The 142,892-nt window shown below is 46.7% G+C and overlaps 5 protein-coding genes, 1 non-coding gene and 1 pseudogene across 18 annotated transcripts in view; 3 read left to right on the top strand and 4 right to left on the bottom strand.

Moving 5' to 3' along the window:
- Window positions 1–8,365, bottom strand: part of Usp18 (ubiquitin specific peptidase 18) — a 14,850-nt gene extending 6,485 nt beyond the window's left edge. Inside the window, exons 1-5 of the mRNA XM_052721020.1 lie at window positions 8,112–8,365; window positions 7,385–7,481; window positions 6,037–6,182; window positions 432–511; window positions 32–178 (exon numbers count right to left, since the gene is read on the bottom strand). Of these exons, the coding sequence (XP_052576980.1) occupies window positions 32–178; window positions 432–511; window positions 6,037–6,182; window positions 7,385–7,481; window positions 8,112–8,259 (618 nt within the window). The 5' untranslated portion in view covers window positions 8,260–8,365. The remainder of the gene's footprint in view (window positions 1–31; window positions 179–431; window positions 512–6,036; window positions 6,183–7,384; window positions 7,482–8,111) is intronic.
- Window positions 8,366–22,377: 14,012 nt separating this feature from the next.
- On the top strand, window positions 22,378–25,712 carry LOC128099737 (myosin light chain kinase, smooth muscle-like). Its single transcript, XM_052721558.1, is given in 2 exon segments — window positions 22,378–24,703; window positions 24,705–25,712. Coding segments are annotated over 2 exon segments (1,224 nt in total). The 5' UTR covers window positions 22,378–24,487.
- A 10,936-nt stretch (window positions 25,713–36,648) lies between these two features.
- On the bottom strand, window positions 36,649–53,336 carry Tuba8 (tubulin alpha 8). Of its 2 annotated transcripts, none has more exons than XM_052721019.1 (5): window positions 53,131–53,336; window positions 42,444–42,666; window positions 41,420–41,568; window positions 39,053–39,733; window positions 36,649–36,961 (listed from the first exon to the last, which is right to left on the bottom strand). In XM_052721019.1, the coding sequence occupies exons 2-5, from the start codon at window positions 42,469–42,471 to the stop codon at window positions 36,668–36,670; spliced, it is 1,152 nt and encodes a 383-aa protein (XP_052576979.1). In that variant the 5' UTR covers window positions 42,472–42,666; window positions 53,131–53,336; the 3' UTR covers window positions 36,649–36,667. The 2 variants fall into 2 exon arrangements, with proteins under 2 accessions (XP_052576979.1, XP_052576978.1); XM_052721018.1 differs by lacking the exon at window positions 53,131–53,336 and adding an exon at window positions 52,808–53,033.
- Window positions 53,337–55,985: 2,649 nt separating this feature from the next.
- LOC128099736 (putative uncharacterized protein ZNRD1-AS1) lies at window positions 55,986–59,188 on the bottom strand (annotated as a pseudogene).
- Window positions 59,189–64,949: 5,761 nt separating this feature from the next.
- Pex26 (peroxisomal biogenesis factor 26) lies at window positions 64,950–78,497 on the bottom strand. 2 transcript variants are annotated; one of them, XM_052720667.1, is made up of 5 exons: window positions 77,372–78,421; window positions 76,152–76,292; window positions 74,220–74,530; window positions 70,994–71,140; window positions 64,950–67,719 (listed from the first exon to the last, which is right to left on the bottom strand). In XM_052720667.1, exons 1-5 carry the CDS (start codon window positions 77,587–77,589, stop codon window positions 67,616–67,618), a joined length of 921 nt encoding a protein of 306 aa, XP_052576627.1. In that variant the 5' UTR covers window positions 77,590–78,421; the 3' UTR covers window positions 64,950–67,615. The 2 variants fall into 2 exon arrangements, with proteins under 2 accessions (XP_052576627.1, XP_052576628.1); XM_052720668.1 differs by lacking the exon at window positions 74,220–74,530 and having other exon boundaries at window positions 67,608–67,719; window positions 77,372–78,497.
- Window positions 78,498–112,350: 33,853 nt separating this feature from the next.
- LOC128100178 (U6 spliceosomal RNA) lies at window positions 112,351–112,453 on the top strand. The gene has a single exon (XR_008214697.1). It is a non-coding gene; the product is annotated as a U6 spliceosomal RNA (small nuclear RNA).
- Window positions 112,454–142,347: 29,894 nt separating this feature from the next.
- Mical3 (microtubule associated monooxygenase, calponin and LIM domain containing 3) overlaps window positions 142,348–142,892 on the top strand; it is a 211,163-nt gene continuing 210,618 nt past the window's right edge. For 3 of the 11 annotated variants that reach the window (XM_052721457.1, XM_052721456.1, XM_052721454.1), the window contains exon 1: window positions 142,352–142,871. The gene's annotated coding sequence lies outside the window, so the exon portion shown is untranslated. Of the gene's footprint in view, window positions 142,872–142,892 lie in introns of all 11 variants that reach the window. The other 8 variants (XM_052721450.1, XM_052721448.1, XM_052721446.1 and 5 more) reach the window with 5 other exon arrangements.

Below are 142,892 nucleotides of genomic sequence, written 5' to 3'. Positions count from 1 at the left end.
TACACAAAGTCACCCACAAGAAGTCTCTCACCAGTGTTTTCAGGGGCTTCGAGTCCATATCAAAAAGAGGAAGAGAGAGGGTGAGCAGCCTGCTGCTTCTGCTGCTCTCCGAGGCACAGCCCAAGCAAATCAGGGACTCCTTCGTCCAGATTGTGAACAGAGCCTGGAGCCGCTCTGCCTGCAAGGAGAGACAGCAAAGGAGGAGAGATGGCCTAGAAGTCACGTTAGGTTGAGACAAGGATTTTTTTTTTTTCAGACAGAAGCTCTAGAAATGGCTGACACAAAATTTTGCTTCCCTGCACATAAAGGTAACCACACCAGAGATCTACACCAAGCAGGGACTCATTCCTAGCTAAGAGTGCACACAACAGTGAAGCAGATCCCACAAGCCACATCTCAGATCTCTGCCTTCTCCAGATCCCAGCTCTCACCAAGTCCACGTCAGTGATCTGATCCTTAGTCAGGTTCCAGATTGTCAGGTAGAGATAAGCAGCGTCATGCTGGACAAACACTGGGCAGAGAGAAGCACAATTAGTCAGGAGACATCTATGTCCTTGTTGAGCCACGGAGACCCCAGCCACGTGAACACTCAACTCCTTTATCCTTTCCTAGCCTGCTATCACTTTTGAAAAGACTAAATGAAAAGCAAGCTTTGTGTTGGTTTTTTTTTTTAAGAGTTTCTCTTAAAAGTCATAGTCCCATCACTTTCTCTCACTATCCACCTCTACAGGCCGCTATCAGCTGACTGGCAGATTCCCAACTATTTGCTCCGGTTTTGTTTTTCTTTTCTTTTTTTTCTTTCTGCTAAGCGGTTACTATGACTCCGCCCCCTGGTGGTCATTTTTATTCACTTCCCTAAAAGCAGAGCCCAATCCCACAGAGTTTCTCCAAAGGTGCCAGAATAAAAGAGGAAAGAGAAAAGACCAACTCCATGTTAGATGATCCTGGCCAAGATGAGCAGGAACCTTGCAGGGAACTGTCTCCCTGTTATAAAAGTAGGTCTGAAATCGTGAACAGATATAACTGACTTTAGGGGTGTTGGTCCAAAGAAATGGGAAGTCAGAAAAGGCGAGAAACACGCTGCAGACTATTTCACAAAAAAGGGCAGATCTGCGCCAAAATGCAAAGACATTTCAGGCCACAGCACTTTCTGTGAACATGCTGTGTCTTCCACCACGGCATCATTGTCCTTCCCTAATATTACATATCACAACACAGACTTGACATTCTATATTTTGTCTTCTTTGATTTTTGGCCTGTCCTGCTTCTAAACGGTGAGTTTCCTGGAGGCAAAATCACTGTCATTCCTGTTGCCTTGTGCACAACAAATCTACAATGATGAATGTGAACACTATATGTTAATTGACTATATTAATTAATCCATATGATGAGCCCTGACGCAAAAATAATCTACCAGATGGGTAAAATTGATTTACCCAGGGAACTGAGTGCAGAAGGTGTCTGTCACAGAGCTACCACAGATGTAAACATTGGATTAAGGTGTTGTGATGGTCAGTTTTGTTTTGTTTAGATCTGTTTATTTGATTTTATCTGTATAGATGTTTTGCCCGCATGTATGTATGTGTACTATGTGTATGCCTAGTGCCCTTGAAGGTCAGAAGAGGGTGTCTGATCCCCTGGAACTGGAGTTAAAAACAGTTGTGAACCACAACATGGGTGCTGGGAACTGAACCCAGGTCCTCCACAAGAGCAACACGTGCTCTTAACTGCTGAGCCGTCTCTCCAGCTGCCGTGATGGTCAGTTTTAACTGTCAACTTGACACAATCAAAAAACACTTGGGAAGAGAGTCTCGATCAGGGAGTCCTTAGGTTAAACTGGCCTGTGGACATATCTGCAGGGGTTCTCCTGGCTGTATTAATTGATATGGGGAGACACAGCTCACGGTGGGCTGCACTGTTCCCTGGGCTGGGCTCTGGACCATATATGAGGAGAGAGGGTAAGTTAAGTATTAAAAGCGTGTGTGCACTCATTCTCTCTGAGCATGACTGTGGGTGTCATATGCCCAACTGCTCTGAGTTTCTGCCTGCCATTCCGACTTCCCTGCTATGACAGACTGTACCCTGGATATGTGAGCTAAAATCGAGACTCCCCTAAGGTGCTTTTCTTCGCGGTATTTTCTCACAGCAGCGGAAATGAAAGTAGGCCAGTTGCCATCCGTAGTCACTGTTTTAAACCCCCTCTGGCCAAGAGCCAAGAGTCCCTTCCAGTCATCGACAAAATGCAAGGGTATTTGTCTGTCCCACTGTCTACGTCACACTTGGGATGCAGTGCACACACCAGAGAGAATACATGTCCTGAGAAACCATATCCTAATGGAGGGCAGGTTCCAACTGTTCATAATTCAAACAGGAATAAAAGGTCCCTCCGGGTACACAAAGCACTATGGAAAGCTGAAGAAAGGTGAGAATATAAATGAGATGGGGGGGAAAGAGAGCTGCTAGGATCTATTCATTCATAAGAGCAATTAAAGGGCTGGAGAGATGGCTCAGAGGTCAAGTGCATTGACTGCTTTTCCAGAGGTCCTGAGTTCAATTCCCAGCAACCACATGGTGGCTCACAACTGTCTATAATGAGATCTGGTGCCCTCTTCTGGCATGTAGGCATACATACAGACAAAATATTACACACATAATAAATAAATATTATTTTAAAGAGCAATTAAAATGCTCACAAAATAAAAATAGAGAGCTGGCGAGATGTCTCAGAGAGAAGCACTTTCTGAGCAAGCTTGAGAACCTGAGTTTGACCACTGGAGCCTGTCTGTGTAAGGAGAGCATTTCCAAAAGCCGTCCTCTGCCCTCCATGCATGTACCATGTCAAACACACTATGACACTCGTGTGCCTACACTTGTATATGTAAAATGATAAACAGATAAATAAATAATTCTTAAAATAAAAATAAAGATCATGTATGTCAAACACATTTAATATCATACTGTGTGAAGGAAATCAGAGGGTTTTTTTTCCCCTAAGATTTGAAACAAATTAAGAATGCCCTTTTTTTAAGGTAGAGACAAGTGACCCATCAGACACTCAAATACCAACAGAGACATTGGCTGCTCTTCCAAAGGTCCTGGGTTCAATTCCCAGCACCCACATGGCATATAACATAAGTCTGTAACTCTAGTCCTAGGGGATCCAACAAACTCTTCTGGCTCCTAGGGTATCAGACCCATGAAGAATACATAGACATACATGCAGGCAAAATACCCATAATCATAAAAAATCTTTTTAGTAAGTCAAAATCTGGATTTTTTTAAGAATTATGCAAAACTACACACCCCAGTGTCTCCATAGGAACACAATAATAATAACTTTCTAGCAACGGACCCCAAAGGACAGAAAACTAATCAATTGTGTGACAAAGAATTTAGACAAATGATTACAAGGAAATTTAATGAGATACAAGAGAATAAAAACAACAATTAAGTTAAAACAGGAAAATCATTATATGAGTGAGAAATTCAGCATACATAGAGATAATAAAGAGAAATCAAGGCACTAATGAATTCAATTAAGTTTAAAAAAAATAGAGAGCCTCAACAGTGTTGATCAGGCAGAAGAAAATTTCTAAGCATGAAGATGGGTCTTTTGAAATAACCAAATCAGAAAAAAATGAAAAATAAAGAAATTAAGAAAAACTAGAAACAAAGACTATGGAACATATAGCATACAATTAAGCAAGGAAACATTCACAATGCAAATATTCACAGTGTAGGTGCTGTAAGAGGTGATGGGAAAGGAGAGGTATAGAAAACCTACTGAATTAATATGAACAAATATAGACAACCAAGTCCAGGAAGATTAAAAGTCTGCTAATGATTTAGCTAGAAAAGACCCTCCTTAAGGCAAGATGAGATACATAAAGTCCTGAAGCAACAACAACAAAAAGCACCAACCAAGTCTATTATACCCAGCAAAGCTATCCTTCAGGAATGAAGAAAAAGAAAGGTTTTCCAACAAAAACAAAAACCTGAGGAATTCTGCACCAGGTTGGCCCCATGAGAATCTATATAGTACAAGAGAAAGGTGATGATTACCATCACAAAAAGTACATGATGAGCAAGACAGTGTGCCTTCTGTACAGAGAAGAAAAATTCCTATTCACAAGGATGAACAAGAAACAAGGAAAAACACTAAGTGTGATGGCACATGCTTATAAGTCTAGCAAGCAGGAAGCTGGAGGACCAGGAGTTCAAGGTCAACTTAGCTACATAGTGAGTTTGAAGTGAACTAAAAAAAAAAGAGGAGGAGGAAGAGGAGGGGACAAGGACTAGGATGAGGAAGAGGAGAGGGAAGAAAGGAGGGAGGAAAGGGGGGAAAAAGAATAAGAATTGTCCAAAACAAACACAGAAATATTACATCATTACAAGAGCATGCCTCGTTTATCAGTGGTAATATTTCATGTAAACCGGCTAAATTCCCCCAAATCTAACAAACAAAACTCAACAATGCGATGCCAGTAAAGACACACAGAATGAAAGTGAAAGGCTGAAGAGGATATAACAAGAAAAGAGAAACCAAAGGCAGCCAGCAGCAGCTGTACAGCAAAGCAGACTAAAATTCAAACACTGCAAAAGGAGACAGAGATGGTCAGTAAGTAAGGAGAACGCAAGGGACTCAACAAAAAGATGGAACAACAATAAGCATATACACTCCCCAAACTGAAGCACCCAATCTCATAAGGCAAACCTTCTCAGGTCTAAACACAGAGATCGATTCCGAAACTACTTGGGTGCTTGACCACTCCCACTTTCAACAATAGACAAATCATCTGGACCAAAATAAAAAATAAAAATAAACACCACCACCACAGTGCTGGTGAGACAGATGGTTCATCACCAAAAGGCGCTGGACGTTCAGACCTGGCAACCCGAGTGTGACACCTAGAACCCACCGTGGAAGGGAGGAATCAAGTCCCAGAAGTTCTCCTCTGACCTCCATACACATCCTGTGGTATGAAGGCACCCTCACTCATACACACACAGCTTATATAAACATAATAACAACAAACAGAATCGTAAATCTTTTTAAAACCGGCAGACAATGTGTTAAATAATATTATACACCAAATGGATTCAACAGACATTTACAGAACATTCCAAACGAAAACTGAGGAATAAGCTCTGGCATTCAATTGTTCGTAGTTTGGTAAATTTATTATATATTTTATAAAGGATTAGAAGAGAGGAATCCAAAGTCAAACCTACTGAGTTAAGACCTCAGAAGAAAAGACAATGTAGCATCGTCTGTGGCTGTGATGAAACGTGGAGGAAAGGCTTTCTCTGGCTTACACTTCCAGGTCACAGTCCATCACTGGAGCTGAGGCAGGAACTCAGGCAAGAACTTGAAAGAGAAGCCCCGGAGGACTGCTGCTTGCTGGCTTGCTCTCTGGCTCACGCTCAACTGACTTTCTTATACAGCCTGGGACCACCAGCCCAGTGAATGGTGTGGGCCGCAGTGAGCTGAGCCCTCCTACATCCATTACCAATCAAGACAACCACCCACAGACACACCTACACACCAGTCTAACCTGGGTAATCCCTCAACTGAGACTCCTTGGTCATGTGACTGTGCTGACAGTTCAAAGCTAACCAGGACAAAGGGCAACAGGAAGGGTGACAGGGTGTTTTGGCAAAGGTACACTTGGCTATAGGCAACACAAAGAAAGGAGTGTTGAAAGAGAAAGATATGCTAATTACCCTGATACAATTATTACAATTGCATAAATGTATCAAATCAACACACTACACCCTGAAAACAGGCAGATGTCATGCTAGCTTATTTTAAAGCCACTTCAGAGCAGTACGCTGGTAATAGTCACAAAAAATTCATACACGACACTTTTTCTTTCAAAGTAAAGAGATGTGTATTTCAGATCAACACCCACACCTCTAATAAAAGAGGTCTGGAGTCTGTTCTTTCACTGCCCATCAGCTCTCCCCCTCGCTCTTTCCCGCAGGCCCTTCCCCACCCGACACTGTATCAGGGGGCAGGAGCTGAGAGGCTCTTACACGGCACATTGTACTTCTGAAGGCAGTAAGCCAGCTCCATGGGCAGCACTGCTTTCTGTCGGCTGGCCTGCATCTTCTCCAGCAGCAGAAGCAGCTGGAAGGGGACACTTCTCTTCTGCTCTTCTGGCTCCCGGGGCACTGTTATCCTGTCAAGAACAGCCAGTAAGCTCATACCCACCGTTCTCCAGGCCAGGAGCACACTGAAATCACTTCAAGAACTGCAAAGACTCTCCATGTCCATGCCATTCTCTGGATTAAGTTAGAATTATGGGAATGGGTAGACTTAGGCATGTACTCCAGTGATTGAGGGACTAGAATGTACAGAATACTTTATTAAGAGAGAGATTAACACAATCCCACCCCAACCATACTCAACCATCACATTAAAAAAGGCCAGCTGTGCTGGGTGATGGTGGCGCACGCCTTTAATCCCAGCACTTGGGAGGCAGAGGCAGGTGGATCTCTGTGAGTTCCAGGAAAGGCGCAAAGCTACACAGAGAAACCCTGTCTCGCAAAACAAAAACAAAAACAAACAAACAAAAAAAGGACAGCTGCATCTCATTCTGGGCCCACACTAGAGTGAGCAGGTAAATATCCAGCCCGAGATCCTTCATACTGCAAAGGCAAATACTGAGTTAGGTCCTGGGAAGAAAGGGCAATATGACAGATGACAGTGTTTTGCCAATGGTTCATTTAGCTATAGGCAGTTTTCACTGGCTTTGTGGATGAGCAAAAGGAAAAAGCACGGGGCCAAAGAGAATCACTGATAAACTGTCCGCATCTGTTCACTGACTTCCTCTGATGTTGTCTGGTCCCAACTCCAGACCAGTGACTGTCACCCTTGGTTGTCCTTCAAAAGTATCTGAGGAGTCTTTTTAAAAAGCACTCATGCGGGCTGGAGAGATGGCACAGAGGTTAAGAGCACTGGCTGCTCTTCCACAGGACCTGGGTTCAATTCCCAGCATCTACATGGTGGCTCGCAACTATCTGTAACTCCAGTTCCATGGGATCCAACTCTTCCTTTGGGCTCCATGGAGATGCATATGGTGCACAGAGATACATGAAGGCAAAATACCCACATACACCGAACCATAAAATAATAATAATAATAAATTTCTTTAAAAAGCATTAATGACCCACACCACCTGAAACCAAACGGAGGTGGGGAGAAGCACGTGTGTATTTTTAAACTTTGTAAATGATGGTAACGTGCAGTAGAAAATATGCAAGAAATGGTCTTTTCTCGGGCATCTCTGGAAAGACTTATAAGAGTCAAAGTCACTGTGAATAAAGGAGTAGTCTAAAACATTCATGACATGCCCACGCTCAGCCAGAACCACAGTTGTACCTCTTCAGTATCTTTCTGAAGTCCACATTCATCATGAACACCTGAAGCAAGGAGTTAAGGCAACACGACTGTCCGATGTTGTGTAAACCAACCAGGCCTAGAAGACGAAGAGAAGAAAAAGAACCCTGAAGGCAAGATAGAACACTGAACAAAACTCTAACGTTTTTCCTGGGTCGACTAAGGACACTACTACCAACCCTGAGAAACACTCTCACGGGCACAGAGAAGTCACCAGGGAGCCTGCGAACAGTCTGAGAAGAAGCTATCTAGCATGAGGCTTTGAAAATTAAATGACAGAACAAGCCTTAAGAAGAGCGACATCACACAGTGACAATGAGAAGCACAGTATTGGTTAAAAAAAAAAAAAAGCACCCACCAGCCCTAAGCTTACCTCAAGAGAGGGAAAGCCGGACAACGTTCGAGAATGAGGAAAACCAAAAATAATATTTCTAGACACACCAGCAATCAACCTCCCTTCCTTCCCACCCTAACCACAGGCTCAGCTGACCCCAGAAGGTGAGAGGCTGAAGAACAAGAGAGTATCCCAAATCTCAGAGTCCTGGACAAAGAGCTTCTGCGACAGACCAAGGCAAATGAAAACTCCAGGGCCACAGGTTTCCCCTGACAAATCAGCGGGGCACCTTCTTAACTAACGCGGGGTGTGCCACTTCCAAACCAGAGTGTGAACTTCTCCGCAGTGCTAAGAAGGAGTGGAGGCTCTACTGACCATGAGGGCGGTCCCAGGTGCTGCAGTGTTCTCTAGACAGCTCTCTCTTCCTCTTCATGCTCTTCTCTTCCTCCAGTTCTGAGGAGCACTGAGGATTAGCCACAACTGCCTGGCAGCTTTTTGTCAGGAACCCGAACCCCCGGCCCATTAGTGATGACGCCCAAACCCCCAGGTTGGGACTGCCCGAATGAGGCTCAGGATTCCACGACTTCACTTCCAGGAAGAGTCCCCACACACAAGCCAGGCACAAAGGATCCTCTGTGGGGACACAAAGCAACAGGAAACAGTGATGGGGGACGTGTCCATGCCATCAGCTCTGACTGCTAGAGGAAGACCAGCTTAGCTCTAAAACAGGAATTAACGACAAGCTGGATACCCCCAACCCTTCTCCCACCTTTCCATTCGTCCTTCCTCAGCATGGACTGTCCTAACGCTGGCCTCTTCTTCCTCCTGGGTTCTCTGTCTTAGTAAATGGTCTGGACCAAAAACCGAGGGTCTCCTTGCCCCCAACTCTCAATCCTTAACAGTTGAAAAAGGTGTCGATTCCCCTGGCTAGAGACTGCTCACAAGCAAACCCCTTGCTCTCCACATCCTTGACCCAATGCCGGGGACATGCCTGCAGACAGCTGAGCTCCTTCCTCTGGGAAGCTTGTCCTAGGTCCTCAGGAAGGCTTTGTGGCCGCCTACGCCTACGCTTTAAGCATTTTGTGCATGAAGCTATTCAAATTCTGATGTGAGGACTGCATGAGGGATTGATGGCTCACAGCTCAGGCTCCCCTGTCAGCAGACAACCTTCCCAGACCCAGAGGACAACTGAGCCTCGTTCACCCAAACCAAAGATTCCTAAGCACAAGACCATAGTATAGATGAGGAAACGTGCCACGATGACCCACCAACCCTTGTTCTTCCTTCCTCCTGACAGCACAGACCTCAGCCACCTGTAAACCCTCCCCGAAAATTCCTTGAGATCCCCAGAGGTCTCGAGTGTGTTTCAGAATAAAGGTCACAACGGCTGTGCCAGGCCTCATCTGCCTCTCTCCAGGGTGCTCGGGCAGCTGCAAGGCACAGCCAGATGCAGCAGCCAGCTGGAAAGAGCATGCTGGCATCTTCGACGAGGGAGGGACGATGTGAAAGTGGAAAACACCCAGCTCTCCTCCAGGGCCATGTGCCCTTTCATTCCCCCAGCTTCTTCTGAAAGGGCTTCAACTTCTGCCTGCAGCTTCCCTCCACTCCTCAGCCTATCCAGAAACCTAAGCTGAAGCACTGTGTTCTCTGTGTCTCCTTCTCTCTAGCCAGAGCGTGCACACAACACAGGAGTTCCTCTGGGTTTCTCTGTCCCCACGGGATTTCAGGGAGACCACCATGCCCACCTGGCATCTGCCCAGGAGCGTGGATCCCAACTCCTGTCCTCACACTCGCAAGCCAGAATTTTACCTAATGAGTTATTTTCTTTAATTAAGTGTCTATGTTCCTCTCTCTGTATGGATTTGTGCTCATGCGTGTGGTTGCCCTGGGACACCAGAAGATGGTGTCGGATCCCCTAGAGCTCAAGTTATAGGCCGTTGTGAGCTGCCCAAACAATTTTGTTAGCAACAAAACTCCAGTTCTCTGCAAGAGCAGTGTGCACTCTTAAACCCTGAGGCATCTCTCCAGCACCAAAAGGTAACATTTTTAATACATGTAGCTACATGTCTTGTACCGGTTTATACTCTGGCCAGTGGAGAGAGCCGGTCAGAACTCAGCGGCTAAATGCGTAGCCTAAGTCTGGTTAAGTGTATAAGGGTGTATTTCATGGAACAAGTCGGCCTGTAACTGAGTTTACGAAAGACAAGAGGACAGAAGGGTGTGGGTGCCAAGGCTGTTTAGCCAGGCATGTTGCTAAACACCAGGAATTCCAGCACTTGTGAGGCTGAGGAAAGGGAATAACAGTAAGTTTGGGACCAGCCTGGGCCACAGAATGAGACCCTGTTGAGAGCACATGAATCTGAAGCTTTTTTTTTTTTTTTCTTGTTTTTCCACACAGGGTTTCTCTGTGTAGTTTTGGTGACTGTCCTGGATCTCGCTCTGTAGACCAGGTTGGCCTCAAACTCACAGAGATCCACCTGGCTCTGCCTCCCTAGTGCTGGGATTAAAGGCGTGCGCCACCATGGCCCAGCATGAATCTGAATCTTGATGCAAGAAAGCTAATACTGGTGGTGTGCAAAAGTTTGGTGTCTGGGGGCTGGAGACATGGTTCAGCAGCTAAGAGCACTGGCTGCTCTTCCAGAGGTCCTGAGTTCAATTCCCAGCAACCACATGGTGGCTCACAACCATCTGTAATGAGACCTGGTTCCTTCTTCTGGCCTGCAGGCAGAACACTGTATACATAATAAATAAATTAAAAAAAAAAGTTTGGTGTCTGGAGAAACTGGGTGAGGATAAGTTTGTGCAGATTAAGAAGATTTGCATAAAGAAATTTGCATAAGGAAATCCAAACTCAAAATGGAAGGAAATACAGTCTAGAAATAGACTAACTGGTAAGCTAACAGTCATATTGGAAGGCCAAATCGAGACCATAAGAAGACATCCTTTACACTTTCCACTGGGGAACAGTCAGCAATTCTGACAGAATCTGATCATCGCACACTGAAGTGAAATGCCATTCATTATGCCACTATTATATATAATATATTATATATGTATATATACATATATGTGCATATATGCATATATACGTATATATGTATATATACAGTTGGTATTATATATACAGTTGAGGGGAGGGATGTTTAGTTTTCAGTTTTGTTTTGTTTAAGATTTATTTATTTATTTACTTACTTACTTATTTACTTATTTAATGTATGAGTGCTCTGTCTGCATGTACTGCACACCAGAAGAGGGCATCAGATCCCACTATAGATGGCTATGAGCCACCATGTGGTTGCTGGGAATTGAACTCGGGTCCTCTGGAAGAGCAGCCAGTGCTCTTAACTGCTGAGCCATCATTCCAGTTCCGATTTGGTTGTTTTTTTGAGACAAGATGTACTTGCAGCCAAGACTGGCCACAAACTCAGTCCCCTTGCCTCAGCCTCCTGAGTTGCAGAGTGACAGGTAGCAATGCCACCACCCAACAGGAATTTGTATAATTCCCATGTGTCAATTCAAAATAAAATAAACATTTAAATTTTTATTGAGCCAAGCATTAGAGGAGATATGCAGAAATAGGATTTTATTTTTAACTTGGAGACAGGGTTTTTCTGTGCAGTCTTGGCTGCCCTGGAACTCTCTCTGTAGACCAGTCTAGCCTCAAACTCAGAGATCCACCTGCCTCTGCCTCCCAAGTGCTGGGATTAAAGGTGTGCGCCACCACTGCCCAGCTGGGTTTTTTTCTTTTCAAATATTAGTAATGTGTATGTGAGAGCTCGTACACATGGGTACATGCCAGGGCACACATGCAGAATCAGAAGACAACGCAGCTGAGTCAGTTCTGTCTGGGGATTGAACCCAGGCCCCCAGGCTCGTGCAGCAAACACCTTTACCTGCTGAGTCATCCTGCAGGACCTACGCAAGATTTTTTAAGATGAAAAGTTTCTGATTGTATTATTTATCTTACGTATGTATGTATGTATGTGGACATGGACACAATGGCACATAAGGGGAGTCAGGGCACAACCTGTAAGAGTCAGTCTTCTCCCAAATAGGTCCTAGGCTCACATCAGGCCACCAGCCCTTGGCTGCAAGGCCCCCCCCCCCCAGCCATCTCACTGCCAGCCCCCACACAGGATTTCTAAATGCTACTATAAGAGGGTGTAAAATGGCCAATCACCTGGGGAAGTAACTGGGTATCATCATCTAAACTCAAATTCAACACCAAAATTTCAAGGGAAATTCTTTTTTATTTTTTCCCTTTCCTTTATTGTTTCTTTGTTTGGGTTTGTTTTGTTTTGTTGGTGATTCTTCCTTCCTTCCTTCCTTCCTTCCTTCCTTCCTTTCTTTCTTGGCTAGCTGGTTTGTTTGCATTGCTGGAGATGAATCCAGGCCCTCTCAACATGCTAGGCAAATGGTCTACACTGAACTGCATCTCAACCCCCTGAAGAAATTCTCAAATGCGTCCTTGGAGACATGTGTGCCGAGATCATAGCAGTACTGTTCCTATTGTGCAAACCACAGACATTGCTCATTCATCAATGGTCATGAATAGACTATAGCACATGTTACAACAGGCTGAACTGAGAAACAAAATATGTACTCAAGGGAGCTAGAGAGAAGACTTAGCCTTAAGAGCACTTGCTGCTCTTGTGGGAACCAGGGTTTGGTTCCCAACCCCCACATGGCAGCTCAGAACTCCAGTTTCAGGAGATCTGATGTCCTGATCTGGCCTTTGTGTGTGCTGCATGCATGTGGGGCAAATCCTTGTACACATTTTTTAAAGTAAATATATCTTTTAAGAAGAAAATATCTACTCAAAACAGCAAATCTCGGGACTGTGGAGATGGCTCAGTCTCTAAAGTGCTTGCTTAAAAAGTGTGAGGACCTGAGTTTGACCCCCCAGAATTCACATAATGAAGCCAGACGTGCACATCTGTAGTCTCCAGAATAAGAGACCCTGTCTCAAAAGACAACGTAGATGACTCTGAGGAAGTACACTGAGAGTGACCTCTGGCCTTCATGCACACATCCATACAGACAGACAGACACACACACACACACACACACACACACACACACACACACACACACACACAAACACCCCACCTAGAAAATTTCAGAACACATTATAAAATTTCTTACTATAGATTCAAAGTTGATGTCAATGGAAAATTGTATTATGTCTATGCATCAATACATGCATGTGACAAAAATTTCTAAACAGAAAATGCAAACCAAGTTTAGGCCATTGTTCTGAGGGTGTAAAGGGAGGCAAGGGTGTAAAGCTTGAGAAGGGTCAACTGTTGCTTGGTTCAGTCAACTTTGGTAGCAGAACCAAGGCGTGAGGTCTGCTTTACTATTAGTCAGTTCATGAACTGTAACCGGGAGGAGTTAAGGCTAATGGACTGACAGAAGCAGACACCTTTACCTGCTGAGCCATCCTGCGGGACCTACGCATGATTTTTTAAGATGAAAAGTTTCTTATTGTATTATTTATTTATCTTACGTATGTAGGTATGTATGTGGACATGGACACAGTGGCACATAAGGGGAGTCAGGGGACAACCTGTAAGAGTCAGTCTTCTCCTCCCAAATAGGAAGCAGCCCTCTCACCGCGCAAGGCACACATATAGCTCAGCTTGGGAGGCAGCTCCAGCACATGGGGGGTGAGCCACAAAGCTTTGCGTGACTGATATGGGGAGTCTTTAAAAGTTCAGACTGATGCACACCTTTAACTCTAGCACTCAGGAGGCCAGAGGTAGGTGGGTCTCTGTGAGTTTGAGGCCAGCCTGGTCTAGAGTGAGTTCCGGGACAGCCAGGGCTACACAGAGAAACCCTGTCTCAAAAAAACAAAAAGACAAAGAAAGTTCAGGCTGGAACCGAGACAGGCTGGCAGCAGAGCATCACGGGAGGGAAATGGAAGTGAAGGGAACCGAGGAAGGTGGTAAGTGGGCAGAGAGGATGCAGCTGAAGCAGGAGCGGCATGCATCTGCCAGAGCGGCATGCATCTGCCAGAGCGGCATGCATCTGCCAGAGCAGCATGCATCTGCCAGAGCAGCATGCATCTGCCAGAGCGGCATGCATCTGCCAGAGCGGAGGAAGCTGCATTCCCAGGTGCATCATACACTGCCTCCAAAGCAGAAACCTAGCTCCACCCTTCCTGAAGCTTATATCCTTCAACGAGGGGAAAGATGGAAATAACCACTATGGGCACCCCACTGATGTGGTCACAGAATCAAAGGGAGTCTTGAGAGAAAGAGCTAGAGAGCCATTGCATGATGTGGAGAATTCTGGGTGGTGAGTCCCACCCTGGCTGTTCACTCACGTCGGGGGTGGGGTGGGGTGGGGAACAGCTATAAATACCCTGAAAGGAACAAAATTAGTATTATAAGCAATATTAAAGCAGCCCCATCTTCGAAACTTTTGAGACAAGGTCTAGTAACATAGTCCAAATGACCTCAAACTTTTCTGCATACATACATGTGTGTGTGTGTGTGTGTGTGTGTGTGTGTGTGTGTGTGTGTGTGTGTGTGGAGAGAGAGGGGGGAGGGAGAGGGAGTCTACAAAGCTTTGCTTGACTGATATGGAGATAGATAGATAGATAGATAGATAGATAGATAGATAGACAGACAGATAGATAGATAGAGTCTCACTATATAGCCTAGGTAGACTCTAATTCTCAACAAAATCCTGCCTCAGCCTCTCCAATGCCGTGCTTAGGTGTGAGCTGAGCCACCACATCCAAACTCTTGGTCCTCTCACCTCGCTCAGCCTGCCCAAGGCTAAAATCCCGGGGGATTACTAAGGGCCCAAACCGTTGCTCTGGGCTTTGACCTCATTCATGATGATCTGCTCACATTTTATGAACAATGGGAATAAGACTGGCCAAGATGAGATCTCTCCAGAGGAAACCCAAACTAACAGAGCATCTCGGGGCTCCTTTGGCCCGCGTGGGATGATAAGAATCGATGCTCTCCTTAGCATACCCTGAGACATAGCCTCAGCCCGGAAATGTTGAAGCCCTTTTCCAGTGCCCACTGGTGCTCTGGCCACAGCCCAATCACATGATACACTCCACTGTAGGACAACGCAATTCTCTCCCTTGTAAAACTAACATTGCCTAAAAGTGCCAAGACCACAAAGCACGGTTTTCCAGAGTGAAAAAAGGAAAACAAACAAGGAAAAAGCCCCCCTTTTTAAAAAGTCCTCTGCCAGTGTATGGTGAGTCGGGGATGGGGGGCAGTACACCCCACCCCTGTGCCGCCTTCTGCTCAGCTTGTCCTGAACACAGGAGGTAACGAATATCAAAGCACACAAAAGATACTTCGCAGGAAATGTTCTGCAATATTTACCTCACTTTCTGAACAGATGGCAAAGTATAAACTACCTCAATGTTAAGTATGAAATTAAGTCGTAATTTTGAAACACCATGAACTCGGACCTCCAGGGGTCTTTTCTGTTTAAAGGTATATATTTAGCTTTCCGCATAGAAGATGAAAAGCAGGCTGGGGAACAGGTCTAGAACACTGATTTACGAGATTTCACAAAAATTTTTCCAGTTTCTCAGTCCACTGATTCCACTCTTAGGAGATTTTCACAAGTGTGTTTGTGTATTTGCACGAGGGTATACAAAAGTGATATTTGTTGATGAATCACTTATGCCAGTAAAAATAAGACATAACCTGAATGACCATGAGCTATTTAAATAAATACGAACATCAGTTAAAACACTAGCACGGAAAAGTGAAGAACAAGAAGTTACAGAACTATGTTAAAGATACGCATAGAAATTTTTCTGATAAAGTGTACGTAAAAATGATACTGAGTTGAAAATTAAGAGAAACACCTCTACACATCTGTCTGCGCTGTTTGGATTTTTAACAAGCCACTTTTGTAATTTCTTTTTCAAAATAAAGATAAATCATGGCTAAAGTCCAAATAAATATATCTGCTTGGGAAGCAAACCAATTGCCCCAGTAGATGCATGCTAAAAATGCAGACTGCCACTATTGGCAGAGCCCAAGTAAATTCTTAATCATCTGGAGATACATGAGCAAAGTTCTGATGGATGAAGGAAACTTCCAAAGTTAGCCACGAACTTGCCTCAAGCACCTCGCGTCAAGCCTCCAACACGAAGATCGAGGGGGATCCGCGACGAGCTCCGGAGGAGGACGCGGCACAGCTGAGCGAAGCAGCCACGAAGCCGCCTGGTAGAATCGCAGCTCAGGATCGTCTGCGGTCCCCGAAGCACAGCTGCCCTCGGGCCCCGCCCTGGCCCTCCCGGCCCCGCCCTCTGCACGCCCGGCCACGCCCCCTCGCCGCCCAGCTTTCGGTTTCCCCTAGATCCAAAGGAAAGCGAAACTCAGGCAGCCGGAGGGCGGGCGCGTGGGGCGCTTGTGCGCGCGCCCAGAAAACCCGCGGTTGCTCGGCATCCCAGCATCCTCGTCGGACCCGGTAACTCCCGGATACTCGGTCTTTTTTATGTGCACTCTTAAGATTGGAAATGCGCACAGTTGCTGTGACGTCTGCTCTGGGAGCTGGTAGCAGAGGACTGACTTGCAGAGGCTAGCCCCGAAGGGTAAAGAGCCAGTTAGGGCTAACATTTACTGCGTCTCTGTGATTTGCCAGCCTCACCGTTAAACTTTGAAATAATTTTATCTACACAATGGTCTTTAATGCCTCTACTTTTAATCCCAATTTTATAGGACAAAATGTTAAATTTCAACTAACAGGGCCTCTGACCAGTCCCACCCCTTTGTGGAAAATAACAGACCATTGTAATTAGCACATCAGATGACCATGAAGGTGCAGACACAGACTAAATGGGGCCTGCTTTGAAGTATCCGGGATGCACACACATGAAATGCTTACTAAGTCTTTAGAGATGAACCTCATGTATGCAGGCTGTGGGAGTGGAGGCAGAGGGTGATCTGCTAGCTGCTGGGTTGGGTGAGATGGGCACGAGATCAGAATGAGGTTTCCACATGTGCTTGTTCTGATAGTGGGTCCTCCCTCCCCGCCCCCCCTCACCCCACCCCTACCCCCCACCCCCACACAGGACAAAGGTGGCAGAGAGATACCCCTAACCCAAAGCTAACAGGATTTTATGAGTTCTGGTAGAGTCTGTCTATAGTGTGTGTGTGTGTGTGTGTGTGTGCCAGAAGTATGAGCTGTACACACATGTTGAAAATAAACCAGGTTTTCCATGTTTGGAACTAGAAAGCAGTATGGTTCCCCAGGGCAGCACGCTGTTTCTTGATCCGTGGTTGAGGTAATCATGAAGCGTTTGCACACATCTCGGACAAATAAATGAAGTTCCCAGTACGTTTGCTAACCAATCAGTTTTGTGACTAGCTTCTATTATCTGTTCAATTGTGTCCAAAAAACAGGAACATCAAAAGCTGGAGGGGAATGAAAAGAGGATGTGGCAAAATGTGATAGTTTGATAAATATGTAATACCCGAAGAGTTCTAGGGAACAAATTGTATTTGTCCGCAGTGGTGATTAGCAAACAGCTCCTTATAGCCAAGTGATTTTTTTTTTTTAAATCCTGCTTGTTCAATGAAGCAAGTGATTGGCATCTGCTGCAGTACGGAATAGACTGGGGTCAGCCGTGGACAGGAGACATGGATGATACGAGAACTCACTATGATTCCTATTGGGGCTCTTTCCTCTCCTATCCCTGTTCTCTCCTTACCTTCCAGCACAGTTCAGGGCTAGAACAAGGAGGTAGACTGAGCAAGGAAGGCATCCCCACAGTGGAACTCCCCGGGGGCCCAGGGCAGGGTGTGGGAGAGTGTCACCATAGGAGGGCTGCTTACCGCAGGTGTCAGAAACTGCTCTAGTTGAGGAATGCACCCATACACAGAACAGGTCCAGCTTGCCTGGGCCTCGGAGCCTGGAGGACTGGAGTGGGGTTCTGTGTGGTGAGAAGGCACAGGCAGGGTGGGGAATGTGTCCATGTAAGAAGATGCTGGTTGAGGTAAAGCACCAGTTAGACCCAGAAGCAGCATTCAGTGAGCAAATCCACAACAGTTTAGAACTGGCAACAAGTTTGAAAATGCCCGGGAGCAGAGTGGAAGAATGGAAACCAAGCCCGGCAGCTGAGTCTGCATGGATCCATGGTTTTTGATGAGCAGTTAGAGAGGTGTGCGTGGATGTGTGTGCGTACACTCCCTAGCTCAGCCCACTGTGGGGACGTGGATTGGAGACACTCCAGAGGAATAGCTAGCACACAGTTGTTCTTGAAACAAAAGAAACCAGAGCTGCTTAGAAAAATGGTGCTTCCAGAATTGGGGCAAAGAAAAGCACGGAGGAACCTAAGCAGGGCCCTTTTCTGCCTCAAAATAATGCTCAAGGAATGGGAGGGAATGTGTCTAATGGACACAGGTCCTCCCACTGGCCAAGTCTGGGGCAAACTAAACTTTGGAAAAATAGATACGGTAATAACATTGTAATCACTAAAATTAACGGAAAACTGTCGTCTGCACCAATACAAGCGAACAGCTGAGTAAGCCTCAAGGGAGAGGTGGCTTTGATAGTTACACAACTATTGCTGGTAATATTCTACATGTAATGTTACATGGTAGCTGCAAATAATCTAATTAATGTAAACACTAACAAAGTGGTCAGAAAGAAATGTCCTTCCAGCAGCAAGGGACATCACTGGTGTCTGCACAGTAGCCGTCACACCAAGTAACAGACTGTAACAGGATGTAATGAACGAAAGGCACACAGCTCCCTTCTCTTGTCACAGACCTGTGGCCTGACTGCTTCCAAAGAAACATCTGGGTCATCCCGAGTGACAGATGTTTTGCAAATCAGCTAACTGTCCTCATTAAAGACATGGCCTTCATCAAGGTCTTTCTTGAAAATCAAAGACGTGAAGAACAGTCCCAGACTGGCAGGGACCACAGCAGTAAAGATCAGCAACAGGCCCTAAACTAGGTCTTTCTGCTGTGAAGGACGTTATTGAGACAACTGGTAAAATCTGAGTGGTAATATTTCATACTAAAGCATTAAGGGGGAAGAAACATCATGTGGGAAGCATGCTCTTGCTGGGTGTGGTGGCACACATCTGTAATCCCAACACCTGGGAAGCAGAGGTAGGAGGATTGCTTCAAGTTAAATAAAGGCCAGTCTGGTCTACAGAGTTAGACTGTGCCTCAAAAAAAAGAAAGGAAAGGAAAAATAAGAAAGGAAAGGGAGAGAGATAATTTACCTTTATGTGGCACAAAAAAAATGTAAGTTCTTTGTACTACAGCTTCCCGTAGGCTTTATATTGTTTCAAATTTTTAAATATAAAATAAAATTATGGGGTAGCATTTCTTTTCCTGAAGACTGATAATAAAATTATACTTTTTAGATGCTTTTTTAATGCCAAACAGGAAAGAATTTAAGTTCAAGCCACATAATACTTGTTCCAAAAGTGAGTTTGGGACCCCAGGAGCTTTTCCCGTGGCTTATCCATTTCTGCCTACTTGGGGTAATTTCAGTGTTGCCAGAATTCTCATTGGCAGGATATCTTACTTTTTGCCCTTTTATAAATTTGAGTTATGAAACAAGAGGCCATGCCTAACCACCTCACTCAAAAACTTGGTCACAGAAGAAATTGTTGACTGACTTGGTGGGATGAAGCAGTCCCCTCCCTGACGGGGGAAGGTTACCTACTTCAGAGACAAGTCATGTCAGAGGCCAGGACAGCAATGCTCATAGAAGGGTAGACCGTGCAGCAAGGAGTAAGAAAGTCCGTTGTTTTCAAGAAAGCAATGGCCAATGAAGTTTTAGTAATCCCTTACCACGCTCATTTCTAAGCCAATGTATGTTGTCTCGTGTGACTACGTCTCCACAGCTCTTCCCTAGTTTCCTCTCTGCATTTTGATGGTCTTGTACTCTAGATTTCTCTGTAGTCTGCATATAGTCAAGAATAAATAATAAGCTTTTTTAAGGCTGTAAACATTCCCCCTGAGAAGGGGAGTGGTGCTGGCTTGAAGCAGACACACACAACCATAAGTTTCATTTTCCCAGCTGAAGGCTCAGAAGACAGAATAACAAACTGAGAGGAAAGGAAAGTGTCTGTTACCTGCCCAGTCATTATCTGCCCTCTGCCGATGGATTGCCTCACTGGAGGGCCCTTCAAACTTATTACTAAATGTCTTATTTTGGAAAGTGGATTTTACACACAAAGGAAGACAGAAGTATTTCAATGACCCCCACATGACGTTCACTCATTATTAGCACTATTTTGGGTACAACTGTCTAATTTGTCTAATTGTTTATCAGCCTTGAACATACACATACAAACACACCACACACAAATCTATATATTGTTTTTTTCCTTTTTCGTGGACTATTTAGTAGTGAATTACAGAGTCAAGATTCTTCAGTTTTGAATAATTCGCTGTGTATCTCCTAGACCCAAATAAAATGTTTTACATAACCCTGGTAAAATTATCATCAAATTTGGAAACTTTCTAAAAATCTAGTCAATATTTAGATTTAGGTAAAATGAATAATCTCATTCATTTAGGTTTTTCATCATCCTTTAGAGGCCTTTATAGACTCATGTGTTCATTTATAAGAAAAATAAAGATGCCAGAAACATCTTATGTTCCCAGTACAACGTTTGGCAAAACTATAGTACAAATTTCAGAGCATTTCCTCCACAGAAGAATGCCTCGTTTGTCCTTGCTCCTCCACCTCCCCTCCTTCCCTAATTCTTGACATCCACCCATCTGATTTCCATATCTATAATTTTGTCACTTCAAAAGTGTCTGTGAACGAGATTTCCTAGAAAGATGTTGCAGAGACTGATTAACTGATTGGAACCATAGTGATATGGAGAGCCTGAAATATTGCAGATCCAGAGCTGAATTATACCTTATTTGGGCTAGCTTTAGCCCTGTAAATAATCATTTCCTTGCCCACTCCTATGTAGGACTTTAAGTCCTGTGGTTAACAGATAAAACGTTTGGAACTTATACGTAAGAGACCACCACTAGCTTCCACTTCCCCGAAAGCTGGGCTTGTCATCAGACAGCGTCTGAGACCTATGGGAAAGACCCCCATCTTGCTTTAGCCAACTCTCTAATGCACCCACCACTGTATTTTAAAACTGCCTTGATTTATGACTTTGTTTTGGTTCTGCTACTATGAAACTGCTTTCGTGTGGGAACATGGGAACTGGGGTAACCTAGCTCTGTGTTTTCCATGTCATGGTCACTCAAATTTGGCTCCAGAATAAACTTTTATTCCCTTTGAGGCTAGATCTGCGTTTTTGTATCAACATGTTATATAAATGGATATTAGTTCCACCACACACACTAGTATAAATGTTTGGAGGTGTTTTATGATTGTTGAGTAATATCAATAGTTTATTCCTTTTTATTGTTGAGTAGTATTCCATAGGATGAATGTATTTGTTTAGCCATCTCTTGAGTTATTATCCATTTTTTATTGATTACAAATAAAACTACTACTTAAAATTATGTGATTTTTCTGCATGGATTTTTTTTTCTGGGATAGATGCCTAGAGTAAAATTGCTAGGTGATATATAGCTACATGCTTAATTTTTTTTAAGAAGTGTCAAATTCTTTTCCACACTTGACAACACTGTTTTACATTCCCAGTAGCCATGGATATGCCATTTGGTCACCAGCATCCTTCCAGCATTTGTTGATGTCACTGTTTTTTAGTTTAACCATTCTGATAGCGTCCACAGTAGTTGGCAGATGAAGCCCAGCACTACGGCCAGTAGCCTGAGGAGTTAGGGACCTTAGGGACCTCCATTCAGATAAAGCCACATCCTTGACTACTTTCAGGACAAGACAAAGTGACACAAGTCAGCTAGCTTGTTAAGAACTTGATGGGGGCCTGGAGAGGTGGCTCAGCCGTTACGAGCACTGGCTGCTCTTCTAGAGGACCCGGGTTCAATTCCCAGCACCCACATGACAGTTCACAATTGTATGTAACTCCAGTTCCAGGAGATCCAACACCCTTACACATTCAGGTAAATCAATGCACATAAAATAAAAATAAAGCATTTAAAAAAAGTTAATAGGGGACAGTGAACATGGAGGGATTTATTTAATCTGGAGGACAGATTTAAACATGGAGGGAAGCAGGGAGGGAGGAAAGGGGAGAGAGAGACAGAGGGAAAGGGAGATAGAGAGAAAATACACATATAAGACATGATGAATACAAGCTTCTCAAGAGAGGCATCCCTCCCAGTTGTCTCTGCAATTGCTGATGCATGATTACAGAATCATACAATCTTTTTCAGATTGCTCTGCTCAAAGGAGGTAACTCACAAGACGTAAAGACTAAGCAAGGTGAAAATCAAGTTTACCCATTAGCTGTTTCACTTTTCTTGAAGAATTTCCTTTATAAATGAGATGTTTTAAAGTGGTTCTACAAGGGAAACATTGTTAGAGATAAGAAAGGCTTGGTGAAGCCAGGCGGTGGTGGCGCACGCCTTTAATCCCAGCACTGGGGAGGCAGAGGCAGGTGGATCTCTGTGAGTTCGAGGCCAGCCTGGTCTACAGAGCAAGCTCCAAAGCTACACAGAAAAGGAAGGAAGGAAGGAAGGGAGGGAGGGAGGGAGGGAGGGAGGGAGGGAGGGAGGGAGAAAGGAAGGAAGAAAGGAAGGCTTGGTGATGCAGCCATAGCTAAGGCTCTGAGGAAGCGCAGTTCCTTTACTGTGGTGAACAGCCATGTTTGAGAGTTCTTGCAGAAACCATGCATCATCTCCGCGCCCAGTCTCAGTTGTACGGGTTGCACTTCTGACTCAGCCAGAGAAAAGCGCAAACTGGACCCCAGGATGCAGCTGCTCTGCCCTGCCCCCTTGATGTTTCCTCTGAAGCTTTTTGCTGTTGCCATGGCTGTCTCGTTCTGTGGCTGAGGTTGCTGCTGCTTGACAGGCGGGTACATGCAGCCCAGGGTGGCCTCAAAGTCACTGGGCAACCGAGGATGGCCTTTGCCTTCTGATGCTCCTGCTTCTGCCTCCTAAGTCCTTAGTTCCAAGCCAGTTTGATAAATAATCCTTGTATGTCTGGATTTAGCTAGGACTGGATCAACTTTGAATAGCCAGTTTTCTTTCTTTCTTTCTTTTCTTTCTTTCTTTCTTTCTTTCTTTCTTTCTTTCTTTCTTTCTTTCTTTCCTTTCCTTTCCTTTCCTTTCCTTTCTTTCTTTCTTTTCTTCTTCCTCCCCCTCCTCTTCTTCTTCTTCCATAAATTTTTGGCACGGGGTTTCTCTGGCTGTGTAGCCCTATGGCTGTCCTAGAACTCACTCTGTAGACTAGGCTGGCCTCTGACTCCCAGATCTCCTTGCCAGTGCTGGGATTAAAGACATAAACCACCACACCCAGCGAACAGCCAGTTTTCTTAAAAGAAGCATAGAAGGGCAGGCCGGGAACCAAGTAGTTAGGCTGAAAGGAAAGAAGAAAGAAAGAAAAAAGAACCAGCCTTCATCTTACAGTCTCACACACAAAACAAGAATGCCAACTCACAGGTACAGGTTAACAGCTAAACCAACAGACAAAATGGCACAGAAACAACCGTGAGAAACCAATACTTGCTATGAGCACAGACTAACAGGGAACTGAGAGAACATAATCATATTAACTCAGGGTGTTTGGGACAACTTGGCTATTTTTATTGCTTTGCTTTGTTTCTTTAAGTTTTATATTGAGGCTCCTGTGTTCAGTTGTGTGTCTAAAAGGAAAAAGGAAAAGAACAACTAGGAAAAACCTTGGACACCAGTTTCCTGAGAGTACCTCCTTAGAAATTTGAGGAAGCTGCAAGCCCATTGTCTTACGACCGCTCGCAGAGGGTGGCCATCCACATTCCTTGTGTATGCAACTGCCACCTTTACCAAGGCACTCAGTTGGAGACGGGGTGAGGAAGCAACTGGAAAGTCTCGGTTTCCATAGAGAGAAAATAAGGGCCTTATCAAGCAAAGAACTGGCCTGCTAAATGTGTTTTGGAACCCAATGTGCTAATTAAAGATATCATCTCCCTGGGTGCCATCCTAGGGCTAATTCATCTCAGCAGCATCTGAAGCGGTTCTGAGGCATGGAGTGGCTTAGGATTGGCTGGAAGATGGTGTCTTCCCAGACAAGCCATGTACTCTTTCATCTGGCCCAGGACCAGGGTATGTATAAGAAAGTAATGTTAGAATCGAGGCTGCTGCTCAGGCCACCATACCTGAAGCAGCCCTTCCCACTCACGGACAGGACGGGCTCCATGCTGAGACATCGGCGACTCTCTAGCTAACAGACTTCCAAGTGCTAGGACTTCTCACATGGAACAGTGGGGATTGGTGGGGACACATCCTGCTCCTTACCCCCCCCTCCCTGCCTCCTGCCTGAGAATCAGAGAGCCTGGCTTATTACTCTGAAACTGCCCTCATCCTCAGAAAAGTGTAAGAAGATGCAAGAAGTAAATTACAAGGGTCCATTTTCAGCGTGAGGTGAGCTTAAAGTCCCTCAGAGTTACAGCTCAGCAAGATGTACCAAGTGCCCTCCCTCAGAGTAGCCTGAGGTGTCCCCCACTTAGGGACTTCTGTCAGGTAAAGCCAGGCACTTCTGTGCCACAGAAAAGAGTTCCAGGACGAGTCACACGACTGGGATCTGGAAAGTTTGGACAAGTCTTCCGACTAGAAAAGAAAACTAGAAAAATCTGGGCAGGGAAGTTTTTCAAGGCCTATTCTGCCAAGGAGAAAGAGAACATCCGCCAGGAAATCAGCATCATGAACTGCCTCCACCACCCCAAGCTGGTCCAGTGTGTGGATGCCTTCGAAGAAAAGGCCAACATCATCATGGTCCTGGAGATCGTATCCGGGGGTGAGCTGTTTGAGCGCATCATCGACGAGGACTTCGAGCTGACGGAGCGTGAGTGCATCAAGTACATGAGGCAGATTTCGGAAGAGGTGGAGTACATCCACAAGCAGGGCGTTGTGCATCTATCTGGACCTCAAGCCCGAGAACATCATGTGTGTCAACAAGACAGGCACCAGGATCAAGCTCATTGACTTCAGGCTGGCAGGAAGACTAGAGAATGCTGGGTCTCTGAAGGTCCTCTTTGGGACCCCAGAGTTTGTGGCTCCTGAAGTGATCAACTATGAGCCCATCGGCTATGCCACAGACATGTGGGACATCGGGGTCATCTGCTACATTCTGGTCAGCGGACTGTCCCCCTTCATGGGCGACAATGACAATGAGACCTTAGCCAACGTGACTTCGGCCACCTGGGACTTTGATGATGAGGCGTTCGATGAGATCTCTGATGATGCCAAGGATTTCATCAGTAACTTGCTGAAGAAAGATATGAAAAACCATCTGGACTGCACCCAATGCCTTCAGCACCCATGGCTGATGAAGGACACCAAGAACATGGAGGCCAAGAAGCTGTCCAAGGACCGGATGAAGAAGTACATGGCAAGAAGGAAGTGGCAGAAAACGGGCAATGCTGTGAGAGCCATCGGAAGACTGTCCTCTATGGCAATGGTATCAGGGCTCAGTGGCAGGAAATCCTCGACAGGGTCACCGACCAGCCCAATCAATGCAGAGAAACTAGAGTCCAAAGAAGATGTCTCCCAGGCTTTCCTCGAGGCTGTTGCTGAGGAAAAGCCCCATGTAAAGCCCTATTTCTCTAAGACCATTCGTGATCTGGAAGTTGTGGCGGGAAGTGCAGCTAGATTTGACTGCAGGACTGAAGGTCACCCAGACCCCGAGGTCGTCTGGTTCAAGGACGACCAGTCCATCAGGGAGTCCCGCCACTTCCAGATAGACTATGACTAAGAGGGGAACTGTTCTCTGGTCATCAGCGATGTTTGCGGGGATGATGACGCCAAGTACACCTGCAAGGCTGTCAACAGCCTGGGAGAAGCCACCTGCACTGCCGAGCTCATCGTGGAAACCATGGAGGAGGGGGAGGGGGTGGGGGAGGGGGGAGAGGAAGAGGAGGAAGAGTGATTGACGTACAGCCAAACAGAAGCAGTTCCTATCACGTCATTTTAAAAGGACTGGTTCATTAAAGCTCAAAAACTCGAGATAGAAAAAGCACCTAGTGTGGTAGATTATCTAGTTAGGTCATTGGGAGGTCGATTCATCAGCAACAGCAGTTGATACCCAGCAGCGTTGTTGATGGGCATTAATTTGAATTAGATAGCACCTTAAGACACTAGTGCAGCTAGATTCTGTGTGTGTGTGTTGGGGGGGGGGGGGGGCGGGGGGGATCACCAGCAACTTGTCTAACCAATTTGATTTTAGAGAGAGAATCACTGAAAGCAATATTTACCTGGGAAAAGTCATACATTTCCCAACTGAATACACTCCTGAAAAGTAATGATACCACCAGGGCCCTGAGCCTCCTGCTGCAGCTCAGCCCAGATTCCCTGGAGGTAGAATGCCTCTCTACCACGCCCTCCCCTACAACCCGATCTAGAGAACCAGCCTTGTCCCATCCTGAAGTGTCTCATTCTGAAAGCAGCTGAGCCATTCTGATCAGGAGGCACACTGCCTTGCAGCTCTCCACTTTCAAAGCTCCCATTTCTCTCCCCGTTCCACCTGCCAGTTTTCCTGGCTCCAAACCCGGCCTACGTTGCCGCAATGAGGACGTTAATTATGTTTCTTACATCCTGAAAACGGGGCCCCTGCTCATGGATGACTCTGGCTTCTTTGGAAAAATAAAATCTCCTTTCCTCTAAAAATCCGTAGGAAACTAAACTCTGTGGTGAGCGAGGTGAGTGGTGTTTTGGATTCAAGGTTTTTTTGAGGTGGGAGAGGTGTTTGTTTATTTGGTTTGGTTTCTTTCTTTCTTTCTTTTTTTTAATGTATTTTTTCTGGAGCTGAGGACCGAACCCAGGGCCTTGCACTTACTAGGCAAGCGCTCTACCACTGAGCTAAATCGGTTTTCTTTCTTGAGACAGGGTTTCTCTGTGTAACCCTGGCTGTCCTAGAACTCCCTCTGTAGACCAGGTTGACTTCCAACTCAGAGATCCGCCTGCCTCTGCCTGGAAAGTTATGAATTAAAGGCGTGCGCCACCACCACCCAGCTGTCTGCTTTTTTTTTTCTCTGCCCCCTTCCCACCCAACTTCTCCCCACTATTCCATGAGTGAGTTTATTAAGCAGAATTAAGAGATAGCACATGATCCAAGTAAGCATGAGTATTTAGAAAGATTAAGAAAGGAGCAGTACAGTGAAGAACCACCCTGCCTCCATCTTAGGCCTAAAGGCCATCTTATAGTAAAGATAAACTAGGCTCATTCTTGTTAATGATTAAATCTGTTTCTCAAGGATTGGGTTATGTCCCACCTGTGACCTTAACTACAAATGGTTCTGTACTGCCGGTTCCAGGAAAAGGCAACCGTGTCTTTGTTTAAAAAAGTTAAAACCATCCTGTACCCTATCTTTGTTTCAAAAGGTTATATGACTGCCTAGGACTACCGTGTTATGACTACCTGTTGTTACGCCCACCTGACGACCATGTCTCTGTTTCAGGAGGTCATTAGGCCTCACTTGTTATGCTTTTCTTCTGCTCCTGTAACCCCGCCTACTTTTCCCATTAAATCCCCCTTTTGGAAACCCCCTACCCCTGAGCTTTATAAAAACCTTGTCTTCCTGTAGTGGGTAGCCGTTCCAGCTTTGATCTGGAAGTACCACCCCCATTGAGGCTTTGGTAACTGTCACGCCTACAAGGCGGGGGCCGAGAGAGGACCCCTAAAGACCCGAGATCCAGATGCGCAGCTCTCTTGGTTCCTGGACCCTGGACGCTGGAGGTAGACCGAGCAGAGTTCTCCAGAGAACACCGCTGGACTGCGTTACGCCTTTCCCAGACCCTGTAACCTATCCCTTCACTTGTAAGTTACCCCACAAAATAAACCTCCCTTTTAACTACGTGGAGTGGCCTTAATATTTTAACCAATATCTTCCGCACATCCAATGCTGACCTCTAGAATCCCGCCTTAGCAGGAGGCAGCCTGTGTACACGAATAAAAAAGCTTGCTTTAATAATTAATTTGGCCATGATGATTTAGGTTGCTTATTTTTCTCCTCCCATCTTTGAAATTAACATACAGCTAGGCATGGTTGTGCTTCTCTTAATTAGGCAAGAAGGCATTAGAAGGTCAGGAGTTTAAGATCAGCCTCAGCTGCAGAGCAAGTCCAAGGCCAGCCTGAGCTACATGAGCCCCTGTCTCAAAACTGAAAGGAAAAGTGTCGGCTAAGGACCTCTATGACCAAGTTCTCAGACCAAGTCAAAAGAGACTTATTTGCCCCAGAGGGACAGTGGGCAGGAATAAGGGACAAAGACAGGACAGAGGAAGAGGGAGGGGGGAAGGGAACAAGAGAGAGGGGAAAAGGTATGTGTCCAGAGGACAAAGGACTGCCTCTGGATAGAGAGGAGACAGACGTGGCCCATAGGAAAATGGCAGTTTATAAAGGCAAAGGGGAAACCCGGTGTTAGAATGGGGTGTTTAATTTTAACTGGGCATGTTAATTAGGTGAGCCAAAGGGCAATTTTTATTGCTGGACTTCAATACTTTGATAGCTGGACCTTGGTCGTCGGCCTCAGGAGGAGGAAGGGACCAAATGAGGGACTAGACCTTGGCGGCTAGCTTTAGGAATGCACTCTATCAGTTTAGCAAAACAGAGGGAACTGGGGAGAAGGGCAAGGCCTGCCAGAGCCATGCCCACCACACTTGAGCTGGCCAGAGTCCCTTCAAAAACCAAAGCAAGTTCAAGGCCAGCCTGGGCTATATGAGATCCTGTCTCAAAACATATGAGAAAGACGAAGGAAGGAAAGGTAGGAAGGGGGAGAGGGAGGAAAGGAGGGAGGGAGGGGGGGGAAGAAGAGATAGAAGGGATGGAGGAAAGAGAACACACATACCCAAGACAAGGGTACAGGATCCCCAAATGCACACATGTACCCCTGCATACACATGAGCATACACATACACACATATTTATTTACAGTTAGGGCAAAGTGGTGGAAGCAATCTCCTTTCCTACCCTCCTTACCTATGATCTTCCTTCAGTTTACAGAAAACCATGTGACAATGGCTACAGTGGATGAACATTCAACTGTCACATAGGCCAACTGCTCCTTGCTTCTGAGGAACGGGACCTTAGGTCCCAGATTGTCTTTAAGACAGCTTTTTATATAAGTCCAGGAAGAAGAAAATGGAGCCTTTAAAGTCCACCATTTTGAAACCGAACATAATTGAGTTTTTGAGACAGATAATTCCCATCCATTCCAAGCTTGGCAGAGTTCATTGTCCATGGGTCCATTCCTCTAATGGATGGGGAATAGAAGCCTTCTGTATCTTTCCTCTGGGGGTCAGCTTCGAGCACCAGACTTCTGCATTCCTATTAAACACTGAAACTGGCATGCCTGAAGGAATGAGGAGATGTCCTTTGGAGCCTTTCTGGCTGGCTGACATCTTAAAACAAAGGACCCTAGTGAACTAGAATTTCCCCACCCCAGGACTCCCACACTAGAGAAGGAAAAGGCTGGAGCCTGGTGCCAGCCAGAGAAGAGGAGAGGGCTTCACACAGCCCAACAACATGCCCGGTCACCTACAGGAGAGAATGGAACTGAGACGCAGGGCAGCGATGGAACCACGCTTGACCCGCACTACGGAAGTATGTGGTTCTCTTGCCTTCTATTTAAGCTCTCTCCCCCATGTTAAGACCTAAAAGATGGACTTGGGGTCCTTGGGGAAGCTCTGAATCTCTGTGTCCCTCTTCTCAATGTGCTCACCTTGAATAAATCTTTTTCTGATTTTCACTATTAATTTGGCTCCATTTTTGTTTGTTGTTTGTTTTGTGTTGTTGAGACAGGTTTTCTCTGTGTCGCTCTGGCTGTCCTGGAACTCACTCTGTAGCCCAGGCTGGCCTCGAACTCACAGAGATCCGCCTGCCTCTGCCTCCCAAGTGCTGGGATCAAAGGCGTGCGCCACCACTACCAGAAGATAAGACCCATTGCACAAAACATCTCCTTTCATTGCATAGAGAAAGCAGGCAGAACCGTTGTGGAAGAAGCCACCCGCCCTCTGATTGGATCCGAGTTGTGCTCCATGAGCAGGCGCCAATGTCTGGTACTGTAAACCTGGTTAACAACCCTCACCTGGGAGGTCATAGGTCAAATGGGGCACTTGCTACTGTTGTTTAACTAAGGTGGCGTAGCAGCAACTGCCTTCTAAATCTGTTTATACCTCAGACAAAAGCAACTCTCAGACTTAACCAGAGAAGCCTCTCTGCAGCGAACGTCAGTGCATTCAGAGAATCCTGGCTGCCCAGGACACTGAGAACAGGTGGAAATTGAGGGCTCGGCCCTAAACAAGACATTTACAACCCCACTGAGGCCCGAGAAACGTTGCAGAAGAGAAATCAGGAACAGGAAGCATATAAGAGAGCGTAAGGTGAAGGGCTGTGAAATGCGCTCCTCTCGCCTAGGCGCACCACTTACACACTTGAACTCAGGCGACCACAGCTCTCTGCGCTGTCTGGCGGGATGGACCTGTCAACAGTCAATCGTGGAATGATGGGCAGGCTCAGCTGGCCCACCTCTTACAGCTAAACTGTTAGCTACTAACAGATTCGGGGAGGGGGAGGAGTCACTACTGTAGTTGTCTTCCCACTGTTGAGCTCCAATGGATAGCTCCAAACCCATGGTCACACAGACAATGTGGCTAAAATCAGTGGGTCACAAAAAAACGTGACGGTGAGAGAAAGTTTTGTAGGGAAGGGGACCACAGACACAGGGCGTAGGAAGCAGGGAGAGGGTTGGGGGTGAGAGCATCATGCCTGCATGTATGAAATTGTCGAAGAACAAGTTTAATAAACAAAATAAGTAATAATGAAATAGACCTTAGAGAGCCCTCCATACCCATGTTTATTTCAGCATTATTCACAACAGCCAAGAATATGGAACAAGCCTAGGTGTCCATCAACATATGAATGAATAAAAATAATGTGATGCGTATACACAGTAGTGTATTAGGCATAATGAAGAATGAATTTATCATTTACAGGAAAATGGATGGAACTGGAAATCATTGTGGTAAGCAAAATAAGACATCCTCACAAAGATAAAAATCACATGGATTCTCTCCTATGTGCAATCTAGAGAAAATAAATTAATAAAGATGACACAAAAGTCTACTGGGGGTGGAAAGAAAACTGGGAGAAATAAGGGCAATAATTAAAGTTTCCTAGCCTGTCTAATGTCACAATGAAACCTAGTATTTTTATAATTAATATACACCACTGTTTTTAAGAGTTAAAAACAATACATACCCATATATGATACAGGTTTTGTTATGGTTTGACTCTGAAATAGCTTCTACACGCTCATATTCTGGGTGCTGTGGAACCTTTAGGAAGAGGGGCCTAGCCAGTAGAAGTAACTCAGAAGCAGTGGGCATCTAAAGCTTGACCTCTGCTGCAGATTTGTTCTGTTTCCTGGTCCGCTGTGATGTGAAGCGCCTCCATCACACTCTGCCGAGAGCTGAAATCTTCTGGAACCAGGCACCAAAGCAGATCTTTCCTCCTTTAAATTGTTTCTGCCAGGTATTTTGGTCACAGGAACGTGACAGTAATTTAGGTGGGTGCCAAGACCTGCACAGTTTTGGACTTGACCGAATTGAAGTAACAGGAATGAAGAAATAACAGACACTCATACAGAAAAGCTGGGATCCAGTGGGCGGGGCGCTGCAATGGAGATGCAGCAGCCAGGAGACTCAGACGATGTTCTCTACAGCAGGAAGGAGGGAGCAGGTTAGCTAATCTTGGTAGAGGGTCTCTGTAGGGGAGCAGTCCTGGGTTGCAGGCATTCCCAACCTGGGAGAGGAAGCCGTGGTCTGTACAGGAAGCTGTGGTCCATACTCTGCACACACTGTCGACATCTGTACTCAAACCTGGGGAAGGCCTCACCGTTCCCATGCGTCTGACACTTTGGCATCCTTGACATGGCCATGCTCATGTCAACCGCACACATTCACTAAGGACTTCATCTCTCCCCACAAGTGCGGGAAATGATTTACCACGCAAACATCAAACACAAATGAGGATCAGTGGCTACATTAATATCATAAAGAATAGGTTTCAGAGCAGTGGAAATAGCAAAGAAAAGAAAAGAACATTATTTAGTGACAAAATGGTCAGCCCACCAAGAAGACTTAGAAACCCTCAACAACAGGACGGACATGTGTGTACGTGTGTGTGTGTGTGTGTGTGTGTGTGTGTGTGTGTGTGTGCACGCGCTCGTGTGCGTGCACACGTGCACACGCGTGAGCGAAGACTACATTTATATCTGTGAGAGGGTTTCAGATCCCCTGAAACTAGAGTTACAGACAGTTGTGAGCTGCCATGTGGTGCTGGGAATTGAACCTGGGTCCTCTGGAAAAACAGCCAGTGCTCTTAAACCACTGAGCCCATCTCTCCAGCCCCCTTCTAACATTTCTTAAGTTGCAATTCTTAAGTGCTTAACATTTTTTTTATTATTGGCAGATCTTTCCTCTTCCACTGTTCTGATTACTGTCTTGACAAATTAAAAGCCGTATTTCATTTTATTTAATCTTATCATTGATTACATAGTGTCTTCCAGATGTTCCATTATATCACCTATAGAGATTATTCTCTAGTTTTTCCTATCCAATTTCTCTAGCCAACACTTTCAGCATGAGCCAAATTGCTGGAATAGAAATTCAAGGTGCCCACCATCCTGGGCTTATGCTACTGTGGTGGGGCAGTTTGTTTTATGTTATTTCTTAGTGTGGAGAGTTAGGTCCACACTAAGGGGGAAGGAGGGAGAGACAGGGAGGGGAGGGGAGAGGAGGGGATGGGAGGGGAGGGAAGAGGAGAGGAGGGGAGGGGAGGGAAGAGGAGAGGAGAGGAGAGGAGAGGGGACAGAGGAGAGATTTCAATCCTGTTAGTTTGCATGAGAGGCCATGCCCCCTACCACTGGAGTCCAGTCAGACTATGAGGACCATGATGGCCTTTCTTGGTTGTCAACTTGACTAGATCAGTAAATAACTAAAACCCACATGGCTGGGTACAGTTGTGAGGGATATTTTTTTCATAATTAAATCATTTGAAGTGGGAAGACCCACTTTTAATCCAGATCTTTTGAGGTGGGAAGATCCACCTTTAATCTGGGCCACACCTTCTGCTGGCCGCCTATGGAAAGGACATGGAGGAAGGAAGCTCGCTCTCTCTCTGCTTGCTCTCGCTCTCCCTGGAAGCCCATTCCTCCACTGGCATCAGAGCCTGCTTCTTCACAGTTCTGGCACATACTGAAGACCTGCTGAGACATCCAGCCTTGTGGACTAAGCAGCTACTGGGTTCTCAGACCTCCCATTGGTAGACAGCCATTGTTGGACTAGCTGGACCGCAGCCTGTAAGCCATTCTAATAAATCCCATGTATATACGTTCTATAACTTCCTGTTCCTCTAGGGAACCCTGGCCAATACAGGGACTCATCAAACTGCTGACAGAATCAGCAAGTTCAGAGAAATGAACCTGCCACCTTCCTCCTCATAGATCACTGTATTTGGTGAGAATTCAAGACATCACTGCAAATGTGGGAAAAACAGGGAAAGCATGCATAGCTGCATTTTCACCCAGAGGAACCTGGAAATGCATTTGATAAATTAGGGAAGAAAACAATGTTAGCCACAGCTTCTTCTAAGTCCTGGTATAAAATACAACAAAATGAAAGTATTTTTTTCTTCAGTAATGAATTTTCTTAAGACATCTCGAGTGGAGCTGACAAGAGCCAGTGAGCTAAACAAGGAACCTCCCGGAAGGCCGCTACATGACTGCCCTTCTAATGCAGGGCCTAGCCGGTGTTTGCAGAACTTGCTTTGCCCTCTCCTCCCCTTACTGTGTGTGTGGTGTGTGTGTGGTGTATGTGTGGTGTGTGGATGTGTGGACGTGTGTGTGTGTGTGTGTGTGTGTGTGTGTGTGTGTGCAGTGTGTATGTATGCTGTGGGGGATGGGGTGTGGTGTGTATGTATGAGTGTGTGGTGGGGGGTATGAGGTGTGTGGTGTGTGTGTGTATGTGTGGGGGTATGAGGTGTGTGGTGTGTGTGTATGTGTGGGGGTATGGGGTGTGGTATGTGTGTGGTGTGTGTATATGCGGTGGGAGGTATGGGGTGTATGGTATGTATGTGTGGTGTGGGGTGTGTATGTGGTATGTATGTGTGTATGATGTGGTGTGTGTGGTGTGGAGAGATATGGGGTATGTGGTGTGTGTTTGTGAATGTGTGTGTATGATTGGAGGGTGTATGTGAGTGTGTGGTGTGTGTGTGTGTGTGTGTGTGTGTGTGTGTGTGTGTGGTATGGTGTGTGTGGTGTGGAGAGGTATGGGGTATGTGTTGTGTGTGTGTGTGGATGCGTGTGTATGATACAGAGGGTGTATGTGTATGTGAGTGTGTGTATGTGTGTGGTGTGTGTGTATGATACAGAGGGTGTATGTGTATGTGAGTGTGTGTATGTGTGTGTGTGTGTGTGCATACCATGTGTATAGGTGCTAAAAGAGCATGTCAGACCCTCTGGAGCTGGAGTTACAGGCTGTGAGCTGTCAAATGTGGGTGCTGGGAACCAAACTCAGGTCCTCGAAGAGCAGGAAGTATTCCTAACCACTGAGCTATCTCTCCAGCCCCTACTTCACCTTCCTAAGAAGCGTCAAACTGATCTGTGATAGGCTAAGTCACACGGTACCTGCCCTGGGAAATGGCAGGTACCTGTTTCCCTATCCACCTTCTCATGGGGACACTAGTTTCCGGTTCTGAAACAACACTCCTTCCACCTCCTGAACTAGGCCATGAAAGTGGAGCTGGCCTGGAGGTACCCACGCTCATGGCAGGACAAGGGCCAACAAATGAGGGAAGACAGAAGGGGAGAAAGAGCTTCATTCAAAGCCCCTTAAGGGTGTTTCCCGACTTCCCAGAACCTCCCTCCCCTGGCACACACCTCTGGGGCATCATCATCGTTGTGACTGCCACTTAATGTTTATTTTAATCCTGTTTGCCTCGGGTTGGCATGAATCTGTCAGCGAATCTGTCTCTCACTTCTGTGAAAATGCCCCTTCCTGACAGTGACTGACAGCTCCCTACCACAGACAGCTGTGGAAACCGGAAAGCCCATCTCCCTGCAGGGCAAGCTCTGTGCTGCTCTTCTTGCCAGACGCCTCCACAGACAACAGAGCGGGACCTGCTCTCTTGGCACATAGAAGGGCAGGAGGCCAGGCACTCTGAAGACAGTTGGCATCACTTCTTGCCTAAACCTTCTTTTGCTACTTCTCTCAAAGCTTCCAAGGAATAGACTAGAAACCTTCTGGGAACATAACTTGAAGAGCTATGCATTCGACGCACAAGGAAAGGAGAGACAAGCAGTGGAGAGGGGCCTGGTTGGGACCTGGCTGAACTCCATCTTGCTGTCTCTAGCTGTTGACTCTCCATACCTCAATGTCCTCTGCAGAATGACCCGAAACCCCATTTTGAGATTGAGAGCACTGGAGAAGGTGTATATAAAAGATAAGATACAGTGGAAACCTCCTTCAAGCCTTCAAGTGCTTACGTTTCACTTAGGAGACATCTAAGCATCCATGATGCTCGCTGAGGATGGACAAAGTCTGGCACCTGCCCGAATTCCCACCATCCTGGCAAACTCCTCTGCTGCTGTCAGACCCACACCTGCTCCCTTCTCTTTTCATGTTGCTGTCCCCTGTGCCCAGCATCCCTGGACTCATGCCACCTGAGCTCCACTGGTCCACAATGACACTCCAGATACTGTCATTGCTGTTTGAAACCTCTAAACACGATCTAAAGTGACCTCATTTTTTTATGTATTTAGGAAGGCAGGAAACAGTCGTTTTTCTAACTCTCTGGCTCTTGGGATGGTGCCTAGGTCAGAGCAGACACAACAGAAGGCAGGACTACTTTCAGTTTCTTTTCCTGTGGTTTCCTTTTCCAGCAGAAGAGTGATCACGGCATCCTCTGATGAGAATACGGGAGCAAGGGGCACATCTGCTGCCTGTGTCTGTCTGGGTACAGTGGCAGAAAACGAACCCAGGGTTTCACACAGCTAAGCACCTGCTCACCGTGGAACTGCACCCCAAGTCCTTGCATAAGTTTTATTACCGTGTTTTGTTGTAGTTGTTGTATTTCGTTGATGGTGACCGTTAACCTCTCACTGTGCTGATATGTAAATTGTATTTCATAATGTAAATATGGGGAAACACACCACACACAAACAAACAAACATACATACATACATACAAACATACATACAGGGTCAGGACTCTTGATGGTTGTCAATACCTAATGAGGGTCTTAGGATACTCCCCTGAGGGGAAAAGGGATGAAGCTACTCAAACATTTGATGAATGGAACGTGATCGATCCAGATGAGGTCACGGCTGTGCTACAGATCCATTTTCATGAGCTTCTGTTTGCTCTCTCCACGGCATCTTCCGAGACTGGGATTTTCCTGATGTTTCCCCATTCCTCCACCAGCAGCCCCTGTCTTGGGGTGACCAGCCTAAGCCAGGATGTGACGTGTTCACCTTCACTTTCGTTCTTTAGGAATCAAGCTATTCTCATTCCAGGGAAGGTTCCCTGTGTGCTCAGTACCCATGTGGCTGGTCACATCGCTAGAGTGCTGGAGTCAGGAGCCCCCCTCCTATGTGGGACAGGAACCCGCTGGGGCTGAGAGGCCAGCCTGTCACTTTCTCTTTTCTGTGGTTTCCTTTTCCCACAGAGCAGTGAGCACAGAATACTAAGAGGAGAAAAGGGGAGTGAGCAGGCACAACTGCTGCTCTGTTGTCTGTCTGTCTGTCTAAGTACAGTGCTAGGAGATGAACCCAAATGCTCAGCAGAGCAACACAAACAGAGAGAGACACAGTCATGGGGCAGGTGTATATTTAAAATTCCTCCCCCTCATTTTCTTCTTCAAATGAATCAGTCCCCACTTCTTCATAATCCTTCTCCAGGGCAGCCAGGTCCTCCCTGGCCTCGGAAAATTCTCCTTCCTCCATTCCCTCTCCAACATACCAATGTACAAAGGCCCGCTTGGCGTACATGAGGTCAAACTTGTGGTCCAGGCGGGCCCAGGCCTCTGCAATTGCTGTGGTGTTGCTCAGCATGCACACGGCTCGCTGGACTTTAACCAAGTCCCCTCCTGGCACAACGGTGGGTGGCTGGTAGTTGATGCCCACCTGGTGAACAGAGAAGAAGACAGGCAGCAGGATGACGTGCAAGTTGGCCAAAGATAAAATCGGGCAATCTGTTGGGAATAAGCTATGTTGTCGAGACCCAGGCATAGGTGTGGGGTGGAAGGGCATGATGGAGCAGGAGATCGGGAAGCTGGGAACATGGCCGATGAAAAGGGTGTACGCTGGGGATAAAATAAAAGCAAAAGGGAGGGGCATGTTGGTGCATGCCTGTAATTTCATTACCATGGAGTCTGAGGCAGGAGGATCACAGGGGCTTAGGAACTACAGGCTGAAGGAGAAACAGAGGACAGGCTGATAAAGAGGAAATATCAAGTTGATGGATGTAGTAAATGAAATTGAAACCGAGACACCTCAAATGTTTATCTCGGGAGCAAGGGGCAGGAAATGCCTCCCTGGTCAGAGGCAGATCAACTGCTAGAACTGACATTATGATCGTAAAGCTTATTATTTTCTAGATGTTTATCTGATGCTTGTCTTAGTTTTTTTGCAATAAATTTTGGGAAGTTTCTCTGTGAGGGGTGAAAAGCTGTTTAAGAGGTCACAGGGAGACTCCAGAGCAATAAATTAAAGAGGTCCTTGGGGACTGTGTTACTACTCACAAGGCTGGGTCTCTGGTAAACAGGGTTCATAGAAGAAAAGCAGAAACAGCAACCACAGAAGTCAAAGGTCACACACAAGCAAGCCAAGCCAACCTCCCTAAGATCTGCTAGCACATTGGGAGGGGGTAGCTTCCCACTGGGGCTTCTACCCTAGAAATCTCCCCACAGAGAGAGGACCCAAACCCAAGGAGACCAAGGGAAACTTACAGGAAACTGGAAGGCTTCAAGATGACCAACTGTGGTGTCATAGGTAGGACACAGAGAACCATGGTATTGCCCCAAACTAACATACATCACCGGGCCATCATGCTTAAGTCGCCAACGTCTTGGATTCATTGCTTTCAAGCCTTCAGACAGTGCTAGCCGCTAAGGCACACAGCCACTAAACAAGCAGCGGGCCACCGATGTGAAAGAGATACACATTTTGCACTTCATGTATCTTGCTGGTGTAGCTCTGACTAGCATAGGCCTCTCTTCCCCTTCCACCAGTGACATTGCAGACCCTAATCAAAGTGGGGACAAATACCCCTGGGGAGAATAGCGAGCAGTGAGGCCTGGCAATATGCATGCGCTTTTCTGAAAAGCCACTAGCAATGCTGACACCACCTTACTCATCTTTCTATATAGAACCTCAGAGCAAGCTTAAAATAAAGGAGGGGACATCCTCTCTGTGTTCATCACCCCACTATCCCCACATTTCTTTCCTTTCTCCTCCTTTGCCATTAACTCCCTTTATTAGCTTATGTCGTTATTTCAATTAAAAAAGAGAGCGCTCCGGTTTTTGGATGACCTTGGCTGCTTTGGCCAGAATGACCAAACTAACACATGAAAATAGGTGGTGTCTCGGAAGGAAAGATGATGTGTGCCACAAGGAGTGGAGCAGTGAGCAGGAGGACCGTGTGCCCCTGCCCTGCAGGAACAGCACAGCCAACAGGAGGGGAGAAAGTGAGAGTTCATGACAAACAGGATTCAGTCACACCAAGACTCCCTTGATGTCACTCCAAGCTGAATAAGGCTTACAGGGTAAACAATTAACTTTTAATATATATTGGGAAAACACCTCTTCTGTTAGAAGGCAGAATTATGCCTTTCCAGCAATTTGAATCATTTAGTTATCTCTAAAATTAATACCTAGAAGGGTAAACTATCCATTGAACTTTCTTTTAAACAAATTGAGATGAATTGTAAGTCCTCAAGGCATTGTGGTTCAGGTCCCTCAGTTTAAAAAAAAAAAAGCCAAAGATGGTTAACTAATCTTAAATAACAGCAAACTCAGATACTTTCTAAAGTGGCTTAAGCAGACCAGCCTTCAGCAGCTGAATGTCTCAGTCAAAGCTGAATGAAGTTAATGTTGCATTGGTTTAAGTCATCTCCTGGCATCATCATAAAGACCAGAATCCCCCAAGATTCATTCTCTCCAAGTAACCCCCTCTGCACCCTCAGTACTTCTCCACCCCAAGTCATCAGTCCTCACCTTGAAGCCTGTGGGGCACCAGTCAACGAACTGGATGGTTCGCTTGGTCTTGATGGCAGCGATGGCGACATTCACGTCCTTGGGTACCACATCACCGCGATAGAGCATGCAGCAGGCCATGTATTTGCCATGACGTGGGTCACACTTCACCATCTGGCTGTTGGGCTCAAAGCAAGAGCTGGTTATCTCTGCCACAGACAGCTGCTCATGGTAGGCTTTCTCAGCAGAAATGATGGGTGCGTAAGTGACGAGTGGGAAGTGGATTCGGGGATAGGGTACCAAGTTGGTTTGGAACTCCGTGAGGTCCACATTGAGGGCTCCATCAAAGCGGAGAGAGGCAGTGATTGAGGATACAATCTGGCTGATGAGGCGGTTGAGGTTGGTATAGGTGGGGCGCTCAATGTCCAGGTTCCTGCGGCAGATGTCATAGATGGCTTCGTTATCCACCATGAAAGCACAGTCTGAGTGTTCCAGGGTGGTGTGGGTCGTCAGGATGGAGTTGTAGGGTTCCACCACTGCTGTGGAGACCTGTGGTGCCGGGTAGATGGCAAATTCTAACTTGGACTTCTTGCCATAGTCAAGGGAAAGGCGTTCCATCAGCAGAGAAGTGAAGCCAGACCCTGTGCCCCCTCCAAAGCTGTGGAAGATGAGGAATCCTTGCAAGCCAGAACAGGCATCTGTCTGGGGAGAGCCAGAAACAAGCAGAAATCAGAAGAGTGCTGAGACTCCACATGGAGACAAATCCAGACAAACTCCCACTATCTGCCATACCCCATGCTCAACATTTTTATGTCAGTAAAATCTGAATAGCCTATAAGGAATAAGACACAAAAGAGGTTGTTTTGAGCTGGGCGGCGGTGGCGCACACTTTTAATCCCAGCACCCGGGAGGCAGAGCCAGGCGGATCTCTGTGATTTCGAGGCCAGCCTGGTCTACAGAGTGAGATCCAGAACAGGCACCAAAACTACACAGAGAAACCCTGTCTCGAAAAACCAAAAAAAAAAGAAAGAAAGAAAGAAAGAAAGAAAGAAAGAAAGAAAGAAAGAAAGAAAGAAAGAGAAAAAGAAAAGAAGTTGTTTTGATCTCGGGAGGAGTGGCTAGTGTCTAGACTGGCAAACTACACATGTATACATAAGGCTCTGACTCAGAGCTGGCCAAAGCAGGAGCTGGAAGTCTCAGAGTTGCCACAGTGGTCGGCCTTGCCTTCTGAGAGCTCAAACCTTGCCTGCTACCCCTGTCCTTGACATGTGATTTATGGGCATGGCTGACCTGCACGTCTCAAATTTGGGAAGGACTCAAGGTACCGGTCGAAGATATATAAAAGGAGCTATAGGGTTTTTTTTTTTCTTTTAAGATTTTGAAATTTGAGATTTAAAAAAAAAATGTTTATAGGCTGACAAATCACAGCTGTGTATATTTATGGGGCACAGTGTGGCTTCTGTGTGCATTGTGGAGTGACCACACCAAGACAAGCAACATGTCCATGAATTCCCAATTTGTAAACACTTCAGCCAGTCATTAACCTTTCCAAAGGCCTCCTCCCCCTTGGCTACATCCTCATCTTGGAAGGTTCTGTGATGGTTAGTGAGATGGCATCATGCTCTCAGCAAGCACCTGTCGTGTAGTAAGCACTCCATGTTGACTCCTGCAGGGCAGAACTATGAGAATTCATAGACTCACAGAATTTTCCCAGAGGATGTGAGCTATGATCATTCAATCCAGTGGTTCTGAGCTTTTGGGCATCACAAGTCTGTCAATTTTTTTTCCATCACATGGAAATGAAAGCTTAAAAAGACAAAGTGATATAACCCACAATGCACCTTTGTAGTCAAGCCAGCCTGATTCAAATCCTAACTCTGCACTCTCTAACACACTTAACTAATGTGACCCAAGTTAAGACACCAACCGCCCCAGTCCAAAACTCCTGTATCTGTCTATTACAAAGGAAATACCTCCCTTGTTTGTTTATTAGAGAACAAGTGAAGGTGTGTAATTAGAACTTGCAATGTGCACATGAGTACTCAAATCTCTTCCTCAATTCTTCCAAACCAATGCTTTACTAACCTATGTTTCTAACTTTAACCTCAGTTTATAGGGTAGGCCAGAATACCCAGGCAGAGGGAGGTATACTATCCCTGTGAATGTTCCTTCTGAAACATGAGCAGAGGCCTAGGGGCACAGCCAGTAAAACAACACATACACCTGACACGAGAAGGCCCTGGATTTGATCCTCAGCACCAACAAATAAATAAACAAAAATCCCCCAAGAACTCTAGGAGCTATACCTCCAGCCAGCTGACACATGCCTCTATCCCACCCGAGTCCACACATGACCAGGCATGCTCTGCCCTGCCCCGGTGCGCTTACCAGCTTACGGATGCGGTCCAGCACCAGGTCGATACTCTCCTTGCCCACTGTATAGTGCCCGCGGGCGTAATTGTTAGCGGCATCCTCCTTCCCCGTGATCAGCTGCTCAGGATGGAAGAGATGGCGGTAGGTTCCTGCCCGCACCTCATCTGTCAAGAGACAGGACCTTCAGATCCCGGTTTCCAGGAGAGACGCCCTATCTCGCTCATCTGAGTATGAGACGTCACTGGAGTGAAGCCAGTCTACCCTAGAACAAGTCTGTAAATGACTGAGAGACCCTGCGTGACAAGGGCACTAAGCCTGGGCCCGAGCCAAGCTAGAGTGCAGGAGGAGATTTGGAAGAGCAGACCCCACTCATCAAACCCCAAAGCCGTCTCCTCTCCTTCTCTCCGCCTGGATCTGGATCCTCCAAGGCACACAAGGAACCGCGTCCGGAGAAAGCCAGAATCCACTGTGTGCTTCTAAATCAGAAGTAGTGCTCCGCAAATGCAACACCTCTGCTTGTGAGTGTGGCTGCTCTCACACCACCTTGACTGTGAAGTGTGGCCAGGTTAGACCCTACCTGGGGCACAACTACAGCTATAGTCAGAATCCTACGCTTTAGGAAATGGACTGTTGGAGAGGTTTTTAGAGACAGGGTTACTTTGTGTGGCCCTGGCTGCCCTGGAACTCACTCTGTAGACCAGGCTGGCCTCAAACTCAGCAGAGATCCGCCTGCCTCTGCCTCCCAAGTGCTGGGATTAAAGGCATGCACCACCACGTAGCTGAGAGGTGTCTAATAGTTTCTAAAGCTAACAATCTCGGCCATACCTGCCTGTCTCAGCAGGTTAAAGAAGTATTATGTTCTGCACAGAGTAGCAGAGATCCTTTTGACCGCTATTACAAAAGCCCCAGGGGGCTGAGGGAAGTCACGTGGAGGATGAGTTCTAACTGGCTCACTCACACTGTTCCACTCATTTCACTCTCCTAAGCCGAAGGCCCTGTACTTTGCTGTTGCAGTAGAGAGCTCTTGGCCAGTACTCACCTACTACAGTAGGTTCCAGGTCGACCATGACAGCCCGGGGCACATGCTTCCCATTGCCAGTCTCACTGAAAAAGGTGGTGAAGGAGTCGTCATCGTTGACCTTGCTGGCCTGAGTGCCAAAGGTTCCATCTGCCTGGATGCCATGTTCTAAGCAGAAGAGTTCCCAGCAGGCGTTGCCAATCTGAACTCCAGCTTGACCCACGTGGACTGATATGCATTCGCGCTGTGGAAACAGGGCACATCAACGTCAGAGAACCCAAGTCCCCGGCCATGGGCTGAGGCCCCACATCTAAAGACTATCTCTTCCCTACATTCAACGAGCAGCCACACCACCCCATGACCGGATGTGTCTGGGGTTCCAGATGCCTGGCACCACTGCATCTGCCACAAGACACAAAGAAGTCAAAGGCAGCAGCAGACTAACCTTAACCTTACAACACATGGTGCCGGCATTCACATTAATTCCTGAACACTGACTGGCCTTCTGAAACATCACACACACACACGGGTGTGCATACAGACCCAGGACTATCACAGGGCAGCCACCATAGATACAGTCAGTGTTACGGCTATAAATGTAGAAATAATAAACGATTATACACCATCAAGGCCAAGTTAGGCTCTTCTTGGATGCTGAGAAATTGGAAACATTTTCGGAGCCACCATTAACTACCTCGTTGCTCAGGTCAGGCCAAGTATTAAGTAAAAGTCACCTCTGAGTGTCCCTCTATTTTAACTGCTCCTATTTAAAGCCTCGGTTGTCTAATCGATCCTAGTATATTATCACCTGAGGATAAGGTACGTGTGTGCGTGCCCACGTGCATGCGTGTGTGTGTGTGTGTGTGTGTGAGTGTGTGTGTGTGTGTGTGTGTCTGTGTGTGTGTGTGTGTCTGTATGTGTCTCTGTGTGTGTGTGTCTGTGTGTGTGTCTGTGTGTGTGTGTGTGTGTGTGTCTGTGTGTGTGTATGTCTGTATGTGTCTCTGTGTATGTGTGTGTCTGTGTGTCTGTGTGTGTGTGTCTCTGTGTATGTGTGTGTGTGTGTTTATGTCTGTGTGTGTCTCTGTGTATGTGTGTGTCTGTATGTGTCTGCGTGTCTGTGTGTGTGTGTGTGTGTGTGTGTGTGTGTGTGTGTGTGTGTGTTGATATCCCTTCCAAGCAGATTTCCAGGGAAAATGGACTCATCCTTCACCCCTTCCCAGCCTGTGGAGAAGCAGTGGCCCACACAGGGTGACTCTGTTCTGTGATGCCTGCCAGAGCCCAGCAGGGAAGCATGTGCCTGATCTGTAGGTTTCTATTCTTACCCATGACCTGATGTGGCACTTTCCAGCTCTGGGTGACCAAGCCAGGAGCAGAGCCTCCCGAGAGCATGGCTGATCAAGGAAACAAGCAGGGTCCGAATCGAAGTTCAGACTCCTCGGAACGCAGAAGCCCCTCCAGGCAGAGGAATGGGGCGGTCGCCCTGACGTCTCCAAGGGCCAGAGAGTTCAGACCGGTTGCTCACTGGTTTGGTTTTGCAGCTGAATCCCTCCCCTCCCCATCACTCTGCTAGCCCCTGCCACTAGAAGGAAAGCCACCAATGTGGTGCACAGACTGCGGACTGCAGCCCGGCAGTACTTCCCAATGCCCAGCGAAAGGCTTCGCTCATGGCTTGCCCACACTCCGGAGTTCACAGCTAGCCATCTCCATTCATTTGCTGTGCTGTGACACCTTGGCTGAGTCACTTAACCTCTCCTCATCTGAAAACAAGCATTCAGCCATGACTGCCATTGGCTTTACCGTTGTCATCATGATCTAGCTCCTCCCCCACCTGCTGGCAGAGCAGGTGGAGAGTCAGAGCCCGCAGGCTCCCCTTCTTACTCCCTTTGTTGTGGGGCTCTTTTCTACTTCCATCTTAGGACTGAGGAAAGCACACCCTATGCCGAGCGACGGTCCCACACTAAGCATGTTACTAATGACACAAGACTACAGCACACATTCAGCAAGAAGCCATGGCTTCTCAGGAAGGCACCTGACACTGTGCGAACACCGGGCAGGCCCACATGGAACCTGATTCTCATCATCTCCTCCAAACTACAGTCTCATCTGTGGCCCCAAACTTCAGCTTTCTGACCTTTGCCCCTTCTTATCACCAGCCAGCTACCCCCAGCTTATTGAGGATGCTGTGTGGTTTCCAGTCTGCTGACTCCCCTCTGGAACACTCTAGGCCTTTCCAGGGAAGATCAGGATTACTGCAGGAAGGGAAAAAATCACGGGAAGACAAGCAGAGTGACCCGTAGCCACCAACACGGGATCCAATGTTTTTGGGTCTCTTTGATGCCCTCCTCGATCTTATATGAATGAATAAATATCTTTACAGAGAGCCACCCTCTCAGTCCCTTCCCTCCTCTCTCCCTTCTCGAGTGAAAACCAAAAGAGAAAAGAAAAGAAAACATCCTGAGAAAAACGCATGTGTCCCGACTCAAGCTGGTCCTTTTCACTCTACCCCTGAGCTACATTCCCAGAGAGTTCTTTCGCTTAACAGTATCATGGCCACTAACACCTATGAGCTGGACGATGGAGTAATAGTGCCTGCTGTACTTCCTCCTTACGTATTCTCTCTCTCCTCATTCTCCTCCTCTTCCTTCCATATTCTCTCTCTCCTCCTCCTCCTCCTCCTCCTCCTTCCATACTCTTTCTCTCTCCTCCTCCTCCTCCTCCTCCTCCTTACATACTCTCCCCCCTCTACCCCAACAAACCAGGCAGGCAACCCACCACTGAGCCACACTCTCTCTCAATTCATGAGAACCAAGAGTGGGGACAGGCACTGTGCCATACCAAAGCTGTGTCAGAAGCAGAACAGCTACATGGACCATGCAGACTCTGAATTATAACTTGAACAAACCAAAATAGAAAAGCTCATTAACTTTAATTATTGATTAATTCATTTAATTTAATTATTCATTAATGATAAAAATGAGGTTAAGTATGAAAATGCTTTTAGTGTCTAGAATTACATCTGAAGAACCTAGCAATAAACTATCATATCTGTACTTAAAGTACTATTTTTTTAATTTTAAACAGTATTGGAGATCAAACCCAGGGCCTTCAAATGTTAAGCAAGTGATCTACACTCCCAGCTTTTAAAACTCATTAATAAACACAGGAGATAAGTAGATATGGCCTTAAATGATAATTATTACACCTAAGCAATAAACATATGGGTGGCATTATACTCATCTACTTTTCTGGAGGTTTAAATTTTTTGTACTAAAAATCATGACATTAATAGCAATGTAAAACAAATAAATGAAAAGTAGGAGTCAGAATAGAGACTGCATCCACGTTGGCCTGGTTTTTCTCATTTCACACAGCCAGTTACTCAACTGATACTTCCTAAGGGCCCATCCTGAGAGAACAAGGAAAAATTTCAAAGTTACGTGGAGAGCTTGCCTAGCACAGGCGAGGCCCTGGGCTTGGTCTCTGTTTCCTGTTGGGAATTTTGCATGGCTACCTTGATATTGATGTCCACTACCAGCCTTGCACTGAGGTAGATGCAGCCACCATCTACCCAAGGCACCGGAAGTTCAGACTAAGAGGGAGGCAGGAGGTTTGGGGTACAAAGAGTAGAGTTCAGATGCAGCAAAATTATTAGTTTCTGGGAACCCTGTGGTCTATGAACATGCTCAGAATTCCACGGGACGCTTTGCTCATGGTAGGGTACTAATTTGCATCCGGAATGTCCTTGCAAAGTTGCACGTGTTAAAGGCCTGACCCACAGCCTCTGGCACTGTCAGGCAGTAGAGGTGGAGCCCAGCAGTACGTGTTTCGGGTCTCAGGGGCACACCCTCGTGGGACTGTGGAACCCCGGGCTCTCCCTCTTTTTCTCTTTTGCTCCTTAGCCATCAAGCACGTGACTTGTCACTTGCTTCTACCATGTGCCTCTTTACCTCAGACCCAGAACCGACAGGGACAACCCAGCACACGCTGAAATCTCCAAAACCGAGCCAATAAGTAGATAACCTCAGGGTCTGTTACCCTGGCAGAAGCTGGCACGAGGGGTGGGGTGGGGGACTTCTCTACACTGTCTGCTCAGCCACCCCTCTTTCTGCCTGAAGTTCCACACAGAGGAAGAACGGGAGACCAGCGTGACACCCCTGGGAAGCGAATCCTCACAGCCACGAAAGGTCATCCATGTGCCATGCTGAGGATGAGATGTAAGCTCTGAACACTCAGCACATGGGTGGGCTGGCCCCAGACATCACTCAGTGATTCCTTCTCCATCGCTGGTAGGTAAAACTGAGGCACAGAAAGGAAAAGGTTAGACTGAAGATTCACAGCAGTGAAAAGCCTGGCCTAGAACCCAGGGCTGACGAGTCCACCCTGAGCTCTGCTTTTGCACCCTACCGCCTCCTGACTCACCCTTACTCTGAATTTCCAGCGCCTTGGGGTGTGGTCCCCCAAGTCTACCTCAGTGCAAGCCTGGTAGTGGACATCAATACCAACCTAGCCATGCAAAATTTCCAACAGGAAATGCTCTCTGCACAGAAATGCTGTGAGAGTAACAGGAATCATCTCTTTTTAAAATGAGTCATCTTCCTCTGCCGCTACCCGGAGGCTGTTCCTCGGGATAAGCTGTGCAGCCAAGCCTGGAGGTCAAGGTAAGCTGAGTTAGCAAGGATATTTCAGTCATATGTTGTTGCTCCAAACTCATATCTCAGGTTCCCCTTGGTAGCCAAAGTTCCTGTCCCCTCCCCCTCGATTCTATTTTGAATCTGGGCCTGTGGAGCTCTGTTCTGCTGGGACCCTATAAGGGAAGGCTCTGTATGCTTCCAGAGCCGGTGAACTCAACAATCCAGGGGGCATGGGGAGATAGATGGATACATCCCTCTTGAGAAAAGTGACATCCCTCAACAGACCTGATACGTCCAACACCACCTATAAAAGTTCATCCTAACATGATGAGCACTGTCATATGCAAGAAGGTTCTAAACAGCAGTGTGCTGATGCCATTTTTGAGGACTTCAGTTAAATGTCACTCTCTACCGGCAGGAAGTAAGGATAACCACAGCCCATCCTAGGGTCTCTGCTGGGCTTGCTCATGATTCGCTTTCTGTTTATCACACAAGGCTCAGCTGTGATGGCTGCTTCTTCAAGTGTCTGCCTTTTCCTGATACAGAAACTAAACTCTATGGGCAAGCAACTGAATCTCCAGCACCAAGCACAGAGCTTGGACATAGCAGAGATGAGCAGAACAAGAGCCCCCCGTAGCTTTACAGACCATTTAACGTGAAGAGCGAGCGGAGTCTAAGAACACAGACGCAGCTCAGACCCACAACTGACTTGGTCTGCTGAAGAAGGAAAGCAGACAGGCCCCTGATGCATTTAGACAGGGCTAGGGGCATGTTTAGGTGCGCTTAGGAATAGTGAACAAGAGACAGGAGAATTCAGGACATGTCCCACAACTGCCAGTTTATATGGAGCGTGAACTCGTGAAGGGCAGAGCGGGTGGGACAGCTGTGTCCCCTCTGCCCATCCTCCATGGACCGCAAATGTCACAGAAAATAATATTCTAGAACGCTGCAGCCTTTCAGAGCCTACTGCAAGAAACCCTTCCTTGCGTGGATCCTATTTAATATATTTCCTCTATGTTAGTATTGTCCGTCCCTTTTGCTTTGTTCTCAGAAACAAAAGCTACGTACTCTCCTCAGTGGAAGAATGCTTTGAATCTTTCAACATTATTTTGAGGCCAGTGGTGACACAGCTCAGTATGGAAGAGCAATTTCAAGCATGTTTAAGACCCTGGACTTAAAAAAAAAAAAGTCAGTTCAAGCTTTCACAAAACAACATTAACAGTGGAGTATTTCTCTAGGAAAGTTAGTGACTCAGACCAGCATCAGGAACCGTGTGAAGGACTAAGACAGGTCCATTGTCCCCTGGCCACCTGTGTGCTCAGTTGCCATGCCATTGCTCTCAGGAAGCCTATTATCACAGGATTATTTCTAGTTGTTGGGCTAGAATAAAAAAAATTACATATATTTTAGGACCTAGGTCACAACGCTGGCAAGCGAAAAGTAGATCCACAGTGTTCCAAGGGGATAATTAAAGCAAGAACAAAGGTGACTCATCAAAGATTGAGTTATCTCTGCTCAGACCCTTCAATTAGGGTGCATTTGGGATCACTGGCAAGAGACAAAAGACAGCAAATGAGCAAGAGCCGGAAGAGCTGACCTAAATGAGCATCGGAGAGAGGAGACAGCTCAGATGATGTAGGCAGCCATGGTGCTGACGAGAGACAAGGGGTGGGGGTGCTTGGTAAGTAGATTCTGGCTCAAGAGACCCTCTGATGGCAAAGGTCCCTGGGCTCTAGTTGGCATTGAGATAGGACAGGCTAGAGCTCAGGTTTCAATGTAGTGCACACTGCACTTTTCCTCGATCTTCCGGCAGACAGGAAACGCCCACCACAAAGGCCACAGCATTGTCAGCTCCCCAGTAGTCCAGGAAAAAGTGAACAGTTGGTCCACTTCCTTCCTCAAACAATACCACATTCCCCCCTTCCGCCCAGTCACTGACCTGGTCACAGCCAGTTCCTCCTCAAAGTTAGCTTTTCCTCCTAGGAGTCATCAAGGTCACCTAGGAGCCCCTCAGCAAGGACACCCCGCAAACACTTGGCAACAGCATCAATGTCCCCCCCACTCCTCCCTCAGCTGAGCACTAACTTGAACTGAGCCTAAAAGATGTCTACCAAAACTCACTCAACAGCTTCTCCCCATGCACGAGTCAGGAGCAGGTACCCAAGCAGCTAGGAGGGAAAACCTACCCTTGGTGACGGGAAGGGAGAAATGGCTATAACCCCCACAGTGCTTGGGTCACAATGCTAGTCTACTTTGCACAGCACAGCCATGTGGTACAACTGAGTGATGGCAGAGGAGACCAGACATGGCAGTGACTCCACCCTCACCCCCAGACACACTGCTCTCCCCTCTAACTACCAGTTTTTGCAAGTGTATATGGGATGTCTGTCACCATTTGATGTCAATTTCCATCTAATACAGCCAGTGTTCCTCAAAGCTAAAGGAACAGCATGAAGGGATTTCAAAGGTCACATAGGTGTCCCCATCTCCCTGTGACCTTTATAAAAACTCTCTCTGGTTTCCTGCTACCATTGACATGGGTCCAGCTTAAAGTACCTGCTGGGAATCACTATACTAACTTTCTAAAAATAAGTGTCATCGTCACATTCCCAGGGGCTGCTTGCTGGAAGAACACTGACAGCAGATGGGATGCTGGGCTATGGGATTGACCCACTGAGCCGATGGTTAAGAAGGAAGGCTTTAGAGAGTGGGTTTAAGCTCAAATCTTCTTATCAGCTGTGTGACTTGAATATCTGGTGTGGAACCACTAAAGGACATTGGTGGATGGAATGCTATGCACCTGGGAAGCAAGCCAGCAAGTCATAAGAAAAATGCCCGCCTGCCCAGTAACTGAAGACACCACACTGAAAAGATGTGGGGGACCAGTTACACATTTCTTACCCAACAAAAATGGGAATGGCAAAGCTAATTCTGCTTACCTCCCAAGAAGACCTCCATGACCCGTATAGGAAGAGAGGACAGACATGGAGGCTGGCTGCCTGAATCCTGACCCACTGGAGGAAGTGAAGACATTCTTCAAAGGGTGGGCTTCTTGAGATCAAAGTTTACAAATTGATCATTCTAGTCTTTCCGGAATGAGTCAGGGTCTGGGGACATGGCTCAAAGGCAGCACAGTTGCCAAGCATACAATAAGGCTTGGCCTCAGGATTCCATCTCCCCCCCACACACCCAATGTAAAAAGAAAGGAAAAGAAAAGGATAGAGTCTCCAGCTGCTCAGGAGGCTGAAGAAAAAGAAACAATACAAGCTTAAGGGATGCCTGGACAATGTGATGAGACCCATCTCTAAATGAAAAACAGGGAGGGAGGAGATAAGAAGAAAAAAGTTCACTAAGAGGTTCTGTGAATGGGAAATTGTTGCCCATCAAGACAGTGCTGGGCATATAAGGAATGTTCTCATTACACGAAGTTCAGGGCTTCACAATAAAACGATGGGCTCTTTTCAAGACATTTGACCATCAAGGTTTTCAAAGCCTCTAAACTTTACTCTGTTTTTTGTTGTTGTTGCTGCTGTTGTTTTGTTTTTGTTTGTTTATTTCCCAGGTCTCTCAGAACACATTGGCATTTGTCCAAGTGTTGGTTGACTGTCTTTGCCCCCTTCTCCAAACATCTTTTAGGCTCTACTCACGAGTCTGTAGACATTCAAATCAAAATGAAAATATAGAGGTGAAAGCACTTTGAAAATTTTAAAGCAACAGCTATGCACTGGGAACTGTAGATATTAAATATCAGTTCTACAGTATGTGGCCAAATAAATAAAGCAAGTCTGAGAACTGAGGCCACAGAGACGGCTCAGCAAGTAAAAGCACTTGCTAAACAAGCCTGATGACTTGATTTGGACCTCCAGGTTCCATGTGAAAGGAGAACACTGATACACAGACACATGTGTGTATGAAAACACACTAATAAATAAATATTTTGATCTTTTTTTCTGGGTGTGATAGTGCATGCTTTTAATCCCAGCACTCAGGAGGCACAGGCAAATGGGTCTCTGAATTTGAGGCCAGCCTGGTCTACAAGAGTTCCAGGACAGACAGGGCTACACAGAGAAACCCTGTCTTGAAAAAAAAAAAAAAAAAAAAAAAAAAACTAGTGACTGATCATAGCAAATATGCAGTTAGATGATGCATAGAATAAGCCTTTACTCTCCATATATGTAACATATACATATATATATGTAACATATACATATATATATATATCATTTCTTTAACAAAAAAACTGAAAAATAATAAAATGTATGTAGAGCCTTGGAAATTTGAACTAAGCCCTCTTCACTTTGTAGATGAGAAAAAAACAGTCCAGAGACGTTTAATGACCTTCCTGAAGTCACACAGCTAGCTATGTAGTCAAGCGCCAAAATCTGAACTTTGGCTCTGCACTCCTCATTTCCCACACCAGGGACCGGAGTAGAAGTGGTTTCCTCTGGCCACTCCAGTGTTCTCAAATTCTTCAACCTCCCAGGTGTGTCTGGGAGCATGCTGGGGAGTGAGGAGTGACGGACAGACAGGCTTAGAGGTAGGACTACAGGAGGGCCAGCCCCAGAAAGTCTTGGGCACTCTCCCAAAGGAACAGCCATAGAGGAGGAGGGGTGGAACAGGAGAAGGGGGAAAGGAGGGTGGGGAGGGGAGGGGGGAGGAGAGAAGGGAGGTTCTGGCGCCGCTGCCCTGTCACTGACACCCGAGCAAGTGCGCTCGGAGAACCTGACCTTGGTCTGAGAGATACTCGTATTCTGCCCTCCACCCCCGCCACCCTAACCTTTCTGTCCCACTTCACTGCAGAAACACTAGAGCCTCCAGGCGTCGGGGGAAGGTGATTGAGGCCAACACTAGGCCGGGCAGCTGGGCGTCCCTGGCGCTTTTGGCGCAGCTGACGCGGCGCTCCGGAGGGGGTCTCTCTACCTATAAAGGTAGCAGCCGCTAGTGGAGACAGCCATCCGTGAGGAGTCGCTGCCTCGAATCCAGGAAAGGAAATAAAATTAAACTGCTGAAGTCCCCAGGTCTCTAGGGAGGGAAACTTCCGAGTCCCAAAGTCTTTCTGACTTTGACCGCTGGGAAAGGTGAGGAGCCTGCACCAGCGCCCGGCGCCTGCCGCCTGCGAAGCTAATTGGGTCCAGAGGACCCAGCTCGAATCGAGGGTGCCCCAAACCCAAGACGATGTCCGGAGAGCCAGCACCGGCGGCAGGCTCCTGCCAAGCTGGCTGGGTCCAGGAGGTCCCAGCTCAAATTTAAGTTGTCCCAAACACAAGCCGATGGCCAGATTATAAGAGTGGAGAATGACCCCAGCCTGGAACCTGTCACTTTTGGAGACTTGACTCTATCTACTCCCCCAGCCAGCCACACAGGTCCAGACCACCTGTCCAGAATCCCTCAGCATCCCATTTCTTCTCACTCTGGTCCACGAGTGGTGGTCCCCCGAATTCTCACTCGCCTCTCCACCCGGCTCTCCCGGTCCGCCCTCCTCTCATCAGCAAGCGCAAATCATCTACCTTAGGTCCCTTTAAGAGGAGAGGGGCTCCTGCTGTCTACTTTCTCTACAAAATAAAAGGTACCTGACAACTAGATGTTTCCCACCCCTGGGTTTATGACCCTTGATCCTGAACGGACCCACACCCCCTCCAAGAGACTTGGAGCCCAGTGGCTCCAAAGCCATCCCGCAGCTACTCCGTGGTCCCCCAGCCCTCTACCCGGGCACTTGCACGCGTCCCTGGCCAGCCTGGGGCCGGAAAGTCTCACCATCGTGGCCGCTCTCCTCGCCTGCTCGCCTCCCAGCTGGGCCTGCCCACCCCAACTGCTCCAGATACGGCCGCCTCCGCGGTTGTGACATACTGCGAGGGAGGGGGCCTGAGACAGACATGCTGGGCCAGCAGTTGTCCTGCAGCATCACAGTGCCCGCGGAGGGGAGGGACCTGGGTAGGTCACAATGGCACTTCCCCTCCTGCCCGCGGCTCCCTGATCCAGCCCCGCTGCTTCCCACGCCAGGAGCGGCAGCCGAGCTCCCTTGCCTAGCTGAGTCGGGAAAGCAGTCCTGTGACCGTGACACACGTATGCACACATACCCCGCATCCACTCCGAGATCAGCACCGGAAAGCAGTGGAAAAATACTTCAAAACAAAATGCTCATTGCTCCCCAAATGTTCGTCTTCCGGCTGCCAGCACTGGCTGGTGTGCTGTGGGAAGGCAGCTAACTAGTCTGTCAGAGTCACCTCAGCTCAGGAGAGCCTGCAGGATCTGACCAGCCCCTGGTCAGGGCCCAAGCTTCTGCTTCTGCCACCGCCTGCCTGGTCACTGGAGAATTCAATAAGATGGCTTACACAGGGCTCCTGATCTACAGCAAGCCCTCCATAATGGGATTCAGGAATTCAGTGCTGTACTAAGTTCTGTCAGAGTAGCTCCCGCTCCATCATTCTCAAATCTCTCCTCCTGACCCACTCCTACAGGATCCCTTCCCACTTAATCCCCAAATGTGCAGATATCACCTCCTGTACTCCAGAATATTAGGGTTCTCACTGCCTCTGCCCTGTACTAGGACCTCCTCTTTGTGGCCACAGATGACATTGAAGAGCAAGGGATTTCCTCACTCTCCATCTAGTGGGGTCATGGGGGTACCTAGCCTTGTTAAGAGCCACTACTCTTTAGTGGGTCTCCGGTGTCCCTCTGTCTCCAAGCCGATGGGGGCTGGATGGTTCCTATGCCTTGACCTCAACACAGACTTCCCTACCAAGGGCCACTTCATACTTAAAGATGCAACCATACTTTCTTCTCTCCCTCTTTTCTCTGGCAACTGCCCACCACACAAGTCACTGAGGGAAATCAAGAGTTCTTCAAGATGTATTTGGAGCTGCTGTGGCCAGATGATGTGCCTCGGAGGAAGACACACCTTCCCACTTGCTCTGAGGAACCAGCAGGGTAAAGCCTACCTAGTGGTTTATTCTGTCGGTCCACCATTCATGGATTTGCCTATTTATGAGTTTCTTGAGGATAGGATACATACTTTAATCATCTTGGCATGTGAGAAAGCATTGAACACACACTTCCCACTGATACCCAGCCTCCAAGCTGGGACTGCCCACTCCAACTGCTCCAGAGAAGTTGCCTCCATGGTTGTCACACACTATGGAGAGTGCTGGGGACAGACATGCTGGGCCAGCAGCTTCGCTGCGGCATCACAGTGCCCACAGAGAGGAGGGGCCCAGGCAGGCCACAGTCTTATAATGCAATAGCTTAAAAATGGAAACTCAGCAAGGGGATGGTAGCACGTGCCTTTAATTCCAGTACCCTGGAAGCAGAGGCAGGCCAGATCTCGGTAAGTTCAAGGCCAGCCTGGTCTACAAAGCAAGGACCAGGACAGCCAGGGCTATTACACAGAGAAGGGGCTATTACACAGAGAAACCCTGTCTCAAAAAACCAAAAAATAAATAAGCAAAAATGGAGACTCATAATTAAATTGTGTCAAACTCAATAAAGAGTAGTTATTATTAATTCCATAATTTATTTCTCTTCCAAACTCCTATGACGTATTCTATTACTTCTTCCATTTACTTATTACTTAATATTTTACATGCTTTGGATTACAGGGTGTGAGTATGTGTTTCAACACTCCTATAAAATTGCAACACCTGTGTTATGTTGTTCAGCTTAGTGCCTGCCCCACCAGGGCTCAGAGAAAGCACCTAAATAAGCTAATTTTTCAAGTCTTTTTCATAAGCCATTAAGTATATTATGAGCACGCTCTTAATATCAACAGTGATAGCATTCAAATGCACTCTATAATGGTGATACCCTTGAACATCTCATCTCTATGGGATTTGAGAGAGCCATGACTATACTACAAATGCTAAATCTTTTGATTGCAGAGAAATAAAAAGAATGTTAACCGTCATTTATGGAATTGTTGGCATCTGCCCCCCAGTTTCTAAAGCCTTAGTCCCCAGGGGGGTGTATTTGGAGATAGGTCCTTTAGATTAAAGAGAAGACCCTGGGGCTGAAGAGATGGCTCCGCTTTCAAGATCACTTGTTGCTCCTGCAGAGGACCAGGGTTCAATTCCTAACACCCACATGGCAGCTCACAACTGTCTTTAACTCCAATTCCAGAGGTTCTGATGCCCTCTCCTGGCCTGCTCAGGCACCACATGCATGTGCTGTACATACACACATGCAGGCAAGGCATCCACACACATAAAGATTTCTTTAAAAGGATAAGGTCCTAATCCAACAGGACGGGTGTCCTTGTAAGTGGAGAGAGACTCTAGGAATGCACTCCCATAGGCCATGTGAGGATCCAGCAAGGAGACCATGTACACACCAAGGAGATGGGCCTCAGGAGAATCACACCCTACCCATACTTGACCTTGGACCTTCAGCCCAAGAAAGTACATTTCTGCCCAGTCTGTGGTGTCTTGTTTTGGCAGCCTGAGCAGACTGGCGGTGGCTTTAGAGTAAGAAATGTATACTGGGGGCTGGAGAGATGGCTCAGCAGTTAGGAGCACTGGCTGCTCTCCCAGAGGACCCAGGTTCGATTCCCATCACCCACATGGCAGCTCACAACTATTTGTAACTCCAGTCCAAGAGGATTCAATGCTCTCTTGGGGCGCTTCATGCACGTGGTACCCAGACACATGCAGGCAAACATCCCCACACAAATGTAAACGCATACACACACATCACATCACATAGGACCTCATAAATATGAAAATTTAAAAAAAGTGTGTGCTTCTTTTTTAAGTCCACATTCTTAAAATTATTTAATCTGAGCAATCCCAAAATACTTACTGATATTCCTCCATCCCACCCTTACCCCATGTGTCCCTTCCTGAATAGAAGTTTTGAAAGACAAAAGGACATGTTTTTCCCATCCCTATAAGTGTGTGTGTGTGTGTGTGTGTGTGTGTGTGTGTGTGTGGTGTTGCTTTAACTGGGCCAAAGGGTGTCAAACATGTGGGTGTATGCATGAGAGCATTTCTAAATGAAATTAACATCAAATTAATCAGAAGCCTTCCTACACGTGGATGGGCTCACCCAAAAGAACAGAACAGAGTACAAGGCTAAGTTCCAAAGGACCTTCTGTGCTTTCTTACAGTTGGATTAGAACAGACACCATTGGCTCTCCTAGGTCTGCAGCCTACAGCCTGAAGCCTGCACATCTTAACACTTCTTAGCTGCCATAACAGCATGAACCAATCCTTATGACCAATCTCCTTAGAGCTGGGTATGTGGCTCAATGGTAGAGCATCACCCTAGCAGGTGCAAGGTTCTGGGTTTGATTCCCAGCACTGCACATGTAAATGAAATAAGTCTCTTTCATCTATATCTAGGTAGGTAAGTGAATAAGAAGACATTTCCATTCCTTGGAGGAACCTAATACAAATCCCCTTTCTGCAAGTAGAGAAGCGATGTCAAATCCAGGTTTACTTTGAGAAAGCAACCACCCACACTGCATTTGAAAAGCCTTCTGAAGGAATGACCTCTACCTCCTCCACATGCTGCTTAGGAGGTGTGAGTCTACTTCTTCCGGGATGCATTTCTGTGCAGTGAGTTCATGTTACTGGCATAATTATGATGACCTCAAAGTTGAGCCATACCCATTTGAATAGAGATAATGTCTACAGATTATACAGGAAAAGTTGGTCTTCATAGGAATGAATATGTATATGTATATTTGTGTTTGCGGTAGTGAGGCTTGAACCTAGAGCTTTGTATGTGCTAGACAAGTGCTCTGTGACTGATATATCCTCAAGTTTTTGTTTGGTTGGTTTTGGCCTTTTGTTTTTCCAGACAGGTCTCTGTGTAACTCTGTCTGTCTGTCCTGGAATTAACACACTCTGGAGAGCAGGCTGGCCTCCAACTCAGAGATCCACCTGCCTCTACCTCCCTGGAATTAAAAGCATGGACCACCACCTAGGATGAAAGGCATGGGCCACCACCACCCAGCTTCTTCACCTTTTATTCGTTTTTTTTCTGAAACTTTACTGATCCTTTATTTTTCCTATTTGAGTTCTCAAAAAGGGTGGCACAGCCAAGAATCTCTTTCCACAAGGTTTTATAATTGTGCTCACTTTCTCTTTGTCTGGAGATTTTTCCCTAAGAAGATCCACTTTAATCCGACTTGTACTGGATGGCTGGAAAAGAGGGTATGCAACAACCTTTTCAAACTGTTTGGTCTCCTTCTTCACTCGACCAGGCCTCTCAGGTGGTGGAATCTGGCTCTGGCTTTTTCTCAAGACTCTTCCTTTGAGTCTTTGCTCTGGAAGTTCCCTCCCTCGAATCACGCGTTCCTGACGGCCTTTGATTGGAGCAGTTCTCTCTCTTTCGCCTGCCTTCTCTCTGCTTTCGGGATGATATGCTTTTCTGGCACCATTTTGGGTAGTGTTATTTCACTGAGGAGTCGTGCCTGTCTCCAGGTTTTAATCTTAACTCCTCTGGCCTGGCCTGGCCTGTTGTAAGGATGTGCCTTTCCATTTGCTTCTTCTCCCTCTCGGGCACCCAATACCGCAGCTTCTGTCCCTCTGTGCTTGGCGGTGGTTCCTCTTCCACTGCCACCTTCGTTTCTCCGCCGGTGTCCTCTCTTTTCATCATCTCCACTGTTTTCTTGTTCTCTTACTGTAATAAGACTCTGCTGTCGCAAGCCAGCAGTCAAGAGAGTGCGCTTGCTGCCTGCAGTTCTCTGCTCTCCCCTCCGCATTTCTGAGTTACCAAGTGTCTTGCTGCTGTTGTCCTATGCACACCACCAGGACTCAGGAGCCTTTTCTCCAGTGGAGACTGTTGACCTTCTGCAATCCTAGGGTCTCTGGATGCTTTTGCCCAAGCCAATCTTTGCTTAATCGTCGTCACAGTAGTAGTGGGGCCTCCAATTCCCTTTAGTTAGAAGTTCGGCTCCCTCTCTAAAGCTCACGCGACTAAGTGCCTACCTTTTGTTCTTGAGACAGTCTCACTATGTCACCTGGGCTACCCTTAAACTTACTGCGTAGAATATTGATCCGTCAGTCTCAGCCTCTGAGGAGCGGGGATCCAGGCCTACTGGTGATATTCATATTTATTTGTGTGGTATTTCCAGATATTGAGTAAACACTGTGCTAAGGGCTTTCTGTGCATTATTTCATTTACTGCTCACAAGAGACTACAGAAAATAAAATTTTATCACTTTCATTGTACAGATGAAGAATTTGAGACCTACAGAAGTTGATTCTTAGTCCACATTAAACAACTGGTAAAAATGCAGAGCTCGACTTCATGTCCAGGAGTCTGATGCCAGAGGCCTGAGCCCCAGCATGATCGTTGGCTGTGAACCCGAACTGGGAGGCCAAATGTTACATGGAGAGGCTTGTCCATGTGCCATTGGCTTAGACCTTGACCGTCCAGATATCTAGGATGATGCTACCAGGTAAGGAATGGCAAAGATGGAGTTTACCCTGTGGAAAGAACTAGGAAGAAGTGTCCATGTCCAGGTGTCCACAGCCTGTAACAGACAGCAAGCAATAGCTTATCATGAGACAACCTGGAGTCAAGTACTTGACATTGATAAGTAGTGTTGTGTATCCCCTACCACCGTAAGTACACTCATATTTAATGTTAATATTCCAATATTATTATCTCAGAGTCTGAAGGGCATTTGGAAAAAGGAAGGTGAACATTTTGGCCATAGTGTCACAGACACAGTGGCCCCTTTTCAAGTCTCCATGGTTACAGCTGCTGTAATCAGGCTACCACCAGGGAAAAAGCAAATCTCAGGACAACTGTAAGACCACCCAGTCCCACCAGCCCTTCTTCTGGGTAATTCTTCCAAAGTCAACATTAGGGTGGCTGGGTTACTTTTGTCTTAAGTTGGAGAAGACATCATCTTCACACTGGCCCTGATTCTTCTACACGCCCACTCAAGCTAACTGGCTGATGTCACAAATGGTCTCAGAGTATTGTCTCTTTAGCTTCGACTCCTGTCCAGCTCACCTGCCTGGGGGTGGGAAGGACTTTTTAATGATACTAGTTAACCACACAGGCCACACACGTGGAACCCAGCCGAAGGGAACAAGAGGTAGTGAGTGCTTGGAGCTGAAAGTCAAGGACAGCAAACAAAATGCAGAAGCCATTAAGGTCAAGGGACCAAGAAAAACTTACCTCCATCAACTGCTTCAGGCACCCTAGAGGCCAGCATCTAAAGCTTAGATCCCTCAAGACGTCTAAAGTAATGTCAACTCAGATAACCACCTGCATATTTTAAAGAAACTGAGGCATCGGAAAAGATGATTTGTCAAAGAAAGGGGAGCCAAGATATCAATCACAAATTACAGTCTCGGGAACCACACTCCTAAATACCATCCTACAGTGCCCACTCACTTATATAGCAAAGGTACTCCGTTGAGTGTATAGAAAAAGAAAAAAAAAGAAAAAGAAAAAAACAAAGAGGCCATGAAGGTATTACTTATCCTTGTAGCTTGGCAGCAGTTTGTGCTTAGCATGCTCAAGACTCTGAGTTCCAGCACACACACACACACACACACACACACACACACACACACACACACACACACACACAGGCATGTCTTTTGGCCGTTGTCTTCAGCATCTATGAAAACAAGTCATCGTTGTTCATCTAGGAGACCATCAAACCCATGAATGGAACAGAACACTACTACTGAGAGGAGAGGGGCTAAGCTCCTCAGAATTCTCTCGAGGTGTGAGTGTGTGCTGGAAGGTGGCTGCCATCCCCTGCCAAAGAGAGACTAGGAATGGATATGAAGGCATCTCTCGTAGGATCACTGGCCATTTCGCCAGCTCCCAGCTTTGTACTAGACGAGGAAGAGGAAGCAGGATCTCAGACAACCGCTTGGACAGGCTCCTTTCAGAAGAGGCAGTTGATCTGCCAGAATCCAGCTGAGACCAGTGGTAACCAGGAGTGGGGCTCGTCCACCTGAGTCATCTTGGTAGAGTCACCAAACCCTCTGTCATTGTCAATATAGTGCTTGTGAGTTGAGCAAGGACACTACTGAAACAGGTACCCAAACTGGTCCTTCCTCCTTCCCGCCCTCACCTCTTAGTCTTAATCTTGTCCTTTCTGGCTCCCCAACTTCTGCTGCTTCTATTCTCTCTTTCCTCTGACTCTCAAGACCAGAATCCAACTCCATTCAACTCATCTTTATTACATGGCCTCTTACGAATAGAGAGAGCTTCATTCTAAGTGCAACAGTGGAAGGTAAGAATTTGACCTCTGGCGCCAGTCTGCCTAGGTTCGAATCCCAGCACCACTAAACAGCCAAGCAAAGCAAGTTTCTGAGCTCTGCTCTGTCTACTTTGTCATCTCGATCCCTGCCTCACCGGTGTGTTGCAAGATACAATTGGTTAATATACGGAAAGTGCTTCGATACATCTCAGCAGTATGAGGCAGGACAGACACTCTATTAGCCCCCTCAAAATGTGCCTCTTGACTGAATGAAATGAACGGTTTATTATTAGGTGCAAGAACATGCCTGAAAAGAGAAACATACTTCGGGAGTGGCAACAGCATTGACCTCACAGAAAAAGGAACATGGCTGAAGAGTGAGTTGCTATCAGGTTAGATACACTATGGAAACATGAAGAACAGACAACGTTAGACATGAGTATGTTTGGGACTGAGCCAGTGAGTAACAAGAGCAAAGGCTGACGGTTGGGAATGGGAACATGGCGGGCTCTGCATGGGTCCGAGTTCTCTCTGTAGCTGGGAATGGGGACAAGCAAACCCTGAGAGGTCAGAAACAGAGCTGGGAAATTTCCAAGTGAAGGTAGTGGTAGTTGAATTCACAGAGATAAAACTAGTTTCCAAGAGAGAGCAAAAGATGAGAAAAACAATCTCCATCACACCCTGGAGCACTCACCCCACCTCCCTATACATAAGCAACACTCCACAGCACACAGAGGAGGTGAAGGCATGCATCTGAGCAAGGGATGGTGTACTGCCACTCTGGGGAAAAAGGCATTTATACAAAGGTAGAGGGCTGACGGAGAGGCTCAGGGATAGAGCACAGCCTAGCATGCTTCAGATCCTGGATTCTATCCCCAGTACAGGGTGGGGGAGGGAGGGGGGTATGAAATCTTTATTCCAGAACATCTCTGAGGGTGAGAACTGTTGGTTACAATTTAGCCATACAAATTGGTTTTCTGCCCAAGAAACATCTCCATATAAATAACAGGATATTATTCTTAAAGTGTTTTGTTTTGTTTCAAACTGAAAAATGTCTACAAAAATTGTTTGGGTTTTTTGCTGGGTGGTGGTGGCGCACGCCTTTAATCTCAGCGCTTGGGAGGCAGAGCTAGGCAGATCTCTGTGAGTTCGAGGCCAGCCTGGTCTACAGAGCGAGATCCAGGACAGACACCAAAACTACACAAAGAAACCCTGTCTCAAAAAAAAAAAAAAAATTGCTTGGATTTTCAACCAAGTCTTCAAACATCATCTTATGCTTGTCAATCTCCATCTACTCCAACACTCCCACCTCAGGCAGGAGGAGAGGGGCAAGGGGTGCTAAACAGTTTCAAGAGGCTACTGGAAAGTAGGAGAAAGACATGAGCTTGGGTCAGAAGCATTCAAACTAGAAGTGGGCCACACAATCTCCAGCTTGTGTTCAGATCTGGCCCTGGTAGCCAGGCCACCATGCTATAGCCCTATCCCAAGTTCATTTCCCTTGGAACAGAGAATGCCTAACTACCCCTCAGTTTCTCTCAAGAGCAAACTATTTCCTCCACAGGTTCTCAAGCTGCCAAGGTTAGGCATTTACATTAAAAACAAAACAAAACTTGACAAAGCTAACACAGTCATGGTAACACAGGCCTAAACCCAGCAGCGTGGGGAGCTCAAGGCCATCCTCTGCTACATAGTGAGTTCAGCTTGAGGCGAGCTTGGTTAGGTGGATCATCATGCTGCACACACACAAACACACACACACAGTACCCCTGCCTTACTTAAGAAGTGGAGAGACTCCCCCTAGTGGATGCCCTGAGACTAAGGATAATGGCAAATCCTAATATAGATAACATATGTATATCATACACATCTGAATTGGAGTATACATGATAAAGATAATAAATTGGGGGCTGTGCTGAGTGGCGGTGGTGCAGGCCTTTAATCCCAACACTTGGGAAGCAGAGGCAGGTGGGTCTCTGTGAGTTTGAGGCCAGCCTGGTCTACAAAGTGAGTCCCAGGACAGCCAGGGCTGAACCACAGAAAAACCCTGTCTCTAATTAATTATCAATTAATTAATTAATTAATTATTAATTAATTAATAAGTCGGGAGCTAGCAAGGTGGCTCAGGAGATAAGGTATTTGCAGCCAAGCCTGAAGACTAAGGTTGATCCCTGGGACCCACATGGTGAAGGGAAAGAACCAATTCCCACAGGTGTCCTCTGACATCCACACAGGTGCTGTGACATGAATATACACACACACAACAATTAAATAAAATTTTAAGTTTATAAATTGGATGCAGTATATAACTAATCACATACTTGACAGTCATTAGAATGATCACAGTAACACTGTAATAAATGATAGGCATGTTCTCGCTCTCTTTCTCAGAATCTTACTGTATTGCACACATTCAGTTTGGGACCCTCCGAGGTTAACCAGTAGCAACTGAAATTGTGAACATTGTGACCTCAGATAAGTGGACAGGTTGAAGCAATGCTTTTAAGTCAGGGAACACAGGGCTGGGGTCCAGCTGAGTGGTCTCGGTTACGTCTAGCATGTGTGAGACCCCGAATTACATCCATTCCCAGCACCAGAAAAGAGGGGAGCATGTGAGTCATCAAAAGGCCTAGAGGCTAACTAACACCGTCTGGATTGACTTAATCCAGAGTAGGGCCTACGAAACGGCTCAAGGCACCGTGCCCACTGCATTTAACTTCTAGTCAACACACTAAAGGAGGAAATAAACAGAGGGAGAGCATAGAGCAGAGTGAGGTCAGCCAGGGCCAGGCCGTAGCAGCTTGCCGAACTAAGGTAGACGGTAAACTCACCACACCCCAAAGGGGGGGCAGAGGTCCGAGTTCACTATTCCTGCAGCTTTTCCGTACAAAGAGAGGAAAGTCAGGCCATCCCTCACAGTTCCCTGTAGGCTGTTGACACCAGACCTTTCTCTTTCAGTCATGTCTTCTTCCAGCAGCGGCAGGAGCAGACTACAGGCTTAGGGAAAACCGGAAGTCCAGACAGAGTATACACAGGCCTGCCCTCCAGCCAGACACCCAGACTGCGGCTGGGGCAGTGACCATGGGGGCTACTCCGGCAGCCGCTCTGTGTGAAGTGATAGTGAAGAGTTCTGACCATCTCCTGTGGATCTTAAACCTGGGAGAGGGAGACAGATTCCAGCAATGTGATAGGAAAATGAGGCCAGGGTGCCGGCACTCAGGAGGCTGAAGCAGGAGTTCAAGGCCAGTCCTGGCAATACGGCCAGATACCATCTTGAAAGTTGTTTTTGTTTTTTGTTTGTTTGGTTTTTGTTTTGGTTTTTCGAGACAGGGTTCCTTTGTGTAGCTTTGGAGCCTGTCCTGGAACTCGCTCTGTAGACCAGGCTGGCCTCAAACTCACAGAGATCCGCCTGCCTCTGCCTCCCGAGTGCTGGGATTAAAGGCGTGCACTACCACCGCCCGGCTGGGTTTTTGTTTTTAACTCTTAGATTTATTTACGGGTGCGAGTATTTTGCCTGCATGTATGTGTGTATACAACTTATGTGCTTGGTACCTGAGGAGGTCAGAGGAGGGTGTCAGATCCCCGGGAACTGGAGTTGTTGATAGCTGAGCCACCATGTGGGTGCTGGGAAGCATGCCAGGGGCCTCTGCAACAATGATGAGTGATCTTAGCCACTAAGCCATCTCCCCGGCCCCTGGTTTTGTTTTTAAATGAAAAAGTGATCTTGTTAGACAGCTATGAAAAATGAGGCAGATCCACCTGTGCTCACTGGGGGCAAAGTCCCCTTGATTAATGAAGTGGTTGGGGATTTTTTTTCTTTTTAAGTGTGGCAAGGGTGTGTAAGAGCAGTAATACACTATTATTGTGTAAGAGAAAGGAAAACTTGAAGGGTAGGTGAACAGCAGTTGCCCTGGGGCAGAAAATGAGGCATAGGAATGAATGTGTGGAAGGGACAGATTTTCTTTCCCAAAATAACCCTTTTGTAACTTATGTATAGCTTTGTATGTGTAAACCTCTAATATATTTATGTCTTCGTATACACATGTGCATATTACATGCAAATGTATGCATATGTACATATACGTGCAAAGAGCAGGGGACATTACATGCCTCTCATCTTCTTAGAACTTCATGTCCTCCTTTAAGGGCCAGCTCTCCTGCTGCTCTACTGCTGCCTGCCCACCTCCACCTGATCCCACCCACCCACCCACGCCAGCCCAGCCTCCTGTCTAAGCACGGGACTCCTGCTCCGGCTATCCCAAGCACCCCTTAAGTCAGAACACCTGTTCTATGTCACACACTGCAGACACCTGGAAACTGATCGATTCTATCTAGTTTTCCCTCTCTGAGACATCTCCCTCTTAACCATGAACTCCAGCCAGAGAGCGGCAGAGAAGACTGGGGCGGGAGGGGCCGGGTAAGAACACTAGGAGGGTCAGGAGGCCTGGGTCTTATTCAGGCTGTGACTTAGGACAAATGGTTTCACCTTTCTGAGTCTCGGTTTCGTTAACTGAAAAAGAAGGTGGCTGCAAGATACCATCTGCAACTGAGCCGGCTCTAGACCCAGCATCTCCCAATCCCAGCATGCACTGCTCTTCTCGGACATCAATCCCCCTCTGAAACAGGCCAGTATGTGTGGTGTCTTGAATGGCACTATTCAAATGCATGCAGCATAAGACATTTTAAACACTCCAAAAGCCACACTACAAAAAGTAGAAACGGCTGAAATTAGTTTCAGTAGATTTTATTTAACCCAATATATTCAAAATATTATCATTTCAACATTCAATCAATATAAAAATCTTTGTATTTCCATTCTTTTATTTTAGTTTTTATTTTTATGTTTTAGTACTTGGTCTTTGACATCTAGTGTGTACGTTTTACAATCACAGAATATGTCTACATAGATGAGCCACATTTCATGCTCAAAAGCCACCTTTGGCTGATGGCTACCGTACTGGTCTACCAAGAAGGCCCTCCCTTCACTCTGACCTTGTTAAGCCCAGAGCTGAGGACCAGCCTACATCCTTGGAAAGGCCAAAGTAACAGCAGCAGTTTGGGTTACAAGTTCCTCACCTAACTGGCAGGTGGTTAGGGCTGGGTACAGACAGCCCTGCAGCATTCAGGGCGATAACCAGAGCCCCACGGAGAGGATCAGGAGAGAGCGGAAAGACAAACTGGGCACAACCAAGCCTATACAGTCCGGGTTTCATAGCATGGGACCGCACACGTTGCCAAAAGCACACGCCCTCTCCAGTCACCCACTTGTTCACCCCTCTGAGCACTTACGCATGCTCAGCTAGGCCTCGGCTCAGCAACCACTCACAAGAACTCTTCCTCAGGGCAGGAGAACATGCCAACAGCTTCCTAAGTGCCCATTTACGCATGTGCGAGTCCCTGGGAGATAAGGGCTGACTTACAGATGAGAAGGCTGAACTCTGCCCAACAGTCACCCACACAGCAGAGCAGGGATGTGAGCCTTGCTCTGCAGCTTCAAAGAGCTCCAGCACTGGAGGAGGCAAACAATCCCACTACCATCAAGTCACCACTGCAGGAGGGGCTTGAGATGGAGGCTGGGAAAGAGAAAGAGCTACAGAAGGATGTTAGGTACCCCTTGAGCAAGTCTGAAAAGCCAAGGGTCTCCTGGGTCAGAGCTGCTACAAGACCCTCCAGCAGTAACAGCTAAGCCACAGCAGAGGCCTGAGCAGGGCCTGGCAGCTAGAATATAGCGTGCCCAGGGAACAGGGCAGCACAGCAAAGGAGCTATCAGCCAAACCTGCAAACACTGGGCCTAAGTTTCCTTTCAGAAGAATCTGCATTTGTATCCTGTGGCCATGGAAGCCATTAAGGAGCTTTTTCTAGGGCAGTGAATGTCCAAATTCTCATTTCAAAATCATTCTCATAAAGTGCATGAGTCACAAATATTCAAGAAGCTGGTAGGTGGAGTTCATCGCTCGAGCCCTGGAGTTCTGGGCCAAGTTGGGTAACAATAGTGAAACTCCCATCTCAAAAGCAAGCAAGAAAGGAATCCTTGTCAAGGGATTTCAACCCTTCCTGAGTCCTTTTCTTTCCCAGTGAGCTGGGGTCTATTTAAAAGCCATACACAAACTGACAGGGAAAGGCTATCATGGCTCCCAAGTCCTCAGGATTCAGATGGAATTCTAAGTGTCTGTCAAGTTTCCTCTTCTAAGGAGAAACTGTTGACTCACAGTTCCTAAAAATCAACGAGCAAAAAGCTAGCAAACCCTCTCTGCATTCCCATCATCCACTCTGACAGAGATCCGGCGTGGGTGGCCGGCTGAGGGCCGCCATACTGGTGGGACCAGAATGCTCTGCATTTATTTAGACAGAAACATTCGAGACCTTTGTGGTCATCAAAAGAAAAGCTGAAGCAAGCCCAGCGCCTCGTCCCTGGGGTTTGTCCCTTCGGCCCCCCATCAGCCCCCTCGGCCCAGCCCCCACAGCTCTTCCAGATCACCTGATTACCCAGTTCCATTTTCAGCTCTCAGAGCTCCGAGACTGGCCTACTTCCCATGCCACACGGGCATTATACAAACCACAGAGAGCAACTAGGACATCAGGGCACAGAGAGGGACCTGCCACAGTGTGTACCAGAGCTAGCCGGACAGGCCAAAGGGTAGTGGGGTACAGTGGGTCCACGAGAGCTGTGCTTGGCCCCTGGCATCCTGGAAAACTGAGCTAAGACTAAGAGGCACCAAGGAAGATCACATTCCCCAGAGATAAGGTCAGGCAGGCTCACTTTGCTCCCAGCAGTCACCTGGGTGGGCCAGAAGCCACATTCTGCCTGAATAGCAAAACGCCTCAGGCAGAAGCCTCCTGCCCGACTGGAGGACCAGTGGGAGGGGATGGTCGACTGTGGGAGAGCATGGAGAAGAGGCAGCTCTAGTTTCACTCGAATTCAAATACTGCGCTGTGGAGTAATTCTCAGAGGTAAGTTTCTCAGAAGCGGAAGGCTAAAGGCCACTCCACCAGATGTTTGTGAACCCCCAGCTCCCTTAGCACCCAGCCTGGAAAGCACCCTCTGCCTTTGTCAAGAAAACAGTGTTTCGAGACACATTCCCTGCTCTGGAACCCCTCCTTTTTGAGGAGCTGTTGCAGTAAGAGGTAAGAGAACTGTTCTGGGCAGCCAGACCTCTGTTCTGGGCGGCTGGGCCTTGGGCACCGCTATTTCCACACTCCCTTTGAGGCCCCCTCACAGTGGGATGCCAAAGGGAGGGTCCAAGGCAGCAAGCCAGCTCACCTGCCTTTGTCACTCTCTCTGGAACGACGTGGGCCCACCCCCAAAGTGCCAGCTGGAGCTCAGCCACCGGACACAACGTTTCTGCTTCTGTAGATGTGACTGCAAGAGGCCACGGCAGCCGAGGTAGGACCACTCAGTCACGGAGGGCAAGTGGGTAGAGCCGAGAGAGTGTGGCCTTCTGGATCCGGCGAAAGAGCTGGACCAGCTGGTAGAGGAGGGGCAGCGAAGAAGGAGTTGCTGTGGGGAAGGAAAACCTACCATGAGTGCTTTTCCCTCAGCCCCTCCATGGTGGCTAGAAAACACATCTGGGCCTCCTGCTGTTCGAAGCCTCCTCAATAACAAGGAATTTCTCTTTCTCTGAGATATGTTTTCTCCACTAGAATTACAATAACCTTAAATAATCTAGAAAGGGAATCCAGACCTATTACATCTGAATCTTTCTGATATATACACAGACGCTGGTGACTCTCAGAAGCCCACACCTGCGCTTCCAGGTGCGTCCCGCTTCCTTCTGAGGGCCTCTCTTTCTTCAGTCCCATGCTTCGGCCTATATTAAAATATTTTTATTGGGGCTGGAGAGATGCTCAGTGGTTAAGAGCACTCGCCGCTCTTGCAAAGGCCTGGGTTCAGTTCCCAGCATCCACATGGAGACTCACGACCATCTGTAATACCAGTTCCAGGGGATCCAACACTTCTGGCCTCCAAAAGCACCAGGCATGGCATGTGGTGCAGCACACACACATGCAGACTCATACACACTTTTTTAAAGTCTAAAAACAATGCTTATTAAGCCCCAATTCTACTTCATGAGAAAAAGAAATACACTGGTAGCAATGGCTGCCCATGAGGAGAGTCATTCTGGGAGATTTTCACTACCTTCTGTACCTTTCTATTTCTTTTTCAGTTTGGAGCCTTACGACAATATTACCTATTTTACCAGAGATTAACTACATTAAAAATGAAAATCTACCCTTTGTTTATTCTCCTTGTTTGGATTACAGATTTAAAAAAGCAAACAAGAAATATATATTTCCATCTTTGTTTTGGTTTGATCTGGGTAGGTTGTTTTGTTTTGTTTGAGACAGGGTCTTATGTAGCCCAGGCTGGCCTGGGACTTCTACAGACAAGGATGACTGGCCCTCTGACCTTTCTGCCTTCATTCCCTAAATTCTGGGAGCACAGGGATGTGCCACACCAGGTCACATGGGAACCCAGGCCCCAGTACATACCAGGCAAGCATGGTATCTCAGCTCCTCCCTGGCCTCCAAATAAGAAATACATATTTCTTTCTTAAACAATAAAAGTATCCCAGGTCCTTAGAAGGCTGAGGCTGGAGCTTCAGCTGGGACTAGAGGTTGAGGCGAGGCTGAGCAACACACAGACCTGCCCTTCAAAATGGGGAGGAGCAGTGTTCAGGGCTGAGGAAAGGGCTTGGTGGGTAAAGTGCTGCGGAACAAGTGTGAAGACGTTGGTTTGAATCCTGAACACCCATGTGAAAGCCAGGCACACACAAGCCAGGCATGGTGGGAACACACACAAGCCAGGCATGGTGGGAACACACACACAACACACACAAGCCAGGCATGGTGGGAACACACACACACACACACACACAAACCAGGCATGGTGGGAACACACACACACACACAAACCAGGCATGGTGGGAACACAAGCCAGGCACAGTGGGAACACACACACACACACACACACACACATACACACACACACACACAAGCCAGGCACAGTGGGAACACACACAAGCCTGCGATCCCACAGCAAGCTCCAGGTTCACTGAAGAGACTCAAAGACTAAGGTGGAAGGCCTGGGCTGGAGCTCAGGACACTTGCCCCACAAGTGTGTGGCCCTAGATCTAATCCCCAGTCTTGACGATGATGACGATGACGATGACGACGATGTGGAGAGTAAGAAAGCACCCAGCATCAACCTCGAATCTATGCTTGTGCACATATGCACGCAAACACACACACACACACACACACACACACACACACACACACACACAATGCAGAGGGGGTGGAGAGAGAAAGGGATTTATTTATTCCTCTAAGGCTGGGGAGGGAACCCCGTGCTTCACACACGCTACATATGCCATCTACCACCAAACACTACCCCGACCCTCCATACATGTTTTTTTTCTTTACATCAACTGACCTTCTTCTTCCAAGTTCTATTTGCAGTCCACCCCCAGGTCCTCCTCTCCTGAGGAAGCTCTGAGCGGCCCAGTGCACAGCCAAGTTCAAACGGCTTTCTGCGTCACCGTTTAGATCAGCATTAATGACACAAAAGTGTTTAGGGGAAGTCATAAGGAATTTCTAAATTCTTATCACGCCTACAAAGCAGACAGTCGGGGACAGACAAAAATCACACAAACTACACTTCCCTTTCTTAAATCTGTTCTTCCAGTCCCGAGACTGTGTGTGGCCCACGTCGGGTATGGCTGCTCACCCATCTTTTTCATAGTGTTTCTGGAAGCTGCCCGTGACTTTTCTGTACAACCAACAGAGCTGTCCAGAGGGGACATTCCCGCTCCGAGTCCAGCAAAGGGTTAAACCAACTCTGACCACAGAAAAGGGGAGTGAGGAAAGCCGGGACCTGAAGTCAAAAGGTGGCAGCTTTGAAAGCAGGCAAACTGTGGACTCTGGTCTAGTCACTTGACCTCTCTGGTTATTGGATTCTCAACCAAAAATGAAAGAAAAGGCATGGACTAAACTTAAGGTTTTTCATTTCCCCTTGGTTTTGGAAAGTTGCATAATTCTATCCTAAGTCTAAATTCTTGCGAAAAGCAGAGACTGACAACTCAGAGAAAGTAAGGCAGAAAACCTGGCCTGGTGATGCGCACCTACATTCCCAGCATTTGGGAGGCTGAAACAAAACCGTTTGAGGACATTCTGTACTACACAGCAAGACCTTGCCTTTTTTTTTTTAAGGGTCGGGGTATGTTTCTCAAATAGTGGTCCCCTAACGGTGGCCCAGTGTCTGCACATCTGGGTGATCACAAAATCAGGTGCCTTCCCAAGTCTCACCCGGAAAGCTCATCTCTCTCTCAAGTGAAGCAGAAGAGACTAGGCACCCTGAGGCCCAGCACACAGCAGCAGGGAAGGTTCTGTAACCAGAAGATCAATTCCAGTTATTTTCCCACACCTTCTAAAGTGCACCAGATTTCATTTACAACTTCAAGGTCACACTAGCCAGGAGACACTTGGATCAACAGACTATTTCAGGTGTTATGATGAGGAAGGCTTCCTTATCTTGCATTCTGTCTAGAGATCGTCTCTGGGTGGAGCAGAGGCCTAGGTGACTCCATCAGCAGGGTGGTGAATGTTCTCCAACTGCTCTCCTAGGTTCTAGGCCTGGTCTCTCCTTCCAGGTGAGGCTGACACGTATTCTTTATGGAAGAGGCTCAGAGAACAATGTCACAGTGTCACAGGGGGTGGCTCCCGCCCAGCAGCACCTGCTCCCACAGGCCCTGCCGTAGGTGCCATTCACTCACCTGGGTCAAACCGCAGAACCAACAGACAGAGGATCAAGGCGGCCAGGAGGCTCTTTTTGAAGGGCTGAGAGAGGAGGTGGCTTGTCACAGAGCCCCAAAGCTGGCGAAGCAACCTCAGCAGTGACATCAACTTCCAGGAGAATGAACCTGACCAGGGGACAGAGCATTGCAGGGTGAGTCGGGCAAATCAGCTTCCCGGGCTCTGAGCCTTGAGCTAGAGCTGAAGAGTCAATCAAAACAGAACGAGAATGGTTTCCTTGTACAGCTCATGAGATAGTTCCAAAGAAAACTCGAAAGCTCTAAAAACGGCATTGTTTGTTTGGGGGTTTGTTTGGCTCTCGCAATGCTGGGGATGGATCCATGACCTTGCAGATGCTTGGCAATTATTCTACCATTGAGCTACACCCTCAGCCGACCAAAGACGTTTTAAGGACAGGCTCTATGAAGACACAGTCAGCGCACACAAGACCCACTCAGCTATGTAAGCGTGTCTGAAAACAGCCCCCTTATTTTACAACATTCTTCATGTTACAAACTGACATGTGAAACAACTCAGAGCCTTACTAGTGACCATTACCACAGAGAAATAAAGGGTTTTAATATATGCAGTAGAGAATCAAGACTGGGATTGTGAATAAAATCATGACTACTAGTAGCCCAAAGACAAGTGGTGCCAGTCCTGACAGAAGCCCCTGGACCTGCCACAGAGATTACGGCTGTGCTGTTAATTTTCATGTCACCTTGGCACAGACTAGAATGGGAAGAGAGAACCTCTACTGAGACAATGTCCCCACCAGACCTGCAAGCCTGTGGAGAATTTTCTTCATTAATTATCGATGTGGGTGAGCCTATCCCACAGGGGGCGGGACCATCCCTGGGTGATGGTCCTGGGTTCTATAAGTAAAGCAGGCTGAACAAACCATGAGGAGCAAACCAGTAAGCAGCACTCCTCCATGGCTTCTGAGTCGGTTCCTGCCTCCAGGTTCCTGTCTTCAGTGCCTGCCCTGACTTCCTTTAATGCTGGATTATGATGCGGAAGTGCAAGATGAAATAAACCCTTTCCTCCCCAAGTTGCTTTTGGTTGTTTTATCACAACAACAGAAACCTAACTAAGGCAATGGTGGACGGCCTGGCAGCCACAGGCAGCTCCTGAAACCAACAGCCTGCTAGCAAAGAAGTAAGATGATCCCAGGAGGTCCACAGAGAAGAGTACTTTGGAGAAAAGGATTATAATTTCCTGATTAAAATAACAGGCTTTCGCCGGGCGGTGGTGGCGCACGCCTTTAATCCCAGCACTCGGGAGGCAGAGGCAGGCGGATCTCTGTGAGTTCGAGGCCAGCCTGGTCTACAGAGCGAGACCAGGAAAGGCGCAAAGCTATACAGAGAAACCCTGTCTTGAAAAATCAAAAAAAAAAAAAAAAAAAAAAAAAATAACAGGCTTTCATGTAAATTTTAAAAAGAGGAAAATTTAACAATCCCCAAGCTGTCCAAAGACAGAAGATGCTGAAGGAAGGTATAAAGCCAATTGTCTTCTAGTTCTGCTCTGAAACAGATACTTTGTCTCTGATGGTGACTAAGTACATAAAAATATATTCAATGTGGAAGTAGAAAATCCAAAGTGAAACTCCAAAGCTTCTGTTCCGAATGGCTATTCAAACCGTATAGACGTTCACTGAATTGTATAGTCTTTTGGTCTGTTAATTTTGGTGTGTTTTGTTTTTTTGTTTTGTTTAATTTACTATCATTTTTGTCATACCTAAATTTTTATTTAGTTGATTTATTCCACCACACAATAAAGTGATATCATAGCAACCTTTTCTACAATAAACACACACACATATTATTTCTTTTGTTTTGTTTTCATTTGGTTTTTGAGACAGGGTTTCTCTGTGTAGCTTTGGAGCCTTTCCTGGAACTTATTCTGTAGAGATCCGCCTGCTTCTGCCTCCCAAGTGCTGGGATTAAAGGCATGCGCCACCACCTCCCGGCTTCACATATTATTTCTTTTTTTTTTTTTTTTTTTTTTTTTGGTTTTTCGAGACAGGATTTCTCTGTGTAGCTTTGCGCCTTTCCTGGGACTCACTTGGTAGCCCAGGCTGGCCTCGAACTCACAGAGATCCGCCTGGCTCTGCCTCCCGAGTGCTGGGATTAAAGGCGTGCGCCACCACCGCCCGGCCACATATTATTTCTACACATACACATAGTATATGTTCAGTTCCTGGCATCCACGCTGTGGGGTTCAAAACTGCCTATAACTCCAGCTCCAGGGGGATCTGATGTCTCTAGCCTCCATGGGCACCTGCATTCACACGGGCATATCCGTATACAGACACATACATAGACATAATTTAAAATAATAAAAATAAATCATTAAAAAAGACAGAAGGCACACTCCAGGAGACAGGTAATGTTCTAATCTTGGAAGTATTCACACACAGACTGAAGGAATGGGAACCGAAAGGACTGAGGAGCAAAAATGGTTTGGAGCCAAAGGCCTTTAAGTTCCTGTAACAGAACAATCCCACTCCCAGCCCTACTCCACTGCCTTGTGAGGATGTGACCAGAAGCCACTGGGTAGCACAACTGCACACTAATGAACAAGGCAGACCTCAGCTGAAAAAACAAAACATTCAAAAGCTCTAGTTAAGTGAAGGCAGAGAGGAGGCCGGGCACAAAGACCCAAAGCTGAAGGAGGTCATTTTTATTTCATAAATTACCTAGTTAAACTGTGTGTGTATCACAGCCAGCATGATGAATGCAAAAATCCAGTGAGAGGATCCCAAGGAAATGACTAATCAGACCCCCAAAGAAAAGCAACTTTTCTTTCTTTCTTTTTTGTTTTGTTTTGTTTTTTCAAGACAGGGTTTCTCTGTGTAACCCTGGCTGTCCTAGAACTCATTCTGTAGACCAGGCTGGCCTCAAACTCACAGAGATCCGCCTGCCTCAGCCTCCCGAGTGCTGGGATTAAAGGTGTACACTACCACAACCGGCCCTTAATCCCAGCACTTGGAAGACAAATCAGGGCCAGGGGACCCCCAGCAACACCTCCCATATGTAGACTCTCCTTGAGTTCCAACTTCAGAAAGCCTAGCTTGGTTTGTAGTGCAACACAGTGGCTTTCCATTCTATGACTTAAATTCTTACGTTTCTAATCTTAGGAAAGTCAAGAAGGTACAGGGGACACCATGGGACCCCTTTGCAGAGGCCAGAGAGCCCTGAGTCTTACCCTGCTGGCTCAGCTTCTGGTGCTCCTGAGAACTCAGGTGCTCCTGCCTCAAGTGCTCCTGCGTATGCTGTTGCTTTGCTGTGTGGATGGCCTGGAGCACTTCTTCCCGCTGCTCCTCGCTGAAAGCTGCAGAGCCCTCTGCTAGCCCCTCAGCCTCTGACAAGTGGCCCAAGGGGAGCAGCACCCGGAACAGGTGGAGTTCTGCCAATGATCCGTACTCAGGAAGACCCTGGTTGGCTGGGTCTTGGAGCCAGGCATCAACCACAGCCAGCACAGCTCCAGGCTCTTTCATTTTGCTGTATAGAAGGATGCTGTGTCCCCCAAAACAACACAATCCCCAAAAGAGAAGAATCAGTACTCTATAGGTGACTCATTCTCAAACCCATAAATTTCTGCAATCCTACCCTGTGGGACATGGACACTGTTGAGAATTAAAAACTGGAGGCTAGAGAGATGGCTCAGTGGTTAAGAGCACTGGCTGCTCTTCCTGAGGTCCTGAGTTCAATTCCCAGCAACCACATGGTGGCTCACAACCATCTGTAAGGAGATCTGGCGCCCTCTTCTGGCCTGCAGACAGAACACTGTATACATAACAAATCTTAAAAAAAAAAAGAATTAAAAACTGGAAGGTTAGAGATAATGATTAATAGTGCACACTGCTCTTACAGAGGACTGGAGTTTGATTCACAGACCCATACTGGACAGCTCACAACCACCTGCAACTCCAGTTCTGGGATATCTGAGACCATCTCCTGGCCTCCAAAGGCACTGGCATTCATGTACACACACACACACACACACACACACACACACACAATTTTTAAAAATAATAATAAGAATTTTTTTTAAGAATTAGAGATTGCTAGCAAGGCATGGTGTCCCATGCCTTTAATCTCAGCACTTGGGAGGCAGAGGCAAGCAGATCTCTGCATGTTCAAGGCCAGCCTGGTCTACGAAGTTAGTCCCAGGATAGCCAAGGCTATTATACAGCAAAACCCTGTCTGGAGGGCAAAAAAAAATTTTAGAGACTGAAGGGCTTTCGAGATGCCTCAGAAGTTAAGAGCACTGGCTGTTCCTCCAGAGGACCCAGGTTCAATTCTTAGCACCTACATGGAGGCTCACAACGATCTGTAATTGCAGTTTCAGGGGATCCAGCACCCTCTTCTGGCATCTGTGGACATCAGGCATGCATGTAGTACAGGCATACAATGCATGTAATACATTCAGGCAAAACATCCATACACATAATAAAATAAAACAAAAAGTAAAATAGTTTTTAAAAAGAGCTTTAGCTGTGCAATCCTGAGGATCAGAGTTGGGGGCCTGGCACCCACATAACAAGCAGGATGTGGTCCACCCACATCTATAATCCCAGCATGGGGTCGGGGGGAGAGACAGGAGGACCACTGGGACTTGCTGGCTAACAGCCTAGCCAAGAAAGAATGTGAGCTTCAGGTTCAGGGAGAGCCTCTGCCTCAAAGGAATAAAGCAGAGAATGATAGAGGACTCCAAATGCCCTCTCTGATCTCCAAGCACACATGCATGTGCACCCACATATACACATGCACATATACCGCACACGCACACACACACACACACACACACAACCATTTATACACATACCCACATACACAAAATAGACGCCAAAAAAAATTTTTTTAAGAATTAGAAATCCCCAGGAGGCCGCAGGAGGCTTGACTGACCCTGTCCTCTCATTAGCCTGCTTCTCTACTATCCGATGTGAGCTCTCCTTTCTTTTATCCTACACCCAAATGCCTCCTTCCTCATCCTTAGCTCCTGTGGGTTGAGGTCAGAGTGGGGAGACCTGAATTTGAAGGGAACTGATGGAGGAAGACAAAGGAGTCATGAGACCCTGACTCAAGAGAGGACTTGGGTTCCTACACTGACCCAGTGTCAGCAACAAGGACCTACCACAGCTCCAGGACTTTGGGAGGAAGCTTTTCAGGAACCTGGTAATACTGGAGGACCCAGGACAGGACTTCTCTCCACCGATCCATTTCTGCCAGAGCCTGGATCCCCACAACACACAGGGAACACTTCACCTCCACAACACTGTCGGCAGAAAGACTCAAGTCAGCTTTAGAAGGGCTTCCCCTCTCTCCATTCCCTCTTCCACTCGGGGACTGGTATCCAGCTTCCAACTCGGAGGCCACCACCCTTACCTTTTCTGTTATTTATTGGACCAAAGCCTCACCACTGGTCTCTTGGACTGCCCTTCTCCCTGCAGTTAAGTTCTGGAAACCTTCTAGAGGAAAATGAGCTATTGCCCAACACACATCTTTGCATCCAGGTGGAATCAGAATTGAGTGAGCTGAAAAGTAATCCTGTGGGGATGGCACACAGCAAGCATGCAGCCAACAGGTGTGCATTGAAGGAGAGTGGGGTCAACAGTTTGCTTAGCGAGAAGTGGGCTTGGAGGGAGGTGTCTGAGTGGGTGTTCATGTGGGAACTCAGCTAGCCTTTTAGAATTATCTACGTCCAGGGTCCATAAGCAACGCCTTCAACATTCACTGTGCAACCTCCACCCCACTAAAACCACAGCTGATCTCTCCAGGTTTTGCTTCTCTGCTATCAACATTGACTATTCATTCTGCCTGCTCCCTCCCTAGTAAGCTCACAGCTCTAAGGAAGGTTCACACTCCACAGAGAAACGGTGTCCCCAGCTGCCAGAGGAGGACTATGCAGTAGAAAAAGCAAGGATTTCCTAAAAGTAATTCATCCAGTCCTTAACAGGACCAGACCACACTTCTGCCTTGACCCCCATTTTCCATGATCTGACAAGGACTTCAGTGAATAGGTGGGTCCCCAAAGGAGGCCTCCTGCTGCCTGCTTACTGAACCCCCTTACGACTGAACACTTAATGTATATTCACCCTGTCCTTCCTCACTGAAAGAGTGAGCAAAGAATTGGCTGTGGCTTCCCCCCAAACTGTTGCAATGATTTGACTTCTTTATTGTACAGTGACCCTTTCTTCCTCAGTAACGGGTGCAGAATAAGCAACCAGCCTCTCTCCGAGAGGATCTCCTAGTGAAAGCAAGGTGTAAGGTTGGTGCAATCTGGCAATGCCAGAAATTCTGAGACCGAGTTCCTCCCCCAAAAGGATCCAGAAAGGAACTCAGCCCAGCACATACGTGCCACTTGCGGGCTCCTCGGCCAGGCTCTGCCAAGCCCGTTCGCAAGTCTCTAGTGCGGCTTGGAAGTCCAGATGCACCACCAACAGGTCGGCCGCCTCCTCTAGCAGGTGCGCCCCGGGTGACACAGCCGGAAGGGCACGCGCAGGCTCGCTGCTCCGCAAAGGGCCCCCGAGCCCTTTCAAGGGGGCTGCAGAAGTCGAGGCGTCGCTCTTCATAGCCAGTCTGGGCTCGGCCGGGTCTCCTCACACGTCAGGAGGACAGCTTCTCCGGAGACTCCTGGAAATCCGGAGTGGGCCCGGTAGATGACCCGCAGGCCTGGTACTCTTTCCCTCCACGCCTCTCCAAATCAGTTCCTAGGAAAGGACCGTGAAGACGCTGGACCCGCGGCACAGCCTGCGCTCACCGAGAGCCTAACTATCGAGGGACTGGCCTGCACATAAGTCGAGATGCTGCCAAACGCCAGGCACCTCGACAAGTGCTGGAAGGACCTGAGAAACCAGAGTCACAAGCGCGCCAACAGAGCCCTACTCTGAACCTACGGAGGCGGACACCTCCGCCTCCGCCCCCGCCACTACGGCGCACGCGCGCGCCCTGGAGCGCGGGACTCTGGGAGTTGTAGTCCTGACCTCTTGGCTCTGCGAAGCTTAGGGCGTTCCGACTACAACATCAAACCTCTGGCACCCAGAAACTGTCGTCCTCCATGGAGAACGCACCAGCGCTCACCAGCTTTGGGTTGGAAAAGCTGGGGCACCTGAACCATTAGTGAAATCTCCTATGCCCTGTGAAATACGACCGGTCCCTCACTAACCGGAAGAGGCCGGACGGAAGAAATTCCAATAAGGAGGTGGAGCTACCTGCTCCTTTATTCTGAACCTCCGAAAGGGTGAGATGATGTCAGCAGGGAGCGTGGGACAGACAACGAAAGGAAGCAACAAAGCTGACTGTTTCCCCTTCCTGGGTTCGATGCTTCTGAAGTGTGGTACAGGCGAAGTGCCTTCTGTGCGGTCTCAGTTATTTCTTCATCTCTATGAGTTAAGGACGATTATTACTCTGCCTCATAGTCGAGGTAGGTCACACAACAAGTAAGCCTCAGAAACACTGTCAAACCAAAGGAAGCCTTTTTTGGCTGAAAGGAATGTCGGGGTGGAGATAGAACTGATCTATGCTCTGTATTCAGCAGATGAACCAACAACACATAAGTGAGTTACTTAAGCTCCTGGGCCCCGCATTGTTTATGTAAAATAAAAATATCATAAAAACAAAGCCATACATGTGTAATGCAATCTTTCAATATAGTACTGGGACCAAAGTAAAAAATGCTAAGTGGCAGCTGTTATATATTGTTTGTTTGTTTGTTGAGACAGGGTTTCTCTGTGTAGCCCTGGCTCTCTTGGAACTCCCTTTATAGACCATGCTGGCCTCAAACTCAGGAATCAGACTGCTCCCAGTTGCTATTATATACCAGCTTGCAATTATATAATTTAAACAGATACATAAATCACTCATTATCTGTGTGCTTCAGACAGGGTTTCCTAACTCTTCTACATTTGTCCTCAGCCTTTTTGTTTTACATTTGTCCAGTTCTCTAGCTTCTGAACTCTCTCCCAAGCTTTCCTAGAATCACCTGCTCCCTTAGAGACTGGGTAGGACAGCTAGGCACCAGGCCAGGGCCTGCTCACCTCATACATGCCTTTCTCTTGTTGCTAACACTGACACAGCCGTCTTTAAGTCTCTGCAGCAAGTCCTCAGACAGCTGAGACAGAAATGTCAAGTCTGTCAGACACTGGTACTGTGACTATGTAAGGTGAAGAGCCCAGGATATTACTCGTTTAAAGTACTGTTTAATTTGTTTTTCCCCTAGGGACCAGAGAGATAGCTCAGTGGTTAAGAGCACTTGTTCTTGCAGAAAACCTGGGTTCAATTCCCAGGACCCACGTAGCTGCTCACAACCATCTGTAACTCTAGTTCCAGGGGATCCGGTGCCCTCTTCTGACTTCCTGGGGCACCAGGCTTGCACATGGTGCACATACATACATGTAAGCAAAACACTCACATAAAATAAATGAGTTTAAAATATACATATTTTAATTTTCTACGTTTGTCTGTGTGCCTACACATAGGTGCCACAGCACACGTGTGGAGGTCAGAGGGCAGCCTGCAGGAGTCAGGTCTCTCCTTCCTCCATGTGTGTCCTGGAGGTGACCTCAGGTCACCAGGCTTGGTGGCAAGCCCCTCTACCCACTGAGCCATCTCACTGGCCCTACAAACACTTTCTGATGCTAGTAGGTGGCAGACATTGTTCTAGACACTGAGGGTCCCATTGAAACGAAGGACAAAGCCTTGGGGAGCTTATATCATAATGAGAGGAAACAAATAACAAAAGGAAGCAAATGCTATTAATAAACAAGTGCACATGCCTACAGACCCAGCTACTCCTGCAGTTGATGTGGAGAGATTATTGTGAGGCCAGGAATTGGAGACCAGCCTGGACAACACAGAAAGGCCCCTGTTTCTAAATACATACATACATACATACATACATACATACATACATGTATGCATGCATACATACATACATAAAGCAAGTAAAGTACAGTCAAAAGTGTTGTCAGATGAGTAAGGAGGAAGAGAAGGGAGATGGGGCAGCCATGGAGAGACCAGCACAGTAGATGCATTTGCGTTTGTTTTCCAACAGCAAGTCTAGAGACAGGGACAGAACACACAGAAAACATGGCCTTTTTGCCCTGCACTGGCCCTTGTTATTGGGGGTCAGTATTTGGAGCATCACCTTTGGAACCAATATATTCTCTGTGTCATTGTGAGGAGACCTTCTTCCTCAACAGACAGTATTTATTCCCCTGCAGAAAACACTAAAACAAAGCAGAGATGCTTGGCACGTGCATTTTGGCAGACTGAGGCTGCCAAAATGTTCCATCAGCTCCACCTCTAGTTGAACATTAAATGATAAAGATCATTAGTAATAACATAATTATGGGGTTGCAAAACATAACAGCTCATCTGTTTATCAAACTGAGTTGTTTAAAATTTTTTTTTTAATGTGGGTAGGTGTTTTGCTGCATATTTGTCTGTGTATCACATGCGTGCCTGGTACCTTCAAAGGCCAGCAGAGGGTGTTGTATTGGATCCCCCAATATATGGAGCTACGGGTGTTTGTGAATGTGGGTGCTGCTGAAATGCAAACCTGGGTCCTCTGGAAAAGCAGCAAGTGCTGTTAACCTCTGAGTCATCTCTCCAGCCCCTCAAACCGAGTTTTAAAATGTGCCCTGAAAACTCAGAGGAGCAGGAACTGGGAGAGAACTCAACTGGTGACTCCGCTGGTTAGTTGCAAGTATGAGGATCTGATTTTGGATTCTCAACACCCACATAAAAAAGAAAGAAGAGAGGCACGGTGGCCCACATCTGGAATCCGGGCACTGGAAGTGGAAACAGGAAAATCTCCGGTTCTGACTGCTTACCCAAGATAGCCAAATCAATGGGCTCCAGGTTCAGTGAGAGACCCAGTCGCAAAAGATACGTCGAAGAGCAACAGAGGAATGTCAACCTCTGGCTGAGCATGTGCACACAGACCAAAAACAGTCAGAACTGAAAGAGCAGCAAAAGATAGAACACACACACACACACACACACACACACACACACAAATTCAAAATTAAAAAAAAAAAAAAAGAACATGTCAGCCAAGTGAGACTGCCACCAAGTAGAGGCACCAGCACTGTGAGATTGAGGCCAGGAAAAGTCTTTCTAATTCCTAACAAATTTCTCACTATTTCAGGTTTGTCCAGCAGATGGCAGAATAGCCTTTAAAAAAAATTTTCCTTATCAGAAATAAATTTCTCTAGTTAGTGATACAGTAATCGGAATGAGGTCAAGATATTTAAAGCAGGAGTGGGATGTGCTAAAACTCATATAAAAATAAAATTGTGTCATTGTGTGCTAAATGCGTGTGTTAAAACATCACAATGAAGCCGGGCGGTGGTGGCGCCCGCCTTTAATCTCCACACTGGGGAGCCAGAGGCAGGTGGATCTCTGTGAATTCAAGGCCAGCCTGGTCTACAGAGTGAGATCCAGGACAGGCACCAAAGCTACACAGAGAAATCCTGTCTCGAAAAAACAAACAAAACAACAACAACAACAAAAAGAACAATGAAACCCATTATTTTGTACAACTAATACACATAATAAATGTTAATAAAAATAAGCATGTGCTTCATTTATTTGCATGACTCTCAACACACCACTGCTGTGACCCACTGTCCCCTTTTTCTGAGTATATCCAGCTTCTCCAGTGCAGATTTATCAATCCTAAACAGAAGCCAATCTGTTCTATGTATGTGAGAGTGGACATGTATGACAGACTACACCTGGCCAGCCAGATTTTTTCCTGACTCAGGACCCTTGATACCGGATGTTTGGAAAGTACCTACCTTCCTTTCACTGGCTCATCCTTGAAATAAGCTAGGAGTAGAAATAGGTACAGTTCTCCCACTCAACAAGGCCTGGCCCGAGTCAGTGTCTGTACTGGTGGGATTATCTCACTGTGGGGAAACCAGCAGAGTTAACAAGACGCCGGTCTCCTCATCACAACCCAGCTCCTAGTGCCTGCCTGTGATGTGGTGCTCTTCCTTCTGTGTGGCACCCTCAGGACTCAGCCCAGGGCACCTCCTCACATGCAGGTGTGGCTTGGTATCTAGAGAAGGAAAGTGAAACTTTGGTTAGATTCTTGATTCTGTCTGTGACAAAGCTGGCTGACCTCCACCTAACCGTCCAACTTCCCTGTGCCTCCGTCTTCCCTGAGGATGGGGATGCTAGCACGTGCCACATACGGTAGCTATAAGCATCAGGAGATTGGGATAGCCCATTGAACCTTCAAATCTGTGGCATCCTTCAGGCCAATGACTGGCGTCATATATTCAGGCTCAAGCAAGGAACAGAATGCTCTTCACCTCCAGGCTCTAGAATCTGTGTGACCTTACATTTAGAAACAAGCTGTCCTTGAACTTGCTATGTAGCAAAGGATGACCTTGAACTTCTCCCTGCCTGTCTCTCCTGAGTGCTGGATTATAGGCATATGTCACCACAGCCAGTTTATATGGCAGTAGAGATTGAACTCAGGGCTTCATGCATACTAGGAAAGCCGTCTATTCACTGAGACACATCCTCAGCCCCAGAGTTCAACTCTAGCTAAACTCTCTGCTCAAAGTCAGAAATGTTCACATCTCTGGTCAGCCTGACCTGTCATGCCAGGAAACTGTCTCCACAGCTGCTCACTCAAACCAGTTCCAGCCAACCATAGGTCCTCAGTACAGGTTATCTGTGCTAATGCTCCACAGACACTAGATCCCACTAAGCAGGGACCTTTGGCCTGGTGAAAGTCAAAGCGGTAAGTAAGAGCAGGGTGGAGACAAGGCTTTCCCAAGACTTCAGGGGCGTGCCTCCTGGCTCCAGACCTTCCAGGCATTTTTATGGCTCTTTGATAAGCCGCGACTCAAGGTTCATAGGAGAACTCGAGGTTCCTGTTTTCTCCTCCCCGTTTAGATGCGGTGGGAATTCAGTTTCTGTGCCTAGCAAGTGGTCACCATAGCTGCAATCCTCCTGCAGGGGGCATTGGCATGACGATGTCTCCGTGTATGTAGCATGGCATTGACTCTAACTGGGTGCTCTTCAGAGTGCTGAAGACATTACTCATCTTAATCATCAGCATTATGACATGGGCCCTTGTATCATCCTCATTTTGTAGATAAGACAGGGAGATACAGAGTAACAGGCTGAGTAACGTGCCAAGGTCCCAGAATGAAAGCCCAGCAGAGAAGGACTAAACAAGGCCTTTGGGCCCCAGAGTCTCCTTCGTACCGAGGATGTCACATCAGCTCCTCAAAACCCATGATGCTTGTCTTATTTGCGCTTGGCAGCAACCATGTAAGGCAAATAATATTGTTACTGAATGGAGGGAAAGGATGTCATTATATTTTAATTTTAAAATGGCGTTATTATTGTTGTTGTTGTTCCCACTTATTGTTTCTGCTAAAGCTTAGACTCTGCCTCAGCTCCAAATCCTTGTCTTCGATGGAAAAGCTCCAACTTAAGTTTCCCAGCATTCCCTTGGCTATTCTAAATCCAATACCAATAAAACAAAACAAAACAAACATACAAAACAAAACAAACATACAAAGAGCCATTAATAAGCAGGTATGGTGGCACACACCTTTAATCCAAGGACTCAGGAGGCAGAGACAGGTTGATATCTGAATTTGAGGTCAGCCTGGTCTACATAGTAAATTCTGGGTCAGCCAGGGCTACAGGATGAGAATCAATCTCTCTCTCTCTCTCTCTCTCTCTCTCTCTCACACACACACACACACACACACACACACACACACACACACACACACACACACAAAGCCATTTATAATTCTCTTCATCCACCTTGAAGATACCTGAGGTTCTCACCAGGGAGCCCCCCTCAGGAGACTTTTCTTCACTGACCCATAAGTCAAGAACATCTATTCAGAAAAGGTGACCTAATCTCACAACAGAAAGACAGCTGTTTGGAATATGGAGTACATGCTCCTGGGACAGGTGTTCAGCCTGACCCTGCTGCCAAAGGGGTAAAATGCTCTCCTCTCCACCGAATTCAAGTTCATTATTCCTTCCTGCAGACTCCCACTTGTGCTCAGCTTCTTCATGCCTCTCCTATACATCTTCCCCAATTTCCATGTTTCCTTTTAATTCTGTCATTCCCATATTTGCGTCCTTCCTAAAGAGAGGTCAGGTCTCACTCTTGTCTGGATCCCTGCACTCGTCAGCATGCTACAAAACAGTAGCCCTGCAGCGCTCTGGAGGGACCTCTCCAAACGGTTCTCACCATTGCACCTTCATGTTGGAACACCCTTGCTGGAGAGCCCAGCTCCTGAGAAAAGAGAAACGGCTACCCCAACCCTCAAGAGACTGAGGCAGGAGGATCAGGAGCTCAAGGCCAACCTGGCTGTAGCAAGACTGCCTCAGAGAGCAGGAAGGGATGTTTTAATACTTTCCCGACTTTGCTACCCAGCCTGCCTTCTTGCCTACGAGTGATTTTCAGTCTCCTTCCTGGAGTAGTTTTTTCTTGTTTTCTAGGAAACATCTAATAAAGTCTATAGCTCTGACTCAGAGAGCTTTGAGGTTGGAAGGAGCCTTATACTACAATCAAGGAAACGAGGCTGGGACAGCTGCTTCTGGAGCTCAGTAAGATGATACGAGATGGAATACTGGAGATTAACAGAATGAAGACCACAGGTATCTGGAGATATCATATATATGATAGCTAGATGATAGATAGATAGATAGATAGATAGATAGATAGATAGATAGATAGATAGATAGATAGATAGATGATAAATAATAGATCTCCAGAGCCAGGCGGTGGTGGCACACGCCTTTAATCCCAGCACTTGGGAGGCAGAGCTAGGCAGATCTCTGTGAGTTCGAGGCCAGCCTGGACTACCAAGTGAGGCGCAAAGGAAAGGCACAAAGCTACACAAAGAAACCCTGTCTCGAAAAACCAAAAAAAAAAAAAAAAAAAAATAGATCTCCAATAACAGTTCTGTTTCCATTCATTTCAAAGTTACAAGTTACTCAGCTAAACTCCAGTCTTGTTGATTTTATTTCTATACAGCCAAGGCAACAGGATAATCTGGGATTCTCTCTGCAAACCTCTAGGAGGTGCCATCATGTCAAGGCTGTATAAATGACCCAACTGAAGTTGTGTGGCTTGACCATGAGGTGGTGGGGAGCACGACAAGGACTTTTGGTGCTGAAGTGTTAATGCACTGGGCTCTTCCTGAAGGTGTGTTTAGGGGTGTGTGTGTGTGTGTGTGTGTGTGTGTGTGTGTGTGTGTGTGTGAACCACAAAGAGCCTTCCCAGCCCCCATGTCTCTTGTTCTCAGTGGGGGATGGCATCCCCACAGACAAGCTGTCTCCAGGCACATACAGACTTGCCTATGGAAAGTTCTCTGAGGAGAAGAGTGTCATGCACAGTATGCACGCTGCTGTCATCCCTTCCATTTTTGTATCCTGCTGAGGAGTGTGTTTGCTCCCGGGCATCTGGCTCCAAGTATTTCAGGCAGTGGTGGCATATTACAGGTAAGCTCACCACACCCTCCTCTAATCCCTCAGGACAAAGGTTGATTATGGGGGCAATGCGAATGTGTGGGCAAGTTCAGCGTCCTCTTCTCTGGCAGCCAGGATCCAAGGGACCACAAAGAATAGAGGTAGAAAAACAGGAATCCCATGTTACCATAGCAAACAAGGAAATGCATGTGTACACAGACTCTGACTGAAACCACCGTGTTATCACAGCCCATGAGGCAAACAGGAGTGGGGGAAGGGCACACCCTGTACCCCACCCCTGCTCTAGGGATGTCTAGAAGGGCCCCCATCTCTCTCTAATTTTCTGTCATTATGAACTTCTCCAGCTCCTCCTTGATCCCAGAGACACCATTTTCTTTCCTAGAGAAGCATTCTGTAGGCTTAAAGGAGCACATGGGCCCTTCCTGACATCTTTCCACCTGAGACCTAGCTGCTGTCCAGAAACTGCTGTCTTTTACCTTTTCATCATTTTTGTTGAAATGAAATATACCCAAAGTAAATATAATAACTCTATCAAGATCCCTCAGGTGCAAAGAGAGTAATAACACGAAATCTCACCATTCAAAGTGACCTTTCACATTTAATGAATGCACAGTCCATCTGTGAAATTATGTATAATTATGCTCTGCCCCCCCCACCTACCCACCCGCAGCGTGTCATGGGAGTCTTTGGTAGCACTCTGTTGGATATTAATAGTACCCACTGCCTAAAACAAGAAATCAAGAGTGCTGTTGTGTACACTATGATTTATGATTTATGTGTTTGTGGTTCTCTGTAGCTAAGTGACAGTTGGAGACTCTAGACGCATGGCCTTGTGACCATGAAACTAAAAGGAAAATTCTCCTCCTCCGTTGAATGCTGATGACCCCACTCATTTGTGCAGTACTCTCCAAATTAAGAAGCGCACTTTCACCTTTTTTTTTTTTTTTTTTTTAGCTTTTTCGAGACAGGGTTTCTCTGTGCAGCTTTGCGCCTTTCCTGGATCTCGCTCTCTAGACCAGGCTGACCTCGAACTCACAAAGATCCGCCTGCCTCTGCCTCCCAAGTGCTGGGATTAAAGGCGTGCGCCACCACCGCCCGGCTCACCTTTTTTTTTTTAAACAAGAAAGTTTCTTTAATTTTTTTAAAATGTATTTATACTTTATGTATGAGTACTCTGTGTGTATACTAGCATGTCAGAAGAGGGCATCAGATCCTGTTATAGATGATTGTGAGCTGCCATGTGGTTGCTGGGAATTGAACTCAGGACCTCTGGAAGAGCAGCCAGTGCTCTTAACTGCTGAGCCATCTCTCCAGCCCCCCATCTTATTTTACTTGATTGTCACCAAGTAAGTTGACCAACGGTAAAGCATGTAATCAGCATTGCAATGATAGAATCATCGCTGTGTTAGTGTAGCGTGAGTGTGCACGAAGGTCTGCGTGTGCACCAGGGTCTGTTCATTGCACACTTACTCTCAGTTACGTCTTAAAGATGATATAATTTAGGCTTAAGTAGACTCAGTGATTTTATCAGATTTCTGTGGATAAGCCAAGGGGAATTTCATTCCAGTGTATCTGACTTTAAAGTCCCTGCTATTGGGTGGGGATGTTGCTCAGTTTGTATCCTTTGCCTAGCATGCATGAAGCCCTGGACTTGATCTCCAGCATTGCATAAATCAGGAATGGTGATGCACACCAGCACCCCAGCTCTGGGAAAATAGAGGCACAGGAAGACCAGGAGTTCAAGGTCATCCTCAGCTACATGAAGAGTTTGAGGCTAGCCTGGGCTACATGAGAATTAATTTTTTTTTTAAGTTTCTTCTGTTCACCACTGTACCTTACCAACCATACAACCTCTTACACCACTTTGGGCAGCATCTTGCAAAACATTTTACTATATACATATTGTGACATCACTTTTACAGGAACAGAAACAGAGGCCAGAGAGGTCTCCACGGAGGTCTCCTGAAGTCTCCAAGCCAGGATTCTAAGCACTCTGATTCTGTCTACTGCTGGCCCACCACACCATGCCAGCCTCCAGCCTCTCAAGAATTTGGAGTCAAAACTCTCATGCTCCCCAGATAGGCTACCTCTCCTCAGATTTTCAGAAGTCCCTCGGACTGTGGTAGCATCATCCTCTCCCACAGCTGCTGAGCACATCATCATTAGCTAGAAAGAAGGAGGCTGAAGCCAGCAGCTACCAAAGCAGATGCAGGTCCTCTTTCATCGAGACTTTTCTGCGCTTCTCGCCCAGAGCGGACTCGCTCTTCCTGCTTTTCCTAGAGGAAGAAGAGCTTATTCTTGAGGACACGAAACTGGAGATGGTGAAAGAAGATTGAATAAGAGGCAGGAGAACCATTTAAATACAGGGTGGGTGGAAGACAGAGGAGGGATTAAACCGCGTCTTCCTGATGTGTAGGCAGGTTTGGTTTGTGGAGGTCATTAGGCAATCAAAATTAATATTTTCCCCTATAGAGATAACAATTTTCCTTTATAAGGTACTCCTTGCTGGAATGAGCTCAAAGGACTTCACGATGCTGGTTAATTACCCTACCCAACGAACAATTTGAAAAGCAGGAAAAGGGAGAGGTAATTATTCCCATTTTACAGGTTAGGAGACTGAGCTATGAGAGAGTGCTACCTTGCTCAAAACCAGAGTTGAAAAGATCAGGGCAGCCTCCTACAAGTACCCTTCCATCTCCCATGTGGACACAGGTTTCCTGTTGGTAGATATTCTCTTGAGGAAGGACAGCCCACTTACTGATCAAAAGGACTACAGCTCCCAGCAGACACTGAGAGGGGCCAGGGCTGTGCCCCTAGTGCCCATTCCAGATTCCCAAATATGGAGAAGGATTGGGCTTTGGACGAGGAGCAGCACAATCACCCTTGAGAAAGGGGGGAGGATGAGGTAAGTTTGAAATATTTAACTCTATCTCTTCGGTGTGTGTCCGGTGTTTGGAATGTAGCAGCCTAAAGTCCTGATGCTGTAAATCTTTTGGGAAGATCTCTCTTGAGTCAAGCAGTCCTTTCAGTTGCACAGTCTTCTCGGGGTAGATGTGTGAGGAAAGGGCCCCTTGCAGGACATCAGATGCCCGATGTGAGCAGCTCAGAAAGTGATGGCAGCGGCAGGAGGAAACCCGAGGAAGACCTGCCTGCTGCACAGAATTCCAGAGGCTGGGGCTGCTGGTACCCTGTCTGATCCAAAGACTAGTCCGGGGAGGGCAAGGGTTACTCATTTACTGCCTGGGAGGCTGTGGAGCCTGCCTGGTAGGAAAGGTTCGAAAGTGCTGTTTCTACCACTCCTGTGTGCATGCTGTCAGCAAACACTAACGAACACACTCACCTGGGTTGGATGCACTGGCACCTACCAGCAGGTGGCAAATCAGAGCTCTGCCTTCGGGAGCCTTCGTAGAGACTGGGACAACGACAGGATGGATGGAAGGGCAGGAAACAGAGGGAAGGAAGAGACGGTGCACGGCGGTGAGGCATGTGTGCCTTCCGGCCACTGTGTATCGACCAAGCACCTACCATGAGCCAGGCACTACCCTAAGCCACTTGGGACATAGTAGAGTAGACTTCAAAAGAAAAGGCTCCTGTCGTTCTAGACGTCTTCTGGTAGCCCTTATGGCTGGGGCAGAGCTCTGTGTAGAAGGAAGGGATAGCAATGCAGAGCCCGGGGTGATGGTGAACAAGGAGAGTCTGATGCTGCTGAGAACGAGTTTGGGATCAAGTGGCACATGGCCTCAGAATGACAAGGACCTTTCCTCTAGGTGTGTAGGAAGCCATGGTTGTTTCCGTTTGATTTGGTTTGGGTTTTGTGGTGTCCGACCCAGTCCAGGGCCCTGCGGGTTCCAGACCCTCTACGACTGGGCTTCGTCACCAACCTTTAATTTGAGTGTGTCAGACTCAATATCTAGCCTAGGCTGGCCACAAATTTGCAATCCTCCTGCCTCCACCTCCCCAGCACTGGGATTACAGACACATGCTCTGCTGCCCCCACTGAGTTCATTGTTCTTAAGCAGTGGTTTGGTGTCACCTGTGCTGGCTCAGTAAAGGCGACTTTTCAAGGAGTTCCGAGAATGGATGGTAGGGTGTCTCAGAGCTGGGCTGGCAAGGAAGGCCTAACTTCAGTCCAGTGGACATGGTGCTTTAGAGCAGTGGTTCTCAACCTTCCTAACGCTGCGACCCTTTAATACAGTTCCTCGTGTTGTGGTGACCCCAACCATAAAGTTATTTTCGTTGTTACTTCAAAATTGTAGTTGTGCTACTGTAATGAATTGTAATGTAAATATCTGATATTTCCAATGATCTTAGGTGACCCCCGTGAAAGGGCCATTCAACCCCCAAAAGGATCACAACCCATAGGTTGAGAACCACTGCTCTAAGAGAGAGATTCCAGTTGGGAGGAACTTCTGAAGCAAGGGGTGGAGTCAGGATGGCATAAGATATTTCCAGGTCATTCATCTGCCCAGATGCGTGCTCATGGCGGAGAGTAGTGGATGTTAAGCTTGAAACGTTTTTGAAGCCTTTATATTAAAAGACCCCGGGTCCTGGGACCACAATAATAAGACTTGAAAGGTCAGGGGCACTTTTTTTCCCATTAATTTAAATGTCTAGTCTGAGAACCTGGTCTCCAGCTGGCATTCAACGTTGTCCCCAAGAGATTTGTTGCTTTGTTTCTGAGTCTCAGAGCGAAACCAAGGTGTCCGCATTGCACAGCTCCCAGGGTTACAATTTACTTTGCACAGGAAAGGCCATTCCTGTGCATGCCAGAATTCACAAGGTGAGTGGCACCACTGTGTGGGACAAAGTATCATTCCTGTCAAAGCACACAGTGTGGCTGGAGAGATGGCTCATTGATTAAGAACACTTACAGCTCTTGCAGAGGACCCAGGTTAGGTTACCAGCACCCATATCAGGTGTCTTACAACCACCTACAACTCCGGTGCCAGGAGATCTGACATATTCTGACCTCCTCGGGCACCCGTATGCACGTGTTGCACACAAACTCCCACAGGCACGTATACATACAAATAATAAATCTTTTTTTAAAAAGCACATTGTGCTTTCATAGCCCCTTCTTCATCCCCAGATTAAAGCCCAACCAACAGGCCGTAAAAAGAGGAATCAGGCCCACGATGGAGTGGGAGATAAGCGAAAGGGAGCTGGAAAGCTTCCGAGTCAGATGATGACCCTGAACCAGAGAAAGACAGTTATCTTGGGTCACCCAGCCCCTGGTGGTGTGGATAAACTGAAGTCCACATTTAGCGCTTGGCCAAGTGCTTTCATTGGAACTGTTTCTCCTTTTATCTGAATTCTGGGAAACAATGGTACCACTCCAACAGGCCCAAGCAGACTACATCCAAAAACAAATGACCATCTCCCCCATGCTTTCCCTTACTCCTAACCCTCAGCATGCCGAGAAACGAACATTCACAAACAGGGACAGCATGTTTCTCCAGGAAAAGGCCAGCATGGAGAGCTGGCATTTACATGTTCATGGCCAAACTGGATCCCATGCAAATTCTCAATGATAGGAAGTAGCAGTGGGACAGACATTCCCTCGGATTATCATACTGAGGTTTCCTATTCCCTCCAACATGGTAGAGAGATGCCATGATGTTTAGCAGTGGGTACACAGATTCCAACTTCTCCTACTCCCCTTACAGACACTACATTTAGAAGGTGCTGCCCTTCACTTCATGCACCGAATACAACTGGCATATAGACAAGCCCTCCCCCCCCCACAGATGCCTTTTTTCTTTCTTTCTTCCTTTCTTCCTTCCTTTCTTTTTTTTTTTTTTTTTTTTTTTTGGTTTTTCGAGACAGGGTTTCTCTGTGTAGCTTTGCGCCTTTCCTGGAACTCGCTTTGGAGACCAGGCTGGCCTCGAACTCACAGAGATCTGCCTGGCTCTGCCTCCCGAGTGCTGGGATTAAAGGCGTGCGCCACCACCGCCCGGCGGGATTTTTTTTCTTAATTAGGGTTACTATTGCTGTGACAAAACACCGTGACCAATGCAACTTGGGCAGGAAAGGGTTTATTCAGCTTATGCCTCCACATCACAGTTCATCATCAAAGGAAGCCAGGACAGGAACTTAAGCAGGACAGGAACCTAGAGGCAGGAGCTGATGCAGGGGTCCTGCTTACTGGCTTCCTCCTCATGGCTTGCTCAGCCTGCTTTCTTATAGAATCCAGGACCACCAGCCCAGGGATGCTACCACCCACAATGAGTTGGGCCCTCCCTGACCAATCACTAATTAGAAAAATGCCTATAGCTGGGCCTTAGGAAGGCATTTTCTCAGTTGAGGTTCCCAGGGTGTCAAATTGACATAAAACTAGCCAGCACAGGGGGATGTACTTTGAAGGGGCTATTGGAGACCCAGGCCTTTCCTCCCCATCCCCTTCTTGGTTTGTTGGCCTCCAGAGGATGAGCAGTTTTCTTCCACATGTATCTACCATGATGTTCTGCTTCGCCACAGGCCTAAAGGCAATGGATAAGTAACCTTGGACTGAAAGAAACCATGAACCAAAATAAATCTTTCCTCCACTTCCGTGGGGGAGGGGCACGTGTGTATGCACGCACATGTAAAAGCGAGAGGTCTGCACTGGGTGACTTTCAAAAACACTCTCCACTTTATTTTTTGAGACAGAGTCTCTTCACTAAAAGTGGAGTTCAGCCACTCAGCTGGACTGGCTGCCTAACAAGTCCTAGGGACCTTCTGTCTCCACTGCCCACGGCACCCATCAGTACCCAGCTTTCGGTGGTTGTTTGGTTGGGTTTTTGACGTGGGTGCTGGGCGTGGAACTCAGGTCTTCATGCTTACATGGCAAACACTTTCCTGACAAAGTCTCCTCCCTAAGCCCTTCCCTTCCTCGTTTTAAAGGAAAGGAACTGTTTACCTGAGGGACCGTGTCACGTTAACAAGAACCTGACCAGCATGTGTCCAGAGTTCCACTCAGTTATCACTTCTAGGGGGAGTTCCTGAATGTCTCCCACCGTCCCGTGTGGATTAGGTGCTCTCAGGTCTGTGTTCCTTTTTTCTTTTCTATTCTGGTCTTTGTCATTTGTTGTTTTGTTTTGTTTGTCTCACTGGTTTATTGCTGTTGCTGTTTCTTCTTCCTCCTCCTCCTCCTTTTAGAGGGCTTATTTTGTTTTGAGACATGGCCTCATAGCCCAGGCTGGCCTGGAACACAACATCCTTCTGCTCCACTTACTGAGGGCCTGGGATTAAAAGCATGTGTGGTGGTTTACAAGAAAACGGCCCCCAAAGGGAGCCATTTATATTAGGAGGTGTGGCTTTGTTGGAGTAAGTGTGGTCTTGTTGGAGGAAATGTGTCACTGTGGAGGCAGGCTTTGAGGTCTCACATATGCTCAAGCCATGCCCAGTGAGACAGACTACTTCCTGTTGCCTTCAATCAAGATGTAAAATTCTCAGCTACTTCTCCAGCACCGTGTCTGCCTGCATGCCACCATGCTCCCAGCTGCCATGCTCTCTGCTGTGATGATAATGGACTAAACCTCTGAAACTGTAAGCTACCACCTCAATTAAATGTTTTCCTTTATAAGAATTGCTGTGGTCATAGTGTCTCTTCACAGCAATAGAAACCCTAACTAAGACAGCATCTAGAGCACCCTCTGCTTACTTATATTGCAGTAACCACCAATTCTTAAGTGAATTTTCACTAAACTATTAACTCCTTTGGGGTTCAGCTGTACATGTTATTTCTGTATTTCTAACTTCTGACCTATAGAGGGAGTATGTGAATATGTTTTTTAAGCTTTTATTTTATACATATGGGTGTTTTGCCTGTGTGTTGCTGCACTGTGTGCATGCCTGGTAACCAAAGAGACCAGAAGAGGGAGTCTGATTCCCCTTAAACTGGAGTTACAGACTGTTGTGAGCTGCCATGTGAGTGCTGGGAATTGAACCGTGGTCTTCCAGAAGAGCCGTCAGTGCTCTTAACCTCTGAGCCCTCTCTCCAGACCCTAGGTCTGGATGTTTATTGAAGGAATGAGGGGGTGGGGATTTAGCTCAGTGGTAGAGTGCTTGCCTAGCAAGCGCAAGACCCTGGGCTTGGTCCTCAGCTCTGAAAAAAAAAAAAAAAGGAATGAGAAGAATCACCTGGCTTGATGCGTAACCAGGCCTCTGGAAGTAAAGAAATAACGTGGTGTGGATTTTCCAACCTGTCACCTGATTCAAAACACCTAGAAACTTAACTTCTCCACACATGCTCTCCAGCCCCTCTACTTCCCTCAACTCCTTCCTTTCCTCATCCACATCCTGTCTATCCCAGGCTCCTCCTGGGTTCTTGTTTGGCTAAGGGAACCTACCAAAGTAGCCTTTCGAAGAGAGAGCACACTGTGTTCTTGGATGCAGCTTCCTTTTATCCTCTTCCGAAGGCAGGAGGATGTGGGTGGCCTGCATTCTCTCTAAACCTCAGATCAGCCTCCTCCCTCAACCTCAGGGAGGGAGCAGAGGTGAAACCTTGATTCAGTTTAAAATATAGGGCCGGTGTCAGCAAAACAGAGAGGAGGAGAATCGGTACTTAGCTGGAAGGCCTGAGGGCAGAAAACCAAGGCTGAAACTAAGACGAACCTCCTATGATGCAGGCAGTGTTTAAATAGATTTCCACAGCAGAGAATGTCTGCTTGAAGCTAATGTGAGACCCCCAAGAATCATTTCCTGCCCTGGAATTCTATGCCGGAGGCCAGATGTGGCCTTCCTGAGACCCAGCTTCCATTGGAGCTATTTGGGTCTGCAGTAAATTAGCTAGTCCTAAAAGGAGGAGAAAGCATGACTCCCAAAGACAGCCATTCACTAGGTCAGGACGCCCTGCAGCACCTCCTCAGCCCTAGGCAGCACAGAACAATGGTCTCCAGTGTGCAGAGTGGCCTAGGTTAAGTGGGCAGTCTCAGCAGTCCGGGACCCCTCAGCAGATGGGCACACCAGGACTCAGAGGAGCCGAGGCTCCCAATGCCTTTGTGCCAACTGCTCCATCCCACGTTGCTAACACTGACTACTACTCACGGAACTATGGGCCACCCTTAATCATTTTGTTTTACTTATTTGTTTTCCTCTTTTGAGACAGGGGCTTGCTATGCTGCTGCCCTAGCTGATCCTGACCCCCTGAGCTGAGACAATCCTTCCGGCAGCCCCAGCAGTCAGAGGCTCAATGGTCTTCTCCTTCTAAAAATGTTAGAGATAGGCTGGGCCAAGCTTCATTCAGAAAGGACCAAATTCTTGATGCCCATCAGACACACGGACACGTCACATGCTGTGCTACCTCTGCAGACCCACATATGAGGACCTCAAGGTGTCCTTTCTCTTAGCTAGGCCAGGAGCAAGTAAGGGCTGGCAGGGCTGGGCAAAGAAAACGGGGTTGGAGGAGAGAATATGGGAGTGGTGTAGAAAGCCCTAGGTCTGGGGCCAGAGCACCCAGGTTCTTTTTTACACTTCACACAGATCAAACTACTCACGCTTTAATTCTCAGGTTCTTTACTGAGGAAAAGGGCTGGGACCTGGGACATCAGGGTTGGAACAGAGCTATGAGGATGTCACTGACCACTTTTTTTTTTTTTTTTTTTGATTTTTCGAGACAGGGTTTCTCTGTGTAGTTCTCACTCTGTAGACCAGGCTGGCCTTGAACTCACAGAGATCCACCTGGCTCTGCCTCCCGAGTGCTGGGATTAAAGGTGTGTGCCACCACCGCCCGGCATCACTGACCACTCTTAACCTCACTGGGTTATAAGGGTAAAATGCAGCCATTGCTCAAATAGAACCTTGATAATATAGAGTGTCATCCATATACAGAAAAGTTGCATAAAAATCTTTAAATTTTTGTATAATTGAATCTCTAAACCAATCAGCATGTTTTATGGATATTCACACACACACACACACACACACACACACACACACACACACACACACACACACTTCCTCTCCCTCTCCTGTCTCTATCTCAGAGATTCTCAACGTGTGGGTCGTGACCCCTGGGGGGGGTAGAACCATTTTTTCACAGGGATCACCAAAGACCACTGAGAAACACAGATATTTACACTACAATTCATTACAGTAGCAAAATCACAGTTATGAAGTAGCAACGAAAATAATTTTATGGTTGGGGTCACCACAACATGAGGAACTGTATTAAAGGGTAGCTGAGAAGTAGAGAGTGTGGGGGTCGTGTCTGGCCTTTTAAGGCCGGTACGTAGTTGTCCGGGCCCACTGATAATGTAAGATGCAAGAACCCAAGCTGCATATGTACCAGAGCGAGGGCAGGATCCTAACAGTAGCAGCATTAGTAAGGTTGAGAACCAATGCTCTATCTGGGTGGGACTAAAATCCAGGGCCTCTTTTGTGTTAGGTAAGTGCTGTACCAGCTTTATAGGTATTCTCAAGGTATAAATTTTTTGGCTACTTAAATGGCCCAGCCTGAGGTTCTCTATGATTCTCATTGGTCAGCCTCTTCAAAATCCTGACAAGCTCCTCATCTAGTCTCTACCTGGCTGCCTACCACTGAGTTCTAGGTTTGTGATGGGAACAACCTCAGACCCATTTTTTTTTAACAAGTCCAATTCTTCCTGGACTTTTGCAAACAAACTCCAAGTCCTAGACTGAGAATGTTCGGTGTGACCACTCCTACACCGCTCTTAGGCCAGTGTGCCAAAAGCACATGGACTCTGCCATGTCCTCAACGGCCACTGCTGTGCAGAATGCAGGGGGTGCCAGAGGAATGCAGATGGTCTCCTGCCCGCCCTCCCCCCCCCATTTTTTTTCTCTGCAATTCACAAGCTGACTGGGCTGACCTCACCCTGTGAGATGCCACAGAGATTAGCTAACTAATGATAGTGACTCCCTGGGGACACTGGTGTGTTAATATTTAACTGATACAGCTGAGAGAGCAGTGACCCAGGAAGGCAATGACGAAAGGTCTGGACATCCTGGACCATCAGGTATCCTGATGCACACCCTGGGTGGGAAGCCTGCCCTCCATTCTCTGTGCTTCCCCAAACCTGCACTCCACTCTCAGCAAGGCACAGCCCAGCATGCGGCCTGGAGGCTCAGCCCCACCCCACCATCCATTACACACACTACCCCTCTACTGGGGATTCTAGACTGCTGAGGATTCTGGGAGATCTAGAGGCCACCATCACTGCTTTGGATCCTACTCCCCATTCTCAGAGCAGAGAATAGAGCCTGGGAATATGGAGGAGATAGAAAAATGGAGAGCAAGGGTCACTGGCAATGAATAAATCAATGCAAAAGACCTATGCCAGCTGCAGCCCATTGGGAGAGTCAGCATAGCCTTGAATTATTCTGTTTATACTTAATACAAACGGATAGTTTGAACTTAATTTAGTAGCTTGGGCTGCAGTTGCAGGCCATTCATGAGGACAAATGGATGGCACAGTTTTTGCCCCTCCAGATTCACTCAAAGCCTTGGCACTAATCCACACCAAGCCTTGCTATTTTCCTGGATAACCTCACTGTCTAAACAGACCAATTATTTACAAACTACAGAACACAACCCATTAGTGTCTCATGAAGCTGAGCTGGAGGGTTGTAGCAGCATTGTTTTTTAAAGAAATAGAATAGGAATATGTCAGAGTACTTCACCTAAGCGAAGTGTGGTTTGGATCTAAAATATTTACTCAAATGATACACATTGTATCACACATACTAATGAGATGTCATTTCAATAATATAAACAGGTGTAATAGATCATAATGTAAACTACATTTTTTTAAATTTTTTATTTTATAACTTAATTTAATTTTACATATCAGCCAGTAAACTACATTTTTTATTGTGCATCATAATAAAAACTTCAAGTATGTATAATGAGATTGTTTGCCTTACAAGGGAAGAAAATTCTGACACTTGGGGACATTATAGTATGTGAAATCAGTCATCTACAAAAAGAAAATATTACTCGATACCATTTATATGAGACTCCTAGAATAGCCAAATCATCAAGAAATTCATAGAATTCCATGGACTGAGGATGGTGTCGGGAGCAGAGTTTCAGGTTTTATGAGGAAAGAGTTCTGTGGTGGGTGGTGATAATGGTCGCACTAGTGATGGTGGGAACACCTTTTTGTGGGGAGTGGGGAGCGGAATCCTACCGTACTGACCAAACTCAACTTGAGCTCACTATGTAGTTCAGGCTGGCCTTGAACTTGCTCTCCTCCTGCCTCTGGCTCCCAACTGCTCAGACTATAAGCACATGCCACCACACCCAGCCCCACATTTTTTATTCCAGCACCCCAGTTCTGTGGCTGTGTAGAAAACAGTAAACTCTGTATCTGAGGAGCCCTCTCTCCACCCCACCCACACACACTTAGTATCTTAATGCACTTAATACAGTGGACTGTTTCACTCTTAAAGGTTAAGATGGCAAAATGTCATGTGCTTTATTATTGTTGTTTTGTAGAGACAGAGTCTCATTATGCAGCCTTGACTGGCCTGCAGCAGAGAGATCAGTCTTCCTCGGCCTCCTGAGTGCTGGAATTAAAGGTGTGTGCCACAATGCCTGGCTGCTAGGTGCATTTTACCACAATTTATTTTAAGCATGGGAGAAGCCTCCTGGGACTTTAACGTCATTTAAACTGACCTTCATCTCCCCTCACACCCATTCTCCAGTCTAATCCTGGGCTTGCGCATTGGCAGGAGCTCTCTCCCCCGTTTTCTCATCTCTCTCTCTCTCTCTCTCTCTCTCTCTCTCTCTCTCTCTCTCTCTCTCTCTCTCTCTCTCTCACACACACACACACACACACACACACACACACACACACACACACACTCCCATAGAGCAGCATTTCTGCTCTTTCCCTGCTCTCTTGGTCAGGTCACCTTCACTACTCTGAGTCCTGCCCCTCTAGCTCCCCCTCTGATTTGGGAGTGACATTCCTAAAACTCCAATCTGACCTTAACAATGAACAAGGCAGGCATGGCGATGTGGATTCCCGTTGCTATGCCTCCCCTCCGTGCCCTCCTGAGTGGGGGACACATACCCCAAACTTACTTCTTGCAATCCATTAAGACTGTAGACCTGAGCATAGTGGCGCATGCCTGTAATCCCAGCACTTGGGAGGGAGGTCAGCGCCACGCAGCGGACCTAGAGCAGTGGGATGCTGGTAGACAGGAGGCTGTTCGAATGGGTGGATTTCACAGGTGTTGAGACTCAAACCTGCAATCAGTTTCCGTCAACACTTCCAGACAGAAGCATCTCGATCAGCGCTTAAAGGAGGGTTTATCCAGGGGGACAGACGTGCTTGTGTTCACACAAGACACAACGGTTTATAGCCGCTTGTTGTATTTATTTCTTACTTGGCAAACTTCGTGGCGAGAAAAGTAAGCGGGAAAACCATCTACAGTATCAATGGGGAAGGTGTGCTTTGCGCAGAGTCCGAAAGTTAACAAGTGGTTGAGGCAGAACCCGAGTGCACGCCTCTCTCACACTCACTTAACCTCTCTCTTGTACTCCATCTAACCCACTGGACGGAAAGTATCAGAATAATTAAACCTAAGATCAAAACATGTCAGAAAACAGCAAGTACATGCTTTTCCTGACTTCCCACAGTGCCCAACCAAGGTCCTGGGTCACAGGTCCTTTGTAAATTTAACTAGCTCCGTTATAACTGAATTCTCTCTATGCCACAGTTTCTAGTGTGACTTGAAAGACCAGGGCTTGACAAGACATCCCAATCAATACCTTCTTATGTTAACCCTGAGTCTCTGGAGCTGAGCACAAAGCCCGGTTTGCTTTGTATTTGCCTCTCAATAGAGATTTAAAAAACAATCAAACAAACAAAAACAAGCAAAAAAACATGAGTATCATGTATATCTCTTCCGCATCCAAAAGTGCTGAGGAAAAGACTCATTTCTCACCATCCCGATCTGCCCTCTCTCACACCATAAGGCCCTCCTGATTGCATTTTGAAAAAGATCTCTTTCCTAATATTCAGCCACTTGTCCCTGTTGCTTGTTTACAGACTGTCCCCAGTTGTTCCCAATCACTTCTTTTTTTTTAACCTTTAAAGCCCAAGTTGGATGTGGGTCAGCACCAGAAAGATTCTGGATCAAAACCAAGAGTAGAGGAAGGTGACTTCATGGTCTTGAAGCTTGTCCAGGAACTCATCTCAATGCATCCCAGGCACAGCCCAGCACAAGGGGCATGTCCACAGAGCTGGTGCCCTGGGGTCGTGGGCTGCTGCACACGGGAAAGTGCCCCAGGTGCTCTTGCTCGGCCCACACACCCACCTACACTTGCTTCCATCTCCATCTGGATCAGCGAGGCGATGACAACAGCCTTTTGGGAAGGTGAAGCTGGCCGAAGCCTGAAGCTCTGACTTCAGAGACATGGACAAAGCCCGTGTACTCACAAGTCTGTTTCTAAAGCACACCTCTGTGGAAGTCTCACATGTCTCCAATTCATAATAAAGGATCTTTTGACAGGTGCCATGTCCAAATTTTTTTATTTTAAAACTATGACCAGTGAATTCACACTTTCCAACAAGCAGTGGCTCCCCGGCTTGCTTCAACCTGCAATCCCAGCTTGTGCCTCCTCCCTTCCTACCTTATGATATCATCAGGCTCATTATCGGACAAATACCCCCTGAACTCTTAGCAGATGTTTCTAACTTAGTGGGCGTGCGTTTTAGCTACTTCACTCATAGCGAAGATTCAACAAATGGCTTGTGCAAGTGCACAGGCGGCCACCTAGTGAGTTCCTTGACTGCCCTGTCATCGTCATAAGAATGTCAGCATCTTCCTGATCGTTACTCTGTATTATATGTGTGTAAAGTCTATGTCCGTCAGCGCTTTGTGTATAAACAGCCTCCCAAAAATTTGCCTCAGAGCCAGGCAGTGGTGGCACATGCCTTTAATCTGGCACTCAGGAGGCAGAGGTAGGTGATATCGGTGAGTTCGAGGCCAGCCTGGTCTACATAGCAAGTTCCAGGACAGCCAAGAGGCACCCCAGCCAGCTTCTCTCTGTTCAAGGAACCTGTCCTCAGCGTCTCTTTCTGGTGACCATGGCACCTTTTTCTGCACCCTTGACAAACATTCCCAGGTGGCAGGAGCCAACACTGTAGGAGGAAGTTGGTCATGAGTCTAAGGGCCCATGGGAATAGTGCATGCTTCCTACCCAGGGATGGTACCAAGGATGGCCTTGCATCTGAAGCATTTGACTGGTGGGGAAGGGAGAAATCAATACTAAATCCCATCCTATGGACAGAGGCATTGCTAAGAAAAAACAGTGCTGGGCTGGAGCCAAGGGGGCTGCCTCCTCCTCCTCCTCCTCCTCCTCCTCCTTCTTCTTCTTCCTCTTCTTCTTTTTAAATAGTACTAGTTAGTGCCTTGGTGACTGGAGATTACAAACTCTTTGGCTTGACAAGAGCCTTGCAGACGAAAGCTAAGAGAAGCAAACAGAAGACTTGGAAATCCAGCACGGCTTGAAGGCACAGATAAAAAGCTGCTCCCCACACATGCAGCCCCAGATGAAGAGAAGGTAAACAGATGATGCCAGCCAGGATCGTCCAAGGAAACAAGAAAGAGTTCTATAAATATAACCAGAAAGAAAATATTTGTCTTAGCTGATGAGATCACCACTCGTGGCTCATAAGAGGGATCTTTTGTTGCTCCCTTAATTGAAGCTTGGAAAAGAGCAGAAATCAGACAACTAGCCCACAAGGTTCCAGTGAGTCGGCCCAGGTTAAATTAGATGCAGCTGGAGTCATTCAGGCTCGATACCATCAATCTGGACTTTGGCCTGTGTTTGTGTGGACATGATGTTGGCTCCCATTCTTCCCATCTACTCCTTCCCAGCACCCACCTGGCTAGTATCTCACACTAGGAAATGGGGACAAAAACAGGAAGAGGCAGATGGCTATGGGCTGGACACAGACCTAGGGGAGGGGAAAGGCCTCACATTCTCCACAACTTCCTCTGTGGGTACTTACCACAGCACAAGAGTCAGGAGTGTTGGAGGTACCCACAAATATTCAGTGCCTACCATGTGCCAAGTTAGAGTCCCGGACAGTGGCAGTAGACAGATCCCAGCTTCAAGAACCTTACATTCAAGAGTTCAAGGTATGGGCCCAGGGTGTTGTTGGAGAGAGATGACGTACATAATGACTACATGAGGTAATCATATGCTGATAAATGCTGCACAGAGAATTGAGTACAGATAAGTGACTGGGGATCCTCTAGCTCAGAAGTCAGGGCGAGCTGCCGGAGGAGCAGCTGTCATTAAATCTGGCACCTGAAAGCTGAAGATGCAGCAGGTAAGATCGGGACCACAGATAAGGCGACCGCACAGGGGGCGAAGAGGGCAGAGAGAAGCACTGCAAACAGGAAGAGCCTGTTTTATAGGGCCTTGTGGGCCACGGGAAGGAGTCTGTTGGATGTCCTTAGGGGAAAAAGGCGATGATGCATGAACTGCTTTAGAAACACAGGAGCTGGGTGCTGTAGAGAATGATGGTAATCCCAGCATTCCAGATGATCAGGTGGGAAAATTGAAAGTTCAAGACCAGCCTGGGCTAGATACTATGAAGAAGAAGGTGGTGGTGGAGGAGGAGGAGGAGGAGGAGGAGGAGGAGGAGGAGGAGGAGGAGGAGGAAGAGGAGGAGGAGAAGGAGGAGGGAAGGGGAAGAAGGAGAAGGAGAAAAAGAGAAGAAGGAAGAGGAGGAGAAGGAAAAGAAGAAGAGGAGGAGGAAGAGGAGGAGGAGGAGGAAGAGGAGGAGGAAAAGGAAAAGAAGAAGAGGAGGAAAAGAAGAAGAGGAGGAAAAGAAGAAGAGGAGGAGGAAAAGGAAAAGAAGAAGAAGAGGAGGAAAAGAAGAAGAGGAGGAGGAAGAGGAGGAGGAGGAAGAAGAGGAGGAGGAGGAGAAGAAGAAGAGGAGGAGGAAGAAGAAATAAAGGAAAGATTCCTTCCCTCAGGCTGCTTTGTAAAGGGGCGCAAGAATAGACACTGGAATACCTGGAAGGGGCTCTGGCCCAAGGAAGGAGGATGGAGGAGTAGGTAGAAGTGCAGTCACAGCCCATCAGCAGATGCATAATGAGAGTCAAATGAAGAGAACTTGAAGCAGAGCTCTGTGAGACTTAAGAGGAGCGAAAGCTTCTGGGTTTTTTGGGTGTTTGTTTCACAGTGCCCTTCTACCAGCAGGCATTCCACAATTTCAGTTACCTGTGGTTGGAAATTACTAAACGGAAGATGCCCGAAGTAAATAATTCATACGTTTTAAATTGCTGGCCATTCTGAGTAGCATGATGAGATCTCATACAGGCCCCTCTATCCCTCCCAGGAAGTAGGGCTGCCCTTGGGGTGGGACACCGATGGGTGGCCTTCTACGGAGGCTAGTGGGAGCCAGGATTGGCACTGAGACTGGAAGAGCAGGCTCTGGGAACCCATCCATCCCACCACCGGGAGCCACTGTTACCTGTATCCTCGGACCCATCTCCATCAGGTATCCTACCCCAGGGTTGCTTTCATGAGCCACCTGCTCTATCTGATGATAGTCCATCTATGTCTTCAGTGGAAAGAGCAGCTAGAGCCCTCAGGAGGCTTCCCCTTCTCTGGGAGTACCAGCAGTTCACAGGCCTACCTCTTCCTAGCATCGCAGAGCTACAGCAAAGAGGTAATGGAGATGTTCTGGCAGAAACATAACCCAAGAGAACATGGTGATCTGGCCACATCTTTCTCCACTCATGATAAGCCCAATTTTTTTTTTTTTTTTACTTTTTTGTTTGTTTTGTTTTTTGTTCTTGCTGCTCTTCGAGACAGGGTTTCTCTGTGTAACCCGGGCTGTCCTGGAACTCACTTTGTAAACCGGGTTGACCTCACGGAGATCTGCCCGCCTCTGCCTCCCACTACTCACTTGGTAAGAAAAGAAATTCTGTGGGAGTGCTGGGATTAAAGATGTGAGCCCCCCATTCCCAGTAAAGATTTTTACTTTTGGGGGGTGGGGAGGGTCGGGATAAGCCCATTCTTACCCCTTGCATAGCAGAACCGTCTATTTGGTTACTAATAATTATCCCTCATATACAACTCTGAGGCTTCCTCCTCTGAGGTCTTGGGGACCTACCCCAGCAGGAGACCTGTATGTAGCAGGCTTAGGAGAAGGACTGGAGACACTCGAGTTTGGACTCCAAACACGTGCTCTTCAGGACACACTGGAAAGAAGGAGCCAAGGCTTGAACTGAACTGGCAAAGTGAATTCCGAGCCCGGAATTGCTGGTGCAGCTGCTTCCCTAAAAGGCAACTCAAACCCTGTCTTTCTCAGGATCTGGCCCCCTGCCATCACACTGCTACCAAGACCTCTTAGTGGGGGCGGGATTCCTCTCATCCACTCTCTCAGCTCAGTCCCTCCACTCCCACTTGACTGCTCGCCACCCACCCATGATAAGACAGAATCAGAAAACCCTTCCAATCAAACTCTAGAAAGGAAAAATGGCCCCTGTTACATCTCCTGGACTCAGCTCCCCAAAGCTTCATTCTAGCCCAGGACACTTCAGAAGCTAAACTGCAGTGGTGGGGTGTGATCTCAGGATGTCCTCGGTCATTCCTGGACTATCAGATCTCTTGGAAATGAGATGAATTGAGGTTGACTCTTTAGATCAGTACATCAGAGCCTGAAAGAAAGGAGCTCTAAGGCATTGTAGGTCTCAAACTCCAGCCCTCTGAGAAGCAGACTCTCAAAGCAGGAAAAGGAGGGATGAAGGGAAGCCATGCCGTGGCTGAGACTTCTGGAGGCACACGGGGATACGGACAGTGCCCAGGCCTCCTGTGTACAGCCACATCTGTCACCGCTCCCTTCTCCAATGCTGCCATCTGCCCCAGAGATGAAGTGTTCTGACAGGTCTACCTGAGTTCCCATGTCCCAGAGCAGCAGTAAGAAGCAGGAGGGGTTTACAAACCCCATAAAAGTGAACTGATGATGACCGCCTGGGATGTGAGAGGAGACTGGAGGGGAAGTCTGTTACAGGGAGCACAGGACAGATAAAAATTGGGTCTTTGAGAAAGGTACATGAGGAGTAGTCAGCTAACAGCGGCAGTGAGCTGGGCCTGGCCTGCTGAGCGACCTACAGAGCCGTGTGTGTGTGTGTGTGTGTGTGTGTGTGTGTGTGTGTGTGTGTGTGTGTGTGTGTGTGTGTGTGCTTTCAAACAGGGGAGTTCTCCCCTGATCAGGAACTGCTCTAGCTTTAGGGTGCCTGCAAAGGAACTGTGTGCTCTTGGGCACTCCTGGATCTGACCTAGAACTTGCTTCCTAAGTCTTTTTCTTTTCTTTCTTTTGTAAAATGACATTTTTATTCTTTGAGAATTTCATACAATGTATTTTGATAATATTCATTCCCTCTGCCAACTCCTCCCGGATCCACCCCCACTTCCCTACCCACCCAACTTCCTGTTCTCCTTTTCTTTTCCTTTTTAAACTCACCAAGTCCAATTTATGCTGTCCAATTTTTTTTTTTGGCTCTTTACAGTTTATTACATGAAGGAGTTATACTAGTCCCAAATTTAAAATGAATCCCGAATGGTCCAATTATACAAGCTGTGAAGTTTTTGACTTGTTTTTAAGCATATGACAAGACAGAGGGGAATTGCAAGAAATCCTCTGAGGCTTCAGCATGCCACCAGCACTCCAAAACCATGAGCCTTCAGCTGGTGGTCCAAATTCTACCAGGAGCTAGCATGCTTAAGACCAGGCTGGGCAGCCTGTAGCCGGACTGTGTCTCCGTATCCTGGACGCTCAGTGACAGGACCATGGTGGGCAGACTTCTTACACACCTTCGCTGCTGGCTTTGTGTCACAGTCATCAGCGATCCCTTGGGTAGTAGTCGGGCAGCTGCCATGTCTCTGTCGAATCCTCAGTGCCAGCAGGAAGCAGGTCCTCGCCATTACTGGCTTCCACAAGGGGGTTCAAAGAAAAGTTAGAGGTTCAAAATTGCGAGCACACGCTCTGATTCCCTTCCCTTGGTGGAAAGACTCGGTAGGAACAGGCAGGATGGGGGTGTCGGACTGAAGGGAGGAGCTCCAGGAAGAGGCTGCTGAGCTTGACAGCACCTCAGTCATGGGGCTCCCTGGATTCCTAAATGCATTCACTAGCACACAGTAGAGATAGAGATCTATATTTATTACGTACGCTGAGGCCCTGACGGAAACGTTGCTTGTTTACCCTCAGGATTGTATTTACAGTTCAAACACACACACACACACACACACACACACACACACACACACACACACACACATTCTCTTTAATAAAATCAACGCGAGATGTGACCAACAGAGCAAAGAAAGAACAAGGGATACGTGGCTATTAGTACCATGTAATATAAATGTTCTTTTTGCCTTTTGTTTTTATTAGCGTGTTTCAGTTATACATGATGAGTTTCATCATGACATGTCCATACAAGTATACAATGAACTTTGATCACATTTGCACACCCCATACCTTCTCCTGTCCCCTCCCACTCCCTTCTTCTCAGTTAGTCCCCCTGAAGATGAAGGTTCTTTATTTCAAAGAGCTGGGGGTATTGTTATGTTTGCAGCGCTAGGGATTGAACCTATGGTCTCACGCTTGCTAGACAAGGTTCCACCACTGGGGAGTACGGAAGCCCCATTGCAAAGTGTTGTGAAGTCTGTTCCCTTAGGGCCCTTCAAGTAAATTCATCTCCTTTTCATGGGAGGAATGTTAATCTGATTATGGCCCAATTGCAAGCCTTCCTAAACACAGCTGAGATATACCTTCAGTTCAGTTTGTTCTTTTTTAAAAATTACTTTTTAAGTGTGTGTGTGTGTGTGTGTGTGTGTGTGTGTGTGTGTGTGTGTAGATGAGTTCAGGGGTCAAGGGTGTAGCTCAGTCGTAGAACTAACATAAATGAGGGATTTGCTTTGCAAAATAAATACATAATAAAAGTTGAGTGATTATGCATAAATTTGACTATAAAAACAGGGCATACAAATGATTTTGAAAGCTAGTATGGTGTTGCCCATCTTGGGAGGTGGAGGCAGAAGGATCAGAAATCCAAGGCCATCCTCAGCTACATAAGTTCAAGGCTAGCCTGGGCTACAGAAGACCCTATTTCAGAAAACAAAGGCAAACAAAAATGATAATTTTAAGGTTTGTTCACGTTATCACCCCTGAAAAAAGGACAAAAATGGGGAGATTGCTGTTTCTTTGCAAGCATGAGAACCTAATTCAATCGCCAGGACCCACGTGCTGTCAGCCGCAAGCCAGACATGGACACACACCATTAATCCCAGTACTTGGGAGGCAGAGCCAGGTAGATTCTGTGAGTTTGAGATAGCCTGATCTACATAGCAAGTTCCAAAGGTAGACACTTGGTAGCAATGGCAGCATGGGGAACAGCCACAAGCATATCCTTGGTCCACAAGGGCCAGCTAGCTTTGCCTGTCTCAAGCAAAAGTAGGATAAAGATTGTCCTCTAATCTACACAGACAGACAGACAGACACACACCCCACAAAGTTTGTCCCCGGAAAAGTGACTTTTGGAATTATCACGCCTGGGGTGTGGTTCTGTTGTAGAGTGCTCACTTAGCACTTTTCAGTACTGTGTTCCACCACCCAGCACTGCAAATAATAAAATGCACCAAGTATCATGACATCTAACAAGTAATAGGGGGTGGAAAAATGGGTGTCTTCCAGGAGGACAAGCACCGTCTACCACTTTAAAAATAGTCATCAATGTGTGACATCTGTACTGATCGGTTTCTGTCAACTTGACACAAACCTAGACATATTGGAAGAGGGGATTTTTTTTTTTTTTTTTTTTTGGTTTTTCGAGACAGGGTTTCTCTGTGTAGCTTTGCGCTTTTCCTGGAACTCACTTGGTAGCCCAGGCTGGCCTCGAACTCATGGAGATCCGCCTGGCTCTGCCTCCTGAGTGCTGGGATTAAAGGCGTGCGCCACCACGGCCCGGCGGAAGAGGGGATTTTAACAGAGCAAATGCCCCCATTGGATTGGCTTGTAGGGAACTCTTTGGGGCACTTTCTTGATTAATGATTGAAGTGGGAGGACCCAGCTCACTGCGGGTGATGCCATCCCTGGGCAGGTGGTCCTGGGTTGTATGAGAGAGCAGGCCGAGCAAGCCAGGAAGCAGCATGCCTCCACTGGTCTCTGCTTCAGTCCCTGCCTTGACTTCCCTCAATAGACTGTGATTCAGGATATAAAAGTTAAATAAAGCCTTTCTTCATCAAGTTGCTTTTGGTCACAGTGTTTATTCCAGCAACAGGAGCCCTAACAAAGACAACATTTGCCACTTAATTTATATAGTAACACTTCATAGTGGGTTTTTGGTTTTTTTTTTTCCCTCGTGTAGACCATGCTGGCCTCTCACTATGTAGCCTAGGATAACCTTGAACTCCTGATCCTCCTGCCTCCACCAAGAGCTGGTCTGCCTCTCTCAGCCAGGAGGAGTATTTTGTAGAGAAATAGGAACAAACTTTCAGGAAAGGATTAGCCCTGAACCCAGCCAGCCTGAGAGTCCTCAAACTGTGCTGGCCCGTGTTCTGGCACGCACACCTTGTTGAACTTCCCTTGAAGAGACCCTCTTTCCATCCCTCTCCTGTACCCCAAACCCTGAAATCCCCTAGCAGTCCCCACCCTGGAGATAACTGTCCGGCTCCCAGAGAGGAACAAGCAGATTGCTTCCAGGATGCCCAGTCTGGCTCCTGGGAGTTAGGAGACTGGGAGGGTGGAGAAGCGCTGTAAGGAGGGCTGGCTGCCCCGCTGAGGAGAGGGGCCCGGGGACCACACCTGGGGATGGGGGTCCCAGCAGCGCGCTTCGGTCCTGTCCTTGGCCTCCATTCCGCCATGCTCTTCTTCTTGGCACAGTCCCGGGCTTTCAGTGTCCCAGGACCAAATCTTGGCACGGTTGACTCAGGGAAGAGAGTGAGGGAGAGGCTGAGACAGAGAGCAGCCGCTCGGTTCTTACCATACTTGAAGCTAAATGATTCTCCTGGGCATCACTAAAAACTGTCACACAGAGCCAGCGTGTGGTCCCTGGGACTGTGCTTATCCAACACGCAAGAAGCCCCGGCCCACAGGTAGCACAAGAAAGAAAGGCCAACTTCGGAGCACTCTTTCTCTGATGTGTTCTCAAGGAACACAATGAACCACCTTCCCCCGACTCGTGAACTGTTGACGCCCACAACATCCTCTATTGTCCACACACGTGCTTCTGTTTGCTTTGCCGGTTGGTTGTGGTTGGTTGTATCAAGGCAAAAAATCAGCTTTCACCTCAAAAGGAATAAGAGAGCGTTTATTCTGGAGCCAATTTTGAGTGACTGTGACCCAGCAACACATTTAGGTCTCTGCAAACACAGTTTTCCAACACAAGGGCAGTTTCTTGGAGTTGTTTTTTTTTTTTTAAAGATTTATTTACTTATATATTTTATGTATGAGTACTCTGTCTGCATGTACATCTGCAGCGAGGCAGAAGAGGGCATCGGATCCCGTTATAGATGGTTGTGAGCTACCAGGTGAGTGTTGGGAATTGAACTCAGGTCCTCAGAAGAGCAGACAGTGCTCTTACCTGCCAGGTCATCTCTCCAGCCACACATGGAGTTTGTATAGTAACAGAACAAAGAAAGTTAGAAATCAAGGCGTTTTAAAAATGCATCAGTGGAGGCTGGAGAGATGGCTCATCAGTTAAGAGCACTGGCTGCTCTTCCAGAGGACCTGGGTTCAATTCCCAGCATCTACAGGCAGCTCACAGTTGTCTGTAGCTCCAGTTCAGGGAATCTGACGCCGTTACATAGACATACATGTAAGCAAAACACCGATGCACATGAAATAAAAATAAAATTTAGAATACACCGGCGGAAGCATGAAGTGGGCAGTTCCCAGGGGATGAGGGCATCTCGTCCACAAGCTCCTCATTTCACCTGACGGTGTTCTTAGGCTTCCAGTAGTAGAGGATAGGTTTTCTTAAGTTAATGCATTTTAAAGGTTTTTATCTGTTTATCAGGACATTAGGGCTGACATAGAGGTGGACAAGGAATGATTCTTTCAGGCTGAAGATGCCCAGAAAACATTGAAATTAGGCTACCAGATAAGCAACATTCCCAAATCTTCCATAGTCGTTGAAGTTTTTATTAGTTGATCAGCCTGTGTAAATAGTTTCTTTCCTGGGGTTCTCATTCACAGTTGATTGGTTGGTTGTTGTTTAGTTTGGTTTCTTTTCTTTTAAAGAATATATTGATTTTTTTAATGATGTGTGTGTGTGTGTGTGTGTGTGTGTGTGTGTGTGTGTGTGTGTGTGTGTGGTGTGTGTGGTGTGTAACCATGTATGAGAATGTACAAGTGAGTGCAGATACATGAGGGAGCCAGAAGAGGGCATCAGAGGCCCTAGAACAGTGGATCTCAACCTGTGGGTCAAGACCCCTTTGAAGGTTTCATATCAGATATATACATTATGATTCATAACAGTAGTAAAATTATAGTTATGAAGTAGCAACTTCATGCTTCCGCCGGTGTATTCTAAATTTTATTTTTATTTCATGTGCATCGGTGTTTTGCTTACATGTATGTCTATGTAACGGCGTCAGATTCCCTGAACTGGAGCTACAGACAACTGTGGGGGTCACCACAACATGAGGAACTGTATCAAAGGGTCAAGTAGCATTAAGAAGGTTGAAAACCACTGCCTTAGAGCTAGAGTTACAAGTGATTGTGAGCTGCACGAAGTAGGTGCTGGGGACTGAGCCTAGGTCCTCTGGAAGAGCTGTGCTTGATCATAACTGATGAACTGTCCCTCCAGCATCTGGTCTGATTTTTTGAAGTAGGGTCTTGTACAGCCCAGCTTGGCCTCTCACTCTCCATCTTTCTTTCTCTACCTCCTAATTGCTGGGCTTAACCACAACTACCCTACATGTTTCTCTGAATTGTCCGGAACAACAACCCTCCCCTGTGCCCAAACCCAAAACAAGTATGTCTACACTATCACAATTCCTGAAAGAACCATGAGCTTTTTAACCAAATAAGTAGTGTACAAGATGTTAGATGCATACATTAACACAACCACCACCCAGAAACAATCCATGGCTCTGGAAGTGATTACAGCCTCTGTCTCTGCTATCAACTTCAACTCCACCCTCCTGTCTCTCCATTAATGTGTGTGTTTCTCGGGGGGAAAGTTACCCACTAAGATCAAACTTCACACACCATAACTTTTAAAAATCAGCCCTTGTGGGTTGGGGATGTAGCTCAATGGTAGAGAGAGAGAAAGGGGTGGGGGGAGCCTCAAGTCTCTCTATCCTTCCATACTGCAGGGTAAAGTCTTCCTCCTCAGCCCTTCCCATAGAGCCATGACAGCTGCTTCCTTGTTCCCAGTGGTTTCTCCCACCTCCAGTGCCATCTCAGCTAATGTGGAAAGAGCCGTTGTCTGCCCATATTGCCCCAGGCTACCTCAGCTGTACTTTACCATCAAGAGGTCCATAGTAATGCGGCCTTACAAAGATTAGATTTGAAGTAAATGATTGTTTATGGCCTTGGGTTTTTTTTTTTTTTTTTTGAGGGGTGGTGGTGATTATTTGTTGTTGTTTTTTTAAAGATTTATTTATTATGTATACAGTGTATGCCTGCAGGCCAGAAGAGGGCACCAGATCTCATTACAGATGGTTGTGAGCCACCATGTGGTTGCTGGGAATTGAACTCAGGACCTCTGGAAGAACAGCCAGGACTCTTAACCTCTGAGCCATCTCTCCAGCCTTTGTTTGTTTGTTTTAAAGCAAACAGGAGCTGGGGAAACAGCTCAGCAGTGGCGCACTTGACCAACCTGTGAAAGGTTCTGGGTCCCATCCCAGCCCTGCAAAACTAAGAACAACAAAGGACCCGTCTTAAATATCCAAATGAAGCCTGTGTAATACTGAGAGGGGAGAGACACTGAGTCTATTATTTCCCAAGGGCACCAGTGGGAAGGAAGCATTCATTTAGATGTGGAAATTTTGGTGTAATGTAAAAACTAGTGGCCTTACATTGTAGACATCTAGGATGGTTTTGAAATATAGAAGCAGCGGGGCCTGACAGAACAGGTCTGTAATCAAAGCTACTCATGAGGCCGAGGCGGGAGGTTCAAAGTTCAAGGCCAATCTAAGGTACAGAGTGAGTTGAAGGCTAGCCCAGGCAACTTAGTGAGACCCTGTCTCAAAGTCAAAAGAACTGGTAATGTAGCTACATGGTTTTGCTTGTCCTATGCAAGGCCCTGGACTCAGTCCCCAGCACCACAAAAGAGCAAGAGACGGGAGGGGTGAGGTGGGGCGGACGGGTGGAGGGGAGAGGGCAAAAAGAAGGAAAAGGAAAAAGAAACATACAAACAACTGACAAACAGTAAAGGCGCCGTTGCTCGATCCTTGCTTGATCCCGAGGAACTGTATTCTATATAATGTTGATTAGCAAACTCCAGCCATGGCCAAATCCTGGTTTAGTGTGGCCTGCAAGATTTTGTTGAAAAAGTCAAAAGCAGAATAGTATTTCATGACATGTGAAAATTATAGCAATCCCAAATTTCAGTGTGAATACGTAATATTTTACTGGAGCACAGCCACGCTCCTTTATTTACACAGTTCCGTGGTCCCTTGTGCAAGATGACAAGTGTCAAGTGGTTGTAACAGAAACTGTATGACTCTCAAAGCCTAAAACATCCACGGTCTGGCCCTTCACCAGGAATATCTCCTAACTCTGCTCCCAAACACTGCTTTTTAGGCCCTTAATATCTTTAGGATGGGTGTGCATCATTCTGGCTTTTCTAGAACAGAAGCCTTAAACCAGAAAACCTGTTCCACAGAGGGGGCTTACTCTTCTCTCACACAAAAGAAATATGGTGCACTCGCTTCGGCAGTGCATGTATTAAAATGGGAACAATACAGAGAAAATTAGCATGGCCCCTGTGAAAGGAAGACACGCGAAAGAAGTATGGCTGAGGATGGTGGCACATGCCTTGGATCCTAGCACTTGGAAAGCAGAGGCACGAAGATCTCTGAATTTGATACCAGTTTGGTCTACATATGGAGTTCCAGAAAACTCTATCTTTTAAGAAGAAGAAGAAGAACAAGAACAAGAACAAGAAGAAGAACAAGAACAAGAAGAACAAGAAGAAGAACAAGAAGAACAAGAACAAGAAGAACAAGAACAAGAAGAACAAGAAGAACAAGAAGAACAAGAACAAGAAGAACAAGAAGAAGAACAAGAACAAAAAGAACAAGAACAAGAACAAGAAGAACAAGAACAAGAACAAGAAGAACAAGAAGAAGAACAAGAAGAACAAGAACAAGAAGGGAAGGAAGGAAAGAAAGAAGGAAGGAAGGAAGGAGGAAAGGAGGGAGGGAGGGAAGGAAGGAAGGAAGAAAGGAAGGAAAGAAGGAACAAATGTGGATGAGCTAGGGAGCTGGCTTCCTTGGGAAAGTTGTTGCTGGTCAAGCATGAGGACCTTAGTTCGGATCCACAGAGCCCACGTAAGAAGCCAGTGGCATCAGTGCACCCGAAGTCCCAGGTGGACCTCTGGGGTGGGCTGGCCAACCGGTCTGGTCAAATTGGTGAGTTCCAGGTTCAGTGAGAGATCCAATCTCAGAGCATAAATTGTAGGTGGCTCAGAGGTAGAAATACTTGCCATGCAAGCCTGATGCCCTGAATTTGATCTCACAATGAAAAAAAAAAAAGTGTATTGGATGGCGCATGCCTGTCATCACTGTACTGAAGAGGCATAGATAGGCAGAACTCTGGGGCTTGCTGCCAGCCAGCCTAGTCTATTTGGCGAACTCCAGGCCAGTAAGAGACACTATCAAACAAAAAAACAAACAAACAAAAAAAAATGGCCAACATCCTAGGTTTTCATTTAGCCTCCACACACTCACACATTCAAAAAAATCACACAAAGAAAAAAAGAAAAAAGAAAGAAAGAAACTAGTTTACGGTGGGATGCCTATGTATTTATTTAGATTTCCACCTAAATAAAACCAGGGTTCCATTAGGAAGGCAGAGAAAGACAGTAGGTGAGAGTTAGGAAGCCGGCTGTCCACACCCTGAGAACAAGGAGACGTCCGTAGCCTTTCCACTGCACATTCATTGTGCAGTAGTTTATAGGTGGAGTTTTTTGTTGGGACTGTCAGTCAGTTCTGTCCCTACAGCCACTCCCAAATAACCATACAGAGACTTATTACTATTAAAAATGCTCAGCCAACGGCTTGGGCTTGTTACTGACTTAGCTCTTGCCACTTAAATTAACCCATATTTCTTATCTACCCTCTGCCATGTGGCAGTACCTTCTTTCAGCATGGCATGTTCATCTCCTGCTTCATCTTCATCTCGCTCATGACTCCCCAGACTCGGCCCTTCTTCTTCCCAGAGTCCTCTTGGTCCAGCTCTCCCACCCAATCTCTTCCTGCCCAGCCACAGGCCAGTCGGTTCTTTATTAACCAATGAGAATAATACATATTTACAGTGTACAAAGACTGTTCCACAGCAGTAGTTTCCTTTAAACACAGGAGCTCTGTCAAGTACTATTTTCCCTTTTCCAGCATAGGTCTCCATTTAGCTTCTTCAGGTCTAGCTCTTGACAAAGCAAATTTGATGTAGAGTGAGGCCTGAGGCTTCACAGCTTCACTGTGGAACCATGAGGAAATTGGAATTCAGAGAGTGCCAGCAGCACACGACCTCACGCTGGTTTCTGGTAGAAGTGGCAGAACTCAGGCCCAGATCTCCAGCCCTAGGTCTGTCTGCTCCCCTCTCACATACAATACCAAAACAGCCCATTTTGACGGCAATATTCACTTTTGTGGGGAACAGAGCCACTATTGGTGAAATTATTAAGTTAAAAGGGAGGTTTATTTTGTGGGGTAACTCACAAGTGAAGGGAAAGGGAAAGGGTCTGGTGGTGTTCTCTGGAGAACTCGGCTCAGTCTACCTCCAGCGTCCAGGGTCCAGGAACCAAGAGAGCCGGCGCATCTGGATCTCGGGTCTTCAGGGTCCTTTCTCGGCCCTGCCTTGTAGGTGTGACAGTTACCGAAGCCTCAATGGGGGTTAGAACTTCCAGATCAAAGCTGGACTGGCTACTCACTACAAACCACCCTTCCCCTTCATAAAAACTAGTAGCGGAGAGTCAGGGTGGAGAAACCAAGGTGGTTTATTCTATAGTCTTGTCAGGTCGGGTGCCAACCCAGACAATGGTGGTAGCACTGAGTAGGCTCAGAACTGTCATTCTTAACTCTAAACACATTTTTGTTTTCTTTTATGTATCTGAGTGCTTTGCCTGTATTATGTAAGTGCACCGTGTGTGTGCAGTGCCCATGGAGGCCAGAAGACAGCACTGGATCCCTGGAACTGGAGTTACAGGGATATAAACCACCTGGCGTGAGGGCTGGGGACTGAACCCAGGTCTTCTGGAAGAGCAACAGTGTTCTTAAGCAGGGAGCCATCTTCCCCCACCTGAAACTGGACTGCCGTCTCCTGTGTGACAGGAAGGGACACTAACTTCTGTACCACAAAGGAGTGAGCTCTAATGTACTTTTGCATTGAAAATGGACCATCATAACTTTATTCTCACTATTTTCTTTTATCCACATTGAATACATTTTTATATATAATTTAACCTTTTAAGTGAATCTAAAATTTCTTCACTCTTTTCATCATAGGACTTTTGATCTGATTTAGCACCTAGAAGCATCACATTATTTTGTTGATATGTCACAGGCATTTTTGTTTATTAATTGTTGCTGTGGAATAATCCTTCTGTACACTGTGTGGATATATGTTGCTATGATGGGTTTAATAAACAAGCTGACCGGCCAATAGCTGAACAGGATAAAGTTAGTCAGGGAAGCCACACTGAGAATGATGGAAGGAAGAAGGGTGGAGTCAGAGGAGTCGTCAGCCAGACGAAGAATGAGTCAGACACACAAAATGGCATAGAAGTAAAAGCCACAAGCCTCGGGGCAGCACATAGATCAATAGAAGTGGGTTAAGTTGTAAGAGCTGGTTAGAAACAAGCCTGAGCTATTAGCCGAGCATTTATAATTAATATTAATGCTCAGTGTGGTTATTATGAAGTGGCTGCTAGGACACAGAGAAACTCTGCCTACAAATTGCTGCCTCAATGAGCCCTTGGGTTAACCCTCTCATGCAGAGAATGATACAGCAGCCCGCTGTGGTTAGGATCCCTGCCACAATGATGAGAGAAGGCTAAAGCCATTACATCTTTTCATTTTCCAAAGCACCTCTCTAACCAATAGGTAAAGGTGTGATCTATTCCTTGAGTTTCCTGCTAACTCACTGGCAAGAGTAGTCAGTACATGAATGGACAACATAATTGCCCCATCAAGAGCAGTAGTCTTAGCCAGGTGGTGGTGGCACGCACCTTTAATCTCAGCACTCAGGAGGCAGAAGCAGGCAGATCTCAAGACCAATCTGGTCTACATAGTAAGTTCCAGGACAGCCAGAGTTACACAGAGAGAAACCATGTCTCAAAACATCTCCCCCACCACCCCTCAAATAAAAGAGGAAATCTTGGGCTGGAGAGATGGCTCAATGGTTAAGAGCACTGGCTGCTCTTCCAGAGGACCCGGGCTCAATTCCCAGGACCCACATAGCAGCTCACAATTGTCTGTAACTCCAGTTCCAGGAGATTTGACACCCTCACACAGACATACATGCAGGCAAAACACCAATGCACATAAAATTAAAAAAAAAAAATGAGCAGTAGTCTTGGGAATAACGTGAGACATTTCTCCCTAGGCATAACACAGTCTCCCTTCCCTGCCAGCACCATGCTGAGTGTGATCCTATTCTCCCAAGACAGTCCACTGGTACCATCCAGCTATCTACACACTGCTTATGAGCCTAGAATGATTGAAAAGCTGTTCTTTATAGTAGATACAGTTAACCCAGTCCACATTTTTATTTATTTGTTTGTTTGTTTATTTGTTTAGTTTTGTACTGTTTTGTTTTTCCATACAGGGTTTCTCTGTGTAGTTTTGGTGCCTGTCCTGGATCTTGGTCTGTAGACCAGGCTGGCCTTGATCTCACAGATATCCTCCTGGCTCTGCCTCCCAAGTGCTAGATTAAAGGTGTGCGCCACCACCGCCCAGCCCTTATTTGTTTTGTTTGCTTGTTTGTTTGTTTGTGTGTTTCTCATTGTTTTAATAAAGAGCTAAATGGCCAACAGCTAGGCAGGAAGAGGTTATGTGGGACTTACAGGCAGAAAGAGAGCATCAGGATGAAGAAGGGCAAAATCACCAGGAGATGTGGAGAGAGAAGCAAGATGAATATGCCATATTGAAGAAAGATACCGAGCCATGAGGTAGAATGTAGATAAGAAATATGGGTTAATTCAAGTTGTAAGAGCTAATTAGTAACAAGCCTAAGCCTTTGTGGGAGCATTTATAATTAATAATTAGTCTCTGTGTGGTTATTTGGGAGCTGGCTGGTGGGACAGAAAATTAGGTGTACAAATGGCACCCAATGTTCGGCCACATAAAACCCTAACAAGCTTAAGAAAAGGTTCCAAACACACAAAAACATTTCCAAACATAGCTGCCTATTCTCACAGTCTCATGCCAACTACAGTACAAAGATGTGTCTCCCAGCAGCTGCCTGCAAGGTGGAGCCAGCCATTAGTACCATGCACCAGCAGCTGACATAGCAATTTAAGATTCATCTCATGTGATCAGAAAATATTACAGATGCTCAGTAAAGACAGATCCAGATGAAAAAAAAACCTCTAAACAGGTTACAGTGTGTTTAAAATGTACATAGGCTTAAGAAACAAAAGAGAAAGAGTATAAACAGTCATAGAAAAATAGTTTAAAAATAATAAGAGAGAAGTAAAATAATAAAAAAATAAGCAATGTAGAGATGGGAAATACATAGGGAGTCTGACTTTACATTTTTTGATTGCTAATGAAAGAACAACAGCTGCTGAGAGACATTGGATTATGGAATCTGCTGCATTAAACCAACCTATATATTTAAAAAATATCAACTTCAAAATGGAAGTAAAAAAATGTATTACACTGAGGGAGAGGTTATGCTTTTATTTTCATAGAAAATGAAAGGCTGTGGATTTGTTCAAGGTTAAAAAAGATCAGGTTTGATCAGGGAAGACCACTCAGAAAATCCTGGTTACAAACATAAAGAAATAAACCTAGAAAAGCTACAAGACAGGTTACATATATTTTACCTACTCAAACAAAAAACCATCTCAGACAGCAGCCTTGAAGCTTTTTTGGATGTAGAACTCTGAGAAAACTGTAACAGAGGCACTCTGAGATGCTGGATCACCTGGGCCATTCATTTTCATTGGTATCTGGTCCCCTTGTTCCAAAAATACATAAACTTTCAAAGGTAGCTTATATATCTGCATTAATACAAGTACGGACTGTGCATTGTACACAAGTCAGCCAAAGGTTATTTTTTTTGTTTTATGTTTGAATACTTATTTGGTTTTTTTGAGACAGGAATTTCTCTGAGTAACTCCCTAGACTAGACTGGCCTTGAACTCACAGAGATCTGCCTGCCTCTGCCTCCAGAGTGCTGGGATTAAAGGTGTGTGCCCACCACTGCCCAACTGGAGAAACAATTGTAAACTGACCAATATGGCTACTGGAAACCAAACTCGGGTCCTCTGGAAGAACAGCTGGCCATCTCTCCGGCTTCCCAATCTACATTTTAGTTTATTGTTGGCCACCAGAACCAGCTGCTGATTCAAATCCAGCAGCTATTTGGTTTCTTGCCCTAAATTAATTTGGAACCTCCCCGGAGACTCCTATAGAATCAATGTAGACATGAGAGTCAAAGGAACCAGATAGGAACCTCTTAATTCAGTGATTAGTCTTTCTAAAGGGCGGGAAATTAAAGACCAGAGTAATCGAGCCACTGCACAGGTCCTACACCAGCTGGGCTGTATGCCTGAGTAAAGGTTTCCATCAATAGTACCACCATATGTCAGCTTGGGAGACACTGAGCACAGAGTAATTGCCATTTGTTCCTTTGTCAATTGAGACATTCTGGACATGGGTAGAGGCTCCAAGATCCCTAATTGGGTGAGAAAAAAAATACATCCCTCTGTCATATGAGATGCAAGGAGTAATTCACTCTCCAGGCTAAGAAAGGAGGAAGTTCAGGTGGGCCAGGCTGCATTGTTAAAAACAAGATTAATGGACTCTAGCAAGTCTCACTGTTCGGTGTGCCCTTATCCTGAAACAAGACCAGCATGCATCTGAGTCCAGCATGCAACACTCCGTGTGCCTCCCACCCGAAGGGAAAGGGTATTGCTTGACCTGGGGGTGTCCTGGCACACAGGCATAACAACCACTCTAACCAAGTGCCTGTAGTATAAATTTAACCCATTCTGCTGAAGCTTTTAACTCTCCATATCCAAATTCTATTTCTAAGATGTGTCTTAAATCCTTGATTTCTACCATATCTACCCTCTTTGGGTCTTTTCAGGAGTCCCTTTGTGTTTCTCTGTGGCCCTCTAGGGACTTTCAGTAGTGGTTCAGTTAGGAGGGGCTGCAGATCTAACAAAGATAGAGCCAGTCTACCAGATGGATCCAGATATGTCCATTCCCAGTCCTTAATGCCTGGGGCTGGGATTTAGTTCAATGGCAGAGCACTTGCCTAGCAAGCATAAGTCCCTGAATTTGGTCCTTAGCTCTGGAAGACAAAACCTGTAAGTCTTGTTTGAAAGGACCTCGAAGTTGGCACAAGACACTCCAAGACCAAGTTCTCAGCACAAAGGAGATTGATTTGCCCCAGGGACAGAGGGCAGGGATAAGGGACAAAGACAGGAGACAGAACAAGGGAGAAGGGAAGAGAAACACAGGCGAGGGAAGAAAAGGGGAACGGGAGAGGGGGAGGGTATTTGCCCCAGAGGACAAAGAACTGCCTCTGGATAGAGAGGAGACAGATGTGGCCCATAGGCAAATGGCAGTTTATAAAGGAAAAAGAGGAAACCCCGCGTTAGGATGTGTTTAATTTTGACTGGGCATGTTAATCAGAGTAGTCAAAAGGGGGCTTTGATTGCTGGACTTAAATACTTTGATAGCTGGACCTTGGTGTTCAGCCTCAGGAGGAGGAAGTGGCCAAATAAGGGAACAGACCTTGGTGGCTAGCTTTAAGAATGTGTTCTAACAGTTTTGAGCAAGGCAGAGGGAATGGGGGAAGGGCAAGGACTGCCAGGGCCATGTTTGCCATGCTCAGGCCTGCTAGAACCCCTTGACTGTTGACTCCATCTGCTTTAACTATGGTTACAGGGAGAAGGTTACATTGTTGGCAATCTTGTCTCAGGTCTACAGACCTTTTTTTTAGGATAGATACCTACAGAATAAGGCATTATCTATCAATTGTAGGCTATGGTTCATCCCAAATAAGACTACCCAGGGTCTGGGCTCCCCAGTAGGTAGGCTTTGGGGACTCAGAACAGAGATATTTGTCTGAACTGCTAAGGGCCTTCTGGTTACAGATGTTCCTACAGTTTTAAAGTAAGCAGGTGTCTACTTTTACAGTCTGAGGCTCACTCTTTGGTAATGTTTATCCAGCTCATCACTGGGTGTCCTTCACCTCTCATCTATTTGTCCAGCTCCCTAATGTTCCATGCCTAGTTACTCAAACTCGGAACGTTTGTTATCACCATAATTAAAAGGTTCGTGGCTCTTTCAGTTTTAGGGTTTCCCAGGCACCCTTATCACTTTCCAATTGCTTTGTCCCTCCTTCCCTTGGTTCATGAATACCAGTCTATGGTGCTTTGAAAGAAAATGCCTCCTCCCCACCACCACCACCCCCGCAAAGGGAGTGGCACTATTAGGAGGTGTGGCTTTGTTGGAGTGGGTGTGGCCTTGTTGGAGGAAGTGTGTCACTATGAAGGGGGGCTTTAAGGTCTCCTACATGCTCAAGTCACACCCAGTATCACAGATCACTTCCTGTTGTCTGCCAATCAAGATGTAGGACTCTCAGCTCCAGCACCGTGTCTGCCTGCATGCCACCATGTCCCATCATGATGATAATGTACTAAACCTCTGAAACTGTAAGCCACTCTATTAAATGTTTTCCTTTATGAGAGTGGCCATGGTCATGGTGTCTCTTCACAGCAATAGAAACTGTCCTTTAACTCAAGCATAATGGGTCCTATCTTTATTCTGCAGTTCATATAATAGTCTCAGTGGTCAGGAATACTCTGCTAAGCTGAAGCTTGTCCAGATCTTCTGGTTGGTACTGATAAACCTTGAACTTCAAGGGTAGGACCCAAGTAAAAAGTCCCTTAAATATGATGACAAAGTGGGAGATATGGCCAGTATACAGTTTTTCCAAGAATCAGTCTTTACTTTTCATTGTGGGAGACAAAGCTCCTCTACTTATATTTTGTAGACTACATAATATCTCATAATTGGGATGATCCCATGTCCCCTCTGGAAGCTGTTCTAATCTTGAAAAGGGCTACAGGGAGACATTTGGTCCAGGGGAGGCAGATCTCTAAGACGAGCGCTGTTATGTGTGTTTTAAGGTTTGATTCATTCTTTCTACTCCTCCGGGTGAAGGGGGATGATTCCAGGGAGTATGACCGTTCCACTTCACATTTAAACTTCCCATGGTTCCCTGTAATGTCTTAGAAGTAAAATGCCTGCCTTTGTGTAAATCTGTGCTTTTTACAAGACCAAATTGTTGTACTGTTATTTTTTAAGCGGCACAATGTTATTCATTAAGCGGCACTGTTTACTGTGCAAGAAAAGCCATGAGGTACAACAAAACCCACTACAAGAGTTTATTAGGGGAAGGGGAACAGAAGGAGGTACTTAGGCCTATGGAAAGGTTGTGCAGAAAGAGAGAGAAGGGATAGATGGAACCTGCTTTTTATAGGCTCCCCCTGCATATGCGCATATGGGCTTATGTAGCTATGCCACGCATGTACATAGATTGCATGATCATGCTGCATGCAAATAACGTGATCGCGCAGCACACTAATTACGTAGGATGTAAGGCCCTGGGATGACTAAGCCTCTTGCTTGGCTACTGGACAGCGCATGTGCGGTCATGTACCTGGGAGAGTGGCTAGGAATTCTAACAGGTACCCTTTATTCTAAGGTTACCTAGGTGATGTTGCCAGCAGTAGCAGTTGGAAGAGAGTCCCTTTTAGAGTCTGTATTTGTAAATTTTCGTTTTTCTGGGGAAACTCCTTCTCCCAAAAGAGCTGTATTTCTTAAATAATAAAAACTGACCTTGTAATTACCCCCCTTCCTTCCCAAGGGGACCTCATCTCAGCCCAGGTATAGAAGCTAGGACTCAGAAACTGGCTCTTCCAAGGGCTTCATGTCTTCCTTGGAGTTTCTTACTCCAACACTGGTGAGTGGAACATCTACAGATCTAATCACCCCTTGTCCTACAGAAATTTTTAAAGGAGTAGAAACCTTTTTGGGGCTGCTGTTTAGAGGGAAGGGGAATTTGTCTATGTCCTTTGTACATTGTTCTAATTCCTTCCTGAAGCCAGAAGAGGGATTGAAAGGGGTTGTGAGTCTTGTTTTCTCTTCATTCTAGTTTCTTGTGATTTGATCCCTCAGCTGTCCCTAGATCTTTCTGCCCTCCATTTTGTGGAACATAAAAAGGTGGCAAACGAGACAGAGGATTCCAGGACCCTTTGTCTGGATCTTCTTTGTCCTTTTAAAGATAGGATGCATTAGTTACTGTTCTGTTGCTGTGACAAAACACTAGGAGCAAAATCAACTTATGGGAGAAAGAGTTTTAATTCTGGCTTATGGTTGCAGAGGGCTGAGAGTCCACCATGGTGGATAGGCAAGGTAGCAAGTGGTAGGCATGGGAGCCGGAGCAGTCAGAGGAGACTCACACCCTCAACTACAAGCCTGAAGCAAAAAGCTTATCGGAAGTGGGGCAAGGCTGTGAACACTCAAAGCCTGGCCCCAGTGACGTACTTCTTCCATCAAGGCTCCACCTCCCAAAGGTTCCACAACCTCTCCAGTATTGCCAACTAGGGACCAAGTGTTCAAACATCTTAGCGTATGGAGGGCATTTCTCAATTCACCACATAGGATCTCACTATGTAGCCCTGACTGGCCCCGGCTGCCTCTGCCTTCCGTGTGCTGTTATTGAAGATGTACACCACCACACCAGGCTCTCCCTGGTCACTTTTTGAAGGGGAAGGACGTCAACTCCTTCATCACACAGAGCATACTGTTTCTCCCTGAGAGGATGGGATTTTATCATTAACAGAAAGGATTGGGTAAGGCTGGCATACCCAGTCTTCTGAACCAGCATAGCCCCCATGCTACACCAAAGCTGTCCCATCCCCTGCTGCCTCTAAACAAGCGGCGCTAACTCTTATTCACTTTTAGCTCCTAGTGTCTAATGCCAAAGTTACCATTAGGAACCTAAAGAATGTGCAAGGCCAGCATTCGGTCCCCAGGGTAGGAGAAAAAAGGAACTAAATAAACATTGACAAGGCTGATTGGAACTCTTGAACTTCCTCTGAACTCACGTTAGAATTCACTTAAGGCTGAGAAGTGAAACAGAACAATTTCCAGAAATCACAACCAAAGACTCACAGTGTGGGGATGGGAGTGTCACAAGCCTTCTGGAAGAGCTGATTGTACATTCTGAGAGACAGACAAATCCTGGTCGGAAACTAGCGGGTGGAAAGGGACACAAAGGTCACAGACCCGAGAGTGCAGGTGTTCCACTGCAGTACTCGCCTGGCTGTGGATCCGAACAATTCCTGTAGGAGGAAAGGACATAATAGAGAAAGAAATGGAAATTGTAATTCCTTTAGTTTAGGTTAGAACTGGATAGATAGAATGTATAAAGGAAGAAAGAAAGAAAGAAAGAAAGAAAGAAGGAAGGAAGGAAGGAAGGAAGGAAGGAAGAAAGAAAGAAAAGAAGGAAGGAAGGAAGGAAGGAAGGAAGGAAGGAAGGAAGGAACAAAGAAACGAAGAAAGAAACACACAAAAACTATGGAGGGTCTTGTGCAGTCCAGGCTGGCTTTGAACAGGCTGTGTGGCTCAGGATAATCTCATGAGTGGTAGGATCTCCAATGTGTGCCATCACGCCCTGCTGGGATAGAGAAACGTCATCTTGCTTACAGCAGTGTTACCATTTATAGAAGAATGAATCAAACACCAGGCAATTTGAATATACAAATTTAGCTGGGGCCCAGGAATCAGCAGAACTAGGCATCAGTTTTGCTCCTGGACCAGGCTCCCAGGACTGACCAATCCCACTCCCGACACCAATCTTCCTAATCCCTAAGGACCAGTCATAGATGGAGAGCAATGGGCAAGGGCGAGGGCAGCAGGTAGGGGCACAGGCCTAAACTGAACATTTTGTGGACAAGGGGCCCAGACTAGGTTTGTTAACAATTCCTCTGTGTGTCAGAAAAGGACACTGGGCTGGGGTGTATCACTCCCTATCGGTATGCACGGGGCCCTGGCTTCAAACCCAGCCCTGCAACAAAACTAACTAAATAAATAAAAACAGAGACCCCTGCATACTTCAGCCTCCGAAGTTCCAAAACAGCCCATCCTCTACCCTTTATCTCATTGAGGGAGGAATGCTTTCAACGGTCTGCAAAGCAGAAAATCGGAGTCTTACGCTGACAAGTGGAGCAGAGGCATGAAGCAGATTACAGCTGTGGGCAGCCTTGCCTGACAGCTGCTGGACCACAAATGTCTGCGTCCCAGGATGACCTTCCCAAGGAGGGACAGAGAGAAGACTTGTTAGGAGGGCGGCCACAAAGGGAGGAGGTGGAGTGAGAGGGAGGGAAACTGCTGGGAAAGGCTGAGGCAGAGGTACAGATGGTAAAAGTGGCTGTGTGAGGCAGGCGGGGGCCATCAAGCAGGGCTGTAGGGATTTTGTGCTTTTCTTTTTTAATATATATAATATATTATATATATATAATATATAATATATATAACATATATGTGGAATAGTATATGTATAATTTATTTATTTAAAGATGGAGATCTATGTTGCCCAGGCTGGCCTTGAACTCCTCATCTCAAAGCAATCTTGTTGCCTCAGCTTCCAGAATGGCTGGGACTATCAGCACATGCCACAATGCTAGGCAATATTTTGTTCTTGATCTTGAGAACACTTCCAGAATGGCTGGGACTATCAGCACATGCCACAATGCTAGGCAATATTTTGTTCTTGATCTTGAGAACAAAGGAAGCATCTTAAGTACAGGACCCCACTTAACATAAAACAAAGTGGACCAACCGTGTTGGTGAGGGTGTTGATAAAATAGGAAGCAGAGGAAAGACCAATGCTCGAGCTCTGAGAGCGTCCTCCTCTTCGTGGGCTTCAGAATTCCTCCAGTCACCTTGTCTAGATAACCCCTCAGAGGTGTGCCCAGAGTCTTCTCTCTTTAGTCTAGGTCTTGACAAACTAAGGATAACCACTGGTAGCTAAAGGCAGCTTCTGGGCAGTGAGGCGAAAGGGAGAGAGCAGGGGCAGGGCAATGAACAGAAGCCTGCAGGGGTGGGTGGAACGGGGCAGGGCAATGGACAGAAGCCTGCAGAGGTGGATGGAACAGGGCAGGGCAATGGACAGAAGCCTGCAGAGGTGGATGGAACAGGGGCAGGGCAATGGACAGAAGCCTGCAGGGGTGGGTGGAACGGGGCAGTGCAATGGACAGAAGCCTGCAGAGGTGGATGGAACAGGGCAGGGCAATGGACAGAAGCCTGCAGAGGTGGATGGAACAGGGGCAGTGCAATGGACAGAAGCCTGCAGAGGTGGGTGGAACAGGGGCAGTGCAATGGACAGAAGCCTGCAGAGGTGGGTGGAACGGGGCAGGGCAATGGACAGAAGCCTGCAGAGGTGGATGGAACAGGGGCAGTGCAATGGACAGAAGCCTGCAGAGGTGGGTGGAACGGGGCAGGGCAATGGACAGAAGCCTGCAGGGGTGGGTGGAACGGGGCAGGGCAATGGACAGAAGCCTGCAGAGGTGGATGGAACAGGGGCAGGGCAATGGACAGAAGCCTGCAGAGGTGAGTGGAACAGGGGCAGGGCAATGGACAGAAGCCTGCAGAGGTGAGTGGAACAGGGGCAGTGCAATGGACAGAAGCCTGCAGAGGTGAGTGGAACAGGGGCAGGGCAATGGACAGAAGCCTGCAGAGGTGAGTGGAACAGGGGCAGTGCAATGGACAGAAGCCTGCAGAGGTGAGTGGAACAGGGGCAGGACAATGGACAGAAGACTGCAGAGGTGGATGGAACAGGTTTAGTGCAATGGACAGAAGCCTGCAGAGGTGGATGGAAAGGCTTGTTAACCTGACTTCCCAGGCTGGCCAAAAGTCATGGTGCTGATGGAAAGAAGGCGCAGGAGAGGACCTTTAGGACTGACTATGGCAGCACTCAGGAGGCAGAAGCAGCTGCGAGTTCAAGGCCAGCCTGGTCTACAGAGTGCATTCCAGCACAGCCAGGCCTGTTACACAGAGAAACTCTGTCTCGAAAAACAACAGCAACAAAAAGAATGATTAGTCAATCTGCAGGGGAGAGAAAACCTCAGCTGCACAGCTGGGATAGTGGGGGAGGATTGGTTAACATGATCTAAATCTGATGGAATTTCAGAAGGTCTTCCTTTAGTCTGCTTCCTTTCTGGGATGTTTGTCCCCGCCATAACCCGAGTTCTTGTAGGGAATGAACCTCATCTTCTAGCCCTGATATATATCACATCCATACCAGAAACACTGTTGATTGCTACAGAAAAATCACGCCCAGCCCTGAAAATGCAGACTCAGAATGCCTCCTCTTCACAAGTACCGTAATTTATCACTCTGTGGTGCAGCTGGGGAAACCGAGGCCCTTGCTGTGGAACGGAGGCCTGTTGACCTGCGGCTTGGGGAGCTAGGCCTTCCTCTGGCTTCAGGAAGCCATAAGGTGGAATGAGCAGGGACGTGCTTCATGCCTCTGAGGAGCAGGGCAGCTGCAGCCACAGGAGGAGTCAGCAAGGAGACGGGCCTGTGAGATGAAGTCAGCCACTGTCCTGGGTCTTGGCTCCCTGCCACCAGCTAGCTCAGTTCTTCCTTCATTAGAACGGGGTGTGTCAACAGCTGGCCAATCAGACGAGGACTGAAGACTGAGGGGAAGGAGAGAAGTGGAAATAGCTGTCCTGGAACCCTGCTGGGGGAGCAAAGAACCTGTGCTTAGTTAGGCCAAGCCAAAGAAGATGCTGGAAGTGGTGGTTCTGTTTGTTCTATGACAACATGCGTCCACCTTTCAGAATCCTGAAAGTAAAGTCCACGAGAGCATGTATATTAGTTTGTCTACAGACTCACACTCTTGTGCTTCTTTGTAAGTACATGTGCCACCTAATTGCATGTGTGTTATCTATATGCACCCATGTATAACAGCGCTGATGCACACACATACCCACGAGACCGTCCACCAGTCAGCGTGAGAGGGTACAGATAGATCTGGGTGCATGTAGATGTGTTAGGGCAGTGGGGGTTGGGCAGGAGGGACAAACTACAAGCTGAGCTATGTGTCAGTCCCACCTTGACAGTGTTTGATCCAGACACCGTAGGTGACCGCAGACTCCTCCTGCTTGTTGGTAGGCTTCCAGCTGCCTGGTGACAGCTATAATGGCACCAACCAGTCTTCCTCATAGTCCCTCACTGTTAATAAAAGGAGGAGCCGAGCCCCATTAGCCATCTGCGGTTCCTGAGCTCAGAGCTCTGCTCAGAGGAGGCAGTGGGACAGGGCAAAGGTGAAGGTACTGGGACCCTGAGCCGCCGCCCCAGAGCTCCCCATTCAGATCTTTGATTTAAGCACTTTTGAACCAGAGCCAATTTTCCTGGTCCATTGCAAAGCACACAGCTCTATTTGCTATCTCAAATTCTGTACTGCAATCAAGTCGGCCTGCCATAGCTGGAGAGCCCCTGCTCTATGGCTTGGTTTGCTGGTGCCCTTGCTCCAGAATGCACCTGTCCACCCTGACCCCCATTCCAAACAACAGTCCCTTTCCTCCGGGAAGCCTTGGCAGATGGAGAGCAGGCTCACCTTCCTCGGTGTCTTGGTTCTGTCAGCGGCAGTAAGGCACCAGCTGAGACACAGTTACCCGATGGCACCCTTTGGTTGGTAGCCCAGGGAGTTCTTTCCAGAGACTGGGGTGATGCGGGATTCTTGACTCTGCATTAGAAAAGAATTTCACAAGGAACCAGCATGAAGTCGAGTTGATTTTTCTTATGAAGAGAATTGCTGTTGTTGGCTTAGTTTCCAACAGATTTAAGCACAGTGGTTAACAGAAACAATTAAAGGTAAGTCACACTCAAGGAGGGGGGCTTCCAAGAGAGAGGTTTGCTCAGTTCTCTTTCCAATAATCTTACAAGAAATGTTGTTAGACTCTAAACTTAGATGTTAAAGAGTTGCTAAGAAACTTAAGTGAGGATGATAGGGTGTTTCCTGAGTACACTGGATGGAATTACATCTGATGAGGTACCACCCAGTGTCACAGAGATTGCAGGAAAAGATATTCTTTTTTTATTTAATTATTTATTTATTTATTTTCTGCTTTTCTAGATGAGGTTTCTCTATGTAACAGCTTCAGCTGTCCTAGACTAGGCTGACCTCAAACTCACAGAGATCTGCCTGCCTCTGCCTCCTGAGTGCTGGGGTTAAAGTTATGCACCACCACCACCCAGCATAAGTTCAGATATTTTCATTGTCAATAGCAGTTTGCTCTTGTTTGGAAATTTCCAGAACATATCTGGGAAAGGAAGAAGACTGTGTACACTCCTCATGCTCCACTGATACTTTAGTATTCTTATTAGAATTTTTTTGTTTGATCTTACTTGGTGTTTGAAAAATGGTCTCACTATGTAGATCTGGCAGGTGTGGGGCTCACTACATTGACCGGGTGGACTGAAGTTTGCACGCATCCCTCTGCTACTGACTCCTGAGTCCTGGGATTACAGACATTCACTGTCACATTCAGCTGGAACTATCTCTAGAGAGGAAGAACGGTATCTTTTTTTTGTTGGCAACCTTGACAACAAATTGAGTTGGAGTTTTGGACTCTCAGCTGGCAGGGGACAAGACAAAGGATTTCTCTCCCTTCCATAACCCTTAATTTCCCTGTCTCTCTACCTCACCTCGGCTCCTGTTTACAGGACTCTCACCACTGGCCATCTGGGCTCACAGAAGTGTAGCTTTCTTGGATGTGTGCCCATCTCCTGGAGCAGATAATAAACTCAGCTTCCTCATCCAAACCTGCCTGTGTCGATCAGAGGCCCTGCTACTACTGCCTTCTCAGGCCTAGGAAGTATCCAGTCTGTGTTGACTAGTTTCTGAGATTCAGTACCATCACTTTAAAAGGCTGTGTGGGCCTTTTAATAAAACAACTCACAAAACACTCCCCGCCCTGACATCTGTGCCCATGGCCAGCTTATAACCAACAGTCTACTGAGTTTCTCTTTCTTCTTCAGAGTGCCTCAGGAGGATGAGCCTAGCACTTCTTAAGGTCTTTACTCCTAGGAAAGCTTGATAAAAGCTTTGATTCTTCTTTTGATAGCTTCTTTGACTTTGATTTTTTTTTTTTTTTTTTTTTTTTTTTTGAGATGGAGTCTCACTATGTATCCCTCGCTGGCCTGGGACTTGCAATCAGAAACAAAAAAAAGAAATCTGAATTTTCGCCCCACATAAGACCAGTAAGTCTGCCCTCTGATCCATGAGGGAACATGAACGGTCTGCAGGCACAGAAATGCATGCAGGCCAGCATCATAGGCTATGACTTTCTGGCTTATTGCTTCAAACCACGGAGCCTCCTACAACAGAGGATTTATCCAGTTTCAGCTGAACCTGTGGGCAAGGAAGGACAGAACAGACTCCAGACTGTGTGGGAAGCTGTATGGGGGATGGAGTCCCCGGACACACCCTCTGTCTCTCTCTGCCCTTGAGCTTAGGCCTGCCTAACAGCAACAGAAGCCGTATTCCAGGCTCAGACCTGCCCCTTCCACCCTGCCCTGGACAAAGCCTTGGGCAGGGCTGGGTCCCAACCCTCTCTCCACCTGCCATGAGATGTTTCATTAGAGAGCTCATTACTGGGCTTGGTGGTACACGCCTATAATCCCAGCTCTTGGGAGGTAGAGGCAGGAGGACCAGAAGTTCCAGGTTATCCTTGGCCCGCTTAGGCTGCATTTTGTTTACAGAAAAAAGAGGCAGGGGACTCTATCAAACACCTTCCTGCAGGTGACAGTCAGCGCCATGCCCTCCAGCAGCAACTGGACTCCTAGTTTTACAATACTGTGGGGAGGGGGTTTCTAACAAAGCCAAGCCAAGATGGAGGGAGAGGGATGAAGCGAAGGGACAGGGAGGTGTTGATAGACTCTTAAAGCTAAGAATATTAAAATTCATTGATTAAAAAAAAGATATTTACCCTCTGGCAATTTTAGGAAAATGAAGAGCATGTAGGTTTAGGGAGGAAATTAATTGCTAAGTGGCATAAAAAACAGGCCATTACCACCCCAAAGAGATGTGAATCACCCAAAGGACTTGGTCTTGTGTCTTTCATTCCAACTCCCAGAGCCAAGTATATCTGGGCGCAGCTTGGGCAACAGCTTGAAGAGCCTCATAGCCCAGGAGCCCGGAGGTTGTAACAGGGCAGGTCTGTGTGTCTCTAGGGAACAAGGGAGTGATGGAAAGAGGTGGGGCGGAGGAAACCCGGTACCACCTGGCATCTTGCTGCAGAAAAGGCCGAGCCCAGGCTGTACTTCGGACTCTTGCTGATTTGATGAGATACGCACTGAAGGACAGATTGCCAGAGAGTGGTATCAGGAGCACACATCTAGAGTTGGGAGTGTGAACTGAGTCCCCACAGAATCACCCAAAGCAGTGGTCCCTACATCCTGAGCAAATGAAATAAATGAAGGCCAGCCAATGTGACCTCTGAGCATGGTGTCCCTCCCACAACAGAGGAAAGAGAGCCCAGGTTGAAAAGGAGCAACCCAGCTGGGCGGTGGTGGCGCACACCTTTAATCCCAGCACTCCGGAGGCAGAGACAGGCGGATCTTTGTGAGTTCGAGGCCAGCCTGGTCTACAGAGTGAGATCCAGGAAAGGCGCAAAGCTACACAGAGAAACCCTGTCTTGAGAAAAAAACAAAAGAAAGAAAAGAAAAGAAAAGGAGCAACCCTCTGCAATGCAAATGGGGTTAAGACACAACCTGTTCTGAAAAGATGAGCGCCTCCAAATGCATGTGGTGCTGGCACCCACAGCTACCGCAGGCCAAGTCTAGGCTACATTGTAAAGCAGTGGTTCTCAACCTTCCTGACACTTTGACCCTTTAACACAGTTCCTCATGCTGTGGTGACCCCAACCACAAACTTATTTTCGTTGCTACTTCAGAACTGTAATTTTGCTACTGTTATGAATCGTAATATAAATATATGATATGCATGATATCTAATATGCAGCCCCTATGAAAGAGTTATTGGACCCACAGGCTGAGAACAACTGTGTAGAGAGATGACCTGTATATGACCTGTATATGAGAGATGACTTTCAGAACTATGACTGAAAAACTGATCAGGAAATTCCTTCTACCAGAAGCTACTTCTTACCCATGAAGAAAGAAAGCTGGGGTTTGGAGGTAGGGTGGAGGGGTGGAAACATTCCAATTCTACTTGTGAGAACTTCTGCTTACTCACAACACAATGAGCACCTAACACAATGAATACCTACTGTGGATAAATAGTCTGGTGTTGTTGGCATTGACAATGAAGAAAGTTGTTCCTGTGGGGAGGAAAGGTCAGCCCCATGCACAGGTACACACTTGTAATACTTCCTGAGAGAATAAGAACCTAACATCGCATTTCTCTCTTTGTCCAGACTGAGCAGCATAGATTTATATGTAATGCCCCGGGACTGGTGAGTCGGCTCAGTGTAAAAGAGCTTGCCACTTATACCTGATGACCTGAGATCAATTCGTGGAACTCATGATGGAAAACTCTGGGAAGTTGTCCTCACACACACACACACACACACACACACACACACACACACACACACACGGTGGGGGGGTTATGATTTTTAAATATTTATTTACTTTATCATTTTGTGTGTTCCAGTGTTTTGCCTGCATGTGTGTTTGTATACCACATGTGTGCCTGGTGCCTGCTGAAGTCAGAAGAGGGTGTCAGATCCCCTGGGACTAGAGTTCACAGCTGTGAACTACCATGTGCCAGAATTCAAACCCGAGTCCCCTGCAAGAGCAACAAGTGTTCTTAAACACTGAGCCAACGCTCTAGCCCAATAAATAAAAATTCTAATAAATACATTTTGTGCCCTGGGGATTGAAGTCAGGCAAGTACTCTATGACTGAACTATATCCATCCAGCCCTCAGGCATTCTTTGAAGGAATTAAACTCTGAAAATAACATAGTAGATATCTCTAATTAAACATTGAATTTTTGCGTAGCTCTACTCTGGGAGAAAAAAATCATAAAATTTTATAGACAGTTTGTCCATTCCACGGTGATAAATTTAGTTCCCAAGTTTAGTCTGTTATCTAAAACTGCCTGACATTAGTCTTTTTTGTTTTGGTTTGATTTGGGTTTTCAAGACAGGGTTTCTCTGTGTAGCCCTAGCTGTCCTGGAACTTGCTCTGTAGACCAGGCTGGCCTTGAACTCATAGAGATCTGCCTGTCTCTGCCTCCATAGTGCTGGGATTAAGGTGTGCGCTACCAGTGCCTGGCCCTTCTTCTTTTTTGGTGACCTTAGCCTTATATTCAATATGGTTTTAACATTCAGAACTTGACTCACTAGAGAATTTATGAAGGTTATATTACTTGTAACGTCACATTACCTCCTAGCAATTCTGCAAGAGCCTTCAACTCTTGGTCAAGAGGCCAACTTGGGCTACATAGTGAGACCCAAACCTCAAAAAAGGGGGGAGGTAGGGAATGTAGCTCAGTAAGTAGCGTGTTTGCCTAATAATTTCCCCTTTGGGCCTGGCCTAGTTTCTAGAAGCCAATTTTCAAGATTGAAAAGCAATCGTTTCTTTCTTCACCGTGTCACACTGTTTCTTTCTTCTTGTCCTTTCTTCCTGGAGAACTGGTGATTGCTCGAAGGACTCCAGGCTGCGTAGGACCAAGGCTGCACCCACTTCCGGCCTGGCCTGTGTGCCTCCTTGCTTACCATCTTTTCCTCCCAGGGAACTGGGATGCCAGCTCATGTTACATTTTACCTTGGCAGATGGTCTGTGACTCAGGCGTATCCCTCTGCCTCTTACCCTAGAAAGGTCTATTAACCCAGTGGTTTTGTCTAGTAGCGCTCCTCATCCTCCCATCCAAGTCCAGACCTTACTGACCACAGCTTTGTTTATTTAAAGATCAGATCAGAGGTAAACACTGAAATAAGAACATGGATGCCTGGAGTTATTGCTGAAATAAGAATATGGATGGCTGGAGTTATTGCTCAGGGTAGAGCCTGTGCTTAGTGCTCAGTTTATATGAGGCCCTGGGTTCAGTTTACACACACACACACACACACACACACACACACACACACACACACACAGAGAGAGAGAGAGAGAGAGAGAGAGAGAGAGAGAGAGAGAGAGAGAGAGAGAGTTTAATACCAGAGGATAACCAAGGGCGTAGTAATGTCAGCCTTAGTCTCAGTGATGGCGATGAGGTTAAGGCCATCCCTTGAGTCAATGTGGAAGAAATGGCAAGGTCCAGCTTCCCTGCTTCGTTATGGGACCTGGATAAGCTCACCACTTCCTCAAATGTTCCCTCCCTAAAACCTGTTCTGCTGTTCTTGCTTACTGAGGATATCTAAACAATAAGGAGACACTGAATTTTTCTGAATAAGCCAACAACAAACCTACAAACAAGTCCCTGTATTCCCGAGGGCTTGCAAGATACAGGGTGGGTATTCCAAACATGAGAATGGCTGTACATTTCCAGGATTGGGTAGAGTGGGACAGAGAGGGGTAAGAAAGCATAGAAGTCTTCAAAAGCCAACTGGGTGGAGTGGTGTCTACCTGCTACCCCACTACTCGGGAGACTGTAGAAAGAGAGACTTCATTTGATTTTTGAGACAGGGTTTCTCTGTGTAACAGCCCTGGCTGTCCTAGAACTCACTTTGTAGACCAGGCTATCTCCAAACTCATAGAGACCCACCTGCCTCTGCCTCTAAGTGCTAGAATTAAAGATATGTGCCACCACTGCCTGGCCAAGGGATTTTTCTTGAAGGCGTGGTCTTATTATGTAGCCCTGGCGGGCCAGAAACTTGCTGTGTAGCCTAGGTTGTCCTTGAACTCAGAGATCTGCCTGTCTCTGCCTTCCAAGCACTGGGAGTGTGAACTACCATACCTGGTCTTCAAGCAGAAGGATCTTGATTTGGAGGTCAACCTGGACTACATAGTGAGACCCTGTCTCAGAAACAGGGGAAGGAGGGAATGTAACTCAGTTTGCCTAATGATTTCCCCTTCCTGTCCTGTCTCATATAATACAAAATGCATATGAAATGTAAATTATGAATTATCACATATGTTATGTATTTGTCTTGGTTAGGATTGCTATTGCTGTGATGAAACATCATGACCGCAGCTACTTGGGGAGGAATTTATTAGGCTTATACTTCCTTTTCACTGTTCATCTTGAAGGAAGCCAGAACAGGAACTTAAGCAGGGTGGGAACCTGGAGCTGATGCAGAGGCCACAGAGGGGTGCTGCTTACTTGCTGCTCCCTATGGCTTGCTCAATCTGCTTTCGTACAGAACTGATGCACCAACCTGGGGTGACTCTACCCATAATGGGCTGGGCCCTCCTCCCCCATCAATCACTAACTAAGAAAATGCCCTACAGGCTTGCCTACAGCCTGATCTTATAGAGGCGTTTTCTTAATTGAGGTTCCCTCCTCTCAGGTGACTTCAGCTTGTGTCAACTTGACATAAAACTAGCCAGCACAATATTATATATCATTTTAAATAATGGTTTTGTTTGGAGTTAGAGCTCAAATCCTATCCCCAGCAGCTCCTAATGTCTACCCTGATACCACATAAACCAGCATGGTGGCACACACCAGGAATCATACAACTATGGAGTTGGAAGCCTCAAGAACAAAAATGTTCAAGGTCATCTTTAGGGAGTTCAAGGACAGCCTGGACTAGAGATCCTGTCCCCAGAAAAAGTCTATTTCCTTTGACCCAGTATTCTCCTAGGATTCCATCACAAAGAAATGTGTCCAAACATGGATGAGAATTAATGGGGAGTGGGGGTGGAGAATGGTATTCCTGTTCATCTGTCATCATCAAAAACTGGAAACAAATATCTAATAGAAGAGAAATTATGCGCATACACACACACACACACACACACACACACACACACACACACACACACACACACACATATATGGAGAGAGAGTCAGCTGTGACAGGGATACAAGACATAACTCCAACTGAAAGCTTAATATTTTAGGGAAAACTTTATATTTTAGAGACATCAGCAAAGCCCAGTCAGAACAAGCCAGTGTGAAGCAGAGCTGGGGTTTATGTAGACTTTAAGCACAAGAGTTGAGAGAAGACTGGGCGGTGGTGGACTGCCCTTTAATCCCAGCACTCTGGAGGCAGAGCCAGACAGATCTCTGTGAGTTCGAGGTCAACCTGGTCTACAGAGCGAGATCCAGGACAGGAACCAAAAACTATACAGAGAAACTCTGTCTCAAAAAAAACAAACAAACAAACAAAAAAAAAAGTTGAGAGAAATAAAGTGGTCCTTGTCCTTCTCTTAGTCATTCATGAGATTTGGATGGGTTTTGAAGCTGTTCTCTTCAAAGGGTTACCAAGGGAGCTAAGGGAAATGATAGGGTGGTTCCCAAGGGGCAGGATCCTGATGGAGACAGCAAAACACCAGACCACAGGGCTGGCAGCTAAGGCATCTTCACCGGAGACTGAGTTAAGTCTTGCTTGTGATTTTTTCAGAGGAGGTCTGGGAAAAGACTGAGGCCTGTAGAGGTCTAAATGGATTCGTCCCCATAGGCTCTGGTGTTTGAATACCACTTGCTGGTACTCTTTGGGTAGGTTTAGGAGGTGTGGCCTTCCTGGAGGAAGTATGTCTCTGGGAGTAGGCTTTGTGGTTTCAGTCCACTGTGTCTGCTTCCTGCTTGAGGTGTGAGATGTAAACCTGCTGTTCCTGCCTCCATGACTCCTTGCCATGATGGCCTCATGTCCTCTTGGAACCATAAACCCAAATAATTCCTTCCTCTATACGTCGTCTTGGTCATGATATTTTATCACAGCAACAGGAAAGTAAAGACAAGACCCCATCCAAAATCATATATAGTCAGGACTCAAGCCTGGTTTGTTGTCGTTGTGAGAGGAATGTTAGAGTATCTCTATGTTGGCAACTTCACAGAAATGTTAATTGCACCAGAACTTTTGATTCTCAGCTGGCAAGAGACTTCAGATTCCAAGGTGAGGGGATTCTTTCCCTTGCCATGCTCCCATAATTTTCTCCGTCTTCCTATCCTGCCTCATATAAAATGTGATATGTAAAATATGATGAATACATATACAAAATAAAAATATATGTATATATAAAATAGAAAATAAATATAAAGATATATAAAATATAAAGATATAAATATAAAGATATATAAAATAAAAAAATAACAGCTTGTGTGGGGCTAGTGCTTAGAGGTGGATCACACTTAGCTTACGCAGGCCCTGGGTTCTGTCCCCCAAAATGAACCACAAATAACATATAAAATAACTGAGATAGGTGCTGAGACGGTTCAGCAGTTAAGAGCACACTCTGCTCTTGCACAGTTTGGTTCTGAGCATCCACACCAGGCACCTTTGCAACTCACAGTAACTCCAGTTCCAGGGAATCTGATGTCTCTGGCCTCCACAGGCACCTGCGCTATTATGTACATATCCACATCCAGACACACACAGGCACACAATACTATTTTAAAATGACAAAAATAAATCTTTACTAGATAAATAAAATAATGTTTAAAAAGAATTTTTTTTTTTTTTTTTTTTTTTTTTTTTTTTTTTTTTTTTTTTTGGTTTTTCGAGACAGGGTTTCTCTGTGTAGCTTTGCGCCTTTCCTGGAACTCGCTTTGGAGACCAGGCTGGCCTCGAACTCACAGAGATCCGCCTGGCTCTGCCTCCTGAGTGCTGGGATTAAAGGCGTGCGCCACCACCGCCCGGCCTAAAAAGAATTTTTAAAGAAGCCGGACAGTGGTGGCACATGCATTTTTTCCTAGCATTTGGGAGGAAAAGGCAGATGGATCTCTGAGTTTGAGGCCGGCCTGGTCTACAGAGTAAGTTCCAGGACAGCCAGGGATACACAGAGAAACCCTGTCACAAACAAATAAGTAAATAAGTAAATAAGTAAGTAAGTAAGTAAGTAAATAAATAAATAAATAAATAGAAACAAAAGAATCTCTAAAGAAAGGAACATTTTTTTCTACAGGTATTTTAAACTAAAACCAAGATATGATGTGTGTGTGTGTGTGTGTGTGTGTGTGTGTGTGTGTGTGTGTGTGTGTATGTATGTGTGTGTATGTGATACATTCACATATATTCAAATATGTAGTCTTATTGAAACTCAGTTCAAATATAGAAAGCGAGAGAAATGACCAGAGGAAATGTGATTTTTTTTTTTGAGGAAATGTGAATATTAACTTTGGCTTTCTTTGGGTAGAAGTGTCATGAATGATCTCTCTCTCTCTCCTTACTATGTAGTCCTGGCTATCCTGGAATTCCTATGTGAACCAGGCTGACCTTGAATTTGTTGTGATGGTCCTGCAGCTGCCTTCTGAGTGCTAGAACACTGATGTGCACCACCATTCCCAGCTGCTCCCCAGCCCCCACCCCCGCTACACACATACATTTTTTCTTTTAAAAAGACAGGGTTTTATGAAGCTTGGGTAGGCCTTAAACTCACTGGATAGGTAGCTGAGGATAACTTTGAACTTCTGATCCTCCTGCCTCTACCTCCCAAGTGCTGGGGTTACAGGTGTGTACTACCATGCCCAGCTTTTTTTCTTTATTTCCCAAATTTTCTTAGATAAGCATTTAATTTTTTTTAAGGGGAGAGACAGGGTCTCACTATGTATCCCTGGTTGGTCTGGGACTTGCTGTGTAGACTAGACTGACCCTGGATTCATAGAGATCTGCTTGCTTTTCTCCCAAGTGCCGGGATTAAAGGCATGTGACGCCACTCCTGGCTCAAATTTAGTTAAAAAATAATAAAGTAAATAGATGAAATTCATAAGGAAAGGGAGAGAAATGATCAGAGACTCTAGTGTTTCAGGGAGTTTTCCCAGCATACTCTAGGGCCCCTGGACGGCTCAACAGGCAGGGCATCTCCAGGTGGTACTCAATCGATGTGGGTAGGAATTCTAGGATTATCACTTACCCTGCTGTATAAAAGTGACTCACTCACAAGCAAGTCACTTCTTGTTTGTGCTCTTAGGCTTTTAATCTGTAATTAGTAAATGTAAAGTTTTATAGTCTGACAAGAGGATTAATGGCAGAATCAAGAAAGGCCAGGGACGCATTGTCAGCCCGTAGTCAAAACAGGCTCCTTTCCCTCACTCTAGACCTGGAGCTAAGCACCTGCTTATTCCCAGGGAGAGCAGACACTGACGCGGAGCGGGGATCACCCGAGCCATGGCCCTGAACCTGTCAATGCCAAACTCACATTGACACCTATGGAAACACAGGGAACATATGTGAAGATAAAAATGCCCAGTGGAGACAGGAAGATCCTCTTTCTCACTGAGCAAGGGTCAGTCCTCTTCTGAAAGAAAGTTCTGCTGAACCATCTGCTTTCTCCAGCGGAGCCTCGGCTGGGTGTAGTACTGAGGTCAATGACCTTATAAACAAGATTCTACGAGGCTCCTTTCCTCTCTGACTACAGTGCCACAACCATATTAAGCATGTGCTTGTGAGAATGTGTTTAAAACTGTCCCATCTTCCGTCTCACTTATTTCAGGGTTTGGCAGATTTTCTTTCAGGTTCCATGAGCCATGGCAATTCAGGGAGTTGTTTGGGAGCCTGAAGGGGACTACTTGGGCTCCAGCACCAAGGCATGCTTCCAGGACTAGAGAGAAGTATATGAGTTGAACCCTAGAAGGGGCTCTTCAATTATAACCCACCTGCATGGAGCCAGGTGCCAACATCCATGGTCACTGTCACCTCATCCATTGCTCATCAAAGCCTCGGGGGGGGGGGGGGGGGGGGGGGGGGTGGATTTTGAATGCCAAAATCCTGAAAGTTGAAATCCTCAAAGATTAAAATTTCTAAAATGACAGTCCTAGGTATATGTAATCCTAGGACCTGGGAAGTGGAGGCAGGAAGATCAGCAGTTCAAAGCCAACCAGACTTGGTCTCAAAACCAACTCCTGGTGGCACACACTTCTAATGCCAGCACTAGAGGCAGAGGCAGGCAAACTTCTGAGTTTGAGGCCAACCTGGTCTACAGAGTGAGATCCAGGCCAGTCAGGGCTACATAATAAGACTCTGTCTCAAAACAAAAACAAAAATAACAACAAAAAAAGAAGAAGAGGGGCTGGAGAGATGGCTCAGAGGTTAATAGCACTGACTGCTCTTCCAGAGGTCCTGAGTTCAATTCCCAGTACCCACACGGTGGCTCACAACCATCTGTAATGAGATCTGGCACCCTCTTCTGTATACATAATAAATAAATAAGTCTTAAAAAAAGGAGAGAGAGAGAGAGAGAGAGAGAGAGAGAGAGAGAGAGAGAGAGAGAGACTAGAGTCCCAGGGGTTGAAATTCTGAAAGTCAGAACAGCTCCTGGTGAGAAGGAGAGCTACATGAGAAGTATAGAAAACTGAATTCTGAGACTGAATCGGTGCGGTCTCAGTTACACACAAGACAATCGTCAAGTTATTTACTTTCTTCCTACTTTCTGCCCTTTTCACAACACCATGCTGCCTTAGCTGGCTGTAGTGACACGCAATCTCAGCATTCAGGAGGCTGAGGCAGGAGGCTGGTGAGTTTGGGGTCAGCCTCCAGAGCCCTGACTCAAGAAAAAGAAAAGGACAAAAAACGCTCCTTATGGGAGACTAAGAAGAACTGGACAAGCCCCCGGCAGCTGATACAGGGCTTCCTTTGCGTGTGCCGCTCGGTAAACGGTGAACCGCAGGCAGTCGGGCATCTGACTACCAAAGCAGAAAGGCCTCTTCCATTTCCCAACAATTTACATAGAAGAACTAACGCATGCTCCGCTTTGGCCCAAACTGTCCCCACTGTTTTTATCAGATGCAAACAATTCCTGTCCCACGCATCTGAAAATTTTGAAATTTTTTTACTCAATTACGTATTAATGACTATATAGCAAATCACTTTATAAATTTTAGTCTGAAGGTTTGGTGAGTTTTGTAGAAAAAAAGAAAGGGAAGATTTCAAATGAATCTCCAAACCATAATGAACGATTCAGAATTAGGTATGAGCAAGCATTTGGTAAGTGTATTTCAAGGTGTTATCAATAAAGGTGGTTTTTTGTTTTTTTTTTTTGGTCCCATTCAGCCCAATGCATTTGGTGGAGAGTCAGTTGGTTAAGGAAAGAGCTATGAGAACTGCATGTAAACAAACACTTGGGAAGCAGAGGCAAGAAAATTCAACTTTGAGATCAGCCTGGGCAACACAGGCTCTGTCTTTAAAAGAATAGAAAAAAATAAAAATAATTCAGGTATGGTTTAATCCCAGCACTCAGGAGGCAGAGGCAGGTGGATCTCTCTGAGTTCGAGCCCAGCCTGGTCTACAGAGTGAGTTCCAGGACAGCCAGGACTACACAAAGAAACCCTGTCTCAGGAAGGAAAAAAAAAAAAAAAAAAAAAAGGATCATTTATCTACACTGGCATTCCACCCAGCTGATGGAATTCCAGGAGCTTTTAATGAGTTAAAAGCTGCGTTCGCCTGAAGAAGTCAGCCAAGTGTCTAAGCGGTGGGAAAATAATTATGTGCACAGTAGGACAAGAAGCCACTTAAGCAATATTGCTCCTGTTCAATCGCCAGCTCTGCTCCTGCCAAATCCGTGGTCTGTATACGAGAGCACGCGGAATGGATGCCATATGCCCAACACAACACAGAAGCAGGCCCGGGAGAGAGAACACTCAGGAGGGAATGCTCCCATCAGGGTGCATGAAAATCATAGAGGAATTTTCAAAGGAGCCATGCCACGTGGAAAATGGATGGGAATGGATAATCCCGGGAGATGCATGCATCACCACGACACAGGATGTATAGTTAATGATCGTGGAAATCAGCCAGCTTTTGTGGACTACTTTCATGACATGGCCCCTGATCTATGTTCAATGATTTTTATTAATTTTATTTATTTTGTGGGGAGTGTGGAGACATCAGAGGACTTGGGGCTCCAGTCTCTCCTTCTACCACGTGGGTCGTGGAAACCAAACTCAGGTTGTCAGTCTTGGCAACTCGTGTCTCCCCTTGCTGACCCTCACAAGCCCCTTGATCTGGTCTCTCTTTTTGTTTTTGTGTTTTGTTTTATGTGTGTGGGTGTTTCACGTGCATGGATATCTGTGCACTATGTGCACGCCATTGTCCACGGAGGCTAGAAGTGGGCATTGGATTCCTGGAACTGGAATTATAGATAGTTGTTAGCCACAGTGTGGGTGCTAGGGATCAAACCTAGCTCCTCTGGAGGAGCAGTCAGTGCTCCTAACCACTGAGCCTTTGCCTCAGTCCTGTGATCTACTAATTATTTGTTTGTTTGTTTGTTTGTTTGTTTGTTTGGTTGGTTGGTTGGTTGGTTTTTTGGAGACAGGGTCTCACTGTTTAGCTTTGGCTGTCCTGGAATTCACTATGTAGACCAGGCTGGCCTTGAACTCAAAAAGTTCTGTCTTTGAGTTGCTTCTGTCTCCCAAGTGCTCAGGTTAAAGGCACGCACCACTATAACAGGCTTGATCTATTCCTGAAGTACACTTTTTTATTTGTCCACTTTGTTTTTAGTAATTGTTTTCTTTTCCTCCCATGGTTGGATATAGGACCTTATACATACTAGGTAAGCGCCCCACCAATTGAATTACCCTCTCAGTTCCTCACTTAAAATATTTTCTCCCTAGTATTTAATTGTTGTTTTTGTTTGTTTGAGGGTCATGAGTTCAAACTCACTCTTTTTTTTTTTTTTTTGGTTTTTTCGAGACAGGGTTTCTCTGTGTAGCTTTGCGCCTTTCCTGGAACTCACTTGGTAGCCCAGGCTGGCCTCGAACTCACAGAGATCCGCCTGCCTCTGCCTCCCGAGTGTTGGGATTAAAGGCGTGCGCCACCACCGCCCGGCTCAAACTCACTCTTAATTATTAATATAGTGCAAGTTCAAGGCCAGCCATGTGTATTTGATTGAGACCCCTGCCTTTTAAAACGGAAAGAAGAAAAAGAAATTGAATTCTTTTCCAGAATAATTATATTGTTAAGGTGTTAGTCTTTCAGGGTTTTAGAATTTAGAGGTATTTTTATCACTAAGGATTATGGCCTTTGGGATTGTGTCTTTGGGGATCATAACCTACATTTGCCATTATCATGATCATAATAGTAACATGAACAACTTAGTTTGATAAAGCTTTTTCTAAGACATCTTTGTGTCTTCATATTATAGGTCAGAGAGTTTAAGTGACCGCTCATCACCATCCTTTGCTTGGTCCCTACTCTAGCTCCGCCAGCTCACCCACAGCTGTCCCCGCTGGGAGTTCTGTTTTCAAGAACGAACCTAGCAAACATTCCGCTCTGTGTACAGCAGGCTCCTTTGGGGCAGGAAGTCTCGGAGAGTGCTGGAATTTCTAATCCTTAACATGTCCCTCTGCGTGTTGACTGGTGAAGAGAAAAAAGACCGCAGCTGTGGTGTGGTTTGGGTTTGGGTCTAAAGAACGGGTTATCTGGGACTTCATTTCATTTGGGTCACTTGAGGCTGAACCGATGCCCAGGAGAGAGGCCAACGCGTCATCGCTTACCCGTTACCTTTTCTCTACAGCCTTCCTCAGCCACCAGGGCAGGCGCCTGCTCCTGGTTACCGTGGCAACCGTGAGGAGCCCTAGCCAGTTCCGCTGCTGCACTGACTTCTGCAGCCCTAGCTGAGATGCAGCGCTGAGAACCGACAGACGGTGACAGACCCCTAATTCTTCATTCCTTCCTCGCTGCTCTGGACCCCGAGAGAACGAGGGAAGCCATAAGGATGAAAGAAGGGTGCCTCGGGGCCTCCGGATGAGAACCTTTGCTGGGATTCTAGCTGGAAGGTGGAGCCGCCACACTTAGGATGCACGCAGCCACAACAGCAGCACCTGTGTCCTGAGGACCAGCCAATCTGGGCAGGCAAGCTCTCACCGGCGAGGCAGATGCGGATGTGAAGCCCCAGTCTGTAAGTACCATCAAATCTCCC

Source organism: Peromyscus californicus, unplaced genomic scaffold, assembly GCF_007827085.1.
Source record: "Peromyscus californicus insignis strain IS unplaced genomic scaffold, ASM782708v3 Scaffold_6__1_contigs__length_162567912, whole genome shotgun sequence".
Taxonomy (NCBI): domain Eukaryota; kingdom Metazoa; phylum Chordata; class Mammalia; order Rodentia; family Cricetidae; genus Peromyscus; species Peromyscus californicus.
Note: the sequence above shows the minus strand (reverse complement) of the source record. Positions and strands in the feature narration are given on the sequence as shown.

What these genes read in the sequence shown, in the direction of transcription:
- Pex26 (XM_052720667.1), bottom strand. Translation starts at nt 77,589, where the DNA reads ATGAAGAGCGACGCCTCGACTTCTGCAGCCCCCTTGAAAGGGCTCGGG. An exon ending in GAGGAGCCCGCAAGTGGCAC is followed by an intron (nt 76,293 to 77,371) that starts GTATGTGCTGGG and finishes TTCTGCCGACAG; the next exon opens with TGTTGTGGAGGTGAAGTGTT. An exon ending in GGTTCTGCGGTTTGACCCAG is followed by an intron (nt 67,720 to 70,993) that starts GTGAGTGAATGG and finishes CCTTCCCCACAG; the next exon opens with CAACTCCTTCTTCGCTGCCC.
- Tuba8 (XM_052721018.1), bottom strand. An exon ending in CCTGGAACCTACTGTAGTAG is followed by an intron (nt 41,569 to 42,443) that starts GTGAGTACTGGC and finishes GTCTCTTGACAG; the next exon opens with ATGAGGTGCGGGCAGGAACC. An exon ending in GGTGCCCCACAGGCTTCAAG is followed by an intron (nt 36,962 to 39,052) that starts GTGAGGACTGAT and finishes TCTGTTCACCAG; the next exon opens with GTGGGCATCAACTACCAGCC.